The sequence below is a fragment of the Delphinapterus leucas genome, chromosome 2 (genome assembly GCF_059928025.1).
Source record: "Delphinapterus leucas isolate spDelLeu-1000000601 "Yukka" chromosome 2, BTC_Dleu_Yukka2, whole genome shotgun sequence".
Lineage (NCBI taxonomy): Eukaryota > Metazoa > Chordata > Mammalia > Artiodactyla > Monodontidae > Delphinapterus > Delphinapterus leucas.
The window spans coordinates 155069100-155213278 of record NC_143130.1 but is presented as its reverse complement, the minus strand read 5'-3'; the positions used below and the strand labels follow the sequence as shown (position 1 = coordinate 155213278).

General features: G+C 42.0%; 1 protein-coding gene across 24 annotated transcripts; it reads right to left on the bottom strand.

Moving 5' to 3' along the window:
* Window positions 1-67568: 67568 nt before the first annotated feature.
* GPATCH2L (G-patch domain containing 2 like) lies at window positions 67569-129210 on the bottom strand. Of its 24 annotated transcripts, none has more exons than XM_089907987.1 (10): window positions 129114-129210; window positions 126041-126712; window positions 113885-113949; window positions 109291-109467; window positions 107662-107741; window positions 104321-104388; window positions 103275-103425; window positions 101269-101354; window positions 84718-84824; window positions 67569-72398 (listed from the first exon to the last, which is right to left on the bottom strand). In XM_089907987.1, the coding sequence occupies exons 1-10, from the start codon at window positions 129173-129175 to the stop codon at window positions 72238-72240; spliced, it is 1629 nt and encodes a 542-aa protein (XP_089764113.1). In that variant the 5' UTR covers window positions 129176-129210; the 3' UTR covers window positions 67569-72237. The 24 variants fall into 24 exon arrangements, 18 of the variants coding, with proteins under 18 accessions (XP_089764113.1, XP_089764115.1, XP_022432195.2 ...); XM_089907989.1 differs by having other exon boundaries at window positions 129098-129199; XM_022576487.2 differs by lacking the exon at window positions 129114-129210 and having other exon boundaries at window positions 103386-103425; window positions 126041-129055.
* Between the last annotated feature and the right edge of the window lie 14969 nt (window positions 129211-144179).

Here is a 144179-nt window from a genome sequence, read left to right as displayed (position 1 = left end):
GCACGGCCATGAGCTACTCTGCGCCACAGCTTACTGTCCCATCTGCAGTGAGAGATTGTAAGCAAATAGGCAAACTCCACACGCACACAATGTAGATGACTTGATGGTGCTGCCAGTGAAATGGGTTGGCCAACCTTCCTATTTGGCTCTCTAAAATCGGGAACTAAATGATGGCCTCAGACCTTGGGAAACATGGTGGTGCCCCTCCTGCAGGATATTTAAAGTTCCTGCATGTGACATACTGAAGAATATGCCTTGAGAACTTTAGGGCAGAATTGGGGAACTCAGGCAGACAGAAGAAGACAATATATTTGTTGACTGTGCATTATCCACTGAGCAGTGATTAAGGGTAGGCAGGGCTGGAATCAGGACCACCTTGGGGGCAAAATTCAGTTTCACTACTTCTTACTTGCTGTGTGACTATGGGCAAGTTATTTAACCTCTCTGAGCCCCAATTTCCTTATGTATAAAAAGGGGCTAAAATACCTTCTCCCTAGTTATGAGAAACAATGAGGCAAATGAATGTTAATCTCCCATTCTCTGTACCCCCCCACGCCCCTACCTCATACTTGTTGAATAAATGAACGAATGAAGTGCTACCGATACTTCAAAAAGCACCCATTGTCATTATTATCATCATTCAAATTCCCACCCAGGGCTTCCCTACTGTGCACGTTTTCAGAGCTTTTGTAGAACGCCAGGCAATACAAGCGCAAGTGTAGCTCTCCGCCAAGGGCTGTCCGCTACTCAGAACATGGCTGTCTTCTGTCATCTCCCCTTTGGGCTTTGGACCCAGGTCTCCTTCCTAATTCCAGCCAACAGTTTTGCACAATGAGCAGAGAAGATCCTGGCCTGCACCTCCCTCTCTGTCTCTGTTCCTATACCCTCCTCCTCCCTCCTTTATTTTGGCCCAGGAACATGTCAACAGCAGTGGGAAGTAACCTAATTAGTAGTTAGTTGATAGACTGCCCACCCTCATGTCCCACTGGCAATCCAGCAGCCTGTTTCTGCAGACAGGAAAATATTTCCTTGCTAATTAATCTGAGCACAGGGATTTGAGTTTGGACCAAGGCAGGGAAATCCATCTCCACAAGTCTTGTTCAATTGCATCTGTTTCTCCAGCAACCATTTCCTTCCCTGCGACTCCCCCTGCTCCAGCCCAGCCCTCTCCCATTTCATCTTCTACCTTTATTAAGGCTGGTTACCCTGACGACTTTCCTGCCTGCCCCCCGTGGCCCCTCTCATGAAGAGGCTGCTTGCTCTCTGAGGACTTGCTTTGGGTTGATTTTCCTCCAGCACCGGGTGCTGCCCAAGGATAGGAGAGATCATGCCCCTCAGCTCGGGGTGGATGAGACTCCAATGGCCCCGTCTGTTCTGCTCCCAGGCCCCACCAGAATAGCACGCACCTCACTGCAGTGCCCCCTGCCCCCGCAATCCACACTGCCAAACAAATACAGACATCTACTGTCATTTTTAAATAAGGCTCAACTTCTGTCTCTGGGCCCTGCCCTGGTCCTCTGCAGAATCGTCTATTTGCATCCGAAGTGGTTCCTAAGAAAGGGTAACTGTACACGTCATTTCACATATGTTTCCTCCCTAGTCTCTTCTGCTCGGTCCTGTTATGTCTCTAGGACACACGCTGGACACAGGCAGTGGGAGGGGGACACACGCTGGACACAGGCAGTGGGAGGGGGACTCGGGTGTGGATGGGAGTCCATGAAGGGAAGAAGGGTCTTTCACAACACGTCATTTCTGTCGGATGAGCTTGGGCTCCAATGCGAGCGAGGTAAAAGCCGGATTGTTTTCCTGTTGAAGACAAGTCCTGCTAGCCTTTGAACCCTTGTTATTTACCACAGGAGGCCTCCTTGGCTTGGAAGCATTCTTGAGGATCCAATCAGAGATTCTTCTCACCTGTGCAGGGCCCCCTGACACCCTCTTTTTTTTTTTTTTTACAAAGGCCAGCTCTTTCCTCGCCACCTAAAGAATAAAGCTCCTCTAGACCTAAAGGATATGTATTTCTCCTCTTTCCCTTGGACAGGGCTAAATCAGTCCTAAGGGAGAAGAAACAGTGTCCAGGTGGTGTTTGCGAGTCACTTCTGACCAGGACATTATTTTAAGCTCAGTCTGAATCTGTGACAACATGAGAAGCCATCTGAGCTCGCTTGCCCGTCTCAGACAGGACTGAAGAGCTGAGCGGCTCAGCCCTAAAGGGCTCCTCAGGTGCCAGGGAGCGAAGTGGTCAAGAACACAGGCTCTAGAATCCAGCAGCCTAGGTCCGAATCCTGGCTTGGCTATTACAAGTTGTATGGGTTATCTACTGCTGTGTAACAAATTCTCCTCAGACTCAGCAGCTGACTGGTTTTGTGGGTCTGGGTCTGGGTCCTCTGACTCAGCGTCTCTCACAAGGCACAATCAAGGTGTGTCCAACCGGGTGCTGCAGTCACCTTAAGGTCCCACTGGGGAATGATTCACCTTCAAACTCACTCCCAGCGTTGTTGGCAGGTTTTGGTTCCTCATGGGCTGTTGATCAGAGGCTGCCCTCCGCTCCCTGAAGCTTCTCCATACAGGAGCTCACTACCCGGCAGCTTGCTTCCCCAGAGCAAGTGACCTGAGAAAAGCTAGGAAGAGAGAGACTGGGCAAGACAGTTGTCACAGTCTTCTGGAACCTAATCTCTAAAGTGTCATCCCATCGCTTCTGTCACACTCTGTTCACTAGAAGCAAGCCACTAGGTCCAGCCTGCCCCAAGGGCAGAGGATGACACATGGGTGCGAATGCCAGAGGTAGAGACCAGTGAGGGCATCTTAGAGGCTGCCCATCACATTAGCCATGTGACTCTGGCAAATTATCTAACCTCCCAGGTCCTCAGTTTCCTTATCTGTAAAATGAGAATGTTACTAACTAACAGCACATAGTTTATGGTGATATTATATTGATTAAATGCAGGTAAAGTACTTAAAATATGCTAATATGTGTCCAATACACATTAGCAGTTAGAAGGATTAGAGGACAGGAGAAATACCAGAAAGTGGTTCTGAAATTCTAGCATGCACCCATCAAACCAAGCACCTGCCTGCTTTCTGCAGCTGCAGTTGCCAGTCCAGTACTACAGAGGGGGAGGGGAGGAGGCTGCAGGCCAACGTGTTAGCAGGATGAGGGTGCCAAGGGAGGGGAAAGGAACTTGGCAAACAGGGCCAATCCTGGAGCCCAGGTCTTTGTCTCCTAAAGGGAGACAAAGGTTTATCTCCTCTGTGGCACCTACATATATTGGGCCTTTCCTACATACAAGGAACTGTGCAAAGCACCCTGCATGCATTATCTCGCTTAATCTTCATAACACCCCTGTGAAGTAGGTACTGTTACTACCCTCAGTGTACAGATTGTGTACACTCCTACAGGGAGGATTGTAAATTGGGGATTTAGAGATTGAAAATTGAAGCTCAGAGAGGTTAAGAAACTTGCCTGGGGTCACACAGCTCCAAAGTGGCAGAGTGAGGAGTCAGAATCAAGGTCTGCCTGATTCAGTATCCACTGGGCTAGCAGACAGGGACCAGGCAGAGAACAAAGAACATACTCATAGCATCACCATTCTTTCATACTTTGAATCACACTCCATGGCCTCCCCTGATCTGCACAAGCTGTTATGCAGCCTCCCCTCCCCCACCCCTGCAACCCAAATGTGGCTCTTAATAGGGTCCTGCTCCAGACTACCCGACTCAGCCTGCTTGGCCCTGCACACCACCAATCTCAGCATCATTCTTAGACCCTATCCTGCTCCTTTAGATTTCTCAGCTGGTCCAACCTGATTCCACGTGCTTCCCAAAGTCACCTTTCTTCTCCACTCTCATATTAGCCTCTTTCTTCAGATTGTGTTCATCTATCTTGAGCTCACAAGCCACCCTTGCTGACCCCTGATTCTTCCAACATCACTTGGTCGCTCTCTCCCACCAACCACTGCATCCAGACCCCTCATCACACAGTCACCATGCCAGGCCAGAGAGATGCCACTGCCCTGACAAGCGGCCCTCCTGGAAGAGAGGGGAGTTTTCCCTGCTCATCACCAAGACAGAAGAGAAGGCCAAAGCCCCAGAGGAAGGACAAGAGAATGATGAAGCCCGAGGTGTTGATTCGAGGGGAGAGAGTGTGCTCCAGGGGGGCTATAAATTCCCTTCTAATTCCAAATAATTCCGATTACATGGATGAGTAGTTTTCAATCAGGAAGATAATCTCAGAGATAGATGGCAGGATAATTGTTCGTAGCGCCGACGTAAATATTGTGTCGTTTCTATTAATCTCCGCGAATCGGCTGTCAGAGGTGTCACTCATTCATCACGACAAATTAAAAATAAAATTTTAAGAGAGAAAATCATGCCTGGGGATAGGGTGGAAGAGGCTGGGGTTACTGCGGGAACTGGGAATAAGAGGGGGAGGTGTAGCCAGCAAGCTGTTGCCAGAAATAAATTTGGCTTACCTATTTAATATATTTATTTATGAAAGCAAATGGTAACGAGGGCTGTAGATCTCTATTAACCTCCCTGTAGGGTGTGCACACATGTGAGCCTATGCGTGGTGTGTGTATGCATGGGGGGCCGCCCTGCTAACATTGCCTGGAGGTGAGCCAGATCCTCAGACCCACCTGGACGGAGCACGTACATCCCAGAGGCAGGTCACCTGTGTTCCGCACACCCCAGCCTCACTCAGCCAACAAGGGGTGGTGGGGCAGGGGGTGGATCTGGGCAGTGAGACCCCCATTCACAGCAAAGATCAGCCTTTGAGAGAAGCAGTAATCAGACCCAAGCTGGTGTTCCCGAAACTGGCTGGTGATTTTCCGTAACACTGTTGTCTTGCAGGGTTACTCAGGCACCTAGGAGCATAAATTCAGAGTAAAGACTCTTTAGAGAGATACCTGAGAGGTAAGAATACAAGCTCATTCCTTTGTCTCTCTCCTATTTAAATTCCTCAAGGTATGGGGTCCCTCCAGGAGAAGTTACACATTTCCCAGAACCCTCACCCCTACACCATACCTAACCATCCATAGTGGCAGATGTACTGAGACATCACCGGAATTTAGCCCCTGCAATGAAGCAAATTCTCCAGCATCACAGTGGGATAATCAGCTCTATTCTTGGCATATGTATCCGTTTATATCAATCGTACACTTGTATACACTTCCAAAATAAATTTGAGAATACCTACCAAAATGCACACGATGCCAGCGTGTAAAGTCCAAGGGAGCAAGTCCATTGGCCCCAATGCTGAGCCTACTGTCTGGCACACAAAGTGCACTCAGTCCACCTATGTTTTTTTAACGAGTGAGTGAGTGGATCAATGGATGGAAATCAGAGTGAAATTAAAATAAGGTGGCATCGTAAAGTCAGGAATAAATTTAGTGCCCAGAAATATATACCAGAACGTTCCACACAACTTCTTGAGCTGGACAGGAGATGTGGAGTTAAGTTTCCTAGAGGCAAAACAAAGGAGGAAGGTTCCTTCATTATAACATTCACAATGTTCCTAAGATGGTGTTCCTGGGCTGTTCGACAAAAGCACAACTAAGATCTGGGGGAGGGCACCTTGCCATAAAGAAACAGCAAGCTCCTGTAGGTCTTTTCTCTTGGTTTCATGGGTTTCCTCAGAGAGGACTCTGCCACTCTCCAGTTTGGGTTATATAATAAATCTGACTGCTTGAGATCTGGGAGCCGGATGGGGAAGGGCTAGAGGGGGTTAACCCTCAGTGTGCAGACTTACACTTAATGCTCCTGCTGTCTACTGGGGATCCCTGCCCTCGGGGTGTCCAGAAGCGCAAGTCCAGGGTCTTTCTGGCTCAGTTTCTCTAGAAAATAAACCTCTCTTCTTTTGCTGGAGTGGGATAGAAAAATCAGTTGTCCATGTGTGGAGGAGGGTAGGGGGTGGTCTAAAGGCTACTTTTACAAATTTAAACCAGTCCCTCTGTTTTTGGTACCATCTGTCCCCTCACTTTCCAAATACTGCCTGGCGCCTCTGACACCTAAGCCTTTCTGGGATTGGGCTTAGCCTGCCTCCGGGCTCCTCTCTCACCTCACCCTACCTCCACCCCGTCCTGACTAAGGCTTCAGCTTTCCTGGAAGTGGCCGGTACCCACTTGTTTATTCGTTTTCCAACTTCCAAAACGTAATTGCTGTCATCTCCTTCTCGTTCTCTTTATCCTCATGGGTTCATGCCTTTCGAAAATCCATTTACTATACTTTTAGCTGGGTTTGGGGAAGGAACGGTAATAAATGCACGTGCTTCCATCCGCTGCACTTAATCTCAACAGCCTTCTTATAACAAATAAGCTTGTGTTTTTCCTACAGCCAATGTGGCAGAGACAAGGCCGTGAGTTCACCAGCCTGTTTTCTCTTCAGGGGCATTCGGGGAGATGAAATTTTCCAGAACCCCTTTTAGTTTGGGATCATGTAGCTGAATTTTCAGGGAAGAGAATGTAAGTATCAATGAATTCTGCTCACTGGTTCCCTTCCGCTCAGCTGCTTCATCCTCAAGAACGAGAGAAAAGAAATCAGAGACAGCTGAGGAGTCAGGTGGAAGCAGCTTTGATTCCTGAGTCTCTTTGTGAGAGGACCACCTGACCCACATCAGACTGCAAGGTGAACAAAAAGTCAACCTTTGTTGTGTTAAACCCCTGAGGATTCAGGGTTTATTTGTTGTTGCATCATGGCCTGGAATATCCTGACTAATACAATGGCTTTTTATAGCACACTTCAGTAAAAAACAGTGGCATACTCCCAAGAGGTGGTTGTACAGGGGAGCCAAAGCCATGCAGTTGAAGTAGCCATACGGTTCTTGGGTAGCTCTGGCTTGACGCAGGGTTGCAGTCTGGAGTATCTGGAGAAACGACTACACTGTAAGCGCTCTAAACAGTCTCCATGTGAATTACATTTTGAAATCAAAACAATTTTTTAATTAATTTATTTTATTTTTGGCTGTGCTGGGTCTTTGCTGGCTCAGTAGTGTGGCTTGCGGGCTCTACAGCACAGGCTCAGTACTTGTGGCGCACGGGCTTAGCTGCTCCGCGGCATGTGGGATTTTCCCAGACCAGGGCTCGAACCCACGTCCCCTGCATTGGCAGGCGGATTCTTAACCACTGCGCCACCAGGGAAGCCCCTGAAATCAAATTTTTTATGAGTTAAATCTTTATATTCCTTATCAAGAATTTATAATGCTGATATTGTGTGTCCAGTGACATGCTGAAACATATGCTTTGAAAATGAGCCAGGTGGGAGGTGGGATTAACATTCTCTTATGAAAATGAAGTTGCTAACCAGTACTCAGGCCTGAAGAGGAGGACAGCTTTGGAGCCCCTGAAAGATAGCAGACTAAGGGGATCCATCAAACAGGGCCAAAGAGTTCCCCAAATAACAGTTCTAAAAGTACTCCAAGGGACTTCCCTGGTGGCGCAGTGGTTAAGAATCCGCCTGCCAATGCAGGGGACACGGGTTCGAGCCCTGGTCCGGGAAGATCCCACATGCCGCGGAGCAATTAAGTCCGTGCGCCACAACTACTGGGCCTGTGCTCTAGAGCCCGCGAGCCACAACTACAGAAGCCCGCATGCCTAGAGCCTGTGCTCCGCAACAAGAGAAGCCACCACAATGAGAAGCCCATGCACCACAACGAAGAGTAGCCCCCGCTCGCTGCAACTGGAGAAAGCCTGCACGCAGCAACAAAGACCTAATGCAGCCAAAAATAAATAAATAAATAAAAAATAATAAAATTACTCCAAGACCTGCACAAGGAAGGTAGAAGCCCCAAGGTGGATGGTCAGAGTGGACATCTATGTTTTATCTGACTGTTGGTTATTTTCTCTTCCTCTGGTAAGAATCTCTTAATTTCCCTTTGAGGGACCTCCCCTCCTTCTCTTACCATCATCGTGTGTTTCGTGCGGCTGACCTCGCCTACCTACGGACATGTGACCCCAGTCTGGCCAATCAGCATGCTGCATTCTCCAGGCCACACTGACTGGTTCAGGAGGCACAGGAGATCTAGGTACACTGAAGGAGAGTAAACCCTGGGGATTTTGCTGAAACTATTGGGGAAGAATTGTTGTTTCCCTGGGGTTGTTATGCTGAATGAACATGAGCCTGGGGTTGCTGCAAACTCTGCTGTCACCATGAGAGGGACAAGTTTCCTGGGAATAAATCTAACCCAGAGGAAAGCCAAGCCAAGAGATTAGAGGGACCAGAATTGACTTCATTTGAGATCCTAGATCCGGACAAACTTAAATCCCATTCTATCTTTGGATCTGGGGTCTATATTTTCTTTCTTTCTTGGCCAGTCTGTGTTGTGTTTCCACACTTGCAATGAGAAGGGTTTTGACTCATAGAAAGATCTTTCAGCCCACCTGTTGCTCACAGTAAACTCCAAAGGCATTCCTGGATTCATAAATAGGAATGAAGAGCTGGAATAGGAAGGGACACTAGTCACCAACTGGATTTCCTTCGCTTTCACTTCGGTATAATTCACTCCCCTTGCTGTCAATATTGATATAAGACCTGCATTCCCATTATGCTTTTGGCTGGTGTGAGTTTTGGTTTTTTTTTAAACCAGTCTCCCTGGCGTTCAGAGAAACATTCAGGAATGTATATGGAGGCAGACCATTTAAAAAATCTATCTAGTACAGGGAGAGCCCTCAAACACTATAATTTCACTGCTACCCATGATTCTTGGTATCTCTCCATATATCTTTATAAATCAAATCATTTAGAAAAAATGGAGTGGTAGCAAAAGCTGCTATCATTTATTGAATGCTCATTTTAAATCAGGCCCCTTGGCTTTCACAGTGAGCCTATTGGGTTGGTATCATTATCTCCATTTTACAGATGGGGATACTCAGTAGTAAAGTAACTTCTCAAGGTCTGTCAGCTAGTGAGTGACATAATTAGGATTTCTGAAACTGCTTCACTGAGGTATAATTTACATGCCATAAATTTACCCACTTTAAGTGTACAATCTAATGATTCCTAGTAAGTTTACGAAGCTGTGCAACCCTCACTACTTAGTTTTAGAACATTTCCACCTCCTTAAAAAGATCACCTTTGTCCCCATTTGCCGTTACTCCCTGTTCACGCCCCACCCCCTGTCTCCAGCCCCAGGCAACCACTCATCTTCTTTCTGGACTTTTGTTATAAATGAAATCATACAACTTAGGAGCTTCTGCATCTGGCTTCTTTCGTGTAGCTAATGCTCTCAAGTTCATCCACGTTGTAGCATGCGTCAGCACTCTACTCGTGTGTATCGCTGAATTGTAGTCCGCTGTACAGATGCGTCAGATTCTATTTATCCATTCTTCAGTTGATGGACATTTGGATTGTTTCCACTTTTTGGCTATTACGAATAATGCTGCTATGGACATTTGCATACATGTCTTTGTGTGGACAGGTGTTTTCATTTCTCTAGGAATGGAATTGCTGGATCATATTTGGGATTTGAGTTCCAAGTACGTCTGACCCCAAAGCTTTAACTCACTACCCTATACTCACTCTGTTTCTCTTCCCTTAAAATCAGTCTCTGGCAGCCCACACCCTTAACCAGGACATTCCCTTCCTCTCATCGCCCAGACCCTACAGCCGGAGCAATTCTTTCCACCGGGTCAGACACGGAGAAGGCATACTCTTATGGTGGGACCACGGAAGAAAATAGCCCTCTTCAAAGGCACAGGCAGAGAGAAGTGTTGCAGCTGAGGGACCCGTGACCCCCACTCCCTTCATCCTCGAGGGCAGGGGCTGCATCACACTCGTTGGGTGTTTCAGCACAGCTGCATGTGTCCTCTGGCCACACCTGCCCCCCATCGCTGGTCAACAGGCTGTGTGACGCCTGGCTCCTCTCTCCGCCTTGCTCCCTCCATGCTTTCCAAACTGAAGTGACACTTGGAGGCTGTGTGTGTATGTGTTGAGGGTGGGGTGGGGGAGGGACGAATGGAGGGCTGACAGACACCTGCTGTCAAGGGCTGTCAAAACAACGCTGATCGTAGGCAGTGCTCCCCGGGTCAGGTTCAGGACTAACACTGCTGCTTTCTGCACACGGTGACCAGCTCTCAATGGAGTCTTTGATGAGCAGCCCAGCATTTGTCATCATGTTGTCTGGCTGCGGGGAGGACCCAGGGACTGTAGGCACTGGGGTGGCAGGTGGGTGAGAGAAAATAGCAGGGATGCTTTGGGGGTGGGGGAGGTATGGAAGAGAATGGTTTGTCTTCCCCACCATACTGTAAGCCTCCTGAGGGCAGGGACTGCTTGCCAAACCCATGGGGACCGCATGGTACCTCGCACAGAGCAGGTGCTTCATAAATATTTGTGGGATGAAGGAATGGGTGAGGTGTTTGGATACCTTCAGTGAGGCAGGTTTGAGGAAGTTCAACAGAGGAGGTGGTTACCAGCCAAATAATCACGGCCGCGCTCCGGCTAGCTGGGGATGTCCTAGCCTCGGGATAGGGTGGCTCTTCAGAACACACAAAACATGGGAAGTAGGGCTGGAGGGATCAGCCACTTCTGCTCACAGACCCCCCCAAGGTGACAGGAGTGCAGCCTGGGCCACCAACGAACCCCGGCCTAGAGGCTCTGCTGGGGCTATTTGCATAGAGAAAGGGGCCTCGTGGCTTGAATACCTAGCAGCGCTCACCTGTCCTCCCTCCTCCCTCTTCTCCTTTCCTTGACAAGCAGCAGCTGGACCCTCTGCATAGGAGCAGCCACACTGTGGCAGGAGGAGGCTCCGTGCCCTCTCGTGCCATCAGGAAAGATCTGCCTTGAGAACCTGAGAGCTGAGGGCAGCTAGGACATGTTAAAGACCATGAAGAGTCATCAAAACGCAGAGGTGACAAGGGTCTCTTATCGTGTGGCTGATGTGGCAGTTTTGAATATCCTTCCCTCCCACTGATTCCAGATCTCAGATGTGTGGCAATGTTCTAGGACTTCCTTTTAAACTTCTAGCCATACACGAGTCCATCTGAATAAGACCATACAGCAATTTAGATGGCCTCTCTGAGCCTCAGTTTCTTCATATGTAAATGGGAATAATAATACCTACCACACTCAGTTGTGGTGAGGGTTAAACGAGTTGACAGAGGTGAAGTGCCAGGAATGATGCCCAACTAATATTAGCACCTTCCTTCTCCTGCCCTACAAGGCTGACTTTCTTTCTTTAGGAACTGAGAACCCATTGCTCACCCTACACTTATCCCCAACCCTACCAGATTTTCACCCCACCATAGAATGTATAATGCATTCTTCTTGGTGTCTGTATCCCTCCAAAAACTTAGTCTTGAGTCCTTCTGGAATCTTCCCCCACGGTTAGTATCAGGTGACAATGTGGCTTGCAACTGCAATGCTTGTGACTCCTTGATACTAAAGCTATAAATCAAAACCTCAACTCTCCCCAAGAGCATCCTCCCATCAGCCTTGATCACCACCATGTTTGTTACTTTTTCCACAGTTTCTCAGGCACATTTCACTCTGCTATGCTAACAGTCATTAATGTGAGGAATAAATCCTCTGGAAGTTGGCAGGCAGCTCTCCCAGAACTAAAATCGTATCTCTTCAGGTGATTCTGCATTTTTAAAACAACAATGAATGAGTGTTTCTCCAAATACCAAAGGGGAAAAGACTGAGGCATTGTGCCCTGTTCTGTGTGAGGGTCTTTGTCACTCCATTAATTTAAGAGAAGACTTGGCTTAACAGGCTCCTGCCTTTTTAACGCTTGGTTTACCAAGTGACGAGGACTCCTGGCAATAAATTTGAACATCTTCCATTCCTCAGAACTGACCTAAATATGGGATTCATCATTTCGTTGGCTGTCCAGCATATAATCCCCCTTCCTGTTACCATCCCAATATGGGAAATCCCCACTAGATGCGTTCTTGGGAAAGAGGCATCATCATAATGCGGAACTGTCCATGTGGTGACATCTTGGGGGTAGGGAGGGCCTGCCCATCATTAAGGAAGCTCAATCCTGACTCTTTTGGCCCATCCCCAAAGGTGGGCAAGAACATGAGTTCAAATTGGCCAATTGGACACTCTCTCCCTGCAGTGATTCAAGGATGTGGGACAGTTGGAGGCCATATTTATCTCAGCAGTCACTGCAGGGCACGGACCAGCCAGTTCCTGCTCAGGTGGCCTTGGCTTTTGTTCCTGCTGCACAGTCCTTAAAAACAGCCCCCTGCTCTTGGTTCCTGACATTCCCAAGCCTGGCTCTCCTGTCTCCTAACAAGTTTGTGAGCCCCTGATATCCCTTTAGAAAATTTCCTTTTACCCATAAGAGAGCCAGAGCCAATTCTGTTGCTTGCAACCAAGAATCCTGCCTGATACAATCTGCATTATAATAGCTACCATTTATTTAGCACCTTCTGAATGTGGAATATTGTTCACCGTGTGGTTTGACTACAGCTGTCTTTGTATGAATTACAAGACACCACCTCTGGGCGGGAAAACTTGAAAAGTTCCTCCCTCTGTCAGACAAATTACCAAAGATGCCCCTTCCTCCGTGGTGACACGGAGACACAGGGCTCGGCAGCAGAGCATGCACCGGTCCCTTTGGGCTTGAGCAACCTGCATGGTCATACTTGGCAGCCTTGATGTAATTCCTATAACTACTCCTCGAGATAGTTGTTTTCAACAGTTTCTAGGAAACCAAGGCTCAGAGACATTAGGTAATTGCTCTTTCCACTCAGCTAATAAGTGGCAGAGCCAGGAGACAGACCAAAAGCTTGCCAATTATACAACATCCCCTGCCTGCAGCAAGAAGAGAAGTGGACACGTGGAGACGGACCTAACCGTTGGAGTTAGAGAACTAAGAATGGACAGGAAATGAAGCCAAGGAAAGACGATTTTAGGGTGAGAACCAGCCCTTCTACTCAGCAGCAACCTGCTGAGCAATGTCCACAAGCATTTGTTTAGGGCTGTCTGCTCAGCATCACCGGAGCGGGGACGGGACATAAATACGCTGCACGCGCTGAAGTTTATCAGAAAAGACAGCAAAGACGTGAGTGGGTGAGATTCCATCTCCCCACTGCTTCTCTTTCCACTAGAAGCCAGAGTAAAGGTACATAAAGTACAACTTCCCTCTGACCCAGCACTTCCGCACCTAGGTATTTTCCCAAAAGAAATGAAAACACATATCTCTAAAAAGATTTTGACACAAATATGCATAGCACTTTGTTCATAAAAACCCCAAACCAGAAACAACCCAAATGTTCGCCAACTAAAACTGGATAAACAAATTATGGTATACCCATACAATGGAATTCCGTTCGGCAATAAAAAGGGAGAAACTGCTGATACATGCGACAGATTGAATGAGTCGCATAAGTGTGAGGTGAGTGATAGCAGCCAGACGTGAAAGATTCCACAGTGCGCGATTCCATGTAACTGAAATCCAAGACCAGACAAAACTAACCAGTGGTGATAGAAGTCAGAACATCAGTTTTCTATGGTGGGGTGGGGGCAGGAGAATGAGAGAACTTTCTGGAATGGTGGAAATGTTCTATATCATGTCAGTTTCCTAGGTGTGCACATTGTCATAATCCGCGGAGCTGAGCTTGCGATCTGCTCATTTTATCATATGTAAATTATACTTGAATTGTCTTTTCAAATGTCAGTTAAAAAGAAAAAAAGAATAGAGGTCAGAAGCTGTTCCTCTCTGGGGCTTAGAATGCCACGTATCTCCCCTCCCCTACAGGTGTGGCCATTCTACAGGTGACACCTGGCAGGCACCCCACCCCCACCTGCTCTCCACCCCCAGGCGGGTCCACTTATCCTCAGCCTCCAGCCTTATCACTCCTTCCCCCAGCTGGTGATGGAATTATCTCCACAGGCTTCTAGCTGGGAAGAAAGGTACTAAAGAAACCTCTCAACATCTGAAGGAACTCCTCGGCTTTGGTTACAGTGGTCCTGTTTAAGCCACCCATCCATCTGAGCCACCGCGCAGACAGACACAGCCTCAGAGGGGGAAGTGATAGCTCAGGTCTTCTGGTCCAGGGAGCTCCTCTGGGAAAGAGAAAGACCACTTGTCTCAGCCCAAACTGAAGAAGAAAGATGAAATTCCAACCACCTGCCGAGATGCCCTTGATGACGTGCTGGGAATCTAAGTGGGGGAGAAAGCTCCTCTTTCCTGAGAGGCTTTGTAGTGTGAGAGAAAGAGCATGCACTCTGAGTCAGAGATGTGGGTTCAAATCCCAGCTGTGCCACTTACCAAGAGTGTGACTGGGAATGATGCACACTTAGAATCCTCCCTGTAAAACCCCTACCCCTCCTCACCCTGAGCTAAGCACATGGTATGTGAGGATCCTTCCAACCTTCCTGCTGTGTTTCCACAGGCACATAATAACATACGTGTGCAGAGGGGACCTGTGTGCGCATGAACAGGCAAAGTCCTCATCTTTCTTTGCATCTCAGGCTAAATGTCAGTTCCTCAGTGAGGCCTTCTCAGACCTCTTGCAAACCAAATTAAACACCCTTTCCAAATTCTTTCTCAAGCACTTATCCCAGATTATTATTATATACTTATTTGGGTTCACTTCTCTCATGTCTCCCTTGCCCCCAGGCTACTATCTTCATGAAGGCAGAGACTACACCTGCTCTCTTTACCCACTACTTTCAGTAAATACACAACAGAGCAGGGCACATAGCGAGTGTTCAGTACATCTCGTGAATGAACAAATTCAGATCCACAGTAAAGATGGTTTGAAATTTATTCTCCCCAGAACGTGGAATGTGACAAAGTCTGGTATGTAGCTACATACTGCAAAAGATATGAGATGTTTCTGCACAAACACATGCGTTCATAGAGGTTATCATTAAAGTGAAACCCACAAAATTTTATTCCTGGGTTGGGATCCAGCCATAAACTAGCATCTGGCAAAAGCATCATTTTTCATTCTAACAACCTGCGTCTGTAAGTGGCATGTGCCCATAACAGAGCATACGCCTTTTCACTTTTAGAAGCTCAGTAAATCATTTGTGATATCTTTAATGGAGATGAAATTAAATTAAAACTATCAGCTTTTATTTTTTATACAGTTCACATTTTCAGCATTTATTTTAGGGTAGTTCAAGATCTGTAAAATGAAGTGCTTTGAAATGGTCTGGGGTTAATTTCAGGGTTAATTTCCATATTAATTTAAACTACAAACGTGATTAAGAAGTAAATCTATTGCCAAAATAATATATATGTGTGTGTGTGTGTGTGTGTGTGTGTGTGTGTGCACTCTGAAATCACAGGTGCATTTGGGATTATCAGAGGGTATAGATTTCCAAGGCAAAGGAGCCCTCAGTTAATAAGAGGGGATAAAAATTTCTCCACTAGTTAAATTTTTATGGAGGTCAGCTTTTGAAGTTTCATGCCACCCTATTAATCAACAACTTCCCTTTCTTAAAATTGTTCCCTATGACTCACTTCTTCTGAGAAGCCTGTTCTAAGCCCTCTTCAAGGAAAGCAAACTCAGATGTCACGCTGACTGCCTGCCCGTGAGCTCTCCCCTAAAGGAGACAAAACTGTAACTCTGAGTTGAGTTTGCAGGAATATTCTGAACAAGGAGCCAGCTCACCTTTGCTTATCAGGGTCTTTGCTCTGGGCTGGGGAGCCCCTGTCCAGCCCGGCTTCTCAGGAACACCTGACATTTTTATTTCTGAGCATATACAGTGAGTGGGACATTGAGCTGAGAGATTATGGTAGATCATCTCAACTCTATAAGGTCAACCTCTTTCTCTCCCCATCTTACACATAAAGAAACTGAAGCCCAGAGAGGTTAAATAACTTGCCCAAGGTCACACAGCAACTAAGTGGCAGAGCCAGGCAGACCACCTCTGGACTGCTCTCTGAATCTCTCCACTCTATTGCAGTGAGCCAAGCAATCTCTAATTCAATGTTCTAGTGTTTGAAAGTCTGCAAAGCCATCTACAAAGAAGAAGAACAAAGGGGAAGATCTGAAGGATACTGATAGACCCACCCTCACTCAAAGAGCAAAGCTCAGGTCTTGGAGGGGAGAAATGGGAGACAACAGGCGGGTGTCCCGCGTGCCTGGCAAAGCCGTGGGAAATGAGCTGTACCAGTCCCACCCGCCGACCTGCTCCTGTGTGTACCTCCAAGTTCTCTCCTCCCCGCCCCCCTCACCATCTCACCCAGAATTCCTTGCTCACACACCCTCTGTTCCCAGCCTGGAGCTGTACCTGCCTCCACCCCAGGCCTGAGGCTGAACGCACTTTGCAGCACGTCCAACGTGCAACCGACTACCATCACCCTCTGGCCTCTATCATCTCTTGAGCGCCTATGATTTCTTACAGCTGGGCCAGTTGTGGAGGAAGCTGGAAGCTAAGTCCCTGCCCAGAAAAAGCTGAGAGAGGTGGCATAGCAGAGCAGTTTGGAGTCAGAGAGATTGGTACTTAAATCTAACTCTCAACTTACCAGCTACTTGACTTGACTTACCCTCCCTGAGCATCCATTTCTCTGTTATGAACGTGAGAATAAACAAAACCTCCCTCTTGGGGTTAATGTGTGGATCAAAATAAGATGAACAGTAAAGCCGTGGGGATGGATATTTCTTGCTTTCTTACTCTGCACCCTGTTGCCCTTCTTCTATAACGAAGTCTTGACTTTTCTACAGGGAACCCCTGTCCCCCTCAGTCTATGTGGTTTCATCAGGCTGACTACCTTTTGTGTGTGTGTGAGTGGGGGTGAGGGTATGCCAAGGTCAGTCAAATTAGAATCTCAGTGATTGGCGAAGAGATGGGCACATGACTAGTCAGTGTCAATGAGAACTGGCCCCAGGGCTTTTCCTGGTACCACTGGGTTAGAAGCTTTCTTTTCCCTAGAGTTGCTGAGTTGGCAGAAGACAAGCTGAGAGCTGTGACAGCCATCTTGCCACAGTGGAAAGGAAGCTTTTTGAGAATGATTTCAAGCCAGAAAACATGGAGATGAGGGAGGGAGTGAGGGCACAATGTTCCAAACAACGTGGGGTGCCTGGATCCAGCCCTAACAATTTGACCAACCACAGCTTTTCAGATATTGGAGGTGATAAATTCTCTCTTTCACTTTATCCACCATGAGTTGGCTACTGTTACGGGCTGAAATGTGTCCCTCCCAAATTCATATGTTGAAGCCCTAACCCCCAGTACCTCAGACTGTGACTGGATTTGGAGATAGGACCTTTAAAGAGGTGATTAAGTTAAAATGGGACTTTGAGTGAAACTTAATCCAATCTGACTGGTGTCCTTATAAGAAGAGGAAATTGGACATACAGAGAGACACCACAGTCATCTGCAAACAAAGGAAAGGCCAGGTGAGGACACAGCATGTAGGTGGCCATCTGCAAGCCAAGGGGAGAGGTCTCAGAAGAAACCAAACCTGCTGACACCTCGATCTGAGACTTATAGCCTCCAGAACTGTGAGGAGTAAATGTCTGTTGTTTTAATCATCATTTTGTGGTATTTTGTTATTGCAGCTGTGATGGTTAATTTTATGTGTCAATTTGACTGTCATAAGGGATGTCCAGATAACTGGTAAGGCATAATGTCTGGGTGTGTCTGGGAGGGTGTTTCTGGAGGAGATTAACATTCAATTCAGTAAACAGAGTAAAGAGATCCATCCTCTCCAGTGTGGGTGGCATCATCCAATCTGCTGGGGGCCTGCATGGAACACAAAAGTAAAGGAAGGTGAATTCTCTCTCTTCTTGAAAGAAGAATGTCCATCATTTTCTGGCCTCAGACAATCATAGTTCCTAGTTCTCGGACCTTTGGACTCCAGGACTTTGACCCAGGACTGGGAGTTAAACCCCCAGTTTTCCTGGTTCTCCAGCTTGCAAATGGCAGATTGTGGGACTTCTCAACTCCATAACAGCCTGAGCCAGTTCTTATAATAAATATCCTCTTATCTATCTATCCATCCATCCTATTGGTTTTGTTTCCCTGGAGAACCCTAATACAGTAGCCGTAGCAAACTAATGCAGCCACCAAGAGAGTCTTGACTAACAGGGCTTTCCTTTTGTGCAATCTATGGGGAAAACCCTAAGTAGCAACTTTTCAATACTGGATAAAGATACACGAAGAGTTTCAGAGATGGGAGAGCACAGGGTGCTGAAATAGTCAGAAAGGGCTTGAGTTGAGGGAAAGATGAAACTGGGATTGGGCTTTAAAGAATTCATAGACTAGGATAGAGGAGAAGATAAAGACATTTGTGTAAAAGGAACAACTCGGCTAGGAATGAGCATTTTCTATATAGGAGGTAAGATAATTAAGTAAACCAGAGAATAGCTGGGAGAGAAGAGGAAGATTGGGTACTTAGGGGTTAGATTATAGAGGGTTTTAAGGTCCAGTCTGAGGAGTTTGGAATGTATGTTGTAAATGACAAGAGTCTGCTGTTGGTCTTGAGGCAGAGGGGTGACAGTTTGAAAGTTGTGTTTGAGGAAGCTTAGCTGCCCACAGGGACAGGGAGAGACCAGAGTCCGGGAAGCCATCTCTGGAATATGGATCCCTTCCACCATCGCACTGGGAGATGGAGAGAGAAGGAGGCAACCCAGCAGTTTGCTTGACAAGGCCCAGTTCCAGGCAAAGGAGTCTCTGTGGGTGGCAAGGAAAGCTTTGGGTTTAGATTTGATGAAAGCTTCAGCCTGCAAATGCTCTCTACAGTTCCCACAGATAAGCCTCTGCCTCTCTCCAGGGGCACAGCTGGATGACACTGTCACTGCCAAGGGCACCCAGCTAACTCACCCTGCCATTTCTGCCCCACCCCTGATGCCGGTCACTGTCAGAGCTTCCCAGCTCCACTAACCCCCATGGCCTTTGTGAAATGCCTAATGTAGACAATGAGGTCTTGCTACCCCGACAAAACACCCATGGGTCCAAAGTACCCTCCAGATCCAGCCTCCATCCTGGAAGAGGAGTGAAACCATCCTCTTCCCACAGCCTTCCACAGTGGCAGCTCTGCAGAAACCAGCACCAGAGGCCCTTTCACTAAACAAATATTTCTTGAGTATCTATAATGTGCCAAGCACTGGGATAGGCACCGGGGATAGAAATATAGAATTCAGGTAAGACCTAGGTGGGAGTTCATCCACTGAGTATAAGACTTATTATAAAGCCACAGTAATTAAGATTGTATACAATTGGCTCAAGGATAGGCAAATGGACCAATGGAACCAAATAGAGTCCAGAAATAGACCCATACTTATAGGGTCACTTGATTTACAACAAAAGTGACACTGCAGAGCAGTGGGGAAAGGAAGGTCTTTTGAATAAATGGTACTGGGTCAATTCAATATCGATAAGGAAAATAAAAAGAAAGAAAGTCAACCCCTACCTCGTATCAAACACAAAAATCAACTCCAAGTAGACTGCAGCTCTATAACGAGAACAGAACAGTAAAGCCTCGTTATACAGCTCTACAATGAAAACAGAACAGTAAACAGGATAGTACGTAAGAAAAAAGCATAACATGTAAAGAGATTGATATGTTTAGCATCATTAAAATTAAGAACGTCAGTCCATCAAGACAGTGAAAAGCAAGCAACAGGGTGAGAGAAGATTATTTGCCAAACATATAACCAGTATAGCACTTATATTTAAATATATAACTCTTTTTTTATGGCAAACACAAAAAAGAAAAATGGGCAAGAGGCTTGAACAGCCAATTCAAAAAGAGGATTCCATAGAGCCAGTAAACACGAAAATGTTGACCTCATTATGAATCAGGGAGATGCAAATTAAGGCCAGAATGAGTTACCACCATCTATTTAAAAAACCTGGCATCCCTGTGCTAGGGAGGCATGAACCAACAGGGGGAGGGAAACTTGTAAAAACAAAGTGAACCCTTCGACGCAGAAAGTCCACTCCTAGATCTACATCCAAGGACAATGCATGCAGAGGAACACCAAGAGACGTGGACACAAATGTTTATAGTTTACAGCAAGACTTTTCATAATATTCAAAAGCTAGAAACTGCCCAAATGTCCATCAACAATAGTCTAGATAAATAAACTATGGCAAGTTCCTACAACGGAGTACTGTACCAAAATGAAAATAAATGAATTACAGCGATGTATAACAACACCAAGCTGGGCGAAAGAGGCCAAACATGAAAGAGAAGTTACATTATGCTCCCATGTAGCTCTAGTTCAGACATAGACGAAAGTAACCGTGGTGCTGCAGGGCAAGGGAATTGTTACTTATGGAGGAGAGGAGGTGTAAGGATTGAGGGGGGATGGGGGAATTTTCTGGGGTGCTGGCAATGTCTGGGCAGTGAATACACAGAAGTTTGTTTTACAATAATTTATTACACTTTACCCTTTATGCTTTGTGCAATTTTCTATATATGTGCTATGTCACACAATATAAGTTGTTTTTTAAGTGAATGTTTATACCACCAACAAATTCACTGTCAAGCTGGGAAAGCAGAAATGTAAGCAGACACTTATAACACAGTGAGGTAAATGCGAAGACCTGACCTCCCCTCCCAGCTCTGCCACAGCCCAGTCATCCAATGACAAGTGAATTCGACTCTGTTGGACTTTTCCTCTTGTTTAAATGGGAATGATAATCACCCCCGCCTCATGGGGTTGTTGTAAAAATTAGATGAGTAAATATAGGTAATACGGCTAGAATACACCTTATGTATAATAATTGATCGATATTTATTTTTATACATTTATTTATTATTGTTGGCTGCGTTGGGTCTTCGTTGCTGTGTGCGGGCTTTCTCTAGTTGCAGCGAGCGGGGGGGCTACTCTTCGTTGCGGTACGCGGGCTTCTCATTGTGGTGGCTTCTCTTGTTGCAGAGCATGGGCTTGGTTGCTCCGCCGCATGTGGGATCTTCCCGGCCCAGGGCTCGAACCCGTGTCTCCTGCATTGGCAGGCGGATTCTTAACCACTGTACCACCAGGGAAGTCCTTGATCGATATTTTTGTTAGCTATTATTATCATCACTACTAGTTCCACGGGAGCTCAAAGAGGGACACATAACCCATACAAGAGACAGTAGAGTTTCTTCCATCTATTCTGTCTGCTCTTGATCACTCTCCAGCCAGCTATGGTACCCAGGAAGGTAGAAGAGGAAGGCACTGCGTTACATTCCCCTCCCCTCCCCCCCAGGGTCCTGGAATCAGCCACAGCAATCAATTCTCAACCTCAGTTTGCTCAGAATCAGGCAAGGGACCACCAGAGCCACTACTAATGCCTGAGACACCATGCCAGTGCTCTGTACACAGCAGGTGCTCAAGAAATGTTTATTGAATGTCTGTAAAATAAGGGAATGAGAATAAATGAGAAAGTGGGTGAGTGAGTGAGTGAGCAGAGCAAACTGAAAAGCAGGCAGGAGACCCACGTGCCCCGACAACTGTGACTACAAACGGAGGGGAGGTACCAGTTGTCCTCTGGCCACCTCCTTTTCCCTCCTTGTGGCCGGAACCTTTCTTCTCCCCTGTTCCTCATACCGCTCAGATCTGCTGCTCACCCAGACTAGAGGTCACATCGTGATCCGCTGAGACACCTACTACTCAGATGGCCATGTGAGGGAATCACTATTTATCTTTGTTACTGCTGCAAGTTTCCGAGAAAACACAGCTTCAAAGATCACGTCTGTTGGGATAACCTATTGATTTGTGTCACATTTCTCCCAATCCCCATTTTATTGTTGTTCAAGACGGGGTCAGGGTAGGTCAAAAATAACTCTTTCCAATGGAGGCAACAGACTGGGGAATTCTAGCAGGAATTCTAAATTCTCTAACAGGCGTGGGCTGCGGAAGTAATGGAAGACCGAGGTAGCCCAGGGCCAAATTGGAGACTGTGGCAAAGGGAGGGTCAGAATGAGGTCTCTGACTTTCGAGCTTAGGGAGAAAAGAAAACATTAACTAGGAAGATAGAATGGATTACAATTTGGGATTGATACCCAGTACAAGCTTTTAGAAGGCTTTTAAAAATTAGTTTTTCATACTGGCCAAACCAGTTTGCTGAATATAGGCTAAGTATCAGCCAGCTATCCTATGATCAATGCAAGGGAAGGCATTTCATGTTTATGAATACCAGATCATCTGCCAAATACTTCATCTACAGCAGCAGTCAGGTGCTATATGACCAAATCCAACCACTGGCTGTTTTTGTAAATAAAGTTTTATTGGACCACTGTCACATCCATTCATTTATATATTGTCTATGGCTGTTTTGCTGCAATAGTAGAGTTAAGTAGTGGCCTTAGAGACCACATGGCCTGCAAAGCCTTAAATATTTACCATCTAGGCTGTTGCAGAAAGGTCTATAGGATCTTAGTTAATTGCCACATCTCCGTTTTACGTGAGAAAACTTTAACTCATAAGGGTTAAATAACTTGTTCAATATCATATTTAAGGATAGTACTGGGATTTGAATACAAATCTGCTTGATGCAAAAAATTTCCCCTAGATGAGTGCTACTTTCCAAAGGAGAAGGTATTATGTTCACTCTTAACAACGCTATCTGTATGTCAAATATCTATACAAATCGTACCTATACAAGTCAAACTTGGCCCAAGGACTACTCAAACCCCACTGGTTCACTAACATGTCATTCAGTTGAGTGGTTTTTGAGGTTAAGGAAGATATCATCTTAGGTTTAGAAATCTTCTGATTACACTGAGATTTCAGTGTAATGGCATTTGTCATTGAGTTAACTTATGGTCCATTTCATCTTAATAGCTCCAACTTCCTCCTTAGTCTTGACCAATACTGACCAGTTGGATGGGGGAACAAATATGACCCTCCTCTTACAGGAGGCTACGTAGAGGCATGAAAAGGCAGTAGTAATTTAGGGGTAGCTCAAGTTTTCTATGCGTTTGTCTTTCATCTTCACTCCCTTCCCTGGGAGTAGAGTCATTCCCTCAGACACTGGGCACAGCTGTCATGATACTCAGGATGGTGGAGGTAGAAAATTGTAGATTTTCTTTCTACAATGCTTTCCAAAGAATCTCTGATTCTCTCAGATAACTAATAGGAACAGATACGATACCTGATAACTCAGAAGAAAAAATAAAACTCATTGTGGTCAGAATGGAATGAGGAAATATGCTACTGTCTGAAAAAAAATAATTACTAAGTGAGGGGGAAAAGGCAAATACAGAGGGATTCACAGAGGACATGACATTAGATCAGCTTCTTGAGAGAGATTGTTTAGGGATAACTAAGAAGGAATAATTCATAGAATGCTATTTTTGAATAGTTCCAAAGGACTCCAGTGTAAACCCCTGGTCCCATGTGCTCTGTAGCTCTGTTATTTTGGAGCCATTTTTCCAATGCTGTGAGCAGCATGGTCATGGAGTTGGCAAAAAATGATGCCTGATACTTGCAGAAAGATCTCAAAGGTAAGGAAGGAATAACCATGGGGGTATTTCATTGGATGATGTGGAATAAAACCCATCAATGCAACTGATGGCAATTCCCCATCACTGCCAACCCTAATTCTGAAGCAAAATACCTTCAATATGACTCTACTCGAAGTCAACCTGGGAGCTCCCAAGAGACGCTAACCTTATCTATTTTGGAGAAGGGATACTCTAGGTTAAGCCTGCCCTTTTTCAGCTATCCCAACATCCTGACTCTCATCCCACAATTTGATTCCTCCCTTGCATTATCCTGAACCAGGCTTCTCTTCCTGCCTCCTCGCTAGCTTGAGGACATGGACCATATGCCCGTGTGCACACTCTGTCCTTGCCATACAGCTGCCCTGCACAGGATTGCTTGCCAGAGAACAGCCTTGGCATCGCTGCCCTATTGAGACTCTGGAGAAAGTTTAGAAATAGCAATGGGAAAACCAGGAAGGCCCCGGCAAGGGCAAAGCCCATGAAACTGACAAACACACAAGGAAAGATACAGGGATGGGACAGTGAAAACACTGCTGAAAAATCTCAACTTACTTTGTTTCTTCAAACTTCCCACCTAAATACTAAAAGGGAAATGAGAAAAAACAAACCAAATACGCACTAATGATGGAAAATGGTATACGCCCTTAATAGCAAATCTAACCCTGTTTTCCCTCCCCCTCTAGACCACCTTTTCCAAGGGGAGAACTTAAACCCCACTGTGGTCTTTGAATGCTGCTGAGGGTGTGCAACTTCAGGTCCAAAGCAGCTCTGGTCCCAGGCAGAGGCACCTCAGGAGTTAACCAGGGGTATTTATTTACAGGTTAAAGAGGCCAGCTCCAGAGTGAGCGCTGTGCTGAGGAGAGAGCAAGCGGGAGCTAACAAGACGCTCTCTCTAGCGGCATTCTGGGCGATTACTCCTGAGCACCCAGCCATACCAAAATCAATAAACAATTTCAGCGCAGCCCAGGGAACTTTGCCACACTTAATAAAAGTCTCCAGCTGCAGTTATGGCTTCATTTCACCCTAACGTCTTCTTTAACTGTCCCTTCTTTTCAAGATCAATTAGAGGTACATGCAAAGAGAATAAAGAATTCCGCACGTGCAGGCACCCACACGCTAACACAGACACCACAAGCAAACAAGGTCAAAACTAGTTATGTGTGCAGGTGGGCTCTCCCCTCCCTGCTCGTAATTTCCACTTTAGGGTGACCAGCAGTGGATACGTCCAGGGATGGGGTTGGGGGGGTGGAATTGGGTTTGGGGGGGAAAGGAGTGGGAGGGAGTGGGGGGATTGGCCACATATTTCCTAAGTACATATAACTAGTGTAGATACGCAAAGCACTCCTACTCTGTTTATAGGTGTCCAAGGAGCTCTTCTTTTCTGAAAATCACCCATGATATTTTGCTTTTGGCTGTTTCCTGACTCCCCAGAAAATCAATTTGAGAATAAACAGAAAAAGGGAGAGAGGAAGTGAGACCAAAATGTGTTGATGTTATTGTTAGTGCCTTGAATTAAAGAGTTAAGAGACATTGCCTGGGGTAGGGAGGCTGGAGGGAGAAGAAAAGCTTCAATCTGTTGGGTTGTTTGTGTGTTTGTCTCATACATATTAGAAGCCCACCATCACATTGGCTCTGGAACTGGGACTAGTGCTTGCTTGACCGACCTGTCTCATTGGTCATTTTCCAGGCTAACTTGGATATGTGACGAAATTAATGAGAATCTGTTTAATTTTTTAAGAATGGTCCCAGTGAGTGTTACATTCTATACATTTAAAAGTTCATTACATATGCACATCTCTATGTACACAAACCCTTTCCGCTCGCTTTAGAAAATTACTGGACTCTGTGAGATGAACTGCTCACCCCTTTAGGAAGTCAATAACACTAATTAATTCATCATCTTTCTTGGATTCTTTGCCACTAAAGTGTGGTTAGAAACAAGTAGAAAGCTCCAACTGCAAGAAGCAAGAAGATAAAGATCTTCCGTTGAAACACACTTTACAAAAACAAAAGGAGTCACTCAGGTGATGGGAATAGAGATAGTATTAGGACTTTCGGAGTGAATATAGAAATGGTGACACTCCCCCTTCTTATTTCCCTTTCTCCAACTATAACTAACTCTGAGCGGTGAGCTCCAAGAAAACATAAAGCCAGCTATCTTCCTTCAGGTAGAGAAGTCCTTTTAGAGGAGGAGACAGTGACGCTAATTGCTTAATTGATGCTCTATATTTTCCCTAGACTGCAAAGGCACCCTTGCCATTAAGTATGTGAAAAGTGGACATGCACAGTTAAGGTGAAGACTTTGACCAAGGGCTCTTAGTCCCAGCATCCTCTCTGCCTCAAGGTGTGTCAGTCCATCGGTGCTAGTTCTCTGAGCTATAGGCTTTCTCTACTTCTCTGAGGACTTGACTCTATCATCAAGACAGCTGCAACCTCTACTCAATTCTCTGCCTTCTCCCTCCAACTCCAAACGTTCTCATTCCCCATAGACTCTCACACCTCACCAGGTTTCTTCCAATCAAGCTTTGGGAGACCCCAAGCTCTTGGAAGGGTAGACGACATCAGAGTAGCAATTATAGCAAAGTTCACATTTCCCCCTGCCCGTGTAAGAAGTGGTTCTGTGTAAAAGTTCCATTTCTAGGGGAAGAAAGAATAACGGTGAGGTATTTGACAACTTCTAATGCTGTCATAACAGGTTGGGATGCTAAAATCTGCAGTTTGATAGAATATTCTTTAGCATTTCAGGGCAAAGAATAAAGACATGCCAACCACAGAAATAAAGCGGACTTTCTAAATTTGTCTATTTTTGTTCTAAGACCAAACCAGGTATGTCGACAAGTCAGTCACAGATCTGTCCATGCACTAAGCGTTTCCTCAGGTCCCGGTGGCCTTCCATTGCTTACTAGCATGACAGGTTCCTGACACCTAGTTAACACATTAGGCAGGAAATCCTAAGCCTACTGGTAGCTAACATAGGATAACCACAGGTACACCTACCTTTCTAAAACTCAGTCAATAAACACGTTTGTAAAAAATATTCCACAAAATGTAGACTGATCTGCAGGTTCCAGTGGAAAAACCCAACTACAAAGGTGTGTGCTCTTGTGCCTTCCTCGTGCTTCTAGCCTATTTAATATTTTCATGGTGAGCACAGAGGGGGAGACTCATGTCTAATTCTGTCTTTTGATGTCCTGCAGGAGCTCAGGATGTGCAACTACCTTTCTAAGCCACCTTCACAAGCACAATCGTTTAAAAAATAATCAACTGGGAATCTGGTTAGAGTAACGTTTAGCAGTTGAGGACTGAGAAAGGCAAACTGGAGATTAATACAAAATATATTAGGTAGCTAAAAAGGAGAGCAGTTGGACACCTGGGTATCTGAAGACCTCCTTTATTTTGAGAAATACATAAGACTTGTAGGATAACACACTTTCAAGTGGTGATTCAAATGGTATAATTCACCAAATTCACAAATGACAAGATCTGATCTGTGTATGTTTTCTGATCTCTGTATGGTTCTGTATATCATACAGAGCTTTGAAATATATATATTTGGAACCAAACAACATAGAAACTGACTTCAGCTATAAATCAATTCCTGGCTTGCTGATTGCTTTTTAAGGAAATTATCTGACGATTACGTGTATATATGAGCTATGAGAGGTGATTGAAAATCACCTAGAGAAGACGAGAAATAATCAGACAACATGCTGACCTGGCCTCTCCCAACCTAGGCTACCTCTATTATCCCCGCTCACCCTACCGTAACATGCATGGTAATTGATCACCTCATACCCAAGTCTCAGCCAAACTCACTCGGCTGCTGAAACTGGGGTCTGCCTAGCCATAGCTAGCACTGCACTCCGTGCTCCTTTAGGGCGTGCCTCTTAACTCATCCCATGTCACCCAAAGTCCCCCAGGAAGATCTAAACATCTGCACGAAGAGGACTGGGGCCTCCATTCCTATTTGCCATATTAGTACAGGACTCTGGTTCTCAGAAGGTCTACGTCCCACTGTTGGGTTTTGTGGGGTCCCCTGTTGGGCTAAGAACTAGCATGAGTTCTTTCTTGGTTTTTTTCAGGGCAAATGATGAACAATTACAAAGACTTTTCTTTTTCATATGACTAAGGGGTTCTTACTAGTAACCTCTTAAGGAGGTTATTAAGGATTACTGAAATTTCACTTTCATAAGCTTACATTAGCACATTCCCTGGGTTCACCAGGGACTTGCAGCCCTGGGTCTGCTATGCCGTCTGGCATCTGCGCAGTCCTGGGCCACACTGAGCAACTCCTGAACATGCACGCATGGACTCAAGGTTCCCACAGCTTTTGAAAAGGAAATTTATTATCAGTGTACTGTCAATCAAGAGTGTTATCCTAAGTTGGTCAGGGTTTTTTTGTTTTTTCGTCCATACCATGTGGGATCTTAGCTCCCCGACCAGGGATCGAACCCGTGCCCCCTGCATTGGGAGCGTGGAATCTTAACCACTGCACCGTCAGGGAAGTCCCAAGTCAGGGTTGTCAATAGTCATCATTCTTTCCTTTAAATTATTAATGACTATTCGTTTCGCTTCAACTTTATGAATTCTGTAGTATTTTCTGATACATATGTGCAGATCTACTTGGAATCTGTAGTTTTTTACTTGACTTCAATTACTTGACTTAAAGACCTGTAATGTTGCCATTCAATGTGAACCACCCATACTGCTTATGATAAAAGATATATTGATAAATCCCCACCACACACACAATTTCATTGGAAGGGATCCTGGATTGCAATCACTGACTTTTTTTTTTACATTAGAAACTGAGAACAGGCAGGTGGTTAGCCAAAGTCACAGACTCCGGCCCTTTTCATGAGTACGCAGGGCTCCTGGATACTAATAGCTTAATAAAGAAATTTGACATCTGTGGGAAATTATATGTTTCTTAGTAACATTAAATTTGCACATGAGACCAATCAATATTGAAGCAAATCACAGCACACATTTTAGAGCTTTCCCGTGATTTAAAATAAAAATCACCCAACACCGTAATGTTTCCATTTATAGAAATTCTGAAAGTTGTTCCCAGTTTTGGGAGACAGTTCACAGAAGAGCCGTACTAATATCACTATGCAAACCAAGTCCTTTCTAAAGGTTGAATCAGAAAAAACATTCAGGAAAAGGTAGCTTGTTGAAACGAAAATGATTCTAAGAACGTCAATAAGACCTCTAAGAGTCTTGGCCTGGCAACTTTTACTGGACTGTTCCCACACCAAAGATTTCGTTCCTCTTCTCCAAGTATCCTAACATGGCCCATTCTTCCCCATTCCAGCACTGCGGAAGAAAGATAAACTTTTTCTTCATTAACTCCCCTCCCTTACAAAGGCTTGATTCCATTTTGTCAACTACCACAAGAAAGAAGTTGTACCAACTTCTAGAATTCAGACAAAGGGCAACTGCAATACACTGATGGATGAATCCTTGTTGACCCAAATTTCAAATGGGAATGGGTGCTCCCCAGCCACCCCCAGCTGACCTCACACCCTTTGTGATCCCAGCATAGCATAGTATGTATGACTGTTGGCTTACTAGGGTTATTATTACATTTAACTCTGTTATATACAGCATGGAGAGATGTAGATATAGATATACACATATATGTAATATATAATATTAATATTATATAATGATGCTTTGTTGAGTATCCATTATGTGCAAAGTAGGTTCTTTGAAGGTAGAAAGACAAGAGGGTGAGGAATGTGAGTAGATGACTAAGAAGACAACATCTGAAAAACCATTTGGCATTATATATATATCAAAACTGAACACACACCTACTCTATGACCCATCAATTCAGCCCCTAGGTATGTGTACATACATTCACCAAAAGAATGTAGAAGAATATTCATAGCAACCCTATTTGTAACAGCTCGAAACTGGAAACAACCTAGATATCCATCAACAGTAGAGTGAATGCATAAATTGTGGTATATTTACGCAATGGAATACTATCACAACGAGAGTGAACAAGACTACTGGTAGATATTACAACAAATCGGATGAATCTCACAGGTGTAATGATAAGCAAAAGAAGCCAGACCAAAACGGTAGCGCTATATGCTTCCATTTGCATGAAATTTAAAAACAGGCAAACCTGATCCGTGTCATGAGAAGTAAGGATAGCAGTTACCCTTGAGAGGGGCTGATGGTTAAAAGTGGGTAGGGAAAAGAATGAGAAACGGAAAGAGAAAAGTAAAAATGTTACTTTTATTTACTTTAAAAAAATAAAAATTGGATATATTTAAGATGCGCAACATGATGTTTTGATATGCATGTACATAGTGAAATTATTACTACAGTCAAGCTAATTAACCTATCCATCTCTTCACAAAGTTACCATTTTTTTGGTACTGTATATGGCGAAAGCACCTGAAATCTACTCTCTTAGCAAATTTCTAGGATACAATACAGTATTATTAACTGTAGTCATCATGTTGTACATTATATCTCTAGACTTATTCATCTTACATAACTGCAACTTCGTACCCTTCAACCAACATCTCCCCTGTTTCCCCTACCTTCCCACCCCTGGTAACGATGGTTCTACTCTCTGCTTCTACGTATTCAACTTTTTAAGATTCCATATATGTGAGATCAAGCAGCATTTTTCTTTCTGTCTCTGGCTTACTTAAATTAGCATAATGTCCTCAAGTTTCACCCATGATGTAGCAAATGGATATGTATACATTTCTTTATCCACTCATCTGTTGATAGACACTAAGTTGTTTCCATGTCTTGGCTACTATGAATAATGCTGCAATGAACATGGGAGTGCATATATCTTTTTAAGGTACTGATTTCAGTTCCTTTTGCTATATACTCAGAAGGATGGCTAGATCATCTGCTAGTTCTATTTTTAATTTTTTTGAGGAACCTCCATACTGTTTGCCATAACGACTACCAATTTATATTCCTATCAACAATGTACAAGGACTCCATTTTCTTCACATCCTCACCAACACTCACCTTTTGTCTTTTTGATAATAGCCGTCCTTACAGGTGTGAGGTGATGGTTCATTGTGGTTTTGATTTGCATTTCCCTGATGATTAGTGATGTTGAGCATTTTTCATATACCTGTTGGCCATCTGTAAGTATTCTTCGGAAAAATGTCTATTAAGATCCTGTATGGTCAGGCCACTCAAGATGGCTGTTCTCTTGCTCTTTGTACATCCCCTGCTGGACCAGTCCTTGCTTCACCTATACCGTACCTACATAAACGCGCTTGCCCCCTGCCCGAGCTAGTGATAGTTCTAATCCTTAGGCCAGAACGGCTCCACCTGCTAGTTTATTAAAGAGAAACATCTGACCTTTTTACGGTCGTTAACCTGAGGGGCTGTGAGGGATGGACCCCAGCTGCTGGTTTCCCTGGTAACTGATGAGCCATCCTGATGTCAATTCCCCCTATAAATGGTAGCCTCTTTCCCCGCCAAGTAGCAAAGATGGCTGCCACAGTCTGCTTGGCCGCTGCCGTTCACAGTGGGGTGTCACTCCAGGACCTTTTGCTGTGGACCAGTAAGATCCCCTGTCCAATGAACCGTTAATGTCTCTGTTCCTGTCTCCGGGCTCTTTCTTCAGTCTCCAGACTGGGCAGTTACAAGGCTTGCAGGCCCTCGGGTGCAGCCCAGCAACTGAAGAGCCAGCCAGGAGGCTGAGAAAACTCCTGTGAGCGCCAAGATGTCAGGAAATAAGGATGGGGAATGGAAAATTGCAGGGGTGATCCCGAGGTGGCCGTCCACTAGCCTGAGGGGCCCCGTGGCAGCCGACTGCCATGGGAGATGTCTTTCTCTTCCATTAGATTGATGATATCCTATTAACCTTGGAATCTCTTACCAGTTTAAAAGTAACAGCCCCGTGCTTGTGGTTCCTCTGACCGCACGGGGATCCCTGGTGAATACAGAAAAAAACGCAAGGACCTGGATTATCTATCAGATACTTGGGTGTTCTCTGACCCTCCACCCCTAAACAGTTACAGACACAGGCTTTAGGGATATTAACTCAGGGACAGACTTGTGACTTGGACGTGGCCAGTTACCCGGAAGGGTTTGCTTGGGGCCCGTGGCAACGGCAAACTAGTGAGAGTGTCCTTGGGCTCCTGACCCCAGCTACGGAAGCGGGCAGAGCGACCATATAGTGTGATGGAACAGCAGCCATATGCATCTACACAGCGTTACAACAGGTGGGAGACCTTACAAAAGGCCTCCCCGAGGCCTCGAGCAACGCCAAAAATCACTATTCGGGGTCTAGAACAGCTGTGCATGATGTAAGGACCCCCATGGACATTGGACAGTGACCCAGGGACCCGCTTTACCGGCCATGAAGTTCAGGAGTGGGCCGATAAAAATGACATACGCTGGCATTCCCACCTGCCTTGCAACCCGCTGCTGCCCGGCTAATTGGAAGGATGAACAAGCTACTTAAACGACAGCTGAGACGGGAAGCCGCTCTCTCAACACGAGGACCAGGAGGCTGACTCGAGCCCTACGAACTATAACTGAATATCCCAAGAGTGATGGTCCCAGTGCCTACGCCGCGTTAACCCATTGGGGTGAGGTGTCACTCCAGGACCTTTTGCCTCGGACGTGTAAGATTCCCTGTCCAATAAATCGTTGATGCCTCTGTTGCTGTCTCTGGGTTCTTTCTTCCGTCTCAAGGCTGGGCAACTACAAGGCTTGCAGGCCCATGGGTGCAGCCCAACAGGTCCTTTGACAGTTTTTTAAATTGGGTTGTTTAGGTTTTTTTGCTATTGTTGTATGAGTTCCTTGTATTTTTTTGTATATTAACTCCTTATTAGATACCTGGTTTGCAAATATTTTCTCCCAATACATAGGCTGCTTTTTCATTGTGTTGATAGTTTGCTGTGCAGGTGCTTTTTAGTTTGATGCAGTCTCACTTGTTTATATTTGCTTTTGTTGCCTGAGCTTTTGATGTCATATTCAACAAATCCTCACTAAGGCAATGTCAAGAAGCTTTTCCCCTATGTTTTCTTCTAGGAGTTTTACGGTTTCAGGTCTTTAATCCGTTTTAAGTTGATCTGTTTATGATGTAAGATGAGTCTGATTTCATTCTCTTGCATGTAAATATCCAGTTCTCCCAGTACCATTTATTGAAGACATTATCCTTTCACCATTGTGTATTCTTGGTGCCCTTGTCAAAAATCCTTTGTATATGTTTGGGTTTATTTCTGGACTCTCAATTCTGTTTCATTGACCTACGTATCTGATTTTATGCAGTCCCATACTGTGTTTTGGCTTTGGTACAGTGATGGGTATGTATTTATTTAGAAATCAGTACCTTTCATCAATGCAAATGAGACTATGTAGAAAGATATAAAGAGGGGGAAATATCAACAGAAATGATAAAATACTTAGGAATAAGATTACAAATGTTGTGTATGATCCTGTAAAAGATGTAATACACTAGAAAGACACAATGACTTGAACTGGAATGATCTACCATTGTTGGGGAGGAAGAAATTTTCCTCTACCCTTCTAGGTTCTTCTGGCTGGTCTAAGAATTGACATGAGACAGATTAACAGGAGAAAACCAAACTTTTACTAACATGTATACATGGGAGAAACCCAGAAAAACTGAGTAACTCACCAAAATGGCCTAAACCCTCACCTTTTAAACATCCTCTTCAGCTAAAGACAAAAGAGGATGTTGGGGGCAGTGATTTGGGACTTCAAAGTGGAGGAAGGCAATTCACCTGGAGATGGAAAAGCAAGTGTTTGGTAAACATTTGCTGGGCCATGCCGAAACAATAGGACAGAGTGGACCCTTAGCTATGAGTTTCCCCACCACACCTAGCCCATATTTATTGCAGATATCTCTGGTGACAGAGGCTCTATCATAGGAATAGAGCTATCTAAATGCTTTAGGCACTTACGGGGAAAGTCAAAGTTTCTGAGTCTTTTGGGGGCTTGATTATTCTTTTTTTAAGCTCAAAATAATCCACATGTCAAAGATATTTTGGGGTGGCAAACTTTGTTCCCCTACAGTCCCATCTTTGAAACCTCTTTAAGTTTCACTGTCCAGAAGATGAAATTGTTAGACTGTTCCATCTCATCAAATGGTCTGAATGCTGATAATAGGTCAGTACTGTTAAATTCATTTCAAGAGGCAGTACCATATTGGTTTTTTTTGTGGGGGGGGGGGTACGCGGGCCTCTCACTGTTGTGGCCTCTCCCGTTGCAGAGCACAGGCTCCAGACATGCAGGCTCAGTAATTGTGGCTCATGGGCCCAGTTGCTCTGCGGCATGTGGGATCTTCCCGGAACGGGGCACGAACCCGTGTCCCCTGCATCGGCAGGCAGACTCTCAACCACTGTGCCACCAGGGAAGCCCCCATATTGTTTTGATTACTATATCTTTGTAATATAATTTGAAATCAGGAAGTATGATGCTAATCCAACTTTCTCAAGATTGCTTTTGGCTATTTGTGGTTCCATACAAATTTTAGAATTGTTTTTTCCTACTTCTTTGACAAATGCTATTGGAATTTTGATAGGGATTGCATTGAATGCATATGGACATAGGTAGTATGGACATTTTAACAATATTCTTCCAATCCTTAAACCTGGGATATATTTTCATTTATTTGTATCTTCGATTTCTTTCAATGCTTTCTAATTTTCAGTGTACAGATTATTCCCCTCAGTTAAATTTATTCCTAAGTATTCTTTTTGATGCAATTGTAAATGGGATTTTTTTTCCCCTTCTGGGATAGATCATTGTTGGTGTAAAGAAACACAACTGATTTCTGTACTTTTTTATATCCTGTAATTTTCCTGAATTCATTTATCCTAACAGTTTAATGGGATCCTTAGGGTTTTCTATATAAAGGATCATGTCATCTGCAGACAGGTAATTTTACTTCCTGATTTAGATGCACTTTATTTTTCTAGTCTGATTCCTCTTGCTAGTACTTCCAGTCTGATGTTGCATAGAAGTGGCAAGAGTGGGCATCCCTGCTTTATACTGGACCTTAGAGGGAAAGCTTTCAGTTTTCCCCATTGATTATGCATTTAGCTGTTCATAAATGGCCTTTTTTTGTGTCGAGGAAATTTCCTTCTGTATCTATTTTGTTGACAGTTTTTATCACGAACTTTGTTAAATGTTTCTTAATCTATTGAGATGACCATGTGGTTTTTCTTTCAGTCTGTTTATATAGTGTATCATATTGTTTAATTTGCATACATTAAACCAAACTTACATCCCAGGAATAAATCCCACTTTGTCATGGTGTATAATCTTTTTGATGTGGTGTTGAATTTAGTTTGCTAGTATTTTACTGAGGCTTTTTGCATCTATGTTCATCAGATATTGGTCTGTAGTTCTTGTGGTGTCTGTCTGGCTTTGGTATCAGAGTGATGTTTGCCTCATAAAATGAGTTTGGAAGTATTCCTTCTACTATCCCTTGTTTAAGAGTTTAAGAGTCTTAAACTATCAAACTCTCTTAAACTATCTCTTAAACTAACAAACTATCCCTTGTTTAAGAGTTTAAGAGGGATTGGTATTAATTCTTTGAATGTTTGGTAGAATTCAGCCATGAAGCTATCTGGTCCTGGGTTTTTTGGGAGTTTTTTGATTTCTACAATCTCCTTCTTTGTTGGTGTGTTCAGGCTTTCTATTTCTTCTTGATCCAGTCTTGGTTATGTTTCTAGGAATTTATCCACTTCTTCTAAGTTAGCCAATTTGTTAGCATATAATTGTTCATAATAGTCCCTTGTACTCTTTATTTCTGAGGCATCCATTGTAATGTCTCCTCTTTCATTATGGATTGAGTCTTCTTTTTTTCTTAGTTAGCTTAAAGGTTTTTCAATTTTGTTTTCAAAAAACCAACTTAGTTTTGTTCTATTACATTCTCTATTTGAGGATGCAAGGATAGTTTAAAGATGGAAATGAGATCTAGGGAATATTTTCAGGCTGGTGGGCAAAGGCGTGAAAGTGTGAAGAGTGTTCAGAGCAAAGCAAATAGTCCAATTGAGACTGTTTAGGGAAGTTATGGGAGATGACGTAGGAGGGTCTTGGTCACCTAACTGAAGAGTGAGCACCTAATCTGAGGTAATGAAGAGTCACTGAAAGTGTCTCAGAAGGAACGTGACAGGATCAGAGTCTCTGCAGCAGTGGTGTAAATGTTTGTCTTGCTGTGTATTCTCTATTACTATGTAACAAATTATCCCCAAACTTAGTGCCTCAAAACAACAAACTTTTCTTTTAATTGAAGTATAGTTGATTTACAACATTGTATTAGTTTTGGGTATACAGCAAAGTGATTCAGTTATATATTCTTTTTCACATTTGTCATGATGGTTTATTGCAGGATATTGAATATAGTTCACTGTGCTATACAGGAGAACTCTGTTATTTTATATACAGCAGTTTGTATCTGCTAATCCCAGGCTCCTAATTTATCCCTCCCACCCCCTTTCCCCTTTGGTAACCATAAGTTTGTTTTCTATGTCTGTGAGTCTGTTTTCTGTTTCATAAATAAGTTCATTTGTGTCATATTTTAGATTCCATATATAAGTGATATATGGTATTTATCTTTCTCTTTTTGACTTAACTTCACTTAGTATGATAAACTCTAGTTGCATCCATGTTGCTGCAAATGGCATTATTTCATTCTTTTTTATGGCTGAGTAGTATTCCATTGTCTATATACCACATCTTTATCCATTCATCTGTCGATGGACATTTAGGTTGCTTCCATCTCCTGGCTATTGTAAATAGTACTGCAATGAACATTGGGGTGCATGTATCTTTTCGAATTATGGTTTTCTCCAAATATATGCCCAGGAGTGGGATTGCTGGACCATATGGTAGCTCTATTTTTAGTTTTTTAAGGGACCTCCATGATGATTTACACAGAGGCTGCACCAATTCCCACCACCAATTCCCACCAACAGTGTAGGAGGGTTCCCTTTTCTCCACACCTTCTCCAACATTTATTATTTGTAGACTTTTTAATGATGGCCATTCTGACCAGTATGAGGTGGTGCCTCATTGCAGTTTTTTTTTTTTTGCGGTACGCGAGCCTCTCACTATTGTGGCCTCTCCCGTTGCGGAGCATAGGTTCCGGAGGCGCAGGCTCAGCGGCCATGGCTCACGGGCCCAGCCGCTCCGCGGCATGTGGGATCTTCCCGGACTGAGGCACGAACCCATGTCCCCTGCATCGGCAGGCGGACTCTCAACCACTGCGCCACCAGGGAAGCCCAAGAGCCTGGATCTTAACTCAGCAAGTTAAATCTTTTAGACTGCCACCTGTATTGACATATTTTCCACACATGTGGATAATGTTTACCTCATTTTCAGAACATTCTCAGGATCTGAGCAGCACCACACGGTGTTTTGCCCAAATGAGAACTGCGGAAAAGCCCAGTACTAGCCTGTAGAGAGCATGCATGCGCATGAAGTCTAAATTTGCTTCTCTGTGACTTCAGCGGGAGCTACTCTGAACCTTGCCCAGCCAAGGTCCTAGTTTGGGTCAAGAACAAAGCCAAAAGACAGAGGCTATTTTTGGCTAGTTTTCACTTTTTCATTTTGAAGGTGAAAAAATGAGATGGGAACTCCCAGATGTACATGAACTGACTGTCCAACTTAGGATGGTTTAGGGGAAAGGAAGTTTTTCTACAATAGTGATTCTCAAAGCATGATCCCTAGACAAACAGCAACAGCACCACCTGTTAGAAACCTGGTAGAAATGCAAATTCTCAGACCCACCCAGACCTCCTGAGTCAAACTCTGGAGACGGGGCCCAGCAATCTGTGATCTAACAAGCCTTTTAGGAGATTCTGATACATGCTCAAGCTCTGGAAAAATTCTACCCCCAACTCACTGCATGTAATTTAACAATAACTTGGTAAAGAAGCGGACTAGACACTTGCATTCACTCTTGTGCAGGAGCACACAATGGCAGAAACACACCAGATCATGACGCGTGGCACAGTGATGCAGATAACCACTTAGAGTCAGCATCAGAGCCCAGGTTCCTTGATCCCAGAAAGCGGGAAATGTCTAGTCTTTCAAGAAGAATAAAGAGGTGTGGGGGAGGAAGGGAAAGAAGGAAAGGAGAGGAGGAAAGAAAAATCATTATTTTAAACTTGATTCCATCAATTCTTAAGACAGTCACAGAATTCAAGCAACAGTGATCTTCAGACAGCCTTAAAGGTAAACATTTTCAATAATTCTATGCGCCATGACACTCAGCACTATTGAGGGCATTGTTCACCTCTTTGAAAGAACAAACATCCCACCAGAGATGTGTCTGGTACTTCAGAACTTTCCCCCAAACAACTAGTTTGCTTTTATCTCATAGGCACTGAGGAGGGAATCGTTGATTATGTTTCCTTCTTCCAGAAAACCCAGAATCAAATTAGCAAGTGCACATCAATCAGCCTCTGGTATAAGAGACTTGCGTGGCTGTTTTATTTTTCCTGCCTTTATTTCTCCCACCTGATGCTCCTCCCTTACCTTCTACTTTGCTGTACTATTTGTATTTTTGTCAGACATCTCAAATCCTTTTAGGAACAAGACTGGCGATAAGAATTCAAAAGGCAGAGGGAGTCTTTTCCCAAGCAAACTGAAAACCTAGGAGGAGTGGCTGGGTGACAGCCATCGGCACAACAGGACCTTCCCTGATCCCTTTTGGCAGCGGCGGCCGCAGGCCCTGCACTCGGGGTCAGCCTTTGAAAAAGCAGGAGCGAAGGGAGGGAAGAACAGCTGTTAGCAGCAGAAAAGCTCTGTGCAAGTTGTTTTCTAGGGTTAAGAAAGGGGGATAAGGAGAGGAAATCGAGGTCTGGCTTCTCCATCTTATGAAATGGACCTATTTCTGTCTTCCTTGGTCTTAAGGCTAAGTCAGCATCCACACAAGACTGGCACACCTGATGCTGGCCCCCCAGATCACAAGCACTTCTCCCTTTGGGTATAAGGAACCAGCTACAGATACAGACCACCTGACTCCACTCTGCACAGAGTTCCCAGGGAGACAGGCTGGCTTCAGGATAGGAAAGCAGAGACAATTAAGGGGATCTGGTTCAGGCTTATTGCAAAACTGAAAGAACGTTGTTTTGATTTCCTATCTAGTTTGGAACAGGTCAAGGGTATTTTCCCTGGGTAGCTACCTTGGAGGGACTTATTTTAGCTTCAAGGCAGGCTGACTGGAAAGGATTCAGGAGTCAGCCCCAGAACAGGGCAGTGGGGGCCGTCTGGAGCTGCCCACTCCACCAGCCAGCAGCGGCCCCCAGGAAAATTTCCATCAACCGCTCCATCAGAACTGCAGCGTCAACCTTGACCAGTCCCTTCTGAGCCCAGTTACATCCATAATGACACCTCTCCACCTTCCCCTTCCCCCAGGAGCGTGACAGATGAGAGGCTTCATGGAACAAGTCCCTGAGCTGTGATGGGAATCCGTCTCGCTCCACTGCAGGAAAAATATATATCCCTGAACAGCTGGGAGGGATCCTTCATTATTCATCTGTGGTCTTACTGGTAGTCCTGACTTCCTCATTTTACAGGAAAAAATGAAACCAGGTTGAATGGCATATTCTGACAACGCTTGTTTTTAAACACCAGGCTGAATGGAATCTGGGAGGTAGCAGGGAGAGCACTAAGAACAGAGGGTTTGTGAAGCCCTGGGCTGGGCCGTGGAGACAAAGAGGAGAGCTGCCCCTGCAGGTGGAAGGCGAGGGAGCTTCCCAGGGTGGCCTGCGTGCACCGTGAGCACACAGGGTCAGCTCAGGGCTGCATGTTTATGTCCCACTCAAAAGCTTTTTGTTGGGAGCAATTCACAGTCATCCAGAAATCAGACTGGGGAAGCTGTGTAGAGAGGAGAAGGTAAATTATATCAAAGGCAGAGATATTCACAGGGTGAAGAAAGTGCAGGGCAGACACCCAAAGACCGTACGCTCAGTGCTGTCCACATTAGCAGCAAGCACCAGGCATACTGAGAAGGTATAAACCCTTGGAGAGCTCTCATGAGGGTGCTTAGCCTCCAGAAGCTCATCCTAAGGTCACTGTAAGCAGGCTGAGAAGCGATCATGGAGGAAGGATGGAGGTGGTGGGGTAGGGCGGGGAGGCAAAGTTGTCGGAGTATAGTACAGTCGGCCTGGCTAGAAGGAGGACCTGGCCAGCTCCATCAGTGCCAATGTGGGTCACGAAAAACCTCAAAGGCCATGGCAGTGGTGGTGACGTTCAACCACCTGGTCAATGGCTGGAAGACTCATTCAGCTAAAAGCAGAGTGTCTGACCAGTTCTTAACTAGCCTTCTGTATTATGCATAGGCTTAGCAAACACCCTCTGTATTCATTTTCTATGCCACTTAACTACCACAAAGTTAGCATCTTTAAAGACACATTTACGATCTATAGCTTCTACAGGTCAGAAGTCTGCACACAGCTTAGATGAGTTTCCTGCTGAAGGGTCTCACGCAGCTGCAATCCAGGTGTCAGCTGTGGCTGTGCTCTCACCAGAGGCTCAACTAAGAGACCTGCTTCCAAGCTCCTTCAGATTGTTAGCAGGTTTCATTTCCTTGTAGGTGCCAGAGTGAGGGTTTTAGTTTCTTGCTGGAATCTACCCTCAGCTCCTAGAGACTGCCCACAGTCGCTTGCCACCTGAGCAGCTTGCTTCATGCAGGTTGCTTCTCCAAAGGCACCAACAGGGAAGGAGTGGCAGGGGCAGAGGGAGACGGAGGGAGAGAGAAAGGAGTCTTACATAACATAGTCATGGGTGTGACATCCCATTGCCTTTGCCATATTCTAATTGTTAGAAGGAAGTCAGTCAAAAGGAGGGGGTTACCCAAAGGTGTAGACACCAGGAATACAGCCGTGAACAAGTCTCGTCTTAGAGGGAGGTGGTGAAGGAGAGGAGGAAGAACAAAGTCATCTCTACGGGGGAGGCAGAGAGGGAGGAGGGTAAGAGAGAGGATTCATAAATTAAAGAACATATGTTAGATTAAAAACTGTATCTACAAATCTCAGTATCTGGACTTCATCTGGATCCTGGTGTTTCTAATGTTTTTTTAAAAAAACCCTGATAATTATGAAACAATTGGAAATTTGAATATCAACTGGATATTTGAAGACATTAAGAAATTATTAATTTTTGAAGTATAGTAATTGTATTTGTGGACTTTTAGTCGAGTCCTGGAAATTCATAATGAAATATAAAAGATAAAATGATACGTCTAAGCGGTTTTCTTTAAAAAACGATGAGAGTGAGAAGGTAGAGCTCTGAATGAGGTAGAAGACCCAGAGGCTGATGGTTGTGCTGGGATGACGGGCGCATGGGAATTCATTACGCTATTCTGTCAACATTTGTGTGTGCTCAAAATCCTGTATAATAAAAGCTTTAAAAATGAACATGAGGAGGGCTTCCGGGAAGATGGCGGAAGAGTAAGACGCGGAGATCACCTTCCTCCCCACAGATACACCAGAAATACATCTACATGTGCAACAACTCCTACAGAACACCTACTGAACGCTGGCAGAAGACCTCAGACCTCCCAAAAGGCAAGAAACCCCCCACGTACCTGGGTAGGGCAAAAGAAAAAAGAATAAACAGAGACAAAAGAACAGGGACGGGACCCGCACCAGTGGGAGGGAGCTGTGAAGGAGGAAAGGTTTCCACACCCTAGAAGCCCCTTCGCGGGCGGAGACTGCGGGTGGCGGTGGGGGGAAGCTTCGGAGCCGCGGAGGAGAGCACAGCAACAGGGGTGCGGAGCGCAAAGCGGTGAGATTCCCACACAGAGGATCGGTGCCGACCAGCACTCACCAGCCCGAGAGGCTTGTCTGCTCACCTGCTGGGGAGGGCGGGGCCTGGAGTTGAGGCTCGGGCTTCGGTCAGAGCGCCGGGAGAGGACTGGGGTTGGCGGCGTGAACACAGCCTGCAGGGGGTTGGTGCACCACGGCTAGACGGGAGGGAGTCCGGGGAAAAGTCTGGACCTGCCGAAGAGGCAAGAGACATTTTCTTCCCTCTTTGTTTTCTGGTGCGCGAGGAGGGGATTAACAGCGCTGCTTAAAGGAGCTCCAGAGACAGGCGCGAGCCGCGGCTAAAAGCGCGGACCACAGAGACGGGCATGAGACGCTAAGGCTGCTGCTGCCACCATCAAGAAGCCTGTGTGCGAGCACAGGTCACTCTCCACACCTCCCTTCCGGGGAGCCTGTGCAGCCCGCCAGTGCCAGGGTCCCGGGATCCAGGGACAACTCCTCCGGGAGAACGCACGGCGCGCCTCAGGCTGGTGCAACGTCTCGCAGGCCTCTGCCGCTGCAGGCCCGCCCCGCACTCCGCACTCCGTGCCCCTCCCTCCCCCCCCCCCCCCCGCCTGAGTGAGCCAGGGCCCCCGAGTCAGCGGCTCCTTTAACCCCGTCCTGTCTGAGCGAAGAACAGACGCCCTCAGGCGACCTACATGCAGAGGTGGGGCCAAATCCAAAGCTGAGCCCCTGGGAGCTGTGCGAACAAAGAAGAGAAAGGGAAATCTCTCCCAGCAGCCTCAGAAGCAGCGGATTAAAGCTCCACAATCAACTTGATGTACCCTGCATCTGTGGACTACATGAATAGACAACGAATCATCTCAAATTGAGGAGGTGGACTTTGGGAGCAAGATTTATGATTTTTTTCCCCTTTTCCTCTTTTTGTGAGGGTGTATGTGTATGCTTCTGTGTGAGATTTTGTCTGTATAGCTTTGCTTCCACCATTTGTCCTAGGGTTCTATCGGTCCTTTTTTGTTGTTGTTGTTGTTTTGTTAAAAATTTTTTTCTCTTAATAATTATTTTTTATTTTAATAACTTTATTATATTTTATCTTACTTTATTTTATTTTACTTTATCTTCTTTCTTTTTTCCTTCCTTCCTTTCCTCCTTCCTTCCTCCCTCCCTTCCTCCCTCCTTTCTTTCTTTCTACTTCTACTAATTCTTTCTACTTTTTCTCCCTTTTATTCTGAGCCGTGTGGATGAAATGCTCTTGGTGCTGCAGCCAGGAGTCAGTGCTGTGCCTCTGAGGTGGGAGAACCAACTTCAGGACACTGGTCCACAAGAGACCTCCTAGCTCCACATAATATCAAATGGCGAAAATCTCCCAGAGATCTCCATCTGAACACCAGCACCCAGCTTCACTCAACGACCAGCAAGCTACAGTGCTGGACATCCTGTGCCAAACAACTAGCAACACAGGAACACAACCCCACCCATTAGCAGAGAGGCTGCCTAAAATCATAATAAGGCCACAGACACCCCAAAACACACCACCAGACGTGGACCTGCCCACCAGAAAGACAAGATCCAGCCTCATCCACCAGAACACAGGCACTAGTCCCCTCCACCAGGAAGCCTACACAACCCACTGAACCAACCTTAGCCACTGGGGACAGACACCAAAAACAAAGGGAACTACGAATGTGCAGCCTGCAAAAAGGAGACCCCAAACACAGTAAGATAAGCAAAATGAGAAGACAGAAAAACACACAGCAGATGAAGGAGCAAGATAAAAACCACTAGATCTAACAAATGAAGAGGAAAAAAGGCAGTCTACCTGAAAAAGAATTCAGAATAATGATAGTAAAGATGATCCAAAATCTTGGAAATAGAATAGACAAAATGCAAGAAACATTTAACAAGGACCTAGAAGAACTAAAGATGAAACAAACAACGATGAACAACACAATAAATGAAATTAAAAATACTCTAGATGGGATCAATAGCAGAATAACTGAGGCAGAAGAGCGGATAAGTGACCTGGAAGATAAAATAGTGGAAATAACTACTGCAGAGCAAAATAAAGAAAGAAGAATGAAAAGAACTGAGGACAGTCTCAGAGACCTATGGGACAACATTAAACGCACCAACATTCAACTTATAGGGGTTCCAGAAGAAGAAGAGAAAAAGAAAGGGACTGAGAAAATATTTGAAGAGATTATAGTTGAAAACTTCCCTAATATGGGAAAGGAAATAGTTAATCAAGCCCAGGAATCAGAGAGAGTCCCATACAGGATAAATCCAAGGAGAAATATGCCAAGACACACATTAATCAAACTGTCAAAAATTAAATACAAAGAAAACATATTAAAAGCAGCAAGGGAAAAACAACAAATAACACACAAGGGAATCCCCATAAGGTTAACAGCTGATCTTTCAGCAGAAAGTCTGCAAGCCAGAAGGGAGTGGCAGGACATATTTAAAGTGATGAAGGAGAAAAACCTGCAACCAAGATTACTCTACCCAGCAAGGATCTCATTCAGATTTGATGGAGAAATTAAAACCTTTACAGACAAGCAAAAGCTGAGAGAGTTCAGCACCACCAAACCAGCTTTACAACAACTGCTAAAGGAACTTCTCTAGGCAAGAAACACAAGAGAAGGAAAAGACCTACAATAAGGAACCCAAAACAATTAACAAAATGGGAATAGGAACATATATATCAATAATTACCTTAAATGTAAATGGACTAAGTGCTCCCCCCAAAAGACACAGATTGGCTGAATGGATACAAAAAGAAGACCCATATATTTGCTGTCTACAAGAGACCCACTTCAGACCTAGAGACAGATACAGACTGAAAGTAAGGGGATGGAAAAAGATATTTCATGCAAATGGAAACCAAAAGAAAGCTGGAGTAGCAATTCTCATATCAGACAAAATAGACTTTAAAATAAAGACTATTAGAAGAGACAAAGAAGGACACTACATAATGATCAAGGGATCGATCCAAGAAGAAGATATAACAATTGTAAATATTTATGCACCCAACATAGGAGCACCTCAATACATAAGGCAAATACTAACAGCCATAAAAGGGGAAATTGACAGTAACACATTAATAGTAGGGGACTTTAACACCCCACTTTCACCAATGGACAGATCATCCAAAATGAAAATAAATAAGGAAACACAAGCTTTAAATGATACATTAAACAAGATGGACTTAATTGATATTTATAGGACATTCCCTCCAAAAACAACAGAATACACATTTTTCTCAAGTGTTCATGGAACATTCTCCAGGATAGATCATATGTTGGGTCACAAATCAAGCCTTGGTAAATTTAAGAAAATTGAAATCGTATCAAGTATCTTTTCCGACAACAACGCTATGAGACTAGATATCAATTACAGGAAAAGATCTGTAAAATATACAAACACATGGAGGCTAAACAATACACTACTTAATAATGAAGTGATCACTGAAGAAATCAAAGAGGATATCAAAAAATACCTAGAAACAAATGACAATGAAGACACGATGACCCAAAACCTATGGGATGCAGCAAAAGCAGTTCTAAGAGGGAAGTTTATAGCAATACAATCCTACCTTAAGAAACAGGAAACATCTCGAATAAACAACCTAACCTTGCACATACAATAATTAGAGAAAGAAGAACAAAAAAACCCCAAAGTTAGCAGAAGGAAAGAAATCATAAAAATCAGATCAGAAATAAATGAAAAAGAAATGAAGGAAACAATAGCAAATATCAATAAAACTAAAAGCTGGTTCTTTGAGAAGATAAACAAAATTGATAAACCATTAGCCAGATTCATCAAGAAAAAAAGGGAGAAGACTCAAATCAATAGAAGTAGAAATGAAAAAGGAGAAGTAACAACTGACACTGCAGAAATACAAAAGATCATGAGAGATTACTACAAGCAACTCTATGCCAATAAAATGGACAACCTGGAAGAAATGGACAAATTCTTAGAAATGCACAACCTGCCAAGACTGAATCAGGAAGAAATAGAAAAGATGAACAGACCAATCACAAGCACTGAAATTGAAACTGTGATTAAAAATCTTCCAACGAACAAAAGCCCAGGACCAGATGTCTTCACAGGCGAATTGTATCAAACATTTAGAGAAGAGCTAACACCTATCCTTCTCAAACTCTTCCAAAATATAGCAGAGGGAGGAACACTCCCAAACTCATTCTACGAGGCCACCATCACCCTGATACCAAAACCAGACAAGGATGTCACAAAGAAAGAAAACTACAGGCCAATATCACTGATGAACATAGATGCAAAAATCCTCAACAAAATACTAGCAAACAGAATCCAACAGCACATTAAAAGGATCATACACCATGATCAAGTGGTGTTTATCCCAGGAATGCAAGGATTCTTCAATATACACAAATCAATCAACGTGATACACCATATTAACAAACTGAAGGAGAAAAACCATATGAAAATCTCAATAGATGCAGAGAAAGCTTTTGACAAAATTCAACACCCATTTATGATAAAAACCCTGCAGAAAGTAGGCATAGAGGGAACTTTCCTCAACACAATAAAGGCCATATATGACAAACCCACAGCCAACATCATCCTCAATGGTGAAAAACTGAAAGCATTTCCACTAAGATCAGGAACAAGACAAGGTTGCCCACTCTCACCACTCTTATTCAACATAGTTTTGGAAGTTTTTGCTGCAGCAATCAGAGAAGAAAAGGAAATAAAAGGAATCCAAATCAGAAAAGAAGAAGTAAAGCTGTCACTGTTTGCAGATGACATGATACTATACATAGAGAATCCTAAAGATGCTACCAGAAAACTACTAGAGCTAATCAATGAATTTGATAAAGTAGCAGGATACAAAATTAATGCACAGAAATCTCTGGCATTCCTATACACTAATGATGAAAAATCTGAAAGTGAAATCAAGAAAACACTCCCATTTACCATTGCAACAAAAAGAATAAAATATCTAGGAGTAAACCTACCTAAGGAGACAAAAGACCTGTATGCAGAAAATTATAAGACACTGATGTAGGAAATTAAAGATGATACAAATAGATGGAGAGATATACCATGTTCTTGGATTGGAAGAATCAACATTGTGAAAATGACTCTACTACCCAAAGCAATCTACAGATTCAATGCAACCCCTATCAAACTACCACTGGCATTTTTCACAGAACTAGAACAAAAAATTTCACAATTTGTATGGAAACACAAAAGACCCCGAATAGCCAAAGCAATCTTGAGAAAGAAAAAACGGAGCTGGAGGAATCAGGCTACCTGACTGGAGACTATACTACAAAGCTACAGTAATCAAGACAGTATAGTACTGGCACAAAAACAGAAAGATAGATCAATGGAACAGGATAGAAAGCCCAGAGATAAACCCACACACATATGGTCACCTTATCTTTGATAAAGGAGGCAGGAATGTACAGTGGAGAAAGGACAGCCTCTTCAATAAGTGGTGCTGGGAAAACTGGACAGGTACATGTAAAAGTATGAGATTAGATCACTCCCTAACACCATACACAAAAATAAGCTCCAAATGGATTAAAGACCTAAATGTAAGGCCAGAAACTATCAAACTCTTAGAGGAAAACATAGGCAGAACACTCTATGACATAAATCACAGCAAGATCCTTTTTGAGCCACCTCCTAGAGAAATGGAAATAAAAACAAAAATAAACAAATGGAACCTAATGAAACTTCAAAGCTTTTGCACAGCAAAGGAAAGTGTAAACAAGACCAACAGACAACCCTCAGAATGGGAGAAAATATTTGCAAATGAAGCAACTGACAAAGCATTAATCTCCAAAATTTATAAGCAGCTCATGCAGCTCAATAACAAAAAAACAAACAACCCATTCCAAAAATGTGCAGAACTAAATAGACGTTTCTCCAAAGAAGATATACAGACTGCCAACAAACACATGAAAGAATGCTCAACGTCATTAATCATTAGAGAAATGCAAATCAAAACTACAATGAGATATCATCTCACACCAGTCAGAATGGCCATCATCAAAAAATCTACAAACAATAAATGCTGGAGAGGGTGTGGAAAAAGGGAACCCTCTTGTACTGTTGGTGGGAATGTGAATGGGTTCAGCCACTATGGAGAACAGTATGGAGGTTCCTTAAAAAACTACAAATAGAACTACCATATGACCCAGCAATCCCACTACTGGGCATATACCCTGAGAAAACCATAATTCAAAAAGAGTCATGTACCAAAATGTTCATTGCAGCTCTATTTACAATAGCCCGGAGATGGAAACAACCTAAGGGTCCATCATCGGATGAATGGATAAAGAAGATGTGGCACATATATACAATGGAATATTACTCAGCCATAAAAAGAAATGAAATTGAGCTGTTTGTAATGGGGTGGATAGACCTAGAGTCTGTCATACAGAGTGAAGTAAGTGAGAAAGAGAAAGACAAATACCGTATGCTAACACATATATTTGGAATTTAAGAAAAAAAATGGCATGAAGAACCTAGGGGTAAGACAGGAATAAAGACACAGACCTACTAGAGAATGGACTTGAGGATATGGGGATGGGGAAGGGTAAGCTGTGACAAAGCGAGAGAGAGGCATGGACATATATACACTACCAAACGTAAGGTAGATAGCTAGTGGGAAGCAGCCGCATGGCACAGGGAGATCAGCTCGGTGCTTTGTGTCCACCTAGAGGGATGGGATACGGAGGGTGGGAGGGAGAGGCAAGAGGGAAGAGATATGGGAACATATGTATAACTGATTCACTTTGTTATAAAGCAGAAACTAACACACCATTGTAAAGCAATTATACTCCAATAAAGATGTAAAAAAAAAAAAGAAAAAAGAAATATTATTACAGACAGTTTATCTTCTATCACTTATCATATAATTCAGTTTTTAAACGTAAAATTATAATTTAAATGAAAACTACAGTATTGAGAAGCATTATGAGGCAAACCACATTTCACAAGTTCTTTCAAGGAAATTAAAAATAAACCAGCTGTAAAAGTTTCAAAAAAAAAAAAATGAACATGAGTATATACCCTTACTAGTAATCATAGACAAGCAAAAACCACGTGATACCACTTTGTGTCTATCTGATTGCCAGAAATATTTTTAAGTGACGATAGCCACTGCAAGTGAGGGTGTGATAAAACAGATACTCTGGTGTGTTCCTGGGTGGGGATGGAGAGGAGTGGAGTATAAATTGGTTCACTCTTCCAGAGTCATTTTGATAATATGTATCAAGTCTTATCCTTTGATCCAATTTTTCCATTTCCAGGAATCTACCCTAAAGAAATAGCCCTCAAAATGGACAAAACTTATGCACAAAGATAGTCATTACAAGATGTATACCAAAGAGCAGTCCAGCCTTGGCCCTCAGCTATTGGGAGTGATCTCTAGGCCCTTAGAATGTCCCACCTGATAAGAGTGTCTTTGTTTACCTGTGGGCCTTGGCCACTGAATAGAGTCTAACACTATGATTTATGATGCGGGCTTTGGGCCAAGTGGTATCCACTTTGTGTCTGGATGGGCTGGAGACTAAAGGGGCAGTCACCCAGGGAGCCCTTGGATATGGCATATCTGTAATCTCTAGACATCAAGGCTCATGTGAGCTTCCCTGGTTGGCAGTGCTGGTGCCTGTTGTCACACATTGTTGCCAGAAAAGTAACACTGTCTGTGACTCCATGGGAAGAGGACTGCTGGAAGCTCTTCCCTTGGCTGATTTTAATCTGTATTCTTGAGCTGTAATAAACCATGACCACGAGTATAATAGCTCCCAGTGAGTTCTGTGAGTCCTTCTAGTGAATTACAGAAACTCAAGGTGGTCTTGGGAACCCCTAAACTTACAATGGTGTCACAAGTGAGGGTGGTCATGTAAACTGTTTCCTAACTTTGCAGTTGGTGTCAGAAATTAGGATAGTCTTGTGGATTGTGCCCCTCCTCCAACCTCACATGGGGTTATTTATAAAAGAAAAATTCCTGGGAATGACTTCAGTATTCAATAATAGAAGACCTATGTTTCATGTATGCAATATTATGCAGGCATTAAATATAGCACTTATCAAGAACTCATACTGATAAGGGGGGACGAATGTAACATGTCCAAAACTTTTGATGTACAGTATTTTTACTATACACATGTAGATTTTGAAATACAGGTAGAATAATGTGTACATGAATTATACCAAAATGCCAATGGGTAGCTGTTCTGGGGTGGTAAGATTGTGATTTTTTTTCTACTTCTCTAAACTTTTCAAATGGTTCACAGTATGCCAATAACTCACTTTGATAATTAGAAATGTGTGTGTGTTTAGTCTCTAAATTTTAGCCATATTAGCAATGATTCCATAGCATGAGAAAGGTAGTTCATGACTGGGAAACTCTCAAAAGCTCAAACCTGACTATGTAACGAAAAATGTCACCAAAAGGAAAGAAAGGGAAATGGACTGTAAGAAAATCTAAGTAGCTGCAGGAGGAGCTCTGACAAGCTCAAATATAAACGGTAGAAAGAAGAAACACGAGGGGGCTTCCCCGGTGGCGCAGTGGTTGGGAGTCTGCCTGCAGATGCAGGGGACACGGGTTCGTGCTCCGGTCCAGGAAGATCCCACATGCTGCGGAGCAACTAAGCCCGTGAGCCAGTGAGAGGCCCGCGTACCGCAAAAAAAAAAAAAAAAGAAGAAGAAGAAACACGAAACCAGGGACCTACATAACTCTGAGAACAGTGATGGGCAGAGTGCTATAGAAGAGAAGTTTGTGATGACAGGGTGATGTGTGTCTATAATGGGGGCTGTGGCCTGGTGAACCCTTAGGATCACTTCCAGATTAACACCAACAGCAGAGGCTTCAGTCCTTGAGTGGGGCAACAGGATCTTGAATTGACACAGTGCTCAAAACACTTTCCCCAATAACGCTTCTATCTTCATGCGCTTCTGTTCTTCATAATCTTGGCAGAGCAGAATGTGAAAAAAAAAGTTAATAAGCAAGATGGCTTTTGGCTAAAGAGTCAGAAGCCTGAAGCCAGCAATGAGTGGAGACTTGTGAAACGAGTCAAGGGCATCAAAAATGGATTCTGCTTTTTAAAGTTAAGTTTAGGGCAAGTCAAAGAAAAAGATGCCATGGGCACTGTTTAGGAATGTTAGTGATTTTTATCAGAAAGAAGGCAGAACTTCTACACCCCCTAATTTGCTTCCATCTTTTCTGTCAAATAAAATCTTTTACCATGAAATGGGTAACACAAATGTTTGATAAGAAAGAATTAAAGCCCTGAGTGAAGAGACTCACCTGTTTTCTAGCTACTCTAATGAATTAAAGTCGCTTACTTTGATGAATTACCCTCCTGGGTGCTGATAACTCTTGCAAATAGGTTTGCTAAATTATTGTCAAGGATCTTGGAAGCAACCGGGAGAATAGAAGATTCTAGAAGATGAAGGTTGGAGCTTTTATAACAAACTACTGCCTAGATATAATGCATTACATTTCACTAAGTATTTTCACACGAATTATTGTTGGTCCTTTGCAACAAACAAGTGTAGTTGGATCAAATGAGAGAATAAATGGTAAATGATAAAGCCACATACAGAAGCTTGGAATCATAAGTGGGATGGCATCCATCTTACAGATGAGGATGCTGAGGTTCAAACAGATCTGCCAAGGGTCCCACTGCTAGTTTATTTTGCAAATAAAGGGGATTATCACTGACACCCAAACGAGAGCATCAAATTCTAAATAAACTCCAAGCACTTAAAATACAAAATGGTGAACTGAGGGATGCTGTGTGGCTTCGTTTATAAATGCACATGCGTAACATCAGATTGACATCATTTCTATCTTTGCCATGATTAGTAGGCTCTTGGATGTGGTATATCTGTAATTCAGCGAAAGATTTCCTGATCCCCTCCCTTCGGGCACAAGGCTGGGCTGTCCCTTAATGGATGTGGACGCATGTCAGAGGCATCGCCCAGGAAACCTGGAAAGTTGTGTTAATGGGGCCAGAAGCTGAATCAGGGAAAGCTGCGTCAGACCCTGGTAACAATCAAAACCTGCACTTTATTTTTCTTAGTTATATTGCTATAAGCAATAGACTCCCTCATACATTTAAGGGAACAGTGGGCTTCCCTGGGAAAGTAGTGGAGAACTCGCAGAATTGGTAGGAAGGTGGAGAGGCAGGGCAAGGATGCGCAGAACTCTCTTGTCAGGGCACTCGCACTGGCACGCATGGATCCAGTGTTGTCTCTGGGGGATGGGGGGCTGTCCTTGCTTCATTCACTTAAGATGGTTAGCAGTGGGACTCACTGTACCAAACTTCTATTTAGTGGTATGCCCATCCCTTGAGCTTAGGGAAGGGAAGGAGAGATTTCATCTAAACGTCATGAAGTGAGAGGAGGACAGATCCCCCTAAGGAGATCAGAGCTGTTGCTGGAAATACGGTGAATGAACTATGTTTGGACCGCTGGGGTAATCTGTTTCCAGGGTCTATGTTAACATGTGGAAGTACTTCAGCGAGGAAAGTATAAAAGAACTATACTTTATACCTCCACCTATAAAAGAGTTAAGGTAGGACTGAATGAGAGAATGCATAGCAAAGTGATTCATAAATGGAAAGGCACCGTAAAAGGCTTAATATTATTAACAGGACGGGAGGAGCAAAAACTTCTCTGGTGCATTTTGAGAAGGAACAGAGCGTGTCCACCAGCCCCTTCTGGGCTCTCTTAAAGCCTGCCTGCCCACTGGGAGTCACCGCCCTGTTATGCAGTAATTTGGTGGGGTGGGCTCTGTCCCTGCACTCCATTCTGTTAGAGAGTTGACATCTTGGTCTCCATCTCTCTGACAACTGGGTCTATCTCTCAGTTGGTTCCCAACTTGGGAAGGCAAATGGATCTTATCTCTATACTTCCAACCCCATCAAACCCAATCTCAGTGAAATCAGAGGAGCCAGTGAGCAAGAAATATTGAAAGGGGCTGGTGGAAGGCAAGCTGGAACAGGTCGCCAGGGTGGGACACTCATGCTCATGGTGGCTTTATCCAGCTGTCACACTGGCTTGCATGAGCATGCAGCTGCTGAATGTTCCGGAATACACAGACACATGACAAGGAACTTCACAGTGCAGTGGATGAGATATCAGTATAAGAGTGGGTAACAGGGACTTCCCTGGTGGCACAGTGGTAAAGAATCTGCCTGCCAATGCAGGGGACACGGGTTCGAGCCCTGGTCTGGGAAGATCCCACATGCCACGGAGCAACTAAGCCCGTGCACCACAACTACTGAGCCTGCACTCTAGAGCCTGTGAGCCACAACTACTGAGCCCACGTGCCTAGAGCCTGTGCTCTGCAACAAGAGAAGCCACTGCAGCGGGAAACCCGCGCACTGCAACGAAGAGTAGCCCCCGCTCACTGCAACTAGAGAAAGCCCGTGCACAGCAACAAAGACCCAACGCAGCCAAAATAAATTAAAAAATAAATAAATAAATTTATTAAAAGAGTGGTTAACAGTATGGACTCAGTCAGAACACTTGGGTTCAAATCTTGGCTCTGCTCTGTGGTCTCAGGCAAGCTGACTAACCTCTTTGTGCCTCATTTGTTTAATGGGAATAATGACAGTACCTACCTCACTAGGTTATTATGCAGATTAAATGAGACAAGGCTGGCACATAGCAAGGCTCAATAAGTAATCACCATCCTTAAGAATATAGCATATGCAACTCCGATTATCACACTAAGTGAAGTAAGTCAGAAAGAGAAAGACAAATACCATACGATGTCACTTATGTGTGGAATCTAAAGTATGGCACAAACGAAACAAACAGAATCACAGACATAGAGAACAGACTGGTGGTTGCCAAGGGGGAGGGGGTTGGGGGAAGGAGGGGTTCTCTGTGTAGAGCACAGAGAACTATATTCAATATCCTATGATAAACCATAATGGAAAAGAATATTTTTTAAAAAGAATGTATATATATATGTGTGTGTGTGTGTGTGTGTGTATAACTGAGTCACTTTGCTGTACAGCAGTAATTACCACAACATTGTGAATCAACTATACTTCAATTAAAAAATTAAATTTAAAAATACAGCATAGGGCTTCCCTGGTGGCGCAGTGGTTGAGAGTCCACCTGCCGATGCAGGGGACAGGGGTTCATGCCCCGGTCTGGGAGGATCCCACATGCCGCGGAGCAGCTGGGCCCATGAGCCATGGCCGCTGAGCCTGCGCGTCCGGAGCCTGTGTTCCACAACGGGAGAGGCCACGACAGTGAGAGGCCCACGTACCGCCAAAAAAAAAAAAAAAAAAATACAGCATAGGTGCTAGTTTAATTAGCAGGATTAGCAACTACCACACCCAATGAGATTGCCTCAGAGATACTAATTAAAGAGAGGTTTTTAAAGGTTATTCAAGGACCCTGTCCTGGACCCCATCCTCTCATTTTTGCCAGTGTTGTAGACCAAGACAGAAAAGGTATGCTTATCATATTTCAGATTAACCAAAGCTGAGAATGAAGGTGCATGCTTGCAATGGCAGAATCTGATTCTGATTTTAAAGATCTTAAAAAGGTGGAGCAACAAACCAATCTAACAAGATAAAATGTAATAGTAATAGTGGTATTGTTCTTCATGTAGGTCCAAGTAAAATCAAGTCATACAGGTATAAGATAGAAAAGTGGCTTTGTAGCATGCATTACAAATGCAAAGAGCGTTTAGTTTAGAGCTATCTTAACACAAGCCCAAAGGATGTCTTCCAAAGCCAGCTAAGTGACCACAAGTACAGAAAATGGAAGGGGATGCTTCCCACTTATCTCTGGGCTGATGGTGGGGGATTAGGTGGGAGCAGGAAGGCTACCCAAGGAGTCTGAAAGGAGAAAGACTACTGGCATGCTTCCAAGCCAGAGTCTTTGATGAATAACCAGATATAAGGGTTAGATCTAAAGGAACTTAACAGAATTATTGGTGGGAAAGAATCAGAAGAGGTTGGGAACCAAGTGGGAACTGGATCTAAGTGAAAGCGGAGGGGCATCTGGAGAGGAAACTTTGAGTGCTGTCCACAAGCACCACAAAACAGATTTTGGTTAGTGTGAGAAAATACTTTCCAAGAGCTGAGCTTTCTGACAATGGATGGGCAACGCTGGGAGGCAGTAGTGTTCAGGCAACCATTGGGTTTATCAGGAAATTTATAGCAAATTCATACATCAGATGGGGAATAGGGCTGGAACGTAGATTTAAGTCCCTGTCAATTCTGAATTTCTGTGATTCTATCATGAAACGGTGAATACACAGCCTTGTTTTGACTGCAAGCACAGCATCTATCATATTAGGGAACATCAATCCATTATGTAACCCAGAAATTAAAGTTCAGTAAAGTCACTCCTTAGCTGCCATGTTTGATAGTTAGCCAAGCTCCTGACACAAGAGTTCCAAGAAATTGAAGTCATGTTTTTTCTTGATGCCCACACAGAGTTTGCAATCACCTGGCTGCGAGCTGCAGTCCTCTGGATGGAAAGCATGTCTGAGTCAGTGCCTGTGTCAGGAGACAGATGGGAGCTGGCCACATTACCCGTGGTCCCACATCCATTCCACCAAATGGAGAGACACGACAAGCCTTTTATTTTCAGGACAGAGCGCCATTGATTATTCCCTGTTAATGCTTCCCTGTCGATGGCAGGCAGGGACTAGAGGGAAATGGAAGGATGTGATATCCGGGCCCCCCAAAGGGAAAATCAATGTGATATGGTTTGTATTTCATCCTAGGATAACCTCTTCCTCTGAGTCCCAACCCACAGGCCACTGTTTCTCTCCACCAACTCCTCCAGACACTGTCATGTCCTTTCACACTCACCAAAGGACAGGGAGGCGGGGGAGAGGAGATAAGGAACGGGCACCAGGAATTATTAAACTCTGCTTTCACTTTCTTTTAGGAATTTACACTCACTAAACAGGCTACAGGATACACAGAAACTTCCTCAGCAGGTTCAGATCAGAGGGGAAGAGCCAACTAAGTCGAAGAAACCCTTCTCTGACTTGTTACAGATGGCATCCAGCAGTCAGCTAATCTCAAAAGATGACCTTGGAAAACTGACAACCTAGAAACTGCATATGCCCCCTGGCACAATGCTGAAACTTACAAGTTCAGAGAAAGAGGCAGAGACTTGTAATGTGGGGAGGTGAGAGGGAAGAAGCAAACTTTCTTTGTGTACACACACACACACACACACACACACAAATCAAACACCAAAAGTGTTTATGTTCCTGCCTCCCCAAAAGGAACTCAGCATTTGAAACAAAATGCTTGAGAATCTTGGATCTAACAGAGGGGAATTTTTGTTCCTGTGGGGTCCAGGGGGAAGAGAAAGCAATACTACTTTATTACGTTTTTAAGTGGGAATGCAAACCAGTAATATCCTGATACCTAGCACTTGTACTCGCCTTCTGGTTCCAGACAGGGCTTTCTATTAGCATTTAACCTCCTCCGTGTTGCAGCCACATAGACCTATAAGGCAGTGTTGCTTCTGGAAAGCTCCAGGATTATCTACTGCTATTTTTCCCTTTCATGTAGGAATTGCCCCAGGAGATGTGAATAGACATTTTTACTCCACTTACTTTATTTTCCAGGGCCAGGAATCTTGGACCAAGCCCTCTGGCTGGGGGAGGCTGGACCAGGTGACCTCCAATGAGCTTTCCAACTCTCAGACTCTGTGTAGGGTCCCTGCGGTGATGACTGGAGTGTCCAGGACTAGGAGGCTGTTTTCTGCTTGTAGGTAGAATTGAGGAACTCATGTTTTACATACCTACACAATGTGGATACCAATTCCACTAGTTACAAACAGTACTTTTCCCAATGCCTTTCTACATGTAGAGGATTATATCTGTGTTACAAAGATGAGCTACTTTTAAGTCTCTTAGAATAAAAGCATGTGTCCTAGCAGGAACATGATTCATTTTATGTTACTCAATTCACAAATGACTTGCAAGTGATCCACACCAGAGAGGCTGTGGATCATGCACATCCTAGAATGGTCTTGAGGCAGTGTCTCCTCACATCCCTGGATTCACTCCCTACAGGAGTTCAACTTCATGCCTTGGGTTCTACCCCCATTGGCTGGTCACCGTCACTTCTGCCTGAGTCCTTCTCCCCCGGGCTCTGGGGCGCCATCAGTCTCACTTCCCTGTTGCCTGGGCTCTTTCCTCTACTCCACACTGACCAGGTAGGTACTCAGGCCCTTTGAAGCTGGAGGGGGACGGTGGCAAAGACATCTGTGGACAGCTGCTTAGTCCCACATCAGGGATGTCCTACAGGGACAGCGACTATCTAATCAGAAGAGATGATGGCAGAAGACTGGGGACTGAGTCCCAGCATGGCCTTCGCTGTGGAAGATCTTTTTAAAACAACATGGAGGGCGCTTCCCTGGTGGCACAGTGGTCGAGAGTCCACCTGCCGATGCAGGGGACACGGGTTCATGCCCTGGTCCAGGAAGATCCCACATGTCATGGAGCGGCTGGGCCCGTGAGCCATGGCCGCTGGGCCTGCGCGTCTGGAGCTTGTGCTCCGCAATGGGAGAGGCCACAACAGTGAGAGGCCCGCGTACTGCAAAACAAAACAAAACAAAACAAAACATGGAGAATTGTATATGGCCCCATGACCTATTCTGAAAGGAAATGCCAGGGCCTCTCAAGAATCCCCAAATGGCAGGGTGGGAGGACCCCTCAAGGCAGTCTAGGAGGGAGGGCCTCTGGGTAGTACTTCCTGCCCAGGTCCTGAGCTTCAAGGGAAAGTGGGGTCTACACATGCCCTGCCATGGCTCTCAGACATGACCCTATACTCAAAAATACCCCTGCTCACAAACATTTTTTTTTGTTTTATTTTGTGTTGTTTTTATTGACTACAGCATACTTCCAGAAAAATGCACAATTGTAAATCTACGGCTCAGTGAATCTTCACAAAGAGATCACACCCTCTAAACAAAGGCAAGAACATTGCTGAAACTTCCAGAGGCCTTCTGTCTCCTTCAGTTATACTCACACCTACAGGAAAGATTTCTAACAGCAAAGTTCGGTTTTGCTTGTTCTTAAGCTTATGTAAATGGAATCATACAATACGTCCTCATGTACCTGGCTGCTTTGTTCAACATTATGTTTTCGAGCTTCATTCATGTTGCTGCGTGTAGTTTGTGAATCCTTGTTTCTATGTAGTATTCCACCGTATGACTATATCACAATATATGGATTCATTCTGTTGATGGACTTTTGTGTCATTTTCAGCTTTGGCTACGCTGTATAGGGCTGCTATGTGCGTGTGTTTTGGTGCACATATGTACACATTTCTATTTTGTATATACCTAAGAATGGTACTTCCGGGTGGCCAGGTTTGCATATGTTTAGCTTTAGTGGATATTGTCAAGTAACTATCCAAGGCGGCTGTATATACACCCTTACCAGCAGTTTAGGGGAGTGTCTGTTGCTCCACATCCGTACCAGTACTCAGTGTTGTTAGTCTCTTTAACTTTAGCCAGTCTGTTGCGTGTGTATGTCTTTGTGGTTTTAATTTACATTTCATGAATGACTAATGATGTTTAACCCTCTGTCATACACTTATTGGCCATTTGGATATCTTCTTTTGTGATGCTTTGTACGAGTCATTTGCCTGGTATTAGATTATCTGTTTTAATTGATTTGTAGCAATTTCTAAAATAGATTCTGGATGCAAGTCTTGTCAGATGTTTGTATTGCAAGTATAATCTCCTACTCTGTGGCTGACTTTTTTACTCTTAATGAGGTCTTTTGAATAGAAAATTTTAATTTCAATATAAACTAATGCATCAGTCTTTATTTTTCTGGGTAGTACTTTTTATTTTGCGTAAGAAATATTTACCTACTTCAAGGTAATGAAGGTGTTTTCCTGTTTGTTTGTTTCTGATTTTAAGGAAATTGCTTCTCTAATTCTCAATTAAGCAGAATTTGGACTGAGATAAACATATTTTATCATATTAAGGAAACACCCAGTTAGTCTTAATATTAAATGATCCTGTGTTCCTGAAATAACCATCACTTAGTCATGGTGAACTACTCTTAGCCAGAGCCCGCCTGACTGGCTTCAAATCCTAGCACCATTACTTATTAGTTGAGTTCAGGCAGGACACTTTATCTCTTTTTGACTCCGTTTTCTTGTCTGTAAAACAGGGATGATAAGAATATCCACCTCACCAGGTTGTTGTAAAAATCAAACAACTGTGGAAAGTTGAGCATCTTTTCATATGTTTAAGGGGCATTTGCATTTTTTTCTGTGAACTGTTCCTATCATTTCTCTATTTTTCTATAAGACTGACTCTATTTTTAGAAGCTCTTTATAAACTAGAGATATTAGCCCTTAATCTGTGATATAAATTGAAAATGTTTTCCCAGTTATCACTTGTATTTTACTTTACTTTGGTATGTTTGAGATGCAAAAGGAATGTTTTTTGTTTGTTTTTTGGGTTTTTAGCATAGCCAAATACATCTCTGCTGTATCTGGATTTTTAAGTCATACTTAGTCTGGAGGATTACATTATTGGCCCCAATTCTTCACCCTTCTCTGTATCCCCATGCTTTACCATGTGAATTACAATCCCTTCCACCAAATGGGTGAATATTTTCCTACTGATCCAAGGAGACTGAAAGACATGTGGCATTATTATGCAATAATTAACCAATACTGTTAGGAAAGTTTCCTCACTCCCATGTTACACAGCAGGGGTTGACAACCTTTAAAAAACTATTTAAAATATTTTAGGGTTTAAAACCAGATATGATCATGTCTTTTCCCTCCTTCTCCTTGTTTATTAAACCCTTCAAAATTGAAAAAACATTCTTACTTAGCTCTCAGTAGCCCAAAAATAGACTCACAGATTTAGACCAGCCAGTCTACTGAGGAATTCATCTTATTTTTTCTAGTAGTTGTATGGTTTAATATTGTACAATTAAGTCTCTGATCAATTTGAAAATTATCCTGGCACATAGTGTGAGGAACAGATCAATTTTCATTTTCCATATGGCTATCCAGTTATCCCAATACTACTCACTTTTATAGTCCATCTTTTCCCCCCACTGACTTAAGGCACCACCTTTTATTTTATTTTTTATTGAAGTATAGTTGATTTAAAATATTATATTTCAGGTGTACAGCACAGTGATATTATTTTTATAGATTATATTCCATTTAAAGTTATTATAAAATAAGGGCTATACTTCCCTGTGCTGTACAATATATCCTTGTTGCTTATCTATTTTATAGATAGTAATTTGTATCTCTTAATCCCCTACCCCTATTGTGCCCCTTCCCACTTCCCTCTCCCCACTGGTATCCATTAGTTTGTTTTCTATATCCGTGAGTCTGTTTATTTTGTTATATACATTTATTAATTTTTTCAGATGCCACGTCTAAGTGATAACATACAATATTTGTCTCTAACTTATTTCACTAAGCATAATACTCTCTAGGTCCATCCACATTTTTGCAAATGGCAGAATTTCATTCCTTTTCATGGCTGAGTAACACTCCATTGTGTATATATAGAGAGCTATAGATATAGATTTATGCTACATTTTCTTTATCCATTCATCTGAATCCATTTCATCTGAATGGATGAAATGGATTCATCTTCATCCATTCAACACAATGGATCCATCCATTGATGGATCCTTGTGTTGCTTCCACATCTTGGCTATTGTAAATAATGCTGCCATGAACTTTGGGGTGCATGTATCTTTTCAAATTAGTGTTTTCAGTTTTTTTGGATATATACCTAAAGTGGAATTGCTGTGTCATATGCTAGATCTATATTTAGTTTTTTGAGAAACCTCCATACTGTTTTCCACAGCGGCTGCACCAATTTACATTCCCACCAACAGTGTACGAGAGTTCCCTTTTCTCCACATCCTCACCAACATTTGTTATTTTTGATGATAGCCATTCTGACAGGTGTGTGGTGATATCTCACTGTGATTTTAATTTGCATTTCTCTGATGATTAACGATGTTGAGCATCTTTTCATGTTGGTCAGCTATATGTCTTCTTTGGAAAATGTCTTTGGCCCTTCTTTTATTTTAGTTGCAGTATGGGGGATCTTTTTTTTTTTTTTTTGGTTGCGACATGTGGGGTTGCAGCATGCGAACTCCTAGTTGCGGCATGTGGGATCTAGTTCCCTGACCAGGGATCGAACCCTGCATTGGGAGTGTGAAGTCGTAGTAACTGGACCACCAGGGAAGTCCCCAGCCCATTTTTTAACTTGGGTTGTGTGTTTTGGGTTTTTTTTTTTGCGGTACGCGGTCCTCTCACTGCTGTGGCCCCTCCCGTTGCGGAGCACAGGCTCCGCACGTGCAGGCTCAGCGGCCATGGCTCACGGGCCTAGCCGCTCCGCGGCATGTGGGATCCTCCCGGACCGGGGCATGAACCCGTATCCCCCGCATTGGCAGGAGGATCCTCAACCACTGCGCCACCAGGGAAGCCCTGGGTTGTGTGTTTTTTTATGGTGAGTTGTAGAGCTGTTTTACATATTTTGGATATTAACTCTATCGGTCACCTCATTTGCAAATATTTTCTCCCACTCAGTAGGTTGTCTTTTCATATTTCTGATGGGTTTCCTTTGCTGTGCAAAAGCTTCTAAATTTAATTATGTCCCACTTGTTTATTTTTGCTTTTATTTATTTTGCCTTAGGGGACACATCCAAAAAAATATTGGTACGATTTATGTCAAAGAGTGTTCTGCTCATTTTCTCTTCTAGGAGTTTTATGGCTTCAGGTCTTACATTCCAGTCTTTAATCTACCCTGAGTTTATTTTTGTATGGTGTGAGGAAATGTTCTAATCTTATTGTTTTACATGTAGCTATCTAGTTTCCCAGCGCCACTTATTGAAGAAACTGTCTTTTCTCCATTGTATATCCCTGCCTCCTTTGTGGTAGATTAAACGACCTTAGTTATGTGGGTTTATTTTTGGGTTGTCTATTCTGTTCCACTTATTTATGTATCTGTTTTTGAACTAACCACCTTTATTGTACCTTGAATTGTCATATGCATTTGGGTCTATTTCTGAATTTTCTATTGTGTTCCACTGGTCTATGCACGTGCCTATACCTCATTTTCAGTTTTTGAGACTTTATGTTTTAATACCCTCCCTTCCCAAATGCTCTTTTTTAAGGGTTTCCTTGGGTTAGTCTTGCACGCTTGTTCTTCCAAATGAACTTTATAATTAACATACCTAGCTCCAGAAAGAGCTAGACATTTCCAGCATTTTCAGTGGATCACACAAAATCTTTCTACAAAGAACATACAGTCTCAGCTTTTAAAGTATTGACTAGATTTGTCTAATGTTACAGGACTAACCAAGCTTTCTATTTCTCCCAACTGAGTTTTGGTAAATCATATCTTTCTAGATATCTGTCCATTTTGTCTAAGCTTTCAAATTTATTGGCTAAAGTTGTTCATAGCACTACCTTATTAACTTTTAAATCTCTAAATCTATAATTATATACCCCTTTGATTCCTAATATTTTTGTGCCTTCCCTAGTTTTTCTTAATTAATGATGTTAGAGATTTGCTTATATTATTTGTCTTAATTTCTGGCTTTGTTGATCTCTCAATTACATGTTCATTTTCTATAGCATTAAGTTCTGATCTCACTTTTATTACTTTTGACTTCTCTATTATTCTTTTCTAGAAGAATAATGTTCTTCTAGTAAGTGTAAATGTAGAATGCTTACCCCATAAATTTTCAGTCCTTTCTTCTTCTCTAACTCAAAACATTTCAGACCATAAATTTTCCTCTAACTATCCCTTTAGCTGTATCTGAAGAGTGTTAATGCATAGGATTTTTATATAATTAGTTATAAGTATTTTCTTTTCTTTTTTTTTTTTTTTTGCGGTACGCGGGCCTCTCACTGTTGTGGCCTCTCCCGCTGCGGAGCATAGGCTCCGGACGCGCAGGCTCAGCGGCCATGGCTCACGGGCCCAGCCGCTCCGTGGCATGTGGGATCTTGCCGGACCGGGGCACGAACCTGTGTCCCCTGCATCGGCAGGCAGACTCTCAACCACTGCGCCACCAGGGAAGCCCAGTTATAAGTATTTTCTAATACCCATTAGGATTTTTTCATTGATTCATTGGTTATGTTATTAAATTTCTAAATGCATTAGAAAATCACACATCCCCCCCTTTTGGCTATTGTCTTTTAAATTTACTTTCGTTGTGATTAGAGTGTGATCTATGTGACTCTAATCTTTGGAATTTACTAAGGTTTGCTTTATGGCCTAAGAGTCAATTTTTATAAATGTTCAATCTGTGCTTGAAAATGATGTGTAATTCTTCATATTCTTGGGTGTGATTCCATTCATGTCTATTACACTAAGCGTATTTGTTATTTAAATATGCTATATTCATAACCATTTCTGTCCACTTGTTATATCAATTACTGAAAGAGTATATTTTAAACTTAGTTCTGCTTATGTATATTGAGGCTATATTATTAAGATTAGTTGAGAATTAGTATATCCCCCTGACAAATTGAACCATTTATCAGTAATTGAACCAATGTTTATTATTTTGTAGAGATTATCCTTACTTCCTCTGATATGTGCCTCGTATATTTTTTCCTTTTCCTTTTCAATCTTTCTTTAAAGTTTTAGATATGTCTCTTATAAAGAGCATATAGCTGGATTTTAAAAATCCAGTATTACAGGCTTTATCTTTCAACTGGAGTAATTCATTTACACTTTACTACTATATTTGAATCCTTTTACCATCTTATTGTATACTTTTTATTTTTCTTAACTTTCTAATTTATTTTCTTATCATTCATTTTATCCATTATTAGTTTAAATGCTATATTCTTTATATTTATTCTTTTAAAAGTTACTCCAAATATTTTAACAGATCTACTTACCTAAAGTCCCTAACAAATAAGACTCTTTACTCTCCTCTTGAAAAATTAAAGGGCGGTAGGACATGTTAACTCTCATCAACCCCTTTCAAAAGTATATGCTTTTGTTGCCTGGTGTTTTGAAGCCTCTCTTTGACTTCTTGAAATATATTTAAAACATGTGTAACATGTTTATATTCTGTGCTAATAAGTACAATATCTAAGTTATTTGTGAGTCTGATTCTCCTGTATGTTGTTTCTGATGACTTGCACTCATGGTACTCATTTCCTTCTTTGGTTTGTGGTTTTTAACTGTGAGCTACCCATATTCTTTGTAACTTTATCTGTGGGAATTCTTTGATACCTAGATTAAAGTTTCATTCCTCCAGAGAGAATGTGTTTGCTTCTGCCAGTCATTTGGGGTTACCACCTACCTGGGTCCATTGTAAATTAAATTCCCACTTGCAGCATTTTGGACCACACGAGTAGTATAAATTTGGGCCATAAACCTCTATAAGGGGCAACTTGTTAAAAATTTTTAGGTTAAAATAAAAGCTTTTCCTCCATCCAGGGCCAAGGTCAAGAAAGGCATGTTCCCTTGCTGTTATTTCTGCTTGGTGGGTTTATTTAGTATCTACCCTTCCACTGTAAGTGTAGCACTTTGAGGGTCCTCGCTCTGTGGGAGACCTCAGATCTCCCTGCCTTGAGCAGACCCTGCTTTACCTCCTGCACGCAGCATCACAGTCATCGTGACAGAGACTCAAGGAGACCAGCTCTCAGCAGATACCTTCAGGGTGAAAGCTGGCTTTCATCTTACTTGCCTCCCATGTTTCGAGCTTTCACATCCCTTTTTGACCTCTACAGATTCTTTCATTTCTTTCCACTGCTTTGTGCATTTAGAAAGATGTTTTTTCACCCTCAGTGATCAATGATAAAACTAAACCCAAAAGTAAAAGTATTCAGTAAGTTATCAGGATAAAAAATTAGCATATAAAAATCAACAGCCTTCACATATAAGAACAATAACAAAGTAGAAGACATAATGGCAGAGAAAACCCCATTTACTAGCAACAAAGATTAAATACTTAGGGATAAACTTAACAAGAAACACAAACCTATACAAAGAAAATTTTAAAACAGTCTTTAAAAGGCACAAAAATAGACTTGAACAGTAGAAATACATCCCCTGTTCTTGGATAGGATGACTCAACATTGTAAAGATGCCATTTTTCTCTAAGTTAGTTAATAAATGTAATACGATCTCAATAAAAATATCAACACACTTTTTTAAAATGGAGTTACGCCGGTTGACACTAAAGTTTATATAGAAAAACAAACATGTAAGAATAGCCAGAAAAACACTGAAAAAGAAAAATTATGAGGGGACTAGCTCTCCCAGACATTAAAACATACTGTGTTTAAGGAATTCATCTCTCCCCAGTAGAAGCTAAACGTTCCAGATAACCTCATTCTCACTTCCTGCAGTTAGGATATAGGCACCTGACAATCAGATCCACCTATCCCAGATTTTAAATCAGAAACTAGTGATGTAAAGAAGCCAGAAACACACAGTCCCTTATGGTGAGGGTGGAGCCCCTACACAGAGTTCCAAAGGCAGCATGCAGTGATGTGGAAAATCAAGTTCCACTTTATTAGTGGGGAGAATGCCTGAGACTCCAACGAAGTTTTCTGATAAAGTAAGCTCCAACATGGCACCCAAGGTCAAAAAGAGGTGAGGAAATGGGTCTGTCTCTCCCCTAAACTCAAACTAAAATCTTACCAACAGCAGCAAGTAAAAAAACTGAAGCAAGTACTACATGGCGGGTAGCCTTCTTATATGTAGAAGTGGGCCCAGGCCTCCTTACCAGCCCAAGACCCTGGAAAGGAGAAAGCAGAAAAGGGACCACAGTTCAGCCTGACTCTTCATGAAGAACAATTCCACCCACTTAGTAAATAGGGGCTATCCATCATAGAAACTGACTAGTGTGGTTAGCAATTCTTCCGACTTCAGTGGGCTTGAAGGAGGAGCAAAGAGAAGTGAGGAAAGGAGCAGACACCTTGAGTTGGCTTTCCTAGTTTACGGTAATCATCAATGAATGGAAATGCTTCACTCCAATCTGTGCTTTAAGCCAGCACATTAAGGGGGCATGGCAAAGGAACTCACTAGCACATGGGTATTGATGAAGTAACGGAGGGGAGGGCAGAGGCAGACATTCAGTCTGCATTGGACTGACCTACTGACCACTCTGCCTGAGAGGCTGAGAAAGCAGGAGAAAGATCAGGAGAGCAGGGTCAGAAGAGTCAGAATTCCAGAAAGGAAGCAGTTATATGGTATCAAGACATAAAGATCAACCTAAGGACTAAATTTGGGCAACCAGAAGTCACTGGTGAACCGAGCGACAACAATCTTAATGGCGGCGAGGGTAGCGGCCAGGTTTTAGCGTGTCAGCTCTCAGCCTCGGCTGCACGTTGGCTGCATGTCTTTGCTTTAAAAAGACTGTCCCACTACCCCATTCTCCTGTAATTGGCTTGTGGTTCAGTCAAGGGAATTAGGGTTTTAAAAAATCTCCCCAGATGATCCTAGTGTGCAGCCAGGGTTAAAAACTACTGCTTCAGTGAATTGAGAATTAATAGACAAAGTACAGGAAAGAACAGTATTTAGTGCTAGTCAAGGGGTTCAAAGGGTTGAGGAAAGGCATTTTTGTTTGAACAGGGAGTCTTTGAATGTGTTTAAATGCAAAGCCATATGTGTCAGGAGTGAGAAGCTGTATTGAGCAAGGCATCTGATCAAGGGAGAGGACCTTGAGTGTAAGAGAAGGGATTTGTTAGGGGGAGGACAGGAATTTCCAAGACAAAGAGGTGAGGAAGGGTGTATGTGAAGGTGTGTAAGCAGAGTTTCCCCATCTAATGCTCTATTATCTGTTAGGGGAGAGGTGAGATTAGCTGCTGGGGTTGAGAGAAGGTGGGGACTGAAAGGGTTTAAAATGGCCAGTTTGCAATAGCTGCTGACAATAGGTGGGAGGTTGAGCGAGATAAATATTTAGAGCAATTCAAATTGTCACCATCATTTTGGGGTAGCAGATTTTCATGGAGAAATACATGGCCCACTGGGGGGAGCAAGGTGTAGAATCTATGTAGTGAAACGGGTTGATTTAAGTCAGTCACCAAGGCTACTTATAAGTTCTCTGATATTTTCTTCCCTTTTTCAGTTAAACATTTGAATGTTTAACTGCAGGGGTCAGAACTCACTTCTAGCGAAAGAAAACATTATTTTCATAATTTACATCTTAAAATTTTTTATATTCCCACACCTTGATAATATCTAGTAACGCTAACATTTTTGGCCAGAAGTACTTTTAAATGGTTTTCAAGACGGAAAAGAAAAATTATGTGGTGCTTAAAAGACTACAAAAATTGAAAGGAGAGCTAAACAGTCTATACATGTGTATTAATCATGTTTTATATTTCCAATATATTATGATGTTTTGACATCTTAAAAAACTTTCTGGATGGGGAAAGATGACCCGTCTCAGGGCTGGCCGGTTCTTAGAGACTGCAAAGGACTCAGCCTGCAGCATGCTTTTGATGTGCAAATTAACCACGTCTGATGGAGCCACACCTCCTCCATCTGGCCTGCACACCCCAGGACACAGTCATCCCAGGGCCAGGCACCAGGCAACTGGAGCCCACACTGTAGCCCTAAGGCCCTGGAATTATTCACTAGCCATGCCTAAACTGCTCTCCCTGCCCTGCTTTGCCTTTCCCAAGAAAATCCTGATCATGGCTCTGGCCTAGACATATCACTTGTTCCCGTCTTCTGCCTCCTGACCCAAACTTGGTGTTTGTCCTGTGGCCCTGCATGGCAAACCGTACCTCCTGTTTCTATGGGAACTGTAACATTAGACTTTTCTTTCAATGACACTGACCTTTCCGCATCATCAGTCACCTTTATAAATAAAAATCCAGGCACGAAACATGAGCATCTGAGGAAATGATACTAGAGAACTCCTCCGTAGCCACACATATTCCCAGAAAGAGAAATTTGGTTCATAGGCTTTAGTAATAAAGTAGGGCCTACGCCAATTCACACAAATAAAATCTAAAGAAAAAATGACCATACCACCACTTCAAAGCTTTAACATTAGAGTACTGTCTTCTGAAACACTGAATTGTAAGTCAGACGATGAAAAAATATAACATGTTGTTACTACTGGTTCCCAACCCCTGCGGAATCACTAGCTGAAAATGTAAAACAAAGACAGTAAGGTATGATTAAGGGGGATCACTGAAAATTGATTTTTACATGCTCTGAAGTACTGAGATTAATTCCCAGCAAAAGATTACCAATAATTCAACAGGTATTTATTACACAATAGCTATGTACTCAGGGTGTTTTTTTCTTCCAATGACTTTTTTCATTTTTGTGAGTCATACTTTAAAGACTTCATCATTATGAAAATATATGACATTTTCCCATGAAACTAAGATGTAATGAACAGGTATCATAAAATCATGGATGGCAGTATCTTACACAAATGTTTTACTGTCGGTTATGAAAATCAATGATCACTCACAGACTAAAAATCCATTGTTATACTTTAATCCACTTTTAAAAGGTTGTTTCTATCCATCTAAAAATGGCCTCAATGGCCTTTTTCTCCACATCATCCTTTCTCAATATTTCCAGGAGATCTTTCAGGAACTTGAGGGAAAAAGTATGGGAAATAAAGACATTTAACAGTTTCTGCAAAGAACCATACACAAAACATCTCCATACTTATGGAGGAAAGTATAAGAGCACCTCAGAGCTTGGGGGGGGACACCAGTATATTAAAACACTCCTTTTTAACTATGGCAAAGCCTGCGGTTCTTAAACATCATTGTGCATCGTTCTTAAACATCAAGTCCCCTGGAGGGCTGGTAAAAGACTCCTGGGCCTTACCCTCAGAGTTTCTGATTCAGCAGATCTGGAGGGGGGTAGAATGTATGCATGCTGTTGATCTCGGGGCCCTAGCAGCCCTGCTCTAAGCATCTCCTTCTCTTCCCCTTTCCCCTTGCCTTCCCAGTCTGAACCTTGCCAAGATTCCTTTCCTTGGTGAACATCTTCAGGATCTGCCCCATTCTTCAATACTGTGCTTGGAAAATTTTTTTTCCCCCACATTTGACAATTTTACCAAGTGCAGTGCAGGGCAGTGGCAGGAAAACAACTTCTTTTGGCCATAAGTTTGTTTTGCTGGGCTTGTTAAAAACCTTCTAATCCACACTCTTCGGCAAGATCACTCAATTTCCTTTGTTTCTTTTCCATGTTGCTATTTCCAGGCATTTGATGTTCATCTGTTTCGTGATCTTGATGTTCATCTGTTTCGTGATCTTAACGAAAGCATGTGTGGGCCACTTGTGTTTAGTGCTAATAGCAGAACCCACCAATTTCCTCACCTTTTTTCCTCTGTGCCAGTTTTCTCATGGGGTAGGAACCCAACCTGATTGCTGTCACTATCAGTAACTACACTGTCACAACTGGAGAGGGAGATAAGGAAATACTGACACGTAAAATGGGCAGCTGAAACATTAGCAAAGGAAGCAGCTGACAGCAAGAGCAAACCGCTTCTGCCACCCCTCCCACCGTCCCATGAACCATGATACAACCTATAAGCTATGTCCCCCACTAGACGGTATCCACTGCTGCTACAGAAAGCCACTCTGTTCTCATCCCAGCTCAGATAAGGTTCACCAAATATACAGAATGCTGAATACGGCTAATGCTGTATTTTTACACAGCTTAATCCCCAGGAAATAAAAAAGCTTGTGGCTCAGAATCATGGTAGTGAAGCCAAAATAAAGCAAAGGCTTGAAATGAATCAGGCATCACCAGGAGCCTTTTCCTGGAGCCGAAGTGGAGAACCCATCACACCAGCAATGACAGTGCCACCTAGCTCCTTCCTCACGTGACACTCTGAGACTCGTTCACCTCTAAATGACTTACTGCTATGATAACTCTGCTCCTGTACTTTTAGCATCAGAACTTGCTATGCTGTGATCTAGACTGCATTTCTGGTTCCAAAGTAGAGATATGTCAGATTCACCTATTTGGGATTCACAAGTAGTTTAAATTACCTCTCCTAGGTATTGAGCTTTACTTAGCAAAGGATGCCATAAGCATCACAGATTAAGAAGCTTTATTTCAGCTTTTGGTCATTTTGCTGCCAAAATGGCCTCATTTGCAGCCTGTTTCTATAGCCCAGCACAACTCTGTCATCTGAAATTTCCAATTGCATTTGATTTCTAAAGAATTCAAGGCTAAATGAGGCCTATTTATCGAGAACACACCACTCAAAAAAGATCATACTCTGCCCCTCCAAACTTGGCACCATGTAAACAGCTACTAATTTCCTCTTCTGAACAGTTCTTACCAAAAAGCAACACAAGTTTTGATGCAAATGAAGTTGTTCCCTTTATAATACTGCACCTGAAAAATAATCTCAAATTCCCTTAAACCGGTAAGCAAAACTATCCTTTATGAATGATGCTCATGCAAGTACATAATGTTTTCGCCCATTGTGAAAAATACCCAAGATTAGGATTTAGACAAGCAGACTGGACAGCAAGCTGGGATAAATCAGAATTCTGAAATTAGGAAGAACTGTGGAACTCTGCTTCGGTTATTACTTTTGAGCAGATCAAATCATTGAGCTCAATGATTATCCTCAAAAGAAGTCAAGCTATAATTTTTTTTCAACAGATTTCAAAACCCGATTTTGAAATTATACCTTTTGTTGAAAGGTAACGGATTTCTCTTAATTTATGACATTATACACTTTGCCATATAAAAAGGATATTTAAAATTTAAGATTCAAAATACACTTGATTCTAAGAGTATTCCTCTGGAATTGACTCATAAAAAACAAGCAGAATAAGTCGGTGAATAATTCTGTGAGCATGCTCATGCAGCAGCTTAAAATAAGGAGCACAATTTACAACCCTGTATTGGAAAAATATTTGTGTGCTTAATGGCTATTCTCTTAGGCAATTAATTTTCTCTCCTAGTTATTACAGATATGGCATTTTGGGTTGCTCCCCGTTGAAAGTATTCAAAATATGTAGGAAAGCTTGATCAAGAAAGGTGATAAACATTCTGTTTATCTGGCATACTGTTTCAAAAATATGAGTCTCAGAGTGACTCAGGTCTATCAGTGACAACCCAAAGATTATAACCCAGGGCCAAGAAAGTCTGTAAGTCTGGGATTTTAGTCTTGACTTGATTATGAGATTTGGGGCAAGTCACTAAGACTGTTCTTGACTCTATAAAATGGTAGCAATCACCTACCTTTACATCATAGATGTTTAAAAGGTAAATAAAGTTGTACATATAAGTGATTTTTAATCGCAGGTAGAAAGGAGAATTATTAGGCTACACGTCATGAAGAAAAAGATGCTACCCGAACTACAGAGGTCTTAACAGGCGATGATCACAGGACTGATCTCTGAATGAGCCATGGAGCTTAGTGCAAAGAAAATAAAATTATTATGTTCATGAATTTCTCCCTTAAATCCAACAAATTATGTTAGAAATGTGTGCCTCGGGACACTATTGGGACTAGGTAAGAATGCACATATTACAACAAAAAGATACCTTCATCACTACAACAACTGAGTAGAACCACTTTATATTCAACAGACATTATGTTTTCTATCCTGCTATGGGTGCAGCCACAGGAAGGGAAGCACACTCACTACTGCACAAGAATCTGGGTGGCTCCCAGGGATGCTGGGCTAGCTTTAGCGCTACTCCTCATGCCGTAATCTCCACCCGCCCCTCCCTCCACCATAGTCCTTGCTGTGGACAACTGCCATGTTCTCAGTCTTACATGAAGTACTATGTAAACTTAGCTTCCAGTACCCCTTTCCCACCAGAGTCACACCCACGCCACTGACAAGGACATTCTGGAGCTACCACTGATAAGGACAACAATTTTTAAAGGAATACGACAGAGCGGCCCACCATTAAATTGTGTGTGAGAAAGGACAACTGCGCTTCAGGGAAAGAAAGGAGGCTCTGTCCTAGCAGGTGCAGGGGTGGGAGTTCCTCTAGAATGTCACAAGAGCAGCGGACACTTGAGAATGGCTTCTGTGTATCTCAGAGTAAAAGCATCCAATTTGTACAAAAACGGGCCCTTCTGCCAACGAGGTCCCTCAACGACAGACAATCTTGATAATACTTTTTTAGAAAGGGTGGCTTTTCTTCACAAGCTCTAGGCAGTCACTTATTCCTCATTTTGACAAAGAAGCATCCAACTTGAGGCATGGCTGTATATATAACTCTTCATGCAGCTGAGCCGTCATAAACATACCAAGTATAAAGGCATGTCAAAAAGACATTTTTCCTCCCCAAAGTATGGCCTCAAAAAGCCATTATTATAATAGAGTATGAATTTCTGCTACAGGTTATTGACCTATAATACTAACAATAAAAGTCTCGTTTAGTACATAAAGGCTTACACCGCAACATGAAGTATTAAGACACAATCCACTGTTTTAAATTTGCTGTACACCTAAAGCACCTTCTTCATGACACCGATCTGTATGTGTATATATATAGGTCCTCTTTCAGTAAAACACAGACTTTGGAGATGAGGCAAAGTACAATGCAGCTGCTGGCGATTCCAATAGGACATCTAGAAAAATGGAGTAAGCTTCCAAGGCCCATGCTGCTGGTAGTCTTTTCTGAGGCTCCAAATTGAGTACTTGGTGGATTTATCTTATTGGCACTCTGCTTGAATCAAGACCAGGCTCAAAGTCCTGCAAACAATTCCACACACAGATCTTAAATCTGTGTTTAACTTTGTCTGGAACTGGCTGCAAATTTGGAACTTCCTCAAAAGGTATTAAAAGCTCTACACAAAAAATATGCAAAAGCAGTTACTAGTTCTTCAAGAAAAAAGACATACCTGCAAAACAGCAACAGCTCTGTAAACAGAGCTGTAGGTAACTGTTGGGACAGCAATAGCAATGTAACAAATATAGCATAGGATGACCTTTTTTAAAAAAATTGCTGTCCTAATATTTTACAATTAAAAAAAAAAGATTTTCACAATATGATTTTCTAAGAGAAAGAGTCCACTTCTTTGAAGAGGAGTCAGTCCTGGTGGCGAAAGGACTGGGAATGTCAATTAAGATATGCAAGACAATATAATACAAAGTCTAATATTTGTTTCAGCAACATCTAGTCGGCTCTTGGTGGGTGAAATTCTGCTGTCTAGCTGTATCCAGGGCTCTTTTCTTGTGGCATTTTAAAAAATGTAGCTGCAGTTGAGTCAGTGGTTTTCTCTGCAGCAGAGGTCCTGACCAACCACTCAGAGTTCGGAGATTTGGGGGCCTGTGATGCTGGTATGGTTGGCTCCACTGCATCCATGTGAACTGGTAAGGGTGTTACAATAAAAGTAAGGAGGAAAAAAGTCAAAAGGAGACAAATTAGAATGAGAGAGATGTCAACACAAAACTTTCTTAATTCTTATACTTTATGTCCTATTAAACCAAGTGGCCACATAAAGTTTCTTTTTTTTTAAACCAAAAAATAAAGGCAAGATTTAAGTAAGATAAGTATTGTATTTCTCCACCTCAGAAAATGGGTTTAACTGAACAAATGAGTAAATCCAGTAGTACAAATTCATAATGTAGTAATAATCACTTACTAAGCATTTATGTGCCAGGCACTGTACCGTGTAAACAACGTATACTATAACCTTACTTCTTAATGCAAACTCTTAGAAGGAGGTATCGTCATCTCCATTTCCTGGATCAGAAAACTGAGGCATAGAGAAAGCAGATAATTTGTTCAGGGACACAACCGGGCTGGTTAAGTAGCAAGACTCAAACTCATATACTGGACTCTAAGCCCTCTGCTCTTTCTACAACATCTTATGCCTCCAATATGACAGTGTCACCAATAAATAATGAATAATAAGGCAAATGGTAGAAAAATCACACACCAAGCCCATGGTTTTTCAACAAGCACATTAAGACATTCTGGACAGGATAATCATTGCTTGTGCAGGGCTGTCCTATTTTTTTTAGGACACTTACCATTCTGGACCCTGTCCCTGAATGCCAAAAGCATTCCCCAGTCATTGTGACAACCAAACTGTCCTCACATTTCCAAATGCCCCCTGAGCAGAGCAGTACAAACCACCATCATACCCCACTGTTGAAAACAAATATATACACTAAAATAGAGCAAAATCTTAAAAAGTTTTGCTTTTATCCTGTTACAATAATTCCATTCCCAGGAATATAACCTAGAAAAGTAATTTTCAAATTATGTGTCACAAAATCAATGTAGTGGGTCATGACCAATACTTTTTTTTTTCTTAATGAAAAAGATTAGATTATATCATAGTGCACCCAAGGGTTTATTTCAGATTTACAGGTACACCCAACATTCAAACATAAATTTCAGAAAGAAAAAAAAAAAAACCTCGAAAGCTATTAACTCCATGGCACATATACAAGAGTTTTTAGAGGGTAGTGGCTTTCAAACATTTTGGAACCTCAACCATAGCAGCAAGAAATACATCTGACATCAACACCCAAATCTCTCTCTCTCTCTCTATTTCTCACACACATGTGCTCATTCACTCCTATTTAAGTGAAAATAAATTTCATAAAACTATAACTACCATTACTAGATGCTCATCAACCATGGTGAAAAAACTGTCCTAGATTCTTGGCTTGTTACCTTTTTGAGGAGTCCTATCCAAAGAAGAGGAATTAGACTATGGAAATTGTGCCATCTGCTTCTCTGGATACATTTCCTTCAGAAAATGAGAACTTTCTTTGTGATCTCATGGACACAGCAGTTACAAAGAAACCTTGCTCCTTAGAAATTGCAAGCCCCTTCTCCAAAAACTGGGTCTTGGTGCTCCAGCCGGGTGTCAGGCCTGAGCCTCTGAGGTGGGAGAGCTGAGTTCAGGACAATGGTCCACCAGAGACCTCCCGGCCCCTTGTAATATCAATCGGCGAGAGCTCTCCCAGAGATCTCCGTCTCAACTCTAAGAACCAGCTCCACTCAACGACCAGCAAGCTCCAGTGCTGGATACCCCATGCCAAACAACTAGCAAGACAGGAACACAACCCCACCCATTAGCAAAGAGGCTGCCTAAAATCATAATAAGGTCACAAACACCTCAAAACACACGACCAGACACGGTCCTGCCCACCAGAAAGACAAGATCCAGCCTCATCCATCAGAACACAGGCACCAGTCCTCTCCAACAGGAAGCCTACACATCCCACGGAGCCAATATTACCCACTGGGGGCAGACACCAAAAACAATGGAAAATACAAACCTGCAGCCTGTGAAGAGGAGACCCCAAACACAGTAAGTTAAGCAAAGTGAGAAGACAGAGAAACACACAGCAGATGAAGGAGCAAGGTAAAAACCCACTAGACCAAACAAATGAAGAGGAAATAGGCAGTCTACCTCAAAAAGAATTCAGAGTAATGACAGTAAAGATGATAGAAAATCTTGAAAACAGAATGGAGAAAATAAAAGAAAGGTTTAACAAGGACCTAGAAGAACTAAAGAGCAAACAAACAATGATAAACAACACAATAAATGAAATTAAAAATTCTCTAGAAGAAATCAATAGCAGAATAACTGAGGCCAAAGAACGGATAAGTGACCTGGAAGATAAAATAGTGGAAATAACTACCGCAGAGGAGAATAAAGAAAAAAGAATGAAAAGAATTGAGGACAGTCTCAGAGACCTCTGGGACAACATTAAATGCACCAACATTTGAATTATAGGCGGTCCCAGAAGAAGAGAAAAAGAAAGGGACTGAGAAAATACTTGAAAAGATTATAGTTGAAAACTTCTCTAATATGGGAAAGGAAATAGTCAATCAAGTCCAGGAAGTGCAGAGAGTCCCATACAGGATAAACCCAAGGAGAAACATGCCAAGACACATATATATCAAACTATCAAAAATTAAATACAAAGAAAAAATATTAAAAGCAGCAAGGGAAAAACAACAAATAACATACAAGGGAATCCCCATAAGGTTAACAGCTGAACGTTCAGCAGAAACTCTGCAAGCCAGAAGGGAGTGGCAGGACATATTTAAAGTGATGAAAGGGAAAAACCTACAACCAAGATTACTCTACCCAGTAAGGATCTCATTCAGATTTGATGGAGAAATTAAAACCTTTACAGATACACAGAAGCTAAGAGAATTCAGCACCACCAAACCAGCTCTACAACAAATGCTAAAGGAACTTCTCTAGGCAGGAAACACAAGAGAATGGAAAGACCTACAATAACACCCAAAACAATTCAGAAAATGGTAACAGGAACATACATATCGATAATTACCTTAAATGTAAATGGATTAAATGTTCCAACTAAAAGACAAAGACTTGCTGAATGGATACAAAAACAAGACCCATATATACGCTGTCTACAAGAAGCCCACTTCAGATCTAGGGACACATACAGACTGAAAATGAGAGGATGGAAAAAGATATTCCATGCAAATGGAAATCAAAAGAAAGCTAGGGGGCTTCCCTGGTGGCGCAGGGGCTGAGAGTCCGCCTGCCGATGCAGGGGACACAGGTTCGTGCCCCGGTCTGGGAAGATCCCACATGCCACGGAGCGGCTGGGCCCGTGAGCCATGGCCGCTAAGCCTACGTGTCCGGAGCCTGTGCTCCACAGCGGGAGAGGCCACAACAGTGAGAGGCCTGTGTACTGCAAAAAAAACAAAAACAAAAAAAAACAAACAAAAAAAAAGAAAGCTAGAGTAGCAATTCTCATATCAGACAAACTAGAGTTTAAAATAAAGACTATTACAAGAGACAAAGAAGAACACTACATAATGATCAAGGAATCAATCCAAGAAGAAGATATAAAAATTGTAAATATTTACGCACCCAACATAGGAGCACCTCAATACATAAGGCAAATGCTAACAGCCATAAAAGGGGAAAGCAACAGTAACACAATCACAGTAGGGGACTTTAACACCCCACTTTCACGAATGGGCAGATCATCCAAAATGAAAATAAATAATTAAACACAAGCTTTAAATGACACATTAAACAAGATGGACTTAATTGATATTTATAGGACGTTCCATCCAAAAACAGAATACACTTTCTTCTCAAGTGCTCATGGAGCATTCTCCAGGATAGATCATATCTTGGGTCACAAATCAAGCCTTGGTAAATTTAAGAAAATTGAAATCATATCAAGTATCTTTTCCGACCACAATGCTATGAGACTAGATATCAATTACAGGAAAAAAACTTTAAAAATGCAAACACAAGGAGGCTAAACAATACGCTACTAAATAACCAAGAGATGACTGAAGAAATCAAAGAGGAAATCAAAAAATTTAGAAACAAATGACAATGAAAACACGACAACCCAAAACCTATGGGATGCAGCAAAAGCAGTTCTAAGAGGGAAGTTTATAGCAACACAATCCTAAATCAAGAAACAAGAAACATCTCAAATAAACAACCTAACCTTACACCTAAAGCAATTAGAGAAAGAAGAACAAAAAAACCCCCAAGTTAGCAGAAGGAAAGAAATCATAAAGATCAGTTCAGAAATAAATGAAAAAGAAATGAAGGAAACGATAGCAAAGATCAATAAAACTAAAAGCTGGTTCTTTGAGAAGATAAAATTGATAAACCATTAGCCAGATTCATCAAGGAAAAAAGAGAAAAGACACAAATCAACAGAATTAGAAATGAAAAAGGAGAAGTACCAACTGACATGGCAGAAACACAAAGGTTCATGAGAGATTACTGCAAGCAACTCTATGACAAAGAAATGGACAACCTGGGAGAAATGGACAAATTCTTAGAAAAGCACAACTTTCCAAGACTGAACCAGGAAGAAATAGAAAATATAAACAGACCAATCACAAGCACTGAAATTGAAACTGTGATTAAAAATCTTCCAACAAAAAAAGTCCCAGGACCAGATGGCTTCACAGGCGAATTCTATCAAACATTTAGAGAAGAGCTAACACCTATCCTTCTCAAACTCTTCCAAAATATAGCAGAGGCAGGAACACTCCCAAACTCATTCTACGAGGCCACCATCACCTTGATACCAAAACCAGACACAGATGTCACAAAAAAAGAAAACTACAGGCCGCTAACACTGATGAACATAGATGTAAAAATCCTCAACAAAATACTAGCAAACAGAATCCAACAACACATTAAAAGGATCATACACCATGATCAAGTGGTGTTTATCCCAGGAATGCAAGGATTCTTCAATATACGCAAATCAATCAATGTGATAAACCATATTAACAAGCTGAAGGATAAAAACTATATGATCATCTCAATAGATGCAGAAAAAGCTTTCGACAAAATTCAACACCAACTTATGATAAAAACCCTGCAGAAAGTAGGCATAGAGGGAACTTACCTCAACATAATAAAGGGCATATATGACAAACCCACAGCCAACATCATTTTTAATGGTGAAAAACTGAAACCATTTCCACTAGGATCAGGAACAAGACAAGGTTGCCCACTCTCACCACTATTATTCAACATAGTTTTGGAAGTTTTAGCCCTAGCAATCAGAGAAGAAAAAGAAATAAAAGGAATCCAAATCGGAAAAGAAAAATAAAACTGTCACTGTTTGCAGATGACATGATACTATACATAGAGAATCCTAAAGATGCTGCCAGAAAACTACTAGAGCTAATCAATGAATTTGGTAAAGTAGCAGGATACAAAATTAATGCACAGAAATCTCTTGCATTCCTATACACTAATTATGAAAAATCTGAAAAAGAAATTAAGGAAACACTCCCATTTACCACTGCAACAAAAAGAATAAAATACCTAGAAATAAACCTACCTAAGGAGGCAAAAGACCTGTATGCAGATAACTGTAAGACACTGATGAAAGAAATTAAAGATGATACAAACAGATGGTGAGATATACCATGTTCTTGGATTGGAAGAATCAACACTGTGAAAATGACAACATGACCCAAAGCAATCTACAGATTCAATGCAATCCCTATCAAATTACCAATGGCATTTTTCACAGAACTAGAACAAGAGTTTTTACAGTTTGTATGGAAAGACAAAAGAGCCCTAATAGCCAAAACAATCTTGCGAACGAAAAACGGAGCTGGAGGAATCAGGCTCCCTGACTGGAGACTATATTACAAAGCTACAGTAATCAAGACAGTATGGTACTGGCACAAAAACAGAAATATAGATCAATGGGACAGGATAGAAAGCCCAGAGATAAACCCACACACATAGGGTAACCTTATCTTTGACAAAGGAGGCAAGAATATAAAATGGAGAAAAGACGGCCTCTTCAATAAGTGGTGTTGGGAAAACTGGATGGCTACATGTAAAAGAATGAAATTAGAACACTTCCTAACACCATACACAAAAGTAAACTCAAAATGGATTATAGACCTAAATGTAAAGCCAGAAACTTTCAAACTCTTAGAGGAAAACATAGGCAGAATACTCTATGACATATATCACAGCAAGATCCTTCTTGACCCACCTCCTAGAATAATGGAAATAAAATAAAAAATAAACAAATGGGACCTAATACAACTTGAAAATCTTTGCACAGCCAAGGAAACCATAAAGAAGACAAAAAGACAACCCTCAGAATGGGAGAAGATATTTGCAAATGAAGCAACTGACAAAGGATTAATCTCCTAAATATACAAGCAGCTCATGCAGCTCAATATCAAAAAAAACAAACGAACAATCCAAAAATGGGCAGTAGACCAAAATAGACATTTCTCCAAAGAAGATATACAGATTGCCAACAAACACATGAAAGGATGCTCAAGATCACTAATCGTTAGAGAAATGTAAATCAAAACTACAATGAGGCATCATCTCACACCAGTCAGAATGGCCATCATCAAAAAGTCTACAAATAATAAATGCTGGAGAGGGTGTCAAGAAAAGGGAACCCTCTTTCACTGTTGGTGGGAATGTAAATTGATACAGCCACTATGGAGAACAGTATGGAGGTTCCTTAAAAAACTAAAAATAGAACTACCATACGACACAGCAATCCCACTACTGGGCATATACCTGGAGAAAACCATAATTCAAAAGGAGTCACGGGGCTTCCCTGGTGGCGCAGTGGTTGAGAGTCCGCCTGCCGATGCAGGGGACGTGGGTTTGTGCCCCGGGCCGGGAGGATCCCACATGCCGCGGAGCGGCTGGGCCTGTGAGCCATGGTCGCTGAGCCTGCGCGTCCGGAGCCTGTGCTCCGCAATGGGAGAGGCCACAACAGTGAGAGGCCCGCGTACCGAAAAAAAAAAAAAAAAAAAGAGTCATGTACCACAATGTTCATTGCAGCACTATTTACAATAGCCAGGACATGGAAGCAACCTAAGTGTCCATCGACAGATGAATGGATAAAGAAGATGTTGCACATATATACAATGGAATATTACTCAGCCATAAAAAGAAATGAAATTGAGTTATTTGTAGTGAGGCAGATGGACCTAGAGTCTGCAGCCTCTAAGTCAGAAAAAGAAAAACAAATACCGTATGCTAACACATATATATGGAATCTAAAAAAAAAAAAAAAAAAAAAGGTTCTGAAGAACCTAGGAGCAGGACAGGAATAAAGATGCAGATGTAGAGAATGGACTTGAAGACATGGGGAAGGGGAAGGGGAAGCTGTGACGAAGTGAGAGAGTGGCACGGACACATATACACCACCAAAAGTAAAATAGCTAGCTAGTGGGAAGCAGCTGCATAGCACAGGGAGATCAGCTCAGTGCTTTGTGACCACCTAGAGGGGTGAGATAGGGAGGGTGGGAAGGAGATGCAAGAGGGAGGGGATATGTGGATATATGTATACGTATAGCTAGCTGATTCACTTTGTGATACAGCAGAAACTAACACACCACTGTAAAGCAATTATACTCCAATAAAGATGTTAAAAAAACCAAACCAAAACAAAAAAACTCTGTCCTAGAAAAACTTTGTTTTGCTACATATTTTTTATTATGGTAAAAAATATATAAAATGTACCATTCTAATAATTTCTAAGCATACTGTTCAGTAGCATTTAGTATATTCACATTGTTGCACAACCATTACCACCATCCATGTCCAGAACTTTCTCATCATCCCAAATGGAAACTGTCTACCCATTAAACAATAACTCCACATTCTCTTCCTCCTGCAGCCCCCGGCAACCACCATTCTACTTTCTGTTTCTACAAACTGGATTGTTTTAGGTACCTCTTATAAGTGGAATCATACAGTATTCATCCTTTTGTGTTTGGCTTATTTCACTTAACATGTTGCCTTCATCCATGTTGTAACATTCATAATTTCATTCTTATAATGAAGGCTTTCAGACTGAGTAATAACCTACTGAATGTATATACCACATTTTATTTATCCATTCATCCAGTGATGAACATTTGGGTTGTTTCTACTTTTTGGCTACTGTCAATAATGCTGCTATGAACATGGGTGTACAAATATCTATTTGAATCTTTGCTTTCAATTCTTTTGGGTATATATCCAGAAGCAGAACTACCATGGATGACATGGTAGTTCTATGTTTAAATTTTTGAGGAACTACTGTATCTTTTTCCACAGTGGCTGCATTATTTTACATTCCCACCAGCAATGCACAAGGTTTCCAATTTCTCCACATCCTTCAAACAACAACTTTTTTTCTTTTTTTGATATAGCTATCCTAAGAACTGTGAAATGCCCAAGAGAAACTTTTGCATATGTTCTCCTGAAGAATGGTGCAGTACTTTTCACAATAGCGTAAAACAGCATAAGAATATGACTAAAATGTTCATCAAGAACGGTTAATTGTATTATATCTGTCAACTGATAAAATGGAATACCATACATATGGCAGTAAGAAAATGAATGGATTCTGGTAGGATAAGACCTGAATGAATCTCAGGAACATAAATGGGTGAAACTTGTAACTTATAAAATACAGCATTCCATTTACACAAGGTTCAAAAACATGTAAAACTAGACAATATACTGCTTAGAGATACATATGTCTGTATCTAGTCAAAACTAGTTGAAAAAAACAAAGAATGACAAATGATTAACCAAAAATATATATCAGGATAATGGTTACCTCTGAGGAGAGTGGGAAGAAAAATTTAAAGGTGATGTTCCTTTTCTTAAAGTGGATGGTGGGTATATGGATAGTTGCTGTATTGGTTTTCTTTATATCTTATACATTTTCTATAAATGTTCTTTTGTGGCCATTCAATATTTATTTTAAAAAACATTTTTAACTTTAGAAAACATTTAAACTTAATTAAAAGGCACAGTAGGCAATAAGAATCTGCCCTATGACTCCTGAGACAAGGGCCAACCTGAAATGGAACTACTACTGAATCCAATCACAGGATTAGAATAATATTGAGAACAACTGTTTCATCTTTAAGATTCTACTCATTTATTCATACAACAAATATCTAGAGACTGTTCTATGTGTGGAGCATTATTTTTTAGATGCTGTGGGGTACAGCAGTGAGCAAGACAGGTAAAAATTCCTGCCCTTGTGAATGCATCGCTAGCATTGCTGGCCTGGTATTTGAAATCTTATGTAACTAATTAACAGGTTAACTGTTGGGTACCCTTCTAAGGACACATATCCTATCCCAGGGTGAAGAAGGTCAGAAATGGCTCTTGGATGGCCAAAACAGTCAGGGCTCGTGGGAATTCCCTGCCGGTCCAGTGGTTAGGACTCCGTGCCTCCACTGCAGAGGGCACGGATTCAATCCCTGGTCAGGGAAGTAAGATCCCGCCAAAAAAAAAAAAAAAAGTCAGGGCTCTTAACAGAATATCTTATTATCCCAATTCTCCTTCACCTACAGCCATGTGTTTACTTTTTTTTTTTTAATTTTTTAAATTTTTTTGCAGTACGCGGGCCTCTCACTGCTGCGGCCCCTCCCGCCGCAGAGCACAGGCTCCGGACGCCCAGGCTCAGCGGCCATGGCTCACGGGCCCAGCTGCCCCGCGGCATGTGGGATCCTCTCGGACCGGGGCACGAACCCACGTCCCCCACATCGGCAGGCAGACTCTCAACCACTGCGCCACCAGGGAAGCCCCAGGTGTTTACTTTATGAAGGAATGGGATTTGCACACCCAAAGCTCTGATTTGCCATTCTAATGAAGAAAATCATCTCAAGGAAAAGAAGTCTTGTTTTCATCTGAGTTCCTTATGCTTCTTATAACTACTTAAGTCTCTCAAATTTTAGAGAAAATAACCCTTTTTTCTCTTCCAGTTACAATCTTTAAGAAAATATATGACAGCTGGTACACTTCAGCATGAGGGAGACATTGGTGGGCATTCCCTGTTCTGGTGTATCGACCTGAAAAGCAGGTTAACACAGTTACTCACTAGGATCCAGGGGTGGATCTGTACACCAGGCACCTGCATGTTATAAAGCCATAGAGGGAAGGGGAGTGGAGATAAAATGAAGAAAATAGAGGTGCTACACTTTCAAGATGGATCTACCTAATGACCCTATGAAAAGGTCCTTTTCCCTGGCCTTTGTTAATATTAGTACAAAAAGACAGGAAGGCATGTTATTCCCTTTTGCTCTTCACCTTTCTAGCCTTATTAATATCTTTAAATGCAGTCAACTTAAAACTTTCCACTAGTGGGGGAGGGGAAAAGGGAAAAGATTTGTGGCTGCATGTTTAAGAAAGAAGCTGAATTCATCACAGTGACAGGAGAGAGTGTTGGCAGAGATCTGAGCTATTTATTCTTTTAGGAAAATCCTATAAAGAATGACACAAGGAAGCCTCTATCTGCAGTCTTGTTCATCACACTGGTGAGGAGTCCGATAACAGATGTATGCAGGAGCATGATTTAATGGCAGGAGCTGGCCCCTGATGTGTATTAATACAGCAGCAAAGCGGAACGCACCTCTCTTCATCACTCATTTCTATAAAAGAGGTGGAATCCGAGATGGCCCGACGTTAGGCAGAGCAAGCCCATTTGTTCTACTGACTGATGGCGTGGGCTCGGGCTATGTCCTTCACCTCCATGGGGCACTCAGGTTGTGGATAGAAAACAAAAAAAATGTTCAGTGAAGCAGGCCTGAGTCAACAAGTGAGAGGAGTTGGGCTCAGTAGGGGAAATGCTGAATGCTCAAGTCTTGTTTAATACCTCCCAGTACATTTCCTGATTTGAATATGGAATAAGGATTATAAACTTCTCAACAGCTCTTCTCTTATAAACAACCAAAAGCTAAAAATACAGCTAGATATTAAGGGGGAAAAAAAGAACAAAAAGATAAAGACTGTGTTTTATTGCTTCCAATTCTACAGACTGGATGAGGATCTGGGTTTTGACATGGAGTCATAGTTTGGAACCAATTCTGTCGTATACAAGACCAAACACCTGCAGTGTTTAAGAGGGCAGCTCAAGAGTCATAGGGAAATTGGTCTGATCTTGGCTCTACAGTTTATTAACCATATAACCTCAGTGAGTGATTTAACCTCTCTAAGCCTTAATTTTCCCATGTGTAAACTGGGAATAAGAACAGCATCTGCCTTATAAAGTTGTTGCAAAGGTTAAGTGAAATAATTCATGTAAAATGTTCAGCTCAGAGCACGGCCATGTGAAAATCCCTAAGAAAAACTTACTACAATCATCAGACCCATGGTTAAGAATGTTCAGTATGAACCACTGTCAAGCAACCATTCCAAACAGAAGCTCAAACAGGTCAATTTCAGAGTATGCTGAAACTTACCAAGTAAAGTTAGAGAAATAAGAGTTCCTATCTGTCTGAGGTCTACTGTTTACTCAGGTACCAATTACTCTGATCTATATAATATATAGTATTTTCTGAAGAAAATAAAATAATTTATGATATGCTCAATTCCCTCAGAGTGAATTCACCATCATCAAGAAAATAACCATAGGTATTTCTGATAGGTCCTACAAGCAGATACGCCCTTTTTAACCAGAGCAATTCACCCCAAAATGTATTGAAATACACAAAGTATTATTTCCTATGATTAATAATTACATTTAATTATCTTCTCTTAACTTCAAAGAAAAATTTCTATAGACATCCAGTATTCTTGCTGATATAAATACGTAATTATTCCCCTTTTTTCATTTAAGGATAACATACCTGTATGTATGTAAATGTGCAGCTCAGTGAATCTTTACATGTATATACACTCATGTAATCCCCACCAAGTTCTTGATATAAAGTATTTCCAGCATCCCAGAAGACTTTTTTATGTCCTCCTCTGGTCACTACCTCCCACTGAAGATAACCATTATTTTGGTTTCTATGAACCAGTTTTGCCTAGAAAACCTTAAGTTTTAACTTGAAAACTTAATTAGAAATTTCTTGAACGGTAGAATATTAGCACTCTACTAGACATTAAAACAGTGATAATGTATTGTGCTGTATACCAAACATGAAAGTAAATAAATCCATATGGCTCCTTCGCTATTGACTAAACTGCCACCCTACCAGGATTTTCATTACCACACACCTAATTTCCTGTCTGTGCTAGAGCAAAAGTACAGATGACTAAAGACTGTTGATAGTGGAATACAGGGATTCAAACTCAAGAAAGCTGTAAGACACAGTGGAAAAGCACAGACTTCAGGGTCAGAGATGAAGAGGTATATAAAACATATAATTTAGTGCCTGACACACAGTAGGTGGTCAATAAAGGATAACTACATATATAATTACTGGCACTTGGGCTGGACAGAGATGCTGTAGCCACAGGTTTCCGTTTCCTCTTGATGTCACGTGAACATGGTGGTCCTAGGTGTATGTTTGCCTGTCTGCAGATATGAGAAAGAAAAAATACTGTTTTAACTTCGTAATTCTTATTGTAAGAGAATATGTTCAGCCCAGATGAAACCCCTGACCCATTATAGACACAGACTAACAAAATGGGCACCATCCTTTGCCATCAAGTGTCAGTACAAGTTTATTCAGAATTAATCATAACTTATTCTTTATATACTATATATACCCACTGTAAACTTCTTATCTGAATTCATGATTAATTTCAATAAGTATGTATTTCATTACATGCTCTTTTTTGTACAATTATTTTTCATAAAAACTATAACCAAAATTGTTCTAAACTCACTAATGAAATACCTATTCCCAACTGGTAATATATTGAAAAGTTTAACATTGCATGAACACAGATATTTGCATAGAATTTTAATAGGAAGTTTAACCCTTCTATCACTATAAATCTGGATTTTTAATAGTGTCTATATTACATAATAAGTAAGTTTAGTTTCTGTGATTTTTAAAAACATTATGTGGCAAAAATATGTTCCCTCAACTGAATATTCAGCTTATTTAAAAAAAAAAAAAGGGGGGACTTCCCTGGCGGTCTAGTGGTTAAGACTCTGCACTTCCACTGCAGGGAGTGTGCGTTTGATCCCTGGTCAGGGAACTAAGATCTCACATGCCACGCGTCGCGGCCAGAAGAAAAAAAAAGAGAGCTTCAAAGCTAGAAAAGCAAAAGATTCTCTGAAAGGCAATGGACTTAACAATGAAATAGCTGGTAAGCTATTTTTTTTTAATTTTTATTTTTATATTGGAGTATAGTTGATTTACAATATTGTGTTAGTTTCAGGTGTACAGCAAAGTGATTCAGTTAAACATATACATATATCCATTCTTTTTCAGATTCTTTTCCTATACAGGTTATTACAGAATACTGAGTAGAGTTCCCTGTGCTATACAGTAGGTCCCTGTTGATTATCTATTTTATATATAATAGTGTATATATGTTAATCCCAAACTCCTAATTTATCCCTCTCACAACCTTTCCCGTTCAGTAACCATAAATTTGCTTTCTACGTGTTTCTGTTTCGTAAGTAAGTTCATTTGTATAGCTTTTTAGATTCCACGCAAAAGTGATATCGTATGGTATTTGTCTTTGTCTGACTTACTTCACTTAGTATGATAATCTCTAGGTCCATCCATGTTGCTGTAAACGGCATTATTTCATTCCTTTTTATGGCTGAGTAATATTCCACTGTATATACGTACCACATCTTCTTCATCCATTCTTCTGTCAATGGACATTTAGGTTGCTTCTATACCTTGGCTATTGTAAACAGTGCTGCAATGAACATTGGGGTGCATGTATCTTTTTTTTTTAACATCTTTATTGGAGTATAATTGCTCCACAATGGTGTGTTAGTTTCTGCTTTATAACAAAGTGAATCAGCTATATATATACACATATCCCCATATCTCCTCCCTCTTGTGTCTCCCTTCCACTCTCCCTATCCCACCCTCTAGGTGGTCACAAAGCACCGAGCTGATCTCCCTGTGCTATGTGGATACTTCCCACCAGCTATCCACTTTACACTTGGTAGTGTATATATGTCCATGCCACTCTCTCACTTTGTCCCAGATTACCCTTCCCCCTCCCCGTGTCCTCAAGTCCATTCTCTATGTCTGCGTCTTTATTCCTGTCCTACCCCTAGGTTCTTCAGAAACCTTTTTTTTTTTTTTTTCTAGATTCCATATATATGTGTTAGCATATGGTATTTGTTTTTCTCTTTCTGACTTACTTCACTCTGTATGACAGACTCATTTTCTCTGGATATATGCTCAGGAGTGGACTGCTGGATCATATGATAATTCTATTTTTAGTTTTCTGAGGAACTCCACACTGTTTTCTACAGTGGATGCACTAACTTACATTCCCACCAACAATGTAGGAGGGTTCCCTTTTCTCCACACCCTCTCCAGCATTTCTTATTTGTAGACTTTTTAATGATGGCCATTCTGACCGGCGTGAGGTGGTACCTCACTGTAGTTTTGATTTGCATTTCTCTAATGATTAGTGATGTTGAGCATCTTTTCATGTGCACTGTGGCCATCTGTATGGCTTCTTTGGAGAAACGTCTTTTTAGATCTTCTGCCCACTTTTTGACTGGGCTGTTTATTTTTTTTGCCATTGAGCTGCATGAGCTGTTTGTATATTTTGGAGATTGATCCCTTGTCAGCTGATTCGTTTGCAAATATTTTCTCCCATTCTGTGGGTTGTCTTTTTGTTTTGTTTATGGTTTCCTTTGCTGTGCAGAAGCTTTTAAGTTTAATCAGGTCCTATTTGTTTATTTTTGTTTTTATTTTCATTACTCTAGGAGGTGGATCCAAAAAGATACTGCTGTGATTTATGTCAAAGAGTGTTCTACCTATGTTTTCCTCTAAGAATTTTATAGTATCTGGTCTTATATTTAGGTCTTTAATCCACTTTGAGTTTATTTTTGTGTATGGTGTTAGAGAATGTTCTAATTTCATTCTTTTACAAGTAGCTGTCCAGTGTTCCCAGCACCACTTGTGGAAGAGACTGTCTTTTCTCCATTGTATATTCTTGCCTCCTTTTGTCGTAGATTAACTGACCACAGATGCATGGATTTGTCTCTGGACTTTCTATCCTGTTCCACTGATCTGTATTTCTGTTTTTGTGCCAGTACCAATACTGTTTTGATGACTGTAGCTTTGTAGCATAGTCTGAAGTCAGGGAGCCTGATTCCTCCAGCTCTGTTTTTCTTTCTCAAGATTGCTTTGGCTATTCAGGGTCTTTTGTGTCTCCATACAAATTTTAATATTTTTTGTTCTAGTTCTGTGAAAAATGTCATTGGTAATTTGATGGGGATTGCACTGAATCTGCAGATTGCCTTGGGTAGTACAGTCATTTTGACAATACTGATTCTTCCAATCCAAGAATATATTTTTCCATCTGTTTGTCTCATCTTCGATTTCTTTCATCAGTGTCTTATAGTTTTCGGAATACAGGTCTTCTGCCTCTTCAGGTAGGTTTACTCCTGGTATTATATTCTTTTTGATGCAATGGTAAAAGGGATTGTTTCCTTAATTTCTCTTTCTGATCTTTTGTTGTTAGTGTACAGAAATCAAAGAAATTTCTGTGTATTAATTTTGTATCCTGCAACTTTACAGAATTCACTGATGAGCTCTAGTAGTTTTCTGGTAGCATCTTTAGAATTTTCTATGTATAGTATCATGTCATCTGCAAACAGTGATGGTTTTACTTCTTCTTTTCCAATTTGGATTTCTTTCATTTCTTTTTCTTCTCTGATTGCCATAGCTAGGACGCTGGTATGCTATTTTAGTTCCCTACTTCCTCCTTCCTCTCAACCTAGATAGATCCTACCCCTGACTAAGGACCAAGCTGAGCCTCACGTTTATACAAAGCTTTCCTTGAACATCTTAGGCCTTATCTACCATGAATCATTATTTAACCGGTGTATACATATCTTTTTTCCCTAATGAGGCTAATCTCCTTGAGAACAGGGACTATATTTACATTTCTTTCATAATTTTCCAGTGACCTACCAACTTCCGCACAAGGCATATAGCTGATCCCCACTAAATATCTGTTGAATAAAAGTGATACGAATGACTAAAAGTTCTAAAAACGAAATACTCAACTGTACACTTATAGGTGGTTAAAATGGTAAAAATTATTTTTTTCGGCCATGTCGCACAGCTTACAGCATCTCAGCTGCCCACCAGGATTGAACCCGGGCCCACAGCAGTGAAAGTGTCAAGTCCTAACCACTGGACTATCAGGGAATTCCCTAAAATGGTAAATTTTATGTTATGATATTTTACCACAATTTTTAAAACATAGCCAGAGTACAAAACATATTAAAAGGACTCTAATAAAATTATATCAGATGAACTCCTAATTCGTAGTCCTAGTTGGGGATTCAATCTCACGGCTTAATAGTCTTAAAACTGAAACCTCAGTCAAATCTAAAAGAACCTAGTTAGCAAGGCAACAAGACTACTGTTGAATGGGCAAATTTTCCTATTCAGAGGTCCCCAATCTGGCAACTTCCACAGTTTAAAAGCATATGGAGGGCTTCCCTGGTGGTGCAGTGGTTAGGAATCCGCCTGCCAATGCAGGCGACATGGCTTCGAGCCCTGGTCCTGGAAGATCCCACATGCCGCGGAGCAACTAAGCCCACGTGCTACACAGCTACTGAAGCCTGCACGCCTAGAGCCCATGCTCCACAACAAGACAGGCCAGCACCAATGAGAAGCCCATGCACCACAATGACGAGTAGCCCCCACTCGCCACAACCAGACAAAAGCCTGAGCACAGCAACGAAGACCCAACGCAGCCAAAAATAAATAAATAAAAATAATAAAATTTAAAAAAGCACATGGGCCTGTGCACGCACGTGGGTTCTCTCTCTCTCTCTCTCTCTCTCACACACACACACACATACACACACACACACACACTCTTTAAAGAGCAAAAGCTTAGGAGTCAATTCAATTTATAAATAAGAAAATAAAAGAATTTGACTGAAATCATAAGAAAACTTTTAGAATGCAAAGAACACTACAACAGGTAGATATTTACAATATAAAGCCTGTGGTTTGGAAAATTCCACCAAATCACCTTATATTGATCATTTACATCTATACAGCAAAAGAGTTAACTGTAAGTTAGGTACTCCATGAATAGTTAATTCTGAAACCCCAAAGTGAAATGTAAGTATAAACATGTAAAATAGGGAAACAATCCATTTTTCATATCTTACAGAGTCCTGGGAATAAGTCTAAATCAGCATGCTGATTTAATAATTAGAAACATGGAGGACAGAACATCAAAGGTAGACAGGTCTAAATGCAGAGGTGATAATTCCCTTTGAAGCCAAAGACACAGGCAGAAAAGAAGGTGACACTACAAATTTTGTTTCTCCTCAAAACAGAAAAATGTACAGAATAGAACTTCCATCTTTTCCACAAACAAGGTACTTGAGTATAAACTATCCAAGCTCTTTGCTCTAATTCAATCATGCTTCTCCTAAAGACCTTCAGAAAAAGAAACAAGTCAAACAAAGGGTAACAGTTTACAGCCATGCTCCTTTCTTCTTTACCTTAAGCTCACTAAAGGACTCTACAAAACTTTTCAGATTAAATGTTAACACCATTTCTTCAAACTAAACTATGTTATTAGACAAGACAGTGGTTACCCTTGAGCTGTGGGTAGTGGGGGAAGAGGGACAGTGACTAGAAAAGGCACAGGGAACTTTTGGGATTCTTTCTGCTAATGTTCTGTTTCTGGATCTAGATGCTGGGTTACTTGGATATGGCTTCATGAAAATTCATCAGGTGTATATTTCTTTGTACACTTCTCTGTATGTGTATTATCCTTCAATAAAAAGTTTAATTAAAAAATATTGCTCTTTGGGCTTCCCTGGTGGTGCAGTGGTTGAGAGTCTGCCTGCCAATGCAGGGGACACGGGTTTGAGCCCGGGTCTGGGAAGATCCCGCATGCTGCGGAGCAGCTAAGCCTGTGCACCACAACTACTAAGCCTGTGTTCTAGAGCCCGTGAGCCACAACTACTGAGCCCGCATGCCACAACTACTGAAGCCCGCATGCCTAGAGCCTGTGCTCCACAACAAGAGAAGCCACCGCAATGAGAAGCCTGCACACCGCAACAAAGAGTAGTCCTGGCTCGCCGCAACCAGAGAAAAGCCCGCACAGCAACGAAGACCTAACGCAGCCAAAAATAAATAAAATAAAATAAATAAATTTATATAAAAAAATATTGCTCTTCAAGGTCAATCAATGTTTATAAAATGCTAAGTTTTGACAGATGCAAAATAACAAGCAGAAGAAAAGCACTCAAAAGGTATTTTAAGATAGTAATTCTCAAAGTATCAACTTGAGCTAAATGAAATAAATACTGCCTTTTATTTACACACCATCCATCATTTCACAGCTCTGCATGTTTGATGTATGTCAGTAAGATGGCTGAAGGCACATATTATCACTCCTTTATGGACCTAGTAAGTAACATTTATCTCACATTTTCCAGGAATGACACATTTTGGAGTAAAAAGATGAAGCCATTTATGTACCAAAATGTTTACATTTTTAACCGCTTTAAATGGAAATATGGTAGTTTTTAAATGCTTGTCTATTTTAGTAAAATGAAAATAAGTATTACTTACCTACTATTCTGCGCATAGCTATTCACTGCACTATATTCTGCAATGTCCTTAGAAGGCTGCTGTGGACTCAAAGGCTTAGGTGGCCCTTGCACTACCAGCCCCTCTAGGCCTTGCTTCTTGGATCCCCACTCGTCCCTGCTTGGTGATGTTAAGGGCTTCAGGGTTAATTGTCCCTACGTTAAACGACCCCCCACCCCAACTGCTAAGCCTTCAGCCTGTAACTTCTCTGCAGTAAACGATCTACTTCTACCACCCCATTCCCACTCCTAATTGTTACACCTTCAAATTTTGTAAATTCCTCTGGTTATAACTTAGGAAAGAACTGAAGGCTTTCTGAAACCAGGTAACACAGTTTATTAAGTCAATAACCTTATTTTGTTGTAAAAATATATATTTCTGTGTGGACTATTGCCTTTCTACTCAGGAGGGTTTTTTTTGCTTCTTTCATTGTTCACTGAGTTTCTACTGAGCACTGGGTGGGTTCGGTGGTGAACAAAACAGTCTCTTCCCTAATGCGCTTGTAGCCTAGTCCCATTTCCAGCTGCACAGCTTTCCTAGTTACAGAATCTGCATAAGAGAGAAACTGAGGCAGAGATAAAGAGAAGTCATGCTCATTCCTAAAATTCAGCTTAGTGCTCCTTCCCTCTTAAAACATTTCTCTTAAGATCATTTCCAGGTTGGAGAGCTATTTCAAAAGAAGTAGAATACCTTCACAACTTAGGGCTGAGTACAGAAGGTATATCTTCTCTGTGTGCCTTCCTAGTAAAGATATGGGGAGGGAGGATGAGACACAGCCAAACTGTTACAGTAGGACAGGTCCAAGTGAACCCTAGTAATGGTAGAGTTTACAGCTTGGGGAAATCTAATTTTCCCTACTTGGGAAAAACCTTAGAGCAGGGGTCCCCAACCCCTGGGCCACGGACAGCTACCAGTCCGCAGCCTGTTAGGAACCGGGCCGCACAGCAGGAGGTGAGTGGCGGGCAAACGAGTGAAGCTTCATCTGCCGCTCCCCATCGCTCACATTACTGCCTGAACCATCCCCCATCCCCCCACCCTGTCTGTGGAAACACTGTCTTCCATGAAACTGGTGCCAAAAAGGTTGGGAACCGCTGCCTTAGAGGACAAAGAAGGACGAGAACTCAGAACGAGCCAGGGGAAAGTCAAGAGGAAGCTGGGTGCTCGGAGCAGGAGGTTAGTTAAAGGAGACAGGAGATGAACCTGCCGTGCTGTGCAGCACATTAAGAACGTTAGGAGAGGCTTGCACAGGAGTGGAGAGCACTCTGTGTGGGCTGGAAGGGGGCCCCCTGTGTTCTTTGGGGACCTGTGCGTGGCGGCAGGCAACTGCTGCAGCTCAGCTTCCTATTCAAGAGGCAGTTCCAATTTTCTGTTTATCCCCCAAAATTCCATATCTATAAATTGTAGACATAAAGCATTAAGGAAGGGAAAGAAAAATAGATTGAACTATCCCCACCCCCATTTTCACTTAGATGTATTTAACCACTTGGCTCCCTTTCTGTTTAATGTGTTATTTCTTTAATTCGTGTTGTTTTATTTTTGTATCATGTTACTTTTTTTTTTTTTTTTCACGGTACGCAGGCCTCTCACTCCTGTGGCCTCTCCCGTTGCGGAGCACAGGCTCCGGACACGTAGGCTCAGCCGCCATGGCTCACGGGCCCAGCCGCTCCGAGGCGTGTGGGATTTTCCCGGACCGGGGCATGAATGTATCATGTTACTTTTTTGTAGACCTTTTATATTTTGGTTATTATAAACTACTACATTATTTTCGTTATTAAACTACTTTTCTGTATTCTGAAGAACAAAAAGAAAATTGTGTTCTTTTACTCTGTGTCACTGTCTCACAAGACAGAAACTGAAAAGGGACAACACACAGGCGAGGCATCACAAAGGACAGGAGAAGAGTGTGAGCTTCCCCTTCTCACCAACACACAAACACCCATCCTTATAGGTTGAACGGCAGAAGATTTAACTAGATTTTTAAAAACTCTTTTTAAGAGCAGTACACAGTTGCTTTTGTGTTGAACCATGTACTGTGTGAGGAGGGACAGGACCTTTCAATTATGCAGGGGCAAAAAAGGCTAAGTATTAGTTAAGCTAAAATCTCTACCAAGTTAAAACTTCCTTCTCAGTTGAAGTGGCATATGGTTATCAGCATCATGTAAGGAACTTTCACAAAATACACATCTCCCACCATGCTGGGATGGGAGAAGAATCTGTAATGTTTATTTTGAAATTCTTCCTCAGGTAATTCTCATAAGCTTCTACCTACTGTGAAAATTACTGAGCTAAAAAAAATAGACCAAATTCCCAAAGCCAAGCTAGTCCATAAAACAAATCTAAATATTTAACTTAAAGAATAACACAATGACTAAATTAATATAAATGTAGATAAAAGTATTGTTCCCCAGTATGCAAGCAATGAACCCAGAGAAAAGACAGACAGCGAAGCTCACTCTTTTTCTGTTTCATCTGACCTGGGCCTCAGTACTCTTTGGGCACTACTTCTTTCACAGCATGAATGCCAGGTCAGTACCTCCCCTAAAAGCATCACAGTCAGCAGCATTTCCCGAAAAGAACTTAGGGAGGTGGAGGTGGAATGAACATTAAAAATAATAAATACACTCTTCAAAAACCCTTACTTCCGGAAAAATCACTAAATTCACTTCATAAATGTGAAGGTGAATGCTGAAGATTAACAATTAATTGAAAGAGTATTCTGTATATCCACACATAAACAAAACAAATCTATTTCATTTTTTACTGCAGGTAACTGAAAAGATCAGGTGAGTTGTTAAAACTGCAGTGTTACTTAGGAAACTAGGCAGATCACTATGTCCCTGGGGCAGGAATGTACTTTTAGGGAAAAACAAAAACAAAAAAAAAACTTACTTTGAGAAATACATGCATGTTTAATAGAACCAATGTTGGCAAAAAAAATAACTGAAGTGACTGCTTTAGATTTAGAACAAAGATGTTTAGAGTCACTCCTAAGGAAAGAAAACAATCTTTATCTGCCGATGGCAAGCGAATTTAAGGAATGGTTCACCTTCAAAAATCACTCATTTTAAAAACTCATTGAAAAGTTCAGTTTTTGGTATGAAATAAAAATAAAATTTATTGGGAAAAGGTATTTATTTGCTGTACTTTTCCTTAAGCACACACAAATAAGTAACATCAGGAAAAAATTATTGATATTTCTAAGGACCATAGGTCATATACATCATATATTCCAATTATTCTCCTTAATTACTAATCTATTCACCTCAATTTTTTTTTTTTTTGTGGTACGCGGGCCTCTTACTGTTGTGGCCTCTCCTGTTGTGGAGCACAGGCTCCGGACGCGCAGGCTCAGAGGCCATGGCTTACGGGCCCAGCCGCTCTGTGGCACGTGGGATCTTCCCGGACCGGGGCACGAACCCGTGTCCCCTGCATCGGCAGGCGGACTCCCAACCACTGCGCCACCAGGGAAGCCCCACCTCAATTATTTTTAACAAAAATTTATGGAAGCCTACACTATGCTGGATGTGGAGAGGTTATATACAAGATGACTGAGTCAAGGGCCCGTCCACCAGGAGCTCACGATATAGTGAGGGAGGCCGATGCATAAAGAACTAACAGATACAAGACACTGAGCTGTAATCAAGGAAAAAGGGAAGTGTGAAGGTAAATTGTGGTAAAAGAGGATTAAATCTAAGGATGTAGAAATCCCTTCCTCACATGTGATTTTTACCTTCAGGGTTAACTGACATTTATTAAACACCCAGTAGGGGAAATATATTTTCACAGACTTGCACGTATGAGAGGATCCAGGCCTTCTGACACTAGAAGCAGCCAGAGAGAGAAAACGACCTCACAATTAGAGGACACAAAGGAGCTTTATCTAATAGGAAGAGATCCTAGCAATCCCACTAATGTTTTCACTCAAACCTAACTAACCCTCAGCAGTCTATGACAAACTGCTCACTGGCACCTGAAAATTCCCCATAATCTACTTCCCTCGGCTGGGCCAAGGTTAGCATATCATGAAGCTGTTTCATGTCACCCACAGGAGCAGAATAGTTTCACATCAGTTGGAAGGATGGGTATATTACAATAGCAAAACAGAGAGAGAGAAAATGCTTTCATCATTCCACTCTGGCAGTAAGATGCCAGCTGGCTGAGAGCTGCTATAAACAAGACTGTCCAACAGCGGACAAAAGATTCCAGAACTGTGTACTATATAATGGGAATTCCAGTAGGATTGGGCAGCCTTATGGACAACATTAGAGCAGAAACATTTTCTAACACATGACCAAAACCAAGGCACTAAAGAGGTGAGCAAGAGCTGCTGTGCATCACAGCATCCCAACAGATAGAGGACTAATAAAAGGTTCTTTCCCCCAAGCCCTGAGGTTAAACCTGAGGCTGTTTACTATGGCTCCAAAGGTCAAAATAAACAGTATGAATTGAGTCTTCTTTTTGCTCTTTGAAACTCCTTGTCAAGTGGCACAGCCAGCTGGGCACACCACTCTGATATGCAGATCATAACGTTTGTGAACAGATAAAATGAATTACAATGAGTGCAGCCTATCACATTTCAACTCTCTAACAGGCAGGAAGGTCTCTCTTTTTCACCCAGCACTGTCCAAATGACTCCTCTTATAGTCCACCTGAGGACATTTTAAGCACCTCAGGAAGCTGTACTACTTCTCATTAGCAAACAACTCTGGAAGCCAACTCAAGGTTTGTAAAACTGCAATTATCCTAAGAACAGTGTAGGGTGGTAACTATATAACAAAAATAATAATTTTAGCTACCAGTATGCTAAATATTCAAACATATTATTTCATTTTGAGCCCCACTAGCCCCCCAAATACTAATATTTTCATTTTCAAGGTGAGGAAATTGAGGTATGGGGAGGTTAAGTCTTGCACCCAGGTAAAGCCAAGATTCTTACCTGAGTCTGCCTCACACTAATATGAGATTAAGAAGGAATAAATGGAAATGGTGATACATTACCAAGTCACCCCCCAAAACAGAGGAAAGGTCAGGAAAGTTGGAGAAAACTCAAAACTGCCGCAAGATACTCAAAAACTACAACTGGTGACTCGTGTATCACACAAAGAGATGTACCAACTGATAAGTTCCAGTTATGGTTTTCTAAGACAATAATGGTTAAAAAAGAAAAAAAAAGCTATCCTTCCCAATCAATAAATCTCTCATTTTGGGAAAAGCTGCCTACAGCACTAGTTCCTTATTACCATTCCATGACTGTGTCCTTGACAGCAATACCACCGCCTCTACCAGAACACCAATCACACCTGATCTGCTGTTGGAGCAGCAGCAATCCTTAATACCGGAACCAAGGCTTACTACTTTAATAGCCACAGCCCAATACCAGCAACCAAAACAACCAAACCACAACAGCTGGTTTACGAATTTCATCTGGGTACCCTGCCCACTACCCACACACCCACCCACCAACTCTGCCCATTTGTAGTCACTATGTGCTGGGCACTGCGCTAGACCCTAGCACTCTCTGCCTCACCTGCAGCACTTCTCCAAAGCTACGCGAAGCCCAGGGTTCTACCTCCCATATAGAACTGTGCTCAGAACAGCAAAGCACAGAGCTCGTACCAATTATGAAATGGGATTTCCTGCTAAGCAAATTACAAAGCACCAGTCATAAAACCATATGCATTTAGGGTGATAGTTCCCAACGCTGGCTGTATATTAGAGATACCTGGGAGCTTCAAAATACTGCTAATGCCTGGGCCTCATCCCAGGCCGATTAAATCAGAATCTTGGGACCTGGTGGCCCAGCATGGATATATTTTTTAAAGCTTCTCAGGTGATTCAAAAGTACAGCCAGGGATGAAAACCACCAAACTTACTTATTTCTAGAGTGGCACTTCTGAAAACCGCTTAGCCCCACAAATCGATTAGGTGGTACAAAGACTCGCTCTCATTGCACTTGCCATGTGGGCTGTATTAAAATGACACATCAATCAAACGTTCTCTTAAAATCAAGGTCCTGTTATTTCTTTGTTTATAGCAATGAAATTCTAAACAAGAGAGTACCTTGAGGTCACTCATCGCCCCCCAGCGGTCCCCAGGCCTCACTCAGAAACCAGAGCTGTGTTAAGGCTCCAGCAGTGAGGAAGGAGGTTGTTGAGGAGCACTCCCTCTCACGCAGCTGAGGGTTTGGGGGAGTGGAACTGGCCATGTCCAGGCAGCAGGCAGCCTCAGCTCAGTAACCCGAAAGGAGGAAATCTTCACCGTTCAGGCATGATTATCAAACTCTTTGTGCTCTTACAGGAGAGTAATTATAGGCATGTGAAAAAAGGGAAGCACTCCCCAAGGAACTCTTCCTCACATGCTTCCCAAGAGGCAGTAGGGCCATTAAAAATTCCATGATGAAGAGGAAAAACAGCCTGGGAACAGCCAGGAGGCAATACAGCAAATTAATACACCAGCCCTCCTCGGGGAAAGCTGTGATAAAACAGGAAACACTTCTCTCTTCGCAAAATAAAATTATACCCCTAATGATAACATAGTCACCACACACACACACACACACACACACACACACAAATCGTTCTAATAATGGGTATGAAATTCCCAATGCTGCCCAGATGCTTTGAAAGAAATCTTTTCCTACTACAAATAAAATAGAACAAGAAAAAGATAAAATTTCCATTCGAAACAGTTTTTCATACGGTCATTCACCTGCCTCTTCCCTACCACCAGCACTCTTTAACATTCCTTCCTAGGTGCCAGGCTTTGTTAACGGTCCACTCTTTACAAAGCCCGCCATCCACTTGTGAATCCGATCTCATCAGTCAGCCACACTGGAGCTAGACTGCTCCTTCTCTACTGACTACTTAGCGGGCAGGGACCCTGCTATTAGGGAAAACAGGGAGCCCCGAGGGCTAAGTGAGACCATCATCCACATTTCCTAAAACCTGCATAGGTCACTTGTGCTGACCATTTCCCACAGATCAGGGGTTGCCAAACTATTGATTGTGCACCCTCAGCAGGAAAAAATCTGAACAAACCCTCTTTATATATGTAATACACACACATAAAACAAAAATATGTGCTGCTAGACTAATGTATGTACAACTGAAAGCAAAAAAAAAATTTTAAGGATGATAATAACTGTATTTATTTAAAATACATTTAAAAATTTTTTAAATTTCTTCCCTCTACCCCAAAGAACCTTCATGTTTGCAACCTACTTTGTATCCACTGGCCCAGGAATGATGTCAGGCAGGACAAGGATGAGCTATAATTGCCCACATTCTCTCATCTTGCTTTCAGCAATGGTCTGAAGCAATAAGCAATATTTCCCTAGAGCTGAGTGCACCAGAAACACAGCCTAGGCTTCCTTATGTTTCCAAGTCCAGCCACCAGCACTGCTGGTAAAAGAACGAAGATAACGATGTGGGTAATGAGATACACAAAGAAACAAGAAGCTCACACCCACTCCAACCAGGATAAGGCCTTAAAGGCAACAGGAAACCTGATAAAAGCATGGATACCAATCTCAGCACAGCACAGTTCTAGGCAGCAAAGGTAAAGGGAGAAAGGCAAATAATACACTTTCAGCATCTGACATGACATGGTGTTACTTATACAGTCCTTCCAAAGACCACACACAGCCATGATTTTATTTGTATTAAGACAAACAGCTGTGTTGGTGGAAATGTAAATTGATACAGCCACGATGGAGAACAGTATGGAGGTTCCTTAAAAAACTAAAAACAGAACTACCGTATGACCCAGCAATCCCACTACTGGGCATATACGCTGAGAAAACCGAAATTCAAAAAGATGGGGCTTCCCTGATGGCGCAGTGGTTAAAAATCCACCTGCTAATGCAGAGGACACAGGTTTGAGCCTTGGTCCTGGAAGATCCCGTGTGCCGTGGAGCAACTAAGCCCGCAAGCCACAACTACTGAGCCCAACTAGAGAAAGCCTGCGTGCAGCAACGAAGGGCCAACGCAGCCAAAAATAAAAATAAAATTTATTAAAAAAACAAACAAAACAAAAACAAAAAGAGGCTTGTAACACAATGTTCACTGCAGCACTATCTACAATAGCCAGGACATGGAAGCAACCTAAGTGTCCATCGACAGATGAATGGACAAAGAAGATGTGGCACATATATACAATGGAATATTACTCAGCCATAAAAAGAAACGAAATTGAGTTATTTGTAGTGAGGTGGATGGACCTAGAGTCTGCAGACTCTAAGTCAGAAAGAGAAAAACAAATACCGTATGCTAACACATATATATGGAATCTAAAAAAAAAAAAAAGGTTCTGAAGAACCTAGGGGCAGGACAGGAATAGAGATGCAGATGTAGAGAATGGACATGAGGACACAGGGAGGGGGAAGGGTAAGCTGGGATGAAGTGAGAGAGTGGCATGGACATATATACACTACCAAATGTAAAAAAGCTAGCTAGTGGGAAGCAGCCGCATAGCACAGGGAGATCAGCTCGGTGCTTTGTGACCACCTGGAGGGGTGGGATAGGGAGGGTGGGAGGGAGACGCAAGAGGGAGGAGATATGGGGATATATGTATACGTATAGCTGATTCACTGTGTTATACAGCAGAAACTAACACAACATTGTAAAGCAATTATACTCCAATAAAGATGTTAAAAAAGAAAGACAAATAGCTGGAGGACTGCTTTCGTATGGATTGAAATCTCGTCTTCCAAGACAGCCTGAGCACCACCACCTGTAAGAAAAGCTCCCTGAGCCTGAGTGAGGAGCTGCTCCTCTGTGCTGCTATCACTCTGGTGCACACCTTTAGGCACTTGTCACTACAAATTGTAGTTCTCCATTTCCACACCTGACCTTCCCATGAGGATATAAGCTCCTTAGGGGCAGTACCTAAACAAAGTGCCTGGCACACAGTAGGGAGTCAGCAAATGATGAATGAATGATGACTAAACAGCATGCAACTAAAGAAAAGGCCTTACAGCAATTTATTAATATCCCCTAATCCTCCAAGTTCTTAGTTAACACCATGTGTGATAGTCTCTCTTTTCAAATGACTTTCCCTATTGAAATACTACTTTTCCAGTAGAAGGCTAGGCAGTAGGTTATAGTGCAGAGTTTATTATTACAGCCCACAGCAAAAGTTCTAACTGTATCCATGAAAGAATAATTTCTTTGGGCAGCCTGCACCCCAAATCTATGAACATATCCACTTAAGAATGTGTTAGGAAGAAAAACAGAAAAAAAAAAATCATCAGAACCTTGGAAAAAAATTCTTTGTGCCACTAGAAGTAATAAAAGTTCTATGGTTCAGCCTATTAGTTGCTCCTTGTGCACAAAAACCTGCTAGGGCATGCCATCACTGAAACCATATTTACTCTGCATGTCACCCAACTTAAGAGAATTTATATTCAGAGGCACTGGTTTCATTCTGCTATGCAGGTGCAGGATTCTTTCTGACAAATATATACTGAATGCCCAGTAAGTGCCAGACACTGTGTTAGGTACTGGGGACATATCAGGGAACAAGACAAGGTCCCAGCACCTAGAAGCTTATATTCTAATGAGAAACCAGGGGGAAAGTAGGAAGAAAAAAAAAACAATAAACAGAGTCATTTCAGACTGTGACTAAAGCTCTAAAGGAAAGAGATAATGAATGGTGAGTGGCACAGGTGGCCCCTTTAGACAGGGCGGTCTGAGAGGTCCTCCCTGAGGAGGTGGCCTGAGCTGAGGTGAGAAGGAGCCAATCATGGGAAGAGCTCTAAGATGGCAGTCCAGGCAAAGGGAACACGTGTGAAGGTTCAGCGGCAGGAAAGGGTTGCAATTTTTGAAGAACAAAATGGAGCTCCCTGGCGCAGCTGGATCTCTTCCCCATGAGGAGGACAAAGTCTATGAAAGGAGGCTGGACATGAAGGCAGGAGTCAGATCATGCAGGGTTTTGCAGGTCATGGCAAGGACTATTAATAATGTTCTTTGAGGAAGGGGCTTCTAGGAGAAGAAATACGGAATAGGAGCCAGAACTTAGGTCAAAGTTGAGATTTACATCACATCCTAGCCATGTGACCAAAGGAAAGAACTTCAACACTCTGCCTCAGTTTCTGCACCTATAAAACAACTACTGACCTCAAAAGGTTGTTGAAAAGATCAAATTGGATAGTATACACTAACATACTCTAATTTGCAAAGTGTTATAAAAAGGAAATAGTATCATCTAGAAAAGAAGTCACTCGAAGACAATTACCTGGCAGAGCAGCGTGCTGGTGAACATCTTCGGTGAGAAGCATCAGCAAGAACATCCAGGGAGTAAAGGGGAGAAAGAGGATTAAACTGCAGGAATAAATGAGATTATTTCAGTATGGCTTATATGAAACAGACCTGATCCTAAAGGGCTACCTGCTACTTGCTTACTTTTGCCCTTTCACTGTTCAACTCTCTTGCCATACACAGACACCATTCAATAAAGTTGTGCATATTCAACAGTGTACCCAAGAATGTAGCATAACTGATCTAGCACGCCTCAAAAAACAGACTATTCCTTGGTAAGCAACAATTTTTCAAAAACTTCTGATACACAATAATTACTTAAATGGCAAAAGATAGTACTTTCTAACTGACATAAAGGGAACTCATGCCTACTGATTATCAGCCCTTGTTCCCAAGAATACTAGCATGAAATTACCTTTTCATTTCCTTATCCTGGCAGATGTTTCCAGTGAATAACTGGTTAGCACATACCAGCAGCAGTGTAGTGGAAACAGAACTAGATTAAGAATTAGAATACCCAACGTTTAGTTCCAGCCTACAACTGAGTTGCCATATATTAAAAAACCACAAAATCTCTTTGACCTTTACTATCCTCATCTGTAAAATAGATGTACCACTATCTGTCTTACCTATTTTATGGGATTATTGTGAGGGCTACATAAAATATTACTTTCGGTTTAACAAGTAATTTAAGTTTCTCATCTGTAAAACACCTATTCACCTCAAAAGGGGGCTGTAAGGATCAACTAGGACACCGTAATAAAAGTACCTCACTTTACGTTGGCTACCTTTCTTTGGATTTTTTCCACAATAAGTACTCCTTCCCCAAAATTTGAGAAGTAAATATATATCAACACTAGAAGAACACTGAATGGTAATTTCAAAAGGACTTAAAAAGTGTACAAACTAAGCAACTGTTCTGTCATAGAGGTTCCAGTCTCAATGTTGTATGACTTTGGGCAAATAGCTTAAACCTCATTTGTAAATAACACATCTCATTTGTAAATAACAGATCTGGGCTAGGTGATCATCACAGGTCTCTTTGCCTTTAGATCCTCTGATGCAAACACAATTAATACCCTAGCTTAGTGTTCCCCAAACTGCAATCTCTCACATCCCACCTTAATGACTTTCTCTTTATCTGCCCACCACTTGCTCTACTTCTTATTTAATATTTTTCTTCATATCAATTATCTTTACTCACCCTTGTCCTTACTATATTTCTATGAAATAACAAGTTTGATAGAATGATCACATGTTTCTAAAGTAAATTACTGGAACTTAAAGTAAAAATTCTGTATCCACAAGCCATCTAAAATCATATAATAAATACACACCAGTTAGGTGTACCACTGTTCTAGTTCATTTTGAAACAGTAACTTCAAGATGAAAGTTCCAAGTTTAAAATGTCAACTTAACAAGCTAATAAGCAGTCAAACAAAACAAAACAAAACAAAAAAACGATGGAGCGATAGAAAGCCTGAGAATTTTTACCTATCAGTCTTCATCTATTTTACAACTAATCATCAAGGTAAAGCAACCTCTCTCCCAGCAAAACTCAAAAGCCTCAAACGTTAAAGGAACATATTGAGAGTCACTGTCAGTAATTTTAAAATTATGACCCCTATAAAGGATTAGACATGCCAAGGGCCCCCTCAGGGGTAGCTAGGGTAAAAGAGTAAGAGGCTCTAGGCCTCGATCCCACTTTACCCAAAGCTCTACCTTCCTCTGCTTCATATGTTTAGGATTCAACGTTGTACTTCTCAGCACAGGATGCTGATGCATTCTGATTGCTTACTGCAAAGTTCGAAACCAGAATGACAACTGCATTCCTATGAAATATGTGTTATAAGTAATAAACTGAAGGTCACAAGTTGAAACTAAAAAGGGGAATTAGCTACAGTTCTTATCAGTGAATACTAGATATTCTTGGAAAACAGTCATCCAAGAAAATCAGAATAACATAAGGAACAAGAGCCTTACCTCATGTGCACAAGCAGAAATGTGAGGAAAATCAGAAGCCAACGCTTTATTCTTTCTAAAGAAAAGGAAATCAAATGATAAAATAAAGATGACAAAGAAAAGCAATCTCACCTGATTTCGTTCTCTTTTCCCAGCTGATGGTAACCAGAAACTAAAGAGAGGGAGAGAATAAGAGCAAAGAAAACAATAAAAGAAGTGGTAGGAACATTATTAGAGAGAAGATAAAAAGATGTTGGGTTAATGAAGACAAAGAAATGAGAAAAAAATGGAGTTGGAGGAGAAAAGGAGAGAGATGTTAAATGTGTATGAACTTTTTTGCAGAAAATAACTCTTCAAAGTAAAAAGCCTTTTAATGGAATGTAGAAGACTAGATACTTTTAAAAAAAACTCAAGATGGTGGTGTGACACCCATGCACTCTCAGCTGTGCAACAAGAACAGGATCCCCAATTCAACAAAGGCATAAACCACATCTTGCCTATTTTATAGATTAAAACTTCAACCAGGCTGGATGGGTACAGGAGTATAACTGGATACTGACCATGACATGTAGTGGAGACACCAAAGAGCCAATCATGTTAGGGGACAAGGCTGTCACAAGAAAGGGTGGAATGATTTTCCTATAGCTACACATAGGCTTTCCAGTGGCACTTATCACAGTAGTTAGAACAAAAAGATATCTGTCTAGAGGTCTAAAAATGGGAAGACCATATAGGAGAATACAGAGGCAATCAGCCATTTTGAACAAAAAAATTTTTAAGAGACAGAAAAATGAATTTAAAATATAATATCCTTATTGGAGGCTACTTTTATAATGCAGCACCTATAGACATAAATAGCAAAGAAATAAAAACTAGTCTAGAAAGGAAAAAAAGTCACACTCGTGAGTTTAGGGTGTTAGCCATTTTAACTGTTATAAAGTACCCATCTTTAAAACCTTCTTTTTCAGCTCTACAATCGAATTTTTAGGTTCTTTCATAAAACGTTCCCCTGCTGCCTCTCCTTCAAGGAAAAGGCTAAGATAGCCAGTAAATACATAAGTACTTACTCTTTCTGCCGAGGGTCACTAATGAGGTGGCCTATCCTCTCAGTGCCCAAATTACTCATGCTGGACTCCTGAAAAGGCAAAGAAGATAACAGTGTCATCTAACCACAGAAACAAATATGTAAGTATGATCTGTCATCAAGCTCATGTTTTCCCATAATTATACCAGCAACCCCAAGGCACAAGTCAGACTGTCAATCTTAAAATCCAACAGCGCCTTTTTGTGGGACTCTACTGTTAAAGTACTGTATGTTATTATAAACTTATTTTTCTCTAGTGATAAAAAAAAAGTCATTATAAACATTTTTTTTACTATATATAGTATTTTAATATAGTGAGTAATACCTCTTAGAGTTATTAAAGTGTATCAAAATAGAAACATTTGGGGCTTCCCTGGTGGCGCAGTGGTTGAGAGTCTGCCTGCCAATGCAGGGGACACGGGTTCGAGCCCTGGTCTGGGAAGATCCCACATGCCGCGGAGCAACTAGCCCCGTGAGCCACAATTACTGAGCCTGCGCGTCTGGAGCCTGTGCTCCACAATAAGAGAGGCCCACGCACTGCGATGAAGAGTGGCCCCCGCTTGCCGCAACTAGAGAAAGCCCTCGCACAGAAACGAAGACCCAACACAGCCATAAATAAATAAATAAAATTAAAAAAAAAATAGAAACACTTAAAAAAAAATCCAACAGCAGCCAATTTTTTTTTTTTTTTGCGGTACTCGGGCCTCTCACTGTTGTGGCCTCTCCTGTTGCGGAGCACAGGCTCCGGACGCGCAGGCTCAGCGGCCATGGCTCACGGGCCTAGCCGCTCCGTGGCATGTGGGATCTTCCCGGACTGGGGCACGAACCCGTGTCCCCTGCATCGGCAGGTGGACTCTCAACCACTGCGCCACCAGGGAAGCCCAGCAGCCAATTTTTAACAGGCCAGCACACCAATATCCCTAGAGTCATATGATTTTAGCCTCAAGAGCCTTCATAATGGTATATTTACTGAGTCCTCACTGGTAACACCTAAGTATCTACTAACTAAATGTATACATGTCAAAGGACTTTTGTAACTTACAAAAATTGTCACCCTGTATTTTGCCTGTTAAACATGTCCTAAAGTAAAAATAGAAGTCTGTATAAATTGCTTCTTAAATTTCCGGTTCTCAAGATTGTAATATGAAATCATATCCATAACACCACAAGCAATTCAGAATCTAATCATATCCAAAAAACTGGAAAATGGCAGAAGGCACTCACCCTACATTTACTGTGAGTACACTTACAGTGAACATCTATCACAGAACCTTGGGATGCGTACCAACAGTACAGGAGCAAGAGTTACACGCATATGAGGAAGTGTTAAGATGAGAGAGCGTTAAGTCATAGACATGAATGTCAAAAATGTCAAGCCTGGTACTCAAACACATTTGTTTCAGAGCAAACATTATTATCTGCATTTGTCTATGTGTGTGGATTACCCTAAATATTAGGGTACACATTTTAGCAGAACTGGCTATAAAAAAATTAATTTGAGGTCAGATTTCAGGTGGGATTGGAGCTAAATGAAAAGGCTTCACATACTGTATTCTTCATATTCTTCACTCCTTACACCTGTGCCTCCTGGTCACAGACAAAGCCATGGTAATGAGGCCAAAGGAAAAGATGGGTGAAAAATGAGCTATTTGTTACAGCAGAAAAATTATTAACTTAAAGTGCCATAATGTTTAAATTTACCGTTTATTACTGTGTAAATTACAAGCAGTACTTTGCGTAATTAGCAGCTCGCTGGCAGGGAGCTGTGAATGAAACTCATTATTTATGATTACAATTTAGAAAAAGAGAAGAGAGATGGGGGAGGGAGAAGAAGGGGGGCAGAACAGTGACCTCTGGTAGAAATGACAAATATCCCTTTAAGGTGATGAAGATGAATTAAACAAGTAAATATTATCCTATTCATTTGAAATCATTAAAGACACATCCAATAGGCCCTACTTTCCTTCCATGCAAGCTAAAGGGAGCCTCCAGGATGAAATGATTTACCTCCATAGAAGCGGAAGGCTCTTATTTTATAGGAGCTGAAACAAAGTAAGGTAGGTGGTAGGGAGATCATCACCTGTCAAGCCTAACCAATAAAGAGAAAAAGTCAAACCAGCGCTCTGCTCCCCACTCCCAATCTCCTGCCTCCCTCATATATGCCTACCCTGCTAGCTGTCCTCATAAGAATAAGCTCTCAGAACAGCAAATGCAGCATTTTATCGCCTATAAAATGAGTAATCCAAAAGAAGAGGTATCATTCTTCCAATAAGCAAATGTCTTTCTAATTAGAGAGTTGAATTGAAAGATAAAAAGAATATGAATTCATCTGAAAATAAACAGCCTCATTTCTTCTGCAGAAAACAGTTCCCTGATTAATCTATGAAACAGTAGCTTCTGAGGGCAGGCAGACTGTGGGTCTGACCACTATATACCTGGCTGGGCATAGAGCCTGACACACATAGGCACTCTAGATGCTTACTGAGTGAACACACACGTTAATGTTCTAGAATGCCTCTCCTGTCCTTATTCTTTGTCCACCACAATCCTCTCTGACTGGGTATGAACCCCAGCCTTAACCTATTTTCAATCTCAAAGCCAGAGTAAAAAATAAAAAAAATAATTAATTAAATTTAAATTGAAAAAGATAAAAAAGAAGTAGACCTGGGTTCAATTTTCTATATTTTGCCACTTCTATCTGGGTAACATCAGACATTCTTTAACATCTTTGAACCCATTTTCCTCATCCTCTAAAGAGAATATCACCTTTTTTACAAGATTTTTGGAGGATTAAGTGAACTGAGTGCCTAGCACAGTCCCTGGCAAAGGCAGAACTGAGTAAATGGTAGATACCCCTCCCTCATGGCCAAGGAGGGGCTTTTGAAATTTGATAACAGGTTTTTTTCCCCAGTTTTTTTCTTTTTAAATGAATTCTAGAATAAAAGACCAAAGTTAGAACAAAAGAAGCATTCATGAATTCAAGGAGTCATAAAGAAGCCAAAAGTATTTCAACTTATATAATAATAATATAAGATTAATCAAAACAGTAGAAGAGACAGAGATCAGGCCTGTAGATTTACAGACAGCAGACACTGTCATGACAAGTGTTCGCTTTGTCAGAACTTCTGTATGAATCAAGCTTCATCTTTTATGTGTGCATCCATTCATGCCCTATATAATGTTCACTCTTGTGAGCTTGCAAAATACACCTGGCTTAATTAACCCCAGGGAGTTCTGCAGCACCTTTGATTATCAACAGTGTACACAAATCTTATAGGGAATATTATCTTCCCAGAGAGCCTAGAAAACAATGACAGCTATCACCTTCCCAACAAGCCTTCTTCGCCCCTTTCTGAGGCATCGAGCTGCAGCTCCAGGCAGACGATTAAAGCGAGCATGGTACCCTAAATAAAAAAGAAGACAGACCTCAGTAACTGAATGCAGAAGATTCATTAGTAACGATATGCTTCTAGTACACCAAAAGCCTTCCTCCCCAAGATCTTACTAAAATGACCCTTAAACTAGTATCACTAGGCTATTTGCCAATGATTTACTATTCCCATGTCTTTGTCACCAGTAGTATGATCTTAGGCATGTCATTTACCTCTGACCTAGGCATCCTCATCTATAAAAAAAGAATAATCACTGGCTCAGTCCTCTTTTACAGGACTGTTTTGAAGACTCAATGAAATAGCACATGGAATGTACTTTATAAACTGAAAACACTACACAAATATAAGGTATTATCAACAATTTCTAATTGCAAATTAAATGTTAGCTATTATCTTAAAAAATTCTAAAAATAGCATGTATAGTATAATCCCATTTTTCTAATTGCTGTATATGTTCTACACATAGAAGAGAAAACTGGAAGAATCCACACCAAGATGTTATCAATGACTCTGGGTGTGGGATTATAGGCCATTTAAAGTTTCTTCTTCCTATTCTTGCTTATTTGCATATACTTTAAGTGGTCCATAAAGAACTTTTAGAAATGGTCACTGAAATGTTTATGAAAGTTTTAAGGTAGCAAACAACGTGCCTCAGCCAAGCATCATTACCAAGAACGAACTGCTTTCAGAACGACTTTCAATCACCCAAATTTATCACAACGAAATGCTACAGAATAGGAATTTACAGTTCTATTGTAATTCTGATCACCAATAGATGCTCAACATATACTTGGTAACTGACTAACTGGTTGATTATTGATTACTGGGAATCCTCACATCATAAATTTATAGAGCTAAAGGAAACCTCTGAAACAGTTTTGTTCCATGTCACGATATCCTAAGTGATGACCCTGATGTCCTTAGGAAATGAAGTGACTCTGCCACAGTCACAGAGCTAGGGAGACAGTACCAGACAGTATTACCACAGAGTATTACCACATTTCCTTCCCCGTCCTAGGCTCTTTCCATTTCACTTTGCTACATCATAATTGATGGAAAGCAAGGGGAAAGGATATGTATTTGCGTTACAGTCCACAATAATAGAATTATTAAAATATTTTTAAAAATATTTTTAAATCATCCATTTTTAAAATGTCATTATACCTTGTACGTGAGTGTTGTTACTGAAATCTGTTCTCTTCCAAGATCCACTACTTCAGGCTTCCACTGAGCACTCAGTAGCCCATCAGTTTCACAGCAGGATAAGCAGCAGTGACAGGCTGCTAGGCTTCTTAAATCTGGCACAAATGGCAATAGCAAGCTGAAGGAACGCCCTGCTAATATATATCCCAAGAGTCTCCATGGATTGATTTAGGTAAGAATGGAGAGAACCTCAAGCTTTGAGACTCACCCTTGAATCTTCTAGAAAAATCCCTGGACTAGTTCTAAAATTCAGATAGGTAATGCATGCTTACAGGCATGAGTATGCTTGCCATGGGAAGACTCTCCCCAGAAAGAATCACGTAAGTGTGAAGTATGTTTTGGTCTCCTCGGAACTCACCTCTTTGAGCTGGCCGAGAAGGTAAAAGGAATGTGGAATCTGAAAGTTTATCCAGTCCAGAATCCATTCTCTCTACTTCAGAGCAATGGTCAGGAGCCCACTTGGGTAGAAGATTAGGGACAGTGAATCCTGGGACACATTCTCCTTCATAGAACCAATCACTCTGCTCGTCATCCCCTAAAGTAAAGAGATTCTATCATAAGCTGGAATTTTAACATGCTCTATGAAAAACCAAATAGGAAGATGACTTCTCAGTGCTATAGGTTTGATTATACTTTTTAAATAAAGCCAAAATACAAAAAAATTGTTTTGATACTTCTTCTTGATCCATATTTTGATGAAAACTGGGACATCAAACTAGTTCCACATAAATGTCATACTGTGGTACACTGGACCGCTTTTGATAGTAAAAACTAATAAAGCTACCATTTACTAAGCCCTTACCACCTACCAGAATCTATGCTAAAAATCTGTAAATTTGTTATCTCTTCCAAGCCTTACACTAACTCCAACTTATCAATTAGGCAACTAAAGCCCAGAGAAGTCAAGGTCAAGTTAGTAAATGATGAAGCCATGGTTTCAACCCAAAACCTGACTAACTCCAAAGCCTTCAACACAAAAATAAACTGCCTCCCATGTACCATTCTAAGTGGTAAAAATGAACTTGGAGGTTCAAAGCCCACAAATGTTTCTCAATTCAAAACTAGCTATTCCTGAAGAATTTCTTGCTATATTTGTATTTCTCATAATAGGTGAATGAAGAATGTGTATCCATACCTTGTTTCTTCCTTGATGTCTCATTAATGGGACACAAAATCATCTTGACAGTAGCAATCCAAGCTACCAGGAAAAAACTAACCACAAAGACAATATAAGCCCCCAAGGCTTGTCAAGAAGTTATACTATTTGCCCAAGGCCATACTTTTGATTATTGACAAAGTCAAGACTAGACCCATATAGCCCAGACTCTTGGTTCAAACATCTTTCTACTGGCTACAATGAGAGCATCTCAATTTCCCAAAGAGTTTATTCCTGCCCACAAAGAGTAAGATGGGTAACTTTATGTCTGCTACCCCACACCCCTTTCAAAACAGCAAGGATGAAGGAAATTATTACTAGAACATCTAAAGAGTTCATATTGCATTCATTTTCTAATGGGTACTGGATCTCAAGGAAGCTGCTCAGGCCATGCTAATCTCATGAAGTATTCAGTTTCATGGACCACTAACACCCAGGAGAATGATAAGTCTTAAATCACTGCAGAGATCTCTAAAAGGGGAAAGAAGCCACTAAAGAAGTTGCTCCAAGTGTTCCCTTATAAAAACCCACCATCAACAGGCTGTTTTTCTAAAACAGTGGTTCTCAACCTTTAGTGTGTGTCAAAAGGACCGGGAAGGGTTGCTGGAACACAGACTGTTGGGTCCTACCCGCAAAGTTTCTGATTCTGGCCTACATAGGACCAAAAATGTTCATTTCTAACAAGTTCCCTAGTGATGCTAAACTGGTCTGGAGACCATACTTTGAGAACCACTACTCTAAAAGCATCTCACCAAACCAGGTACAAGGATGAATTAAAAGATAGACATCAGAATTAACCATGATTAGTTTCACTGCAAGTCAATATATTAATTCCTTCCTATTCATAAGCATTCCTCAGGCTATTTATTAAAATAGTATTATTTAGCTAGATCATATTTTCTGATGACAAATGTCAGACTATACAGGAATTTTCTTTTTTTTGGTTCTCAAGCATTCACTCAAGATTTTTGAGAATACAGAAAGGGACTCACTGAACTGGAAGGAACCTTGTGAGATCTCATCTAGACCAGTAGTCTTCAACCTGGGTTCACTAGGATGCCTAATGCAGGAGCTCCTGAAAAGAGTGCTGCCAGAGAATAAGGAAGAGGCTGAGTGGATCAGGCTCCAGACCTCCTGCTCCTCTAGGATCTTGCTTTAACCAAAATAAGTTTAGTTGTTTTATAATTTGAGGTTCTATGTACACTTCTGTTTGAGGGAGAAAAAGGAGAATTTTCCCCTTATCTGGGTTCCCCAATAATTATTTATTAAGAGCTTACTATATGCCAGGCAATGTGTTACTTATTGTAGTAGAAAATTTTAAAAAACTCCTGCCTTTGAAAAGCTTCAATGGAAAAGACATGCATCTATAAACAACAGTGTAATATGGTAAGTGATAAGAAAGCAGTAAGTACAGGGAAAGAAGAGTCGAGGGTTCTAGGAGATGACGCCTACACTAAGTGTATCAGTCAGAATCCCTTTAGGAAACATGTACATTTGAATGGGGTATTTGAGACTTCAGTGATTATTTACAAAGGTATAGACAGTACTAAGAGAAGCCAAAGGGATGTTGAAGCATTCGGAGCCAGCAGAGCAGGGAGTCTTTACCATTCCTAGATCTGAAGAAGCAAGGGGAAAGAATGGTTACCAGAGCACAGAGAGAGAACTGTGGTTATAGGAGAAGGGCCCAAAGAGGAGAGGTAGCCTTCAGCAGGAGAACACAACCCCGACCAACCGGCAGTCCAACAGAAAGGGAGTCAGGGACAGCTCTAATCCAACACTGCATTACTGTTTCCAACTCTTCATTACCTCACTATAATAGAATGATACATCCACACCCTTTTCCTTTGCCCTGGGATTCCACAGAGCCTTCCCCTTGAGGCAGAGCACACTTCCTCATTCCACGGACACAGACATGGAGCTCAGTCATCTGATTTGCTTTAGGTAGTAAAGCACTAGCAGATGTGATTCAAGCAAAAGCTTTCAATATTCATGCATGGTCTGGTTTGGTCACTTGGCATTTATGTCCTCTGCCATAAGAAGTCCATGCCACACAGAGCCATTGCTCCTTTAGCCAAGGTCCCAGAATAAGAAAACAACGAGTAGATACAAACCTAACTTGAAGCCTGGAGACAGGCTGAGCCCAGGCAAGATCAGCTGACCCACAGCCAACCCCCAGCCCCATAGCAAGAAATAAATGTTGTAAACCACTGAAATCTGGGGGCTGTTAAGCAGTATTAGCATAGTAAAAACTTGACTAATACACCCAATCTCTTTCACCTCCCTCCCTCCATACTTCTGCTGTTGCCTCCTGTTGGCCAAACCCAACAAGAAACTGAGAGCAAGAAAACTCACAGATGTAGTCCATAAATATGCCCCAGAGGAGCAAAATGAGAACTGTCTTGGAGGATGACCAGCCATTCAAGGAAAGGTGAAGATGACATTTCAGGCAGAGAGACCAACATAAACAAAGACATAGAGGCAGGAAGTAACATAGCTTTGTGCTGAGAACTCTAAATATCTAAATATCACCAAAATGTCTGAAGTTGAGGCAGAGACAAAGAGGAAAGCTGGGGCTATAAAACATTCTACAACCTTCCATAATATACCAAGGGTTCCTTATCAGTGGAAGGCTTTCCAAAGGCCCAAAACTTAATTGGTTGTAATAGGTCCACACTTTCTTACACCCCTGTATACACATCATAACCTTTAAGAGATGCATTAGGATACTGTAGTAAAAGCAAAGAAAAAGTAATTCTGAAAGTATGCTCCAGTTCATTCATGGAAAGACAACCAGACTTTCCTGGTATGAGATAAGAGAATCAAGACCCTAGCTACAGCCCACCAGGGAGTATATACACACAGCTTCTAATGACATCTAGCTCCCTTGGAATCAGAAAGGAACAGAAATGTACTCACAACAGCCTCCATTATAGTAGGAAGCTCAAGAACTCCATCTATGCCCACAACTCTGAGGCATGGGTGAGACAACTCCCCACCGTCTCTCTCCAAAATTAGGACTTGGAACCTAAGTCTCACTGTCCCAGGATCCCTTCAGTTACTAAGGAGCCTATCTGGATCAACTAGACACGTAGCCGTGTCTCTGTCCTTCAATCACTTAACCCTTGGAGAAAAATCACTGGATTTCAGAAGATCTACAAACCCCTTATTTAGATTAAGAAAACTACAGTCAAAAGAAGCTCTAAGAAATTCTTATTAGTACGCACTTACTGTGGCACTAAGCAAGTGTACAGGAGAGGATCAAATTACTGTTTAAATAGTAAAAATAAAAAACTGATAATTAACATACACCAGCCTTAATCACAGTGCTCTCTACTAAACTTCAGAAAGAATTTCTATAATATATTCACCTAGAATACTATGGCCACTTATAAATAAGGTTAAAAAAAAATCCTCCATATGTGAAAATAAGAATGTCTTAATATCCAGTAATACATAAGGTTATTTTTTGGTTTTAATAAAAAGCAACTTCCCAAAGTTCCATCTTTGACACTATAACCCCCCAGATCAATGATTCTCAAAGTCTGAACTACCTGCACAAAAATCACCACAGGTGCTTGTGGAAAATGCAGATTCCAGGGGCCAACTCTAGACCAATTTGATTTCCAGGAGCTCAGGAACTTGCAGTTTTAACAGCTCCCCCATGTGGCTTTTATGCCCTAAAGTTTGAAAACCACTTTCATAGACAACCATCATATTCTCTGTGAGGCACTCCCAGAACCACTAGAATCTTCCCAGAAACACTGAACCAATGTCCCAAAGCTGGAATCAAGATTACCTTGCCGTCCTTCATCGTTGGTAAAGAGCCCTGTGTCACTGCTGCTACACACACTGCTGGTTTCACTGAAAAAAGAGGAAAACACAAGAGAATGCATCAGCTCCAGTCGAAAACAAAGCACTGTCCATTATGTCTTCTGGTTTTCAAATTGAAAGATTCCAAGTTTCCCTAATTTCACTCTAGCTCATTAGCCAATCAGAAATGTAAATTTCATAGTTAAGTCACAGAGGTAAGTTTATTTTCCCCCAAAATGAAAGAAATGTAAGAAGAGGAGAACTGTAAAACTTTTACTTATATTTTAAAGTACTTTTTCTTTTCTTTTTTTTTTTGCGGTACGCGAGCCTCTCACTGTTGTGGCCTCTCCCGTTGCGGAGCACAGGCTCCAGGTGCGCAGGCTCCGTGGCATGTGGGATCTTCCCGGACTGGGGCACGAACCCGTGTCCCCTGCATTGGCAGGCAGACTCTCAACCACTGCGCCACCAGGGAAGCCCCTGAAGTACTTTTAAAAGATCTCAAGTCACTTTGTTAGTTTAGCATTAGAAAGTTATTTATTAAGGCTCACAGAAGTAATCTCAACCTGCTTTGGTATATCAAACACCACAAATTTACCAACCAATTTTATTGTAAAATATTGTCTACTATTGGTTTCAAATGAAGCCATGCAACTTTAAGACATCCAGCATCTTTCAAGTTTTCCCATTTATAAAGCAGCAAACAAAAATCCATGAACAGGAAAAAAAGAAAGAAAATCAGTATGACAAAAGTTGTATTTTCTAAAATTAATGTCTCTCTTGATAGCAAATGGATACAGCAAAATTCATCTTCAAAAAAGGAGGTTTAAAATTAAAAAACAAACTCCATTTGAACTCACTGAAATAAAACTTTTAGGGACTTCCCTGGTGGTCCAGTAGTTAAGACTCTGTGCTCCCAATGCAGGGGGCCCGGGTTCGATCCCTGGTCAGGGAACTAGATCCCACATGCCGCAACTAAAGATCGCACACTTGGCAACAAAGATCCCACGTGCCACAACTAAGATGCGGCACAGCCAAATAAATAAATAAATATTTTTTAAAAAATTGTAGAGTAAACCATCATATACCCCCCACGTAAATTCTGCAATTAGCACAGTGCTCTATTTCCTTTATCACACGTCTCTCCATCTATCCATCCATCAACCCATCTTGTTTATATGCATGGAAAAAAATAAACGGAAATAAAACTTTTGCCCCATAGAATTCTGTTCAAGTCAGCTTCATTTTGAGCTACTTCCAACAATTGATTCTGCCTCTTCTGATGCTGCATTTCTCCCACCTAATCATCAAATTTGATTTATCTGGTTCAAGAAAAATTTCTCTGTTCTTTACAATATTAGCGATTTCCTTGATTGGGATGTTTCCTTCTAAGCTAGTCAATTTTGTTCACGTGCTCTAGAAGACGGAAGAAGCATTCTCACCATGCTGCATAAAGAACAGGCTTGGCAAAATCCCAGTCTACATTTCTGGATCAAATATCTGAAAATATTTTGTATTTTGCAACATTTCCAAATATCTTGCCAATACTAAATCCTAAAAATGCCGGTTAAATTAAGCAGCAATGTTTCCTCACTGAAGCTTGTCTCGGGGTAACAGATCCAAGAAATTTGTCTCAGCGAGAGCCAATAAAACATACCTGATTTCTTTAAAGGTTCTTTCATTTTATTTTCCTCTCTACTTATGAGTGGGAACATTCTCAGATGTCAATATAAGAAATGTCTCACAAAGTTATACCGCTGGATTCTGATGGATTTAGAATCTTCAAAGAGCTCTGCAGTTAAATCCGGAAGACATCCTCACTGGGTACTGTATTTTTCCTACTTCTGAATCCAAGGAACCGTGCCTGCTGAACTTCATGGGGTTGTTTTTATGTTTTTAGCAAATTCCTAAGAATATTAGTGGTCTAACTCTAACTCCATTGAGTCTTAATACACATTCTCTCATATCAGCTACTTTATTTCTCTCATCTTGCCTCGAACGTAAAGCATATTTTATATTTTTTAGTTCCTCTTGATATTAAGGGGGGCTTAAAAAGCACATCAGGCCATAAGACAGACATTCTACTCCACCACTATTACATGCTTTCTTGGTTAGCATATCAGTAACTGAGATGTAGGGGTCGGCAAACAGCCGCCTGTCAACCATTTCTGTATAGCCTGTGAGCTAAGAATAGCTTTTATAGTTTTAAATCACAGGGGGGTGGGGGGGGGTGGTGATCAAAAGAGGAATACTTTGTGACATATGGATATGACACGAAATTCAAATTTCAGTGACCATAAATAAAGATTTACTGGAACACAGCCAGGCTCATTCATTGACCTGTCGATTTGGGCTTCTTTCACACTACAATTGCAGAGTTGAGGAGTTGCAACAGAGAACAACTCACCCACAAAGCCCCAAAATATTTACTATCTGGTTTTTTACAGAGGAAATTTGCTGATCTCTGCTCTAAGTGTATTACAAGGTCTACTCTGCAATGTCTATTGAATATTTATTTGAATATTTCCTCTATTTGAATATTTCCAAGTAAGAAATTAAAACCATTGCTTTATTACGAAGTCTATGGATTCTTCTCCTCATTCATTTCCAGCCACCTGTAAGCACTACAAGATACAGTGCTTCTCTGATCCTTTTTTGCATGGATTCCATTCTCTCCTCATATTTATTCTAAATAAAGGGGGTAAGCGCAAAGAAACCTGCTGGATCAAGAAAGGTACTGGTAACCTAAAACCTTCCTGTCCCTGTACATTTTCTATTTCTGTCAACAGTATTTAAAGAGACTTACTGTTCTTTAAAGAGACTGGACTAAACTTGTAACTTTTCTATAAAGTTAATTAGAGTAATGGCAATGATGTCACAGAAATATCACCAGGATTTTAAGACTGTGTTCAAGGGAGATACATATTTTCTTCACTGAGAAAATAATTTATGCCTTAAAGAACACTTATTACATAAAAGTATCATCATTTCATCAATATCTGGAAATGACTATTTCATCTGATAGCATCTTATTCCCTCAGAAGAACTTGCATTGTGGAAATCTAATTATATGTAAGAAACTGTTAGCATAATTTTCTGAGGAAAAAAATGGGAGCTTCATGGCGTATTTGCACATAAACACCATGATACAGCATGCAAATATGTAGTGCTAGCTATGAAGTAGAAGTAAATATTTCCCCTTACAATTTACAGGCCAAAGCTATCCAGTCCTGTAGCTTTCATTCACTTCTGACTCAGAGATTATGATTTAAAAAAAAAAAAATCAGATTCATAGGATTTTAATAGTGATTTAGTCAACTATAAAATGTTAATATAGCTAATTAAACAAAATGTTTAATACTCTGTTAAAAATAAGCTCCTATCTTTCAATAAAAAAATTTTCTTTTAGTACCCTTGTAGATCACAAGGTCAAAAAGTTAAAAGATGTCAGGCTACTACACATTTTTCCTATGCCAAAACCGTCAAATTTGTTTATAACTTTTTTGCTATGAGCATTTTTATTAGGCAAGGAAAAAAAGCTCTGTTACTCATTTTTATAAGGAAAAAGAAATGTGATCCTATCCTTAGTGTCCATTCCACTATGGTCCTCTGAAACTTAGGAATACAGAAACTCAGCCTTTATTAATCTTCAGAAAAAGTAACAAGACAAAGCCCACAAAGATAGTAGGTAATAAAATCCTGTCTTTTCGTAAAATGACAGCAACTCCTAGAGGCATCAATGCCTCCTGTCTTTGCCTTGGGAACTGTTCTATACTCCCTGTTGTCACATGATTCTAATCTATAAATAGTTTGCAGTTTTTTTTTTTACGGTACGAGGGCCCCTCACTGTTGTGGCCTCTCCCATTGCGGAGCACAGGCTCCGGACGCGCAGGCTCAGCGGCCATGGCTCACGGGACTAGCCGCTCCGCGGCATGTGGGATCTTCCCGGACCGGGGCATGAACCCGTGTCCCCTGCATCGGCAGGCGGACTCTTAACCACTGCGCCACCAGGGAAGCCCCTAGAATTGAGTATTTTTGAATGGCATATAAATTATTTGTAGGGTTAATACATTTCTCCTCAAAAATATTTTAGAAATATTCTATGAAGACTTTTTTTTTTTTAATGCGGTACGCGGGCCTCTCACTGTTGTGGCCTCTCCCGTTGCGGAGCACAGGCTCCGGACGCGCAGGCTCAGCGGCCATGGCTCACGGGCCCAGCCGCTCCGCGGCATGTGGGATCCTCCCGGACCGGGGCACGAACCCGTGTTCCCTGCATCGGCAGGTGGGCTCTCAACCACTGCGCCACCAGGGAAGCCCAAAACTCTCCATTTTAAAATCACTGTATTTTTATTCTATAGAAGAGATCAATGTTTTGGTCTTACTGAGTTCTCTAATTTGAAACTCATACTTTTTGGTAAAAGCAGAGTCAATGAGGTAAAAACCCAATCTCAATACCAGAAACATCTAGAGCAGTGGTTCTCAACTGGAGGCAATTTTGTCCCCCTCCTCCTACCTTCCTGCCCCACCCCAGCCCTCGGGGTCATTTGGCAATATCTGGAAAAATTTTTGTTTGTCAGGACTTGGAGGGGGGAAGAGGAAACTGGTATTCTATTGGCATCTTGCGAGTCGAGGACAGGGTTGCCGCTAAACATCTTACAATGCGCAGGATAGGCCTCACAGCAGAGAATTATCTGGCCCAAAAGGTGAGAACCCTCATCTAGAGTGATGAACAAAGTGGAGGGATGAAGGGGGTGGGACATCATGGTTAAGGGAAACCACTTCAGAGGAGGAGAGGAGCCTGTGTACTTCTGCTGGATAGGGCCAGCCTTCAGGAGCTCATCAGCTAAAAATGCATCATATGTGCTGAACATCAAGAAAATGGATTACAAACTCACTTCAGAAAGAAGCTCTCTCCCTTAATGCCATATCTTAGATTTAAAAAGTAAACATTCATCTTCAGTATACTTACTTAAAATACAACAAAATACATTCTCAGGGATCTATACCTTGCTTGCCTTTATAGTTCCTGAATGCCCTTCCTTTGAAATCACAGTAAAAACACTCTCTCAGTATGTTCTGAGGAAATAATTAGTTTGAGAATACTATTCCTGAATTTTGCTCCACACTAAGTTAGGAAAAATTTTCAGAAGACCAGTGGTCACCTGTGGTAACCAGACTCCCAGATGACTCCCAGTGATCCCAGCCTCCTGGTATTTCACACCCTGGTTGGGCTGTGTAACCAGTAGCACAGGCAGATGTAACTAACGGTATGTCACTTCTGAGACTAGGTTATAAAACACTAGGGTTCTACCTTGGGTACTTGAGAGCTCGCTCTCTCCCTGTCTCTCTCAGACAGTTTGCTCTAGGGGAGGCTAACTACCATACCTTAAGCATGCTAACAGCCCTGTAGAGGGGCCCACGTGGAAAGGAACTGAGACTCTCTCCATCCTGCAGCCAATAAGAAAATGAGATCTGCCAACAGCCCTGTGCGTGAGCTTGGAAGTGGATTCCTCAGCCCCACCCAAGCCTTGAGACAACTGCAGCCCCGACCAACAGTTTGACTGCAAAAGCATGAGAGACTCTGGACCAGAATCACACAGCTAAACTGTTCCCAGATTCCTGGCTTCAGGAACTGTAAGGCTATAAATGTTTTATAAAGCTACTAAGTTTTAGGGCAACTTTTTCTTCAGCAACAGATAATACAGCATCTTTATGAATGCTTTTTTGAAAATAATTCCCTCCTTCCTAGCCCTAACAAGAAGTTTCTAACTTCTATAAGTTAAATCTCTGAATTCCCACAGCTGAGAAGGGGAAAACACAGCTTGTCCTCTGACCCGAGAGCTTGCTAATTCTTTCATATTCCTAACCACATAAGACTGTTAACTTAGAACTGAATCAAAGTAGTTTATACTTGTCACAATTTCAGTAAGGAGGTATAGAATTAGTTTACCATCTATATTCAAAAGTTGGTATCAGTAACTTTACCACCTGGGTTTCTCACCCATTTAAGATTATTAAATAAGAGGTGTCTTTTACATCTAACTTTAAAAGAAACAAGCAGGACAGAGTTAATGTCTTACTTTATCATGCTAAAAACTAAGGGGTTTTCATTTTAATTTTTTTATTAAATAATAATACACTTAACAAAAATTTTTAATTGTCTTAGAATTTACAAAAAACGGAAAGGTCACTCCTAGACCTATCACCCAAAACATTTCTACTCAATTCTTTTTCCTTCTTTTTTCTGGACTGAGGTGGTACACTTGTAACTATATGTAATCAGACTTCTGATTCTGAAAGTAAACAGGACTGAGGGACAGGTTTTTCAGAGAAATATCTCACACCAACTGCAAAATTACTCTCACAGTAAGTTATGAGAATGCATAACAAAGGAGTTTGTTTTTCAGTTTCATTCAGATGGCACCACAAAAGAAGGCAGCAACCTCTCTAGTTTCACAGGTTCATTAGCGTGGCCACTGCAATCAGGTATACTTTGCAGAGATAATGATTTTTGTCAGGACTCTGCTACTGAGCCGCGGGCTGTGCCTTAGAGAAAAGTCCACCCATCCTTTTAAGACTCACCTTTTCTTAGAACTAACAGTTTCATCCTCAGTTAGATGAAATATCTTTTCAGAGTAAATTTTTAAAGAGCATATATTTTGAGACTTGATATCTGAAAATGTCTTTCTAGTGCCTTTCCATATGAAATCTATCTTAGCTATATATAAATTCACGGTGGGAAGGTGGGAGACTTTTGCCATCAAAATTCTACAGGCAAGTCGATAGCCCCTCACATTCAGTACTGTAGGGATCAACATCAACCTTATTTTCATCCCTTTAAAGATTTTTCTTTATAACTGCTCCCCTCCCACCATCAATGCACAATGCAAAAATATTGCCAGGATATGTCTAGGTAGAGGTCTCTTTTCATTAGTTTTCCCTTTTAATCTGTATACTTAATTTTTTCAACACAGGAACATGTTTTCCCTTCAGTTATATTTTTAAAATCACTCTTCTATCCCTATGCTTTGGTTTCTTCCTTGGGAGTATTTACATACTTGCAGACTGGGCCTCTATCCCTGTCCTCCAGATCTATCACCTCCTCTCTCATTTTTATCTCCTCTCTGTGCATTCTGGGAGGGCTTCCAAAGTTTTCCACATCATCAACTCAATTTTCTGCAGAAAGAATTGTCCTTCATTTTAACATTACAATTACATTTCAAACTTCCCTACACTTTTTCCTCCCATACTACTGGGCTTCAAATAGCTATCTTTCTGTCCTTATGACTTACTGCTCCTGTTTCAAAGTGATTATATCTCCTTGCATCCTAATGAAGATTTTCTAAAATGTTCTTCTGGTTTCCACTGGCAGTCATTTTCAAAGATGTGTTCTTCCACTGAACATTCAGGATGATGTTCCCTTTCCCTCATTCTGCATAACTTGTCCAAAAGCCTCTTGTTGAGAACCGGTTTACCTAAAATTTGGTATTTGCCAACAGAAAGGGTATATAAATTACCCCTGGTTCCATCCTCTACTTCCTTGGATACAGGTAACAAGCTCTTGTCACATCTACAACTGGCCAAGAGGATGTGCAGAGCCCCTAGCCTAATCCCCAGTGTCACTGGTAGGCTTTTGTCACATGTAGCTATGTGGGACTGAGAAAGGATCTTCTTCTGACCCTCACTGCCTGATTCTGGGCCCATTCCAGGAGTCTACAATAAATGAAGTTATATAAAACACTCCAGTTTCCAGAATGCACTACTACTAAGAGTGTTTTTTCCTTCTCTGTCCATGCCAACAGTAAACTACTCTTGGAAACTGTATTTCCCAGAACTCAATATGCTATGACTGCCTCCTATCCCTCAAAACAAATACACACACAGAAAACACTACGATTCCCTATCCAAGTATATTCTGGGAGTTACAGCCTCCCAAGAGAAACTGAAAGATAACTGACGGCAAGTGAAGGGTGGAACAACACTCTGGCTCAAACTGTAGCTGCCCAATTTTCTGACTGAACCGGACCCTGCCTTCCTGAACCAAGGGCAGACTATAGAGGAAGAATGCAGGGCCTCACTACCGACCTTCAGGGCAGGTTTAGCACTGCTGTGGGCTTCCAACTGCACTCTCTAGCGCAGTTCTATCAGCCTCGGACTTTGAGAAAATCTTGGCAGTAAGCCAGCTGTAAGTCCTGATCTCTGGTGATGTGAGTTTGCAATGTTTTATGTCTTCATAAATATTTTAGGGGCAGTTGAGGCTGCTTATCAGATGCTTTTTAAAATATGAAATTACAATGATGGGAAGGAGGTTGTGACTGAAAAGAATTACAGAATCTCAGTGTTGCAAGGGACCTTAGAAGTCATTCAGTTCAAACTCTCCAACTCTACAACAACTCAGTAAGTGGTCACCAAGCCCAGGCTTGAATCCCTCCAGTGACATAGAACTCATCATCTGGTAAAACAACTCAGTTCATTTTTATAGAGTCCTAATTTTTAGAATGTTATATTTTATACTGAGGCAACACTTCACACGCTGTACTTTTTACCTATGAGTCCTAGTTCCTTCCTCTGGAGTCACAGAATAATCCTAACATTTCTTTCAAGAGACAGATCTTCAAATACAATAGTATCAAATCTATCTCCCAAGTTGTTTTTTTTTTTTCAGTTGTTCCTAAGGATATAGTAGCAGAGCTTTGAATAAATCTACAGAAGCACTCTATGCTAGCTACTCAATACTCTCAACTGCAACGGTACAATCTTCAACAATGGTAAATATCCTCTTGGTCAGCATCCCTATTTACAGAACAGAAAACAGAACATTCTCAACCTACCACACAGAGTCTTTTCCACAGCTCCAGTAACCCCTGATTAATGACCTCCACTTGCAAAGGAGGCTACTTACCTTAACCATGAAATAATGAACGCTATTGATCCAACAAGCTACTGCTATAAAGTGTTATTGATCACCCAATCTTTGGTTAAAATGGTCCTCATTTAGCAATTTTACTGTTGCAAACACCTGGAGCAAAGCACCCTCATAATTAAAGAGTTTGGGGGAGTTAAAGTGAGAGGTGATGGACAGAGATCTCAGCTTTCTACCATTTATTCTTGCTTCTGAGCTATTGTTTGTGTCAGAAAGGATATTGATTTTCTATAAAAATAAGAAAACAAGAGGCACCAAGGGGCGCAGAAGGTCAGCTTGGGCTAGAGAAGGAGGGGGAAGGTTTAGCACTCTATCTCTGTCACTCGGCTTCCAACAGAAGGGAATATTTTCTTTCCTGTGAGATCGGCTTCTAATACATCACCTTAGGAAGGCTCCTGACTGTGACTTCAGGCCATCACCAAACCAATTCACTTATGAAAGAAAAGAAGCTAAATTATATTCAAGGGGAACAAATGAATGCTGTATTAGTGAAGAATAAAGCAAAATTAGGCTATAACTCACCTAATTAATAGCTGCTATATAGACAATTTGAATAAAGATCAGTAGAAAGTAATCTTACAAAAGAGTTGATCCATTTCAGAATGGAACACACATGCAAAGAAAAATATTAAAATAATAACTGAGCTTTTTGAAGGCTTTAAAAAACTATTACATCATAACCACTTTCAGTTCCTCAGAACGCCTGAGGGATTGATTGGTATAGAATGGAAGGAAGAACAGAAACAGAAAAGCGAAAAGAATTATTGGTTAAGCTTAAAATTACTCTATGTTTAGTTAGCAGAATAAATTTAAGGAAAGTAGAAATAAAGCTCTCTGATTGAGACACAGATTTTCAAACCTAAAACACCTACCATATGCTTTTTTTTTTTTTTTCTTTTTCCCCGGTACGCGGGCCTCTCACTGTTGTGGCCTCTCCCGTTGCGGAGCACAGGCTCCGGACGCGCAGGCTCAGCGGCCATGGCTCACGGGCCCAGCCGCTCCGCGGCATGTGGGATCTTCCCGGACCCGGGCACGAACCCATGTCCCCTGCATCGGCAGGCGGACTCTCAACCACTGCGCCACCAGGGAAGCCCAACATATGCTTTTTAAAAGAACTCTATCTATTGACTAGGCTAAGTAAAGCTTAATGATCAACTTCATCTTAATAATTTCACAAGTTGGATCATATACTCTGACAACCCTCAATACCTCTGATATAAAGTTCTACACTTTGATCTGTATGCAAACAAACTGGCACATCCAAGCAGATTTTTGAAAGAGTAAATTGCTGCCTACCTCAATTTCTCCAAGCTCTAGATGTATATTATCACAACCTGACTATAATGTGCAACAGATGTATCTGAGGTAAGAAGGACCTAGAAAGACTGAAGTGCCTCACTGCGAGGTTACAGGCTCTGCATCTGGAACCACACTTGGGCTGTGATCTTAGAGAAGACAGAGTTAACAGTCACTCACACACACAATTAAGTCATAGTTTAGCAAGAAATTCTGGGGAATACATACATCCAAAAATATCATCCCAAAACATTCTTAACAGTACGATGATTACTATTTGGTATGTAAGCTTGACGTTGAAACAAACTTGAACACCTCAACTGAGGGTTTCAACAGTGTGAAGGATACAAGTTAACTAGGCATTTCTTGTTTGATTAAAAATAGCATGATAAGGAAAAAAGCTTTATAATCCAAAATTATACATATAAATTGGGTAAATAGGCCTTAGAATATACATTAGAGGAAAATCAGGAAAGCCAAATTATAAGCCTACCTAGTTGCACAGCCTGGCAAATATAAAGTTAGTTAAGAAAAATTTTAAAAACTTGATTAAAACCACCCATGAAAAGTACAGGCATACAAACCTGAACAGCTTTTCCTGTTACTGACAAAACCTCACCTTCAAGTCTGTAAGATTTATGCCTTTGTTTTTCAGACAAACGTCAGAAGAAGCCAAGTCCTAAGAAAGGTCATCTGTTCTACAGTTGTAAAAGTTCAGATGAGACAGAAAACGTGCCATGGCAAAGGCAAGCTCAAAGCATAGCAAAACATAGTGGTTAACTATGAGCTTTGGAATCAGGTTTGATTCCCAGTTTTGCTACTAGGTGACCTTGGGCAAATTACCTGCACACTCATAACCTCTATTTCCTCTTCTATAAAATACAAATAGTGGTACCTACCAGACAGGGGAGTTATGAACATTAAAGAATATATGTTCTACACAATAGCACAGTGCCTGGCACACAGTTAGCGCTTAATAAATGCTAACTAATATTAACAATAATAGAATACACTGGCTCTCAATTGGGACTACTCAACCCACTCAGGGAGCACCCATGGAGGCATTTGTTTTGATGCTGTGAAGGGTGATGGGAACAACGTAGGGATGGCAACTATCCTACAAGGCATGGGACATCCCTCACCACAAAGAACTGCCCCACCCAAAACATCAACAGCATCCACACTGAGAAACAGATATCACACATTAATATTAATAATGATATTAAAGTATCAAGCTGGGGAGTATCAGTGTCCCTAGGACTATCTGAGATGTAAAAAATTAAAAGTCACCAAAAACTATACTGACGTTTTAAACATGCACCCATTCAAGACAGATTTTTCTGGCTCGATGACATTTGGTGTAAGACTGATGGGATTTAGCCCTGTTATTTTCAAAGCCTACCATGTGTTCGGACAACTTGAATGTTAAACTCAATACAGTCAAACTGTAAGTAGCAGAGAAGAGAATTATAGTCCAGAAACATCTAAAGCCATGATTCTTAATGGGTAAAGGCAGCTTACCAAGAACATTTACAAACTCCATATGCCTGGCACCCGCGTTTTCTCTTTCTCATACATACATATACACACCAGCCTCTACTGAGGCCCTGGTTCTAAAGAACAGTATCTGTGTATGAACTACGTGGCACAAAGAGCAGCAAAATGTTTTTTAAAATAAGAGGTACACGTTTTAAATGGTTTTTAGAAACAAATGTGTTTCTATAAAATATAGCCTTCTTGATGTAGGGAAACAGGATCATGAGTGTACTTTAAGAAGCTACACACAACCTGACTGGTTAAAGCAGAGCTACAAAGTCAGTATTACAAAGGCTGGTTTGAAAGAAAGTTGAACTCATCAAGACTGTGGATTTATGCTTTAGGTAAAGTTAACCAGGAAAATCTATGACTTAGTAAGGGAGATCTCACCATTCTGACATATTCTCATCAGAGCCCTGTTTTTGTTCATCTGCTTCACACTCCATCCTTTCTTTCCTTCCCGTTTTGCTTAGGAAAGTCCTATTTTCTGCTGCTTCGCACAACCCGTGACCTGATGAGGTCCAGGGAGTATTCTCCTTCCAGCGGGACAGACGCTGCTTCTTAGCAGACTTGAACCTGCAGCCTCTCTCATAGCTCCAATCTGACACCTTGAGCTTCTGCTGAAGGCTGGCAGCCACCTCCGATGTTACGCGCTTCACCTTCCGTCGGCGCCTCAGCGGTCGACAAGGTGCATTTTCAGTAAAAGAGTCAGATTCATGCCAAGAATGTTGCTTACTCTTAACAATGGCGTTAAGAGCTGGGTGACGTTTGGCTACCATAGTGTCATCAGAGTCACTAAAATTGGTGACTGGGGCCATTTCTCGACAGTCCTTGATGGCCTCATCCAGACTTGACTCAGAGGCCTCACTGTAGCAGCAGGTATGCTCTGCCAGGTGAGTGAAGTCTGAACGGCGCTTCCGGCCTCTCCGTTTGCGAAGCTGCCGCCTCTGCTGCCGAGGGCTCAGCGCCATCTCCTCCCACAGCTCACCAAGCTTATTCTGCTCAGATGTCTGCTCCAAGGCTGAGGCTAAGTCATGTACCAGCTCATCCATGAGGCCACATCTGCCAAAAGGAGGTTCAAAAAAGAGAAAAAAGAAGAAGAAAGACTGAATAGGATCTGTTGTTTTTGAATAATTTTTCAAACAGATCATGGCACTGCAGAGTCCACCCTGTCTACAGAAAATAAAGTCACCTTTCACCTGGCTACCCTTAGACTCTATTCCTACCATCCATACTCCCTTAAGCCATTAAGAATAGGTATGTGGCCCTTGTTAAATGCCTGAAGTCAGCATGTTCTTAAAGCACAAAAACTCAAAATACTCACCAGATGACAACTGGGTTATTAGTAAAAACAAGCAAACTCAGGGGAATAAATCGGTCATTCCCCTTTTCCCCCAACTAAACCTGCTAAACTAAATTACCTGATGATCAGATCTAAAAAGATTAGAGAATGTCTCATCTGTCCAAACAGGAGCAGAAAAACACTCAACTTCAAAACCATGGATGAAAAGACCGTTCTATGGTCTGGGGTCACTAATAAGAATGTTTGTGGCAGGAAGAGAAAGACAACTTAGTGACACACTTTACGGAAGGCTGCTTGCAGTTTTAGTGTTCCAAGAATCTGTAGTGACCCAGGTTTGTACTCTGCATGGAAAAAAAGGACCAAGTTTGCACCCATTCTGGTCCCAACTACCACCCAAAAGCTACCGGGTAAAGACCCTTAAAGAGTATGTCATATATTTGTGAATAATTAGCAACTTTTAAGTCTTCTTGCCATCCTTCAGAAAATAAATTAAGTGTTATCCAAGTTTTGTGCTTTAGTGCCAGTCACACAAAAAACACATTATAACTGAGGTTGAAATGACAAGGATAAGAGGAGTCTCTAAGATTTCTAGCTAACAGCTTTCCAAAGTTTCCTGTTTTTCAACTCATTCTTGTCAAACCATCATATTTCAGGGATCACTTCATAGGCAAACCTTCCAGAGGCTGAGCGCAGGAGGAGGGATTTTCAAAATGCCTTTTTAAAGGGAAACGTTTAATATACTTCGTACATCTAATTAAATACGTTTTAGGGCTTCCCTGGTGGCGCAGTGGTTGAGAGTCCACCTGCCGATGCAGGGAACACGGGTTCATGCCCCGGTCCGGGAGGATCCCACATGCCGCGGAGCGGCTGGGCCCGTGAGCCATGGCCGCTGAGCCTGCGCGTCCGGAGCCTGTGCTCCGCAACGGGAGAGGCCACAACAGTGAGAGGCCCGCGTACGGCAAAAAAAAAAAAAAAAAAAAATTTAAATTAGCACCTTTTCCCTAGCCCTTGTTAAGTCCAACGTATTTCAAGACCATAATTAGAGCTTAAAACTCTGTGGCACCACTCTCAGACCATAGTTCCCTTCACACAGTTTACATTTTGCAAAGGACTTTCTAAAATCTATTTTCATGCTATCCTTATGCCAAGCAATTTAAAGGCAGGAGGAGCAACGGGGACACCTAGTCCCAAACTACCAACCAAACAAAACTCAAAGTGTCAAAAGCCACACTCATTTAAGCAATAAGTAGTTTAAAACACCATGGCTGGGGTTTGGGAGACAACTGTCTCTAAAACCAAAATAGATAAGTGGGGACGCACTTATCTAAATCTATTTCCCTAATAAAGAACTACTGCTTTAAAAGCTCAAGCAGAACTGTACAAACTTTAACGTGAAACGAAGTTACCAAACAACTTGCAGTTGGCTGTGCAGTCGAATGCCAGGCTCAAAGGCTGCAATTCGAACAGAAGGTGACAGAAGAACACTGGAACTCCCACCCTCCCTGGAGGCACAGTCCGAGAGGGTCCCGGGGCCAGGCAAGCACTCGGGGAGACAAAGGCTGTCCGAGGCACGCAACGGAAGGAACGAGAAACTAGCAGAAGTAAAAAGAGAGGCAGGCAGGCGCACGGTCGGGTGGGGTGGGGGGACCGGGTTGGGGGAGGGGCTGGGGGAGGCAGGAGGCAACTTCTCAATTTGGGTGACCAGGGGCAGGGGGTCAGCCCTTCCAGGGCAGAAACTGCCAAAACGCAAGTCCTGGCGACTAAACTCCCTCAGTGCTCAAGGGTCGCAACGTGGCCACATCCGTGAGAAAAAGCGTGTTTCGAAGGACTCCCCCACGCCCGGGCCCGCCCCCGAGGACTAGGACGACCACGACTCGGGACACCAAGCCCTCACGCTGTCGCCAGCTCAAAAGAGCCAGACACTAGAGAAGAGAGAAGGTGACTGTCGCCCGGGAAATGGCCCGGCCCTCATCCCCCGGATCGGGGAGATGGGCCCTGAAAAATAAGGCCCCGCCACCCTCTCTCCTCCCGCAGGCCTCCGGGGCCCCATGGCGCCCGTGGCGGCTCCGCCGCGGCCCGGAGCGCCGATCCCCGCTGGCGCGGGCCCCCTGGGCCCCGACCCCCTCACTCCCCGTCCCCCTCACCCGCTGCCGCAGTCACCTCCGACGGCCGCGGCTTTTGGGGCCGAGTCTCCCCGCCGGGGCTTCCCTCTGTGACCTCATTTCCGGTCTGAGGCGGTGGGGTGGGGCGGTGGTGGAATGGGAGGGACAGGCTGCGCGAGAGGGCCCGCCCCGGCCCAGCGCTTCCTGCTCGCGGCCGCACCCACTTCCGCCCCCTGGGGGCGGGGCCGCGAGAACCCGGAAGAAAAGCAAGGGGGCAGGGAGGGGCGGTGTTTAGGGGCTGACTGGAGCGGGGGTTCCCGTGGGGCTGAGGTGCCCATCTTGGTGAAGGGCCTACCCATGCAGGCCTCATCTGCCTTGGAGGCGTCAGGAAATTGGGCGCTAGGGAGGGGCGTCGGCCTTGCCCTTGATCGCTGACCTACTTTATACAGGCTGTGTGAAATTAGGGAAATGGGTCCTCATTCTTAACCATGCGAATTGTACAACCTTTGGGGGGGTAGCACGAGTGAGTTGCTCAGACTATTAAAGATACACATGCTTGAGTAACAAAACAAAGTAGTATTGGATTATAACTTGAAGTGTAAAAGTAATATCCATAGTCAAACTGGTATAAATCAATTGCTGATACAAATAAATTTATAAATGGGAAAGAAGAGCTAAGTCTCTGGTGCAGAATTCCAAACAATTTTTATAGATACTCCACCCTGAGGCATAACTCCTGATTCTAAATGTGGACTGTGCAGTGACTTCCTTCCAAAGAGTACAATATGGAAAGTGGGGGGAAGTGAGTAACTTTTAGAGTGCAGAAACAACTACAGTGGAGTAACATTTCCAGTGGAGAAACTAGCACTACCTCAGCCGGGTGATCAAGGTTAACGTCAACAGTGATAAATCATGTTGACAGTATGTGGACTAGATATGATATGATGAGAATGGCATTTTACCTCTATGGTACTTTCCTTCTAAAACTCATAACCCCAGTCTAATCAAAAGGGAAAAAGTGGACAACCCCCAAGTGAGGGGCATTCTACAAAATGTCTGACCAGTATTCCTCAAAATTGTCAAGATTTTCAAAGACAAGGAAAGTCTGAGAAACTGTCACAGCCAAGAGGAGCCTATGGAGACATGACAACTAAATGTAATATGGTATCCTGATGAGATACTGGAATAGAGAAAGGACGTTAGGTAAAAACTAAAGAAATCTGGATAAATTATGTACTTCAGTTAATGTTGATAATAATGTCTGTACACTGGTTCATTAATTGTGACAAATGTGCTCTACTAATGTGAGATGTTAATAACGGAAGAAACTGAATACGGGGTATGTGGGGACTATCTGTAGTACTTTCGGATTTTTCTGGAAACCTAAAACTATTCTGAAATAAAAAGTTGATTTTTAAATATGCACATACCTTTTGACCCAGAAATTCTGCCTCTACGAATTTTATCTAAAGAAAAAATTGGAAATGGGCACAGAAATGTTAAATACAGGTAAATTCATCTTTGTAGCATCGTGGAGGAAGGAGGGAGAAGACTAGAAAAACGCCAGACATCCTACAACAGGGGTTAGTTATCAAATAACGTCTATGGGATGGAATACCTTGCAGCCTTTTGAAATTGACTGTGGAAGAATATTTAATGACATGAAAAGTCATCAATTTCTTGTGTACATTTCTGTATGATGGTTGTACCTTAATAAAAAGGTTAGTCTAAAAATGTAGCTTATGACTCTATTCATACATAAAGGAAACTAAATCTATACTTGCACAGGAATATGACCCGAATGATACACTACCTATCATCCAAAATAGTTCCATTATAAGGGAACTGTCTCTGCTACCTGTTGCTTTTGTGGATTTTCAGAATTTTCTGTAGGTGAAACATTGTGTAAAGAATTAAGGGAGGAGGCAAAGACTGAGGTTTTGAGCCAGAGTGACTAACAGAGTGGTTGGTGCCATTCGCACAGCGAGAGAAGACGAGAGAAAAAGGTTCACTTTGGACATGCTGAATTTGCGACTCCCACAGGACAAAAAGATGGAAATGTTCAAGAGGTGTCCACAGCCATCAGCCCTCTTTTCTGCTTAAGTGAAGTTCTCTCCCACAAATCATATCCACTCCCATGGTGTCAGTTGCCTCCATCAGCACTGAAAGCTCCCAAATTTCTTGAAATCCAGCTTTTGTTTTCAGATTTATGCTATATATTTCCACTTATTTTCTTGACCAGCATCTCTAATTTAAGATGTCAAAAGAAATCTTAGTTTCTTCTATAGTCTCTATCATATTTGCCCCTCCTCCACTATTCCCGGTTTGGGAAATGTCAGCACCATTATGCAGTTACCCAGGTGAATTAGCCATTAGTCCCTGCTTTTTCCTTCATACCTCTTCATCTAATTAAATGCCAAGCTTTGAGGATTCTATTTCGATAGTATTCTTGCATCCACCCTCCCTCCTTTGCTTTCTGTCTGCCACTGGCCACATCTGGGTAGGCAACCACTCTTCTGGATGGTACAGCAGCCTCCTTACTGGTCTTGCCACTTCCAGTCTCTCCCCCAAAAGTCATTCTCTACACTGGCACCAGAGTGAGATTCCTGAAACACCATTTCACGTCATCCGTCTTCCACTACTTCCTATATCATGCTTGGCACACCAGACCACTTGCTCTTTCTTGAACACCCCTGGGACTTGAAGGGATTTAAAGGCTCAATGCCGGGAGGAGATATGGGGATATATGTATACGTATAGCTGATTCACTGTGTTATACAGCAGAAACTAACACACCGTTGTAAAGCAATTATACTCCAATAAAGATGTTTAAAAAAATTAATTTAAAAAATAAAGGCTCAATGCCAAAGTCACTTCCATGAAGACTTCCCCTTGCTTGTCTACTCTGTTGGGCTTTCTCAGCACTTGCTGGTATCTTTATTACATCTTCTTCTTCATTCAGCCTTGAATCTGAGCCATTTATGTGCAAGTTTGCCTTCCCAGCTAAACTACTCATATAACAAATATTTACTGACTACTTACGGCATGTGTGGCCCTACACTAACTAAGCTCTGGAGACATAGCTATGTGAACAAAAATGAAGCCTACACTCCATTGCCCCAGAGACCCCGTCCTAGCCATTGTATTCTCACCAATTCCTAGCACAGTTCTTTGCACGTGCTAGGTGCTCAGAAACTATTGTCAGTTGAAAAAACAAATATTTGTTTACTCTGCTGGAACAGGAAATTAGAAGTGCTTGTCTCAATCTTAAGAGAAAATGTAAATGAAAGCTAGTGATGGTGGGATCTGTGGGCAGGGCCATTCTAGGAAAAAGGGTGCAAGAGAAGAAGTCTGCGGAGAACAAGGTGGCCAGCTCAAAGGACAGAGAGCATTGGAAGAGAACCAGTGTACAGAAGCCAGAGAAGGGTGACATTTAAGAAAAAGAGGACCGAAAGGAAAATTGGGGAGGAGTGGTTCTCAGGAAAGGCCATCGCACTTGCTGACTGAAGCGGGCACTGATGATAGTGGATGACAGCAGTTGTGAGCAGACTTGGAGCAGGTAAAATGGAGGCGGGAGAGAAACCAAGGGCGAAGTTCCATATGTGCCTAGCTGTGTCCAGCGCTGACGGCTTAACTTCCTCATCTGTAAAATGAGACAATAACAGAACGTACTCATCTCCTGGGTGGAGGTTAAATGAAATAATGAATGCAAAGCATTTCATATAGAGCCCGACACAAATTAAGCACTCCAAAAACATTAATAATTACCAAGAAGAGGAAGACAGTCTAGTCAACAAGTTTCCCTCAATTGACCATCAGGGTGGAACTGTAAGTTGAATGAGCAAATCACCAGCTGAAAAGGATCTGCACACAGTAAGCTTCTCCCTCCTTTGTCCTTCCCACCAAAAAAAAGTACCTCTGCTGATTCATTAGATTCCCTGTGGTTATAATAAGCTGAAAGTCCTCATCATGGTCTGCACAGCCTGGGATCTGGTCCCTGCCCCATGCTCCTAGTACAAACCCACTAAGCTGTCCCTCCCTGCCTCCCCACTCCCACCCCAGGGCCTTGGCATATGCTGTCCTGCAACCAAGAATACCTGTCTATAGGGATTTGCAGGTGAGGGTCAAGGAATCTCCTCATCTTTGAAGTCTTGGCTAAAATGTCACTTCCATAAAGAGGGCTTTTCTAACACCATCTGAAGAAATCCTACTCCCCTAGCCACTTTCTATCTTATCATCTTCTTTATTTCCTTTATGGCGTATATCATAATCCAACATTACCTTGTTTATTTGGTGTGTACTTATTTATATTCTGTCACCTCCCACTAGAATATAAATATCGTAAGAACAGGAACGTTGTCTTTCCTTTTGCCTTCGTGTCCCTCCACAATTCTTTTCCTTGCTCAGAGCTTCTCTTTAAACTGATCCAAGACATTCCGGAATCTTTCCAGAAATTTTTCCAATAGTCACTGAAGAGATGTTCCTAATAGAAGCAGTGTCCACCAAGGAGGGCGGGAAGTGTCTGCATTTACCTGAAAAAGTGAATGACTCCCTGAAACTTGCCCTCCTCCCTGGCCCCAGACACCTGATGCCTTTTCTTTTGCAGGTGGCAGATGGCAGAAGTTTGCCAAACTCCACCTCTGCCACAGCTCTCGTACTCTCTCATGTACCCTCCTCAACTCTATAGAACTGGGCGGGGGGGGGGGGTCTTTGAGGTAACATTTATTGAAGGCTTACTATGGGCCAGGCATCATGCTAAAGACTTTAAATTCATTATTTCACCTCATCTTCTCCAGAACCTTTTTGACATTGGTGTACGTATTAGTTTCCTGTTGATTCGATACCAAATTATCACATATTTAGTGACTTAAAACAACCCAAATTTATTATCTTACAGTTCTGTAGGTCAGACGTTCCACATGGATCTCACTAGGCTAAAATCAAGGTGCCAGTATGGCTTGTTCCTTTCTGAAGCCTCTAGGGGAGAGTCCATCTCTTTCCTTTTTCTAGCTTCAAGAGGCCCCCCACATTCCTCAGCTCGTGGCCCCTTCCTCCATCTTCAAAGCCAGCAATGGCGAATCTCTCTTATCCTCCTTCTGCCATCACATCATTCTCTGACCACAGCTGGGAAAGGTTCTCTGTTTTTAGGAACCCATGTGCACCCACATGGATAATCCAGGATAATCATCCCATCTCAAGGTCCTTAACTTCAATCATACCTGCAGAGTCCCTTTTGCTATGTAAGATAACATATTCACAGATTCCAGGGGGCCATTATTCTGCCTATCACAGTGTTATATGATCCTCATTTTATAGATGACAAAACTGAAGCTTTGAGAGGCTAATAAACTTGCCTAAATTCACACAACCAGTAAAGGATAGAGTCAGGCCCAAAATCCAGCTCTGCCTGACTCCAAAGCTTGTACACGCTATCTCTGAGCTGTGTTCACCTATTCCTACCCCTTCCTTTCCTCTCACTACTACTGCAGTGAATGCTACTGGCTGCCTACCAGATAACCCCCTTCCTTTTTTTAATGGAGCCTTCCCCCTTATATTAGTCTACTAGGGCTGCCATAACAAAATACCACAGACCGAGTGGCTTAAACAACAGACATTTATTTTCTCACAGTTCTGGAGGCTGGAAGTCCAAGATCAAGGTGCCAGCAGTATTGGTTTCTTCTGAGGCTTCTCTCCTTGGCTTGCAGGCGGCAACCCTCTTGCTGCTTCTTCATACCCCTAATGGCTCTCTGCATGTCCCAATTTCTTCTTCTTATAAGGACACCAGTCAGATTGGATTAGGACCCTACGCTAACAGCCTTATTTTAACTTAATCACTTCTAAAGGCCCTACCTCCAAATACAGTCACATTCTGAGGTCCTGGGCTCAGGGCTTCAACTTACGAACTTGTGTGGAGACATAATTTAGCCCACAGCTCCCCACTAATCCATGTGCTTGGAAAATGCTGACCACACCTCCATCTCAAGGGTTGTTGAATCCCAGTCCCCATGCAGATTGTTTCAGGAGCAGGTGTATCACCCAACTACGAGCAAGGAGACATGAAGGGAGAATTGTTGGGGATGCCTTCTGAGACAAGTTTCTACTCTAGAGAGAATCGTAGGAAGACATCATGTCTCTTCCTTTTCTGGAAATTGTTATGTCTAGATATGACATCTAGAATTGTTACAACCTTCTTGCTAACATCCCAAGGATGAAGCCAAAACTGAGGATAAAAGGGCAGAGAGAGGAAAAGAACCTGGACCTCAGGTAACAACCAACCCTGAAGGATCTATTCCAGAACTTATGTGTTCTGTTATGTGACATACCAGATGTCCATGTTTTTTAAGCGACTTTGGGTTGCTTGCAGCCAAGAGCATCCTAGCTTTTTACCTGCCCACCATTCAGGCCACGCTCCGTATCCACTACCATCTTGCTGCCCACCATTGGGACCAAAAGCTGCACTACCACTTAAGGCTGGCAAAACGTGCAGCTCCTCTACTCATGTCCCTCTTGCATTCCCTTCACAGAAGTGACAGTGCAATGTGCACCCAACCTTCTGCCCTGACATGCATGAAAGTTGTTCAGCCATTGAGAGCTTAGACAATACAAATCCTTGGAGTTCTGTTTGAAAGGGGCTCACACAAGATGTAGGGCCTGTCTGGACAGGTAATGAGGGGCTGAAGTAACCAAGCATAGATGAGCTTACTTTGACATGGAAGGCATCGGAAGTAACAATAAGCAATAAACCGGCGTGTTCATAGGGCTGGGCCAAGACTGTTTAAGCTGCAGCTCGTTGGAGGGCATAGGGGGAAATGTGCTGTAAAGGCAGCTCGAACTGAATTATGAAGGGGCCAGAAAGGGAAATTAGTGTTTATGGGGCACCAGTGTGCCAGAAACTGCCTCAGAAATGCATAGAAGATCAAGTTAGATGATAATATAATAGTAGTTAATATCTATTGAGTCCTCAGTAGGTGCCAGACACCATTCTAAATATTAACATGGATAAACCTAATAATCCTTACAGTACTATTCTTATTTCCATTTTACAGATGAGAAAACTAAGTCACAGAGAGGTTAAGTAGCTTGCCCAGGGCCACACACTGGTAAGCATGTAACCAGGCAGAGCCATGTCCTTAACCACTGAATTATATGCCCCTAAAATGAACAGCAGTGCTTAGCACATTGCATGACACATAGCGATATGTACACACATACAAGGTATACATTAACTGTTAGGCCTATGTTGATTATACAGAGATTTGTACCTCTATTATATATTAATAAAATCACTCAATTAATCCTCATAATAACCATTTAATGAAAGCGCTTTGTCCTAACTTACACAGAAGAGGAAACTGAACCTGAGAGAAGTTATCTGGAGTCACACAGCTGGTGTGTGAAATAACTGGTCAGAACGAGGCATCCGATTTCAAAGGGTACTCTTTTCACTACACTCTCTCCTCCCCTTTTGGGAGGCATTTGGCAGGTGTGGCCTGCCCTGACATTCATTCGGCCAGTCAGGATATATTTAGTGAGTGCGTACCAAATCCTAGATACTGAAGGTACACCTGTGAACAAAAGAGACAAAAGTCCCTGCCTGCAGTATTCTTCCCTTCTCGGGGGAGGAAGACAAACAATAGACAGATCCATATATGAACGGTCAGGTGGTGGAGATGTTATGAGAATAACAAAGCAGGATGAGGGGAAAGGGATTGCTGGACTTGGGGGCTTGATGCTATTTGCGATAGGTCCCTCTGACAAGGGCTCATCTGTGCAGATACCTCAAAGAAAGCAGGGAGTATGCCATCCAACCATCTCAGGGATGAACATTCCAGGCAGAGGGAACAGTTAGGGCAGGGGTCATGAGGTGGTATGTTAGTTTCCTAGTGCTACTATAACAAAGTACCCAAAACTGGGTGGCTTGAAGCAGAAATTTATTCTCTTACAGTTCTGAAGGCTAGACGTCCAAAATCAAAGTGTTAGTAGGGTCCCTCCAAAAGACTCTAGGGAAGTATCCGTCCTTGTCTCCTACCTTCTTGTGTGGTTCTTGGCATTCCTTGGCTTGCAGATGCATCACTCCAATCTCATTCTCAGTCTTCCCTCAGTGTGTGGCTGTCACTATGTCTCTTCTCTTCTTGTGAGGACACTAGCTATTGGACTGGGGCCCACCCAAATCCAGTATGGCTTCATCTTAACTTGATCACATCTGCAAAGATTCTATTTTTAAATAAGTTAGCTGGAGGTTAGGACTTGAACATATCTTTTTGGAGGACACATGAAAAATTGGAGTCCTTAATGGCATCATCTTCTCACAGTCCTCCTGAGGGTCACAATTATTCATGTCCCTCCCACATGCAAAATATTCACACCCCATCCCAGGACACCCAAAAGTCTCATCCAACCATGGCACTGGGCTAGGAGTCTAAGATGTTGTGATCTACATTAGGACCAAATACAGCTCCTTAAATGTGGCTCCTCTTGATCCAGAGATGTACTGATTAAAAGGACAATTTGGTCTGGCTGGGCTGGGGTGGTATGGTGGAGACAAGGGTTATTTAGAATATTTATATTTAATATGATTATTGATATGCTTAGTGTATTAGTTTGCCAGGGCTGTCATAACAGACTGGGTGGCTTAAACAGCAGAAATGTATTTTCTCACAATTCTGGAGACTTGAAGTCTAAGATCAAGGCGTCAGCAGCTTTGGTTTCTTCTGTGCCCTCTCTCCTTGGCTTGTAGTTGGCTGTCTTCCCTCTGTATCTTCACACTATCTTCCCTATGTGTGTGTCTGTGTCCCAAATTCCACTTCTTATAAGGACACCAGTCATATTGGATTAGGGCTCACACTAACAACCTCATTTTAACTTAATCACTTCTTTTAAGATCCTATTACCAAATATGGTCACATTCTGAGGTACTGGGAGTTAATACATCAACATATGAATTTGGGGGGACATAATCAGCCCATAACAGTTAGGTTTAAATCTATCATCATGCTATATATTTTCTATTTGTCCCATCTATTCTTTGTTCTTTTTCCCACTTTTTCTTCCTTCTTTTGATTGAGTGTTTTTGATTTCATTTTATGTCCTTAGTTAGCTTATTAGTTATACTTCTGTTTTATATTTTTAGTGTTTGCTTTAGAGTTTATAGTATACATCTTTAACTTATCTTAGTCTGACTTCAAGTAATGCTGTAACACTTACACCTAGCATAAAAAGCTTACAACAGGGCTTCCCTGGTGGCGCAGTGGTTGAGAGTCCGCCTGCCGATGCAGGGGACACGGGTTCGTGACCCAGTTCGGGAAGATCCCACATGCCGCGGAGCAGCTGGGCCCGTGAGCCATGGCCACTGAGCCTGCACGTCCGGAGCCTGTGCTCCGCAACGGGAGAGGCCACAGCAGTGGGAGGCCCGTGTACCGCAAAAAGAAAAAAAAAAAAAAGCTTACAACAATATCCCTCCATTTCCTCTCTCCTAGCCTTTGTGCTATTGTTGTCCCACATTTTACTTCTAAGTATGGCAGAAATCCCATAATACATTCTTATTTGTTTGCCTTAAGCAGACAATTATCATTTAAAGAGATTTTTTTTTAATCAGAAAAAAAAATTATGATTTCACAAATACCACTTTTGGTGCTTTTCATTCCTTTGTGTAGATCCAGATTTTTATGTGGTATAATTTTGCTTCTGCCTAAATTATTTTCTTTAACATTTCTTGTAGTTCTGGTATGTTGTTGATGATTCCTTCAGGTTTGTCTGAAAAAAAATCTTTATATTATCTTCATTTTTGAAAGATATTTTGCTGGGTATAGAATCTTAGGTTGACGGTGCATTTCTTTTAGTACTTTTTAAAGATTTTGCTCCATTGTCTTCTGGCTCACATTATTTCTGAGATAAAGTCTCCTGTCACTCTTATCTTTTTATTTTTTCTTTATATAGACCATGCCTTTATACTATTGTTGCTGTTGAGACTTTCTCTTTATCACTAGTTTTAAGCAATTTGACTATGATGTGTCTTAGTGTCATTTTTATCATGTTTCTTGTCCTTGGGATTCATTGAGCTTTTTGGTTCTGTGGGTTTATAATTTTCATTCAATTTGGAAAGTTTTTGGCTATTATTTTTTCAAATATTATTTTTCTCCTCTCACTTCCTCTCTACTTCTGGGACTCCAATTACACATATTTTAGATTGCCTTAAGTTGTTCTTTTGTTCTTTCTTTTTTTGTTGCTGTTGTCTTCTGGTTGGTTTTTTTTTTTTTCTGTTTTATTTTGGATAGTTTATATTACTATGTCTTAAAAGTCATAATCTTTTCTTCTGTATTGTCTAATCTACTGTGAATCCCACCCAATATATTTTTTATCTCAGACATTGTATATTTATAGAAGTTAGATTTGGGGCTTTAAAAAATTTCCATGACTTTCTTTAATATGCTCATGTTTTTCTCTACCTTGTTAAACATGAAATGTAGTTATAGAAGCTGTTTAATATCCTCATCTAATAGTTCTGTCATCAGTGTAATTCTGAGTCTGTTTTTATTGATTGGTTTTTCTTTACATTATGGTTGCTTATTTGTGCCTGGTAAATTTTTTTATTGTTTTCAGATATTTCTAATTGTACCTTGTTGGATACTGGAAAATTTTGTATTCCTTTAATTATTTAAGGTGGGAGAGTAAATACAGTCCCTATTACTCCATTAATGCCAGAAGCAGAAGTCCCAGGCCCTGTATTACACTGAGAATATTTTACTGGCTTGGGAGACAAGAGATTGATTATTTTTCAGTCCAGGAAGTTCTGGCCCCTTTATATTACCTCTAAATTCTGTTGACAAACTAGTTTCATTTTTTAGTCCACCTCTTTCTCATAGTACCTTATAGTATTCAGCTAGTAAGAGCCAGCTGATCCTTTCAGGACTCTACCTGAAAATTACTCAAATCTATAAGTTGATTAAGTACTTTTTCTACTGTCCAGATTACCTCAGACAACAGTTTTACTGATTGTTTAAGCATACATAATATGGGCTACCTTTTTTCCAACCTGCTATAGCAGTATCTTTATCATCTTTTCCAGCCTCTACTTCCTACTTGCTTTCCAATCCCAAAGCCAACGTTTGTATCTTAGGCTTGGGTTTTGATTTATTTTTTGTTTTTGGCAGCATCAAACTTCTAAGCACCAATTTGTGTATCAGTTATCTACTTCAGAATAATGCTGCATAACAAGCCACCCCAACATTTAGTTGTTAAAACAACATCCACTTATTTATTTCTCACAAGTCCATAGGCTGACTGGATAGCATTGCCCATCTGGGCTAGGATTGGCAGATCTCTGGGCTTGCTCATGTACCCGTAGTCAGCAAGGAGCTAGCTGCCCTAGTATATCTTTTTCTGGGACAAGTTGGCTATCTTCCACATGCCTCCAGCAGGCTGGCACAGTCATGTTATCATGACCAGAGTCTAGCCCTGGTATAGTCTCATGACTGTGGTAGTGTTCTGAGAGGTACACACAGAAGTACACATTCTAAGATGAAAAAATGCAGTGATGACTCTGCTCGAATCAAGCTTGTAATTAACTGAGCCACTGGCTAAAGCTAGCAATGTGGCGAAGCCCAGAGTCAGCATGAAAAGGCACTAACAAAGGGTATACGTACAGGGAGGCATGAAAAACCAGGCCAGTAATGCAATCAGTCTATCCTACCCTATGAAGTAGATATTAGTATTATTATCATTGTCCGCATTTAACAGATAGCAAACAGGTACAGAGAAGTTCAATAATTTGCCCAAGGTCTCAGCTCATGTGCGGTGGAATTTGTGTCTCTACCCAGGTAATTTGGCTGTGGAGTCCCTGTGCACAGTGTTGTACTGCCCTCTGGGAACAGGCCCAGGGCATTATGGAGCCTCTACCCCTCTCCCCATTTGGATAATGTGTCATCCAGCCTCCTCTTGGGGCCTTCCAGGGACAGATGGCAAGCTCATCCCTCCCTAGCTCAGCCACTGCCCCCAGAGATCAGCCAGAAGCCATGGCTACCAGTGGTCAATAGGGTTTGGACCCTACCGGTCCCTGTTTCCTGGCCTCCAGTGCCTATGGCCACACAGTGAAGTCTTTCAGGGATTAAAGGCAAGGAAGAGAGAAACAAAAGAAGGAATAAAGTCAAGAAATGTGCCATGAAGCTTCTTGTAGCGCAAAGCAGAGAAAGTCATTTCCAACTTCTTTCATCTCCTAGATGAAGCCACTAAATAAAGGGGCAGAGCGGCGAACACAAGGGCTTTTAATCTGTCTCATCTCCTTCATAATAACTGCAAATTTTCCCTGGGCCCCTGGGAGTGAGCCTCTTCCCTCCGCTCGGCCTTATCTCCCCCTCCACATTTCGCTGGCGCCCCGCCGCTCCCCGCGCGCGCTGCCCGGGCCGTCCCGGCGAGGCCTGGGGGAGCCGCTGCTCCCCGCCTCATTGTTCAGGGGGCCCGGGGCTCGGAGGAGGGATGAAGGCCAGTCAAAGGGAAGCGGGCTCGCCGCAGCTTCATTAACGGCGGCCTTTCAGCGGCGCACATATCGGAGCGAGGCCTTTTCAGAGGCGCTAATTAGCAATTTGGATCCTTCCCCCCTCTGGAGAGGCGCCTTCAATCTAACAAGTGGGAACAGCGCTGCGCTCCCTTTTTTCTTGCACTTGGTATTTATTGTTTTCCATTTCTCCCTCTCCTTCTCTTCCCCTCCCCACCCGCCGCGTTGTCCTGCTCACCGCCACCAGATAAGGGCTGTGGGGTGGGGGGAGGGGTGCATGATTAATCACTCTTTTAATTCTCTGCTAATGATAACTTTCTCGCACTGAGAGAAGTTAATCTTTCTTGGATGTTGAGAGAAGCGGGAGAGTTGGGACAGGTGGGGCTGGGTTGAGTTAACACGGAAGGGCGGAGATGACAGAAGGGACTATACTCTGCTCTAATCCCCTCTCCCCCACCCAATGTCCCAACTTTCCCACCTGACCAGTTGGCCGTACAACTTGATACTCTCATTCTTCTGGCCCCCTCTGCCCAGCAGCAACCTTTCCCAACCTATAGGAAATTCAACTTTTACTCTTCAAAGGTCAGCTTGGATGCCACCTCCTCTGTGAAGCCAACCCTGATTGCCCTGTCCTGCCCGAATTTCCCTCCCTTCTCCTTCTGAAATCCCATAGCAGTCTGCACACCACCTTTATGTGCTGAATTCTGCCCATGCTGTTATGGTTGTTCACAACCAGAGTATAGAAACCACCAATCTTTAAAATGTCTATATCCTCCATAGGATCAGTATGCAGTAAATGTTTGTTGAATGAATAAACAAATTCCTGACTGCCACTAGAATATAGGTTTGTTTTTCTCTTTGTGTGTTTTTTTACTTCTTCCCCAAACATATAAATAGCACCTGCTACCTCCCAGGTACTATTCTAAGTAAATTACATTAAATTAAAACATTATTAAATGACATTCAGTCATTTAATCCCTATACAACCCTATGAGGTAGATGTGATCCGCATTTTACAGATGAGGAAACCAAGGCACAGAGAGGTTAAGTAACTTGCCTATGATCACAGAGCTGTTAAGCAGCAGAGCTGGGATTCAAACCTAGGCTGTCTGGCTCCAGAGTCCGTGTTCTTAAAACCACCTTGCTAGGATATGATCTTGGCTTCCACGGAGGCCCCTGCCTCTCTGCCTGGATGGAGGGATGGACTGAGAGGGAGGCCCAAACCAAAAGTCCAGGCAGGCGCAGAAGGGATGGTAAAGGTGGCAAATGAGCAAGGCCTTCACCTGGAAAGCCCACACAACAGCCAGATTTAACACCTGGTGTTTGGCGTTTGGCCACTAAGCCAGCACTATTGGTAATGGCCTAAGCCCTGGGCCCCTGGACCATGACCATGCCCCCAGCTAACCTGATCTCCCTTCTCACCCCAGGCCCACTCCACTCACGGAGGCAGCAGGAGTAAAATTCCCAACAAACTCTGGGTTCTGCTATTCCGAAGTGCGTGGAGTGGAGTGCTCCAGAGAGGGAGGGAGGGCAGGAGAGCCCCTGAAAATCCCCTCCGAATTATAAACATATCCTCTTTAAGTACATTTCTAAGGATAACATTTGTATTACTCTGTCCTGTGCCTGCAGATAGGGCCGTGCATATCTCCTCCATCTCCCCTCCTTTCTCTCCACTCTGCTGGGAGCGGTCCCTATCTGAAGCCACGCTGGCAATCCGCTTCCCTGCAATTGTTTCAATCGAGGGGAAAAATTAATTTCTGCCTATCGTTAATTGAGAGAATTGTGTGGAGGGCGAGGGAAGGGGAGGGGGAAGGAGAGGAAGGAAGAAGGTGGAGGGGAGCAATCGTGTTATTAACCGTGTCTCTTTCATAAGCAAATATTCTGATTGCCATCAGTGAGATGAGAGGCTCATTAATGCAGGAAGCAGAGAGGTGGTTAGAGAACTTTCAAGAGCTATTGAGCTAAGTGTGAGGGAGGGTTGCAGGGATCTGGAGGCCGAGGGAATTTGGGAAGGACTGGGCTGGGGGGAAAGCCACTGGCCTTTAGATGGGCCTTCCTTCTTCTGCCCCCCCACCCCTCTCCCCACTACTCACTTCCAAACAGTTCCCAAAGCCAACAGCTTGAGTTGGGAAAAATGCTAAACAGTGAGTGAAAACTTTGCAAAAGTCATACCTTCTCCAAAGACTTCACCCATCCTGATGCTAAACAGACAGTCTACAGGTGAAATTTTCTAGCCCCCTTACAAGTTTGTCTAATAGCACAAACTTATGCTATTTTAAAATTATGTTATTGTCTTTACAAGATTGTCTCTACTCTCTGATTTGCCAGTCCCCACCAGTTCCTGTTTATTGTCCCCATCCTGCCTCACTTGTTTGCACCCCTGCCTGGCCTGTGATAGCACTTGTGTACTACTGGAGGTCCTGGGGGTTGGGGATTGAGAGGGAGGGGCTGTTGAGAGGAGGTGGGCATGTGGGATGGTGGCAGGAGTAGATGTTATTCATGCCACCTCCCTCCTCCTGGCCCACCTCTGATTTCAGCGATAGCTGTGCTGGTCAGGTCCCTGTGAACCCATCCCAACCAAACCCATCTCAAGAAGGAGCCTCACATTTCTCTCCAGTTTTCTGCCCTAGGGAT

Bases quoted from the DNA above. Each gene is read 5' to 3' on its own strand.
- GPATCH2L (XM_089907985.1), bottom strand. From the start codon at position 126,879: ATGGTAGGAATAGAGTCTAAGGGTAGCCAGGTGAAAGGTGACTTTATT. The intron at 109,468-113,884 runs GTAATCTTGATT...TCTTTACTTTAG, and splicing joins CAACGATGAAGGACGGCAAG to GGGATGACGAGCAGAGTGAT. The intron at 72,399-84,717 runs GTAGTTATCCTT...CACCCTTACCAG, and splicing joins AAGTGCCAGTAATTATATAT to TTCACATGGATGCAGTGGAG.